The sequence below is a fragment of the Perissodus microlepis genome, chromosome 20 (genome assembly GCF_051167445.1).
Source record: "Perissodus microlepis isolate ML-2025 ecotype Zambia chromosome 20, ASM5116744v1, whole genome shotgun sequence".
Taxonomy (NCBI): domain Eukaryota; kingdom Metazoa; phylum Chordata; class Actinopteri; order Cichliformes; family Cichlidae; genus Perissodus; species Perissodus microlepis.
The window spans coordinates 33,338,171-33,482,349 of record NC_140480.1 but is presented as its reverse complement, the minus strand read 5'-3'; the positions used below and the strand labels follow the sequence as shown (position 1 = coordinate 33,482,349).

The 144,179-nt window shown below is 41.0% G+C and overlaps 9 protein-coding genes across 9 annotated transcripts in view; 2 read left to right on the top strand and 7 right to left on the bottom strand.

Annotated features, from left to right (window-relative positions):
• Positions 1–4,165, bottom strand: part of LOC146365002 (uncharacterized) — a 5,672-nt gene extending 1,507 nt beyond the window's left edge. Inside the window, exons 1-2 of the mRNA XM_084917744.1 lie at positions 3,529–4,165; positions 3,020–3,391 (exon numbers count right to left, since the gene is read on the bottom strand). Of these exons, the coding sequence (XP_084773870.1) occupies positions 3,020–3,391; positions 3,529–3,948 (792 nt within the window). The 5' untranslated portion in view covers positions 3,949–4,165. The remainder of the gene's footprint in view (positions 1–3,019; positions 3,392–3,528) is intronic.
• Positions 4,166–18,186: 14,021 nt separating this feature from the next.
• On the bottom strand, positions 18,187–20,239 carry LOC146365001 (uncharacterized). Its single transcript, XM_084917974.1, has one exon. It carries the CDS (start codon positions 19,717–19,719, stop codon positions 19,111–19,113), a length of 609 nt encoding a protein of 202 aa, XP_084774100.1. The 5' UTR covers positions 19,720–20,239; the 3' UTR covers positions 18,187–19,110.
• Positions 20,240–22,886: 2,647 nt separating this feature from the next.
• On the bottom strand, positions 22,887–32,815 carry LOC146364999 (uncharacterized). The gene is made up of 4 exons (XM_084918173.1): positions 32,100–32,815; positions 31,625–31,996; positions 31,282–31,315; positions 22,887–27,835 (listed from the first exon to the last, which is right to left on the bottom strand). The coding sequence occupies exons 1-4, from the start codon at positions 32,514–32,516 to the stop codon at positions 27,795–27,797; spliced, it is 864 nt and encodes a 287-aa protein (XP_084774299.1). The 5' UTR covers positions 32,517–32,815; the 3' UTR covers positions 22,887–27,794.
• LOC146365000 (uncharacterized) lies at positions 23,100–26,361 on the top strand. The gene is made up of 2 exons (XM_084917743.1): positions 23,100–23,658; positions 26,306–26,361. The coding sequence occupies exons 1-2, from the start codon at positions 23,100–23,102 to the stop codon at positions 26,359–26,361; spliced, it is 615 nt and encodes a 204-aa protein (XP_084773869.1).
• Positions 32,816–65,178: 32,363 nt separating the features above from the next.
• On the top strand, positions 65,179–69,985 carry LOC146364998 (uncharacterized). The gene is made up of 4 exons (XM_084917611.1): positions 65,179–65,777; positions 65,890–66,261; positions 66,681–66,714; positions 69,230–69,985. The coding sequence occupies exons 1-4, from the start codon at positions 65,364–65,366 to the stop codon at positions 69,268–69,270; spliced, it is 861 nt and encodes a 286-aa protein (XP_084773737.1). The 5' UTR covers positions 65,179–65,363; the 3' UTR covers positions 69,271–69,985.
• Positions 69,986–81,045: 11,060 nt separating this feature from the next.
• Positions 81,046–83,909, bottom strand: LOC146364997 (uncharacterized). The gene is made up of 4 exons (XM_084918418.1): positions 83,412–83,909; positions 82,291–82,587; positions 82,152–82,184; positions 81,046–81,879 (listed from the first exon to the last, which is right to left on the bottom strand). Exons 1-4 carry the CDS (start codon positions 83,877–83,879, stop codon positions 81,826–81,828), a joined length of 852 nt encoding a protein of 283 aa, XP_084774544.1. The 5' UTR covers positions 83,880–83,909; the 3' UTR covers positions 81,046–81,825.
• Positions 83,910–87,980: 4,071 nt separating this feature from the next.
• Positions 87,981–89,004, bottom strand: LOC146364996 (uncharacterized). The gene has a single exon (XM_084917742.1). It carries the CDS (start codon positions 89,002–89,004, stop codon positions 88,009–88,011), a length of 996 nt encoding a protein of 331 aa, XP_084773868.1. The 3' UTR covers positions 87,981–88,008.
• A 4,609-nt stretch (positions 89,005–93,613) lies between these two features.
• LOC146364995 (suppressor of tumorigenicity 14 protein-like) lies at positions 93,614–111,538 on the bottom strand. Its single transcript, XM_084917466.1, has 19 exons — positions 111,224–111,538; positions 108,327–108,474; positions 107,547–107,677; positions 106,790–106,860; positions 106,332–106,525; positions 105,459–105,494; positions 105,078–105,306; positions 104,491–104,627; positions 104,083–104,180; positions 103,344–103,444; positions 100,850–100,983; positions 100,661–100,765; positions 100,430–100,537; positions 99,564–99,677; positions 99,299–99,424; positions 99,044–99,215; positions 97,776–98,047; positions 96,886–97,022; positions 93,614–95,688 (listed from the first exon to the last, which is right to left on the bottom strand). Exons 1-19 carry the CDS (start codon positions 111,263–111,265, stop codon positions 95,527–95,529), a joined length of 2,517 nt encoding a protein of 838 aa, XP_084773592.1. The 5' UTR covers positions 111,266–111,538; the 3' UTR covers positions 93,614–95,526.
• Positions 111,539–114,196: 2,658 nt separating this feature from the next.
• LOC146364994 (suppressor of tumorigenicity 14 protein homolog) lies at positions 114,197–141,742 on the bottom strand. The gene is made up of 17 exons (XM_084917741.1): positions 141,720–141,742; positions 141,287–141,372; positions 140,126–140,256; positions 138,968–139,038; positions 137,409–137,602; positions 134,161–134,196; positions 133,735–133,963; positions 132,986–133,122; positions 132,012–132,116; positions 130,703–130,807; positions 129,186–129,290; positions 128,105–128,209; positions 123,135–123,254; positions 122,873–123,056; positions 120,124–120,395; positions 117,290–117,426; positions 114,197–115,137 (listed from the first exon to the last, which is right to left on the bottom strand). The coding sequence occupies exons 1-17, from the start codon at positions 141,740–141,742 to the stop codon at positions 114,976–114,978; spliced, it is 2,202 nt and encodes a 733-aa protein (XP_084773867.1). The 3' UTR covers positions 114,197–114,975.
• Between the last annotated feature and the right edge of the window lie 2,437 nt (positions 141,743–144,179).

The following is a 144,179-nucleotide window of genomic DNA, read 5'->3' as shown; positions in this document are numbered from 1 at the left end:
GAATTGGATCTTGGTCTGAATTAATGACTCTTGTTCATATTCTTGCTGTGCAATTGGACTCTGATCCCTATGTGGTTTTCTGATCAGTTATAAAGCCTCCAAGTGACCATTTTCAGCAAAAGATATATTGAGCGACAAAGTTTCAAAAACTAACCCATTAAAATTTTTGTTTAACATAATTTAAATGATCGAATCGCATTCTGTGAACAAGTTCCTACTTGTAATGTTCAGACCACACACAGTCTGGATTTTAAAATTCCCTTTAGACTACATTTAATCCCATTTTAGAATTTCAAAAGTAATTTAAGCCTCATTTTCACTCAGATATGTCACATAGACATATACAGAAAAAGAATAGAAAAGCCCAGTATAGATATATACACACTAGGTTATTTGTTGGTAGTTCTGCTCTGCAACTCCAAACACAAATAACTCCCATGTAACAATCTAACAATAACTAAATTAGAATCCAGTAATTAAAAGCCAACTGAGATCATTAAACAGGGATCAAAGGGGGGGTTGGCGAAGCAGACACAGTGTTTCCCACCACTGTTTACAAACTACTTTGCAATGAGCGAGTTTCCTGCACTAAGTATTACATAATATCAGTAACAATTAAAAATAGTAGCTATGGTGATTTTTTTATGATACAGAAGTGAGGACATTGTTTAATGACTGTAATGGTTTTATAATAATTCCCAACTGTTCCAGAATGTTCTTGCCATTTAAACTATATTTTAATGAATATGGCTGTTACGTTGTCATTTCTCCAAAAAAAGTGTTTTAAAATCCCCCAAAATTCACTCTCACTGCTCTCTGAAAGATTAATTAAGACACTGTAGCCTGTTCAACAATCAAAAACACTAGAAAGTGGTTAAATTGAACTCTAACAGTTAAAATTTATAACACTAAAATAAATTCATCCTTCATTAATTCAAATGGGATGATACATATGCTAGTTGACCACTTGTTACTTTTATAGTTTAGAAATTTACTGTCTGCTGTGTCATCTATGGAACGCCAGGACCTCCATAATGAATTAATGAAATACACCATTAAATAATTATTTGAATGTGGCAATAATTAATTAAAATGTGAAATAAATAAATAATTAGTTAAATGTGTCAATAATTACTTAATTAAATGTGTCAATTTTTTTTATTATTTCCCATTTTAATTAATTATTTCAAATTTTAATTAATTATTGCCACATTTAATTAATTATTTAATGGTGTATTTAATTAATTCATTATGGCAGTCCTGGCGTTCCATAGTCATTATGATAGTTTTGTAAATGTAAAACCAGCAAAAAGGTTTTAGTGAAAACAAGTACAGCAGAGACCTCGGGGGGCAAATGTGTAGATCACCGTCTTCACATCAGTGAAGAAACATAATGAAGTGTCTGATTTTCAGTATTTTCACAGTAAAAGGGAAGTTGAGTGATGTCAAGAGCTGTAAGGTGAAATAAGGATTGTGGGTTAATTTACCTTGTGACAATGCTTGGAGTTCATACTTTTGTGCCTGCAAAATAATTTTATGAATGAATAAAAAATGTATTTCTCACTGAAAAAAGAAATGACAGAATCTCTGTGCACTAATTATTGGCTCTTCATTGTGTTTCTGCACAGTGTTAGTGTTCAGCAGATTCCTAATATGGATTGTATTTGCAAACTAGGAGGAAACACAAGTGTAAACTAATGTATTTTTGGATTTCTAGTTAACTTGCAACAAACAGTGTTGGGAAGGTTACTTTTAAAATGTATTCCATTACAGAATACAGAATACATGCCCCAAAATGTATTCTGTAACGTATTCCGTTACGTTACTCAATGACAGTAACGTATTCTGAATACTTTGGAATACTTAATATATTATCATGCTTTTTACAACAACGTGAATGTACTATTGCTGTGTGATTTATTACTATTACTGAAGGTCCGCGACTCCGAACTGTAGTAAAGGGACCTCTGACTAATACGGCGGGGTCCCTGTCGGCTCGTAGCCGAAAAATAGCTTTACTTTGTTGTGTGGGTCAACTTTTCTTGCGAGAGACAGAGCGAGGCGTTGAAAGACTGCTGCAACGGAACTTATTGTTTTCGGAGGAAAACACGAACACAGTGTACAGTCGAGTCTTAATAGCTTACTTACAGCTGGGCTCGTCAGGCTCTCTTCTTGGCTACAGTGGTTATTATTATATTTACATGCTTCCAGCTCCCGTTTTTGCTCGATGACAACTCGTACCTTTCCACTCCCCTTTTTCTCCCTCCTGGCGCTCACAGACCCATAATGTGTATGGCAGTCCATTCTCCCAGCAGCACGGACTACACTGCCCATGATGCTACATTCTTTAGAGCTATGCCTGTAGCATTCTGCCTGTTAGCTTAGCACAACAACAACAACAACGAAAAGGCGCTCTCTCACCCAGGAAACACACAGTCGCAGAGAGAGAGAGAGCGTCGCCCTGTAACCATGGCAACCGTAACGCTGCCGCCTGGAACAACAGAACGTAGCTGTCAAACAAAACCCAAACAGTCCTGACCCGCGACAAAATGAAACAGGAAAGTACCGCAGTGTAATCCATTTATTTCAACAAAGTAACTGTATTCTGAATACCACCTTTTTAAACGGTAACTGTAACGGAATACAGTTACTCATATTTTGTATTTTAAATACGTAACGGCGGTACATGTATTCCGTTACTCCCCAACACTGGCAACAAAATTACAAGTTCAACTTATTCATGGTCAGCTGAATCCAAACAAAAACTAGTTCCATCATTTTAGACCAGACTTGTCAAACTCTAGGCCCAATAACGGCAACGTAATTTAATATGTCAATATTTCAGTTTGCATTTCTGTTTAAAACAGGGTTACCTTTGGTCTGTTCAATAATGTTCATCCTGTTTGGTCCAACACCTAAAATATATTTTGAGTTCTGGCTCCTTGAGTGATTGAGTCTGACGCCCCTGACTGAGTCTGGCAGCTGTAACATCTGGTATGTAAATAACAGAGCACTTTACCTGCTGATGTGCTGCTGCTTGATGATGCTGTCCCCCTCTGCTGGAGCTCCCCTCACTGATCCAGTTGATCTGCTGGTTGGTTGCTTCTGGTTTTTGATGTTTTGCTTTATTGATCATTTGTTGAGCAACATTTAAACAGCCGTCCCAGTCTTTCCTTTTTATGTTGCTCGTGATTTCTCTAGTCAAAGTCTCATTTGCTTCTTTCCTCAAAAGCTCCTCCAGAACTTTTTTCTCTTCTTCCAAAATCAGTTTGTAGTAAAACGTTTTCTTGTTGCACCAACTGTATTTTTTTATAAACCATTTTCTCCACCCACTCCAAGTCATGAAGAAAGCTGCAAGAGTCATGCTGAGGAGCAGAGAGTAAGCAGCAAGCTGAAAAAGAAGCAACAAACACACAAAACATAACAGCATTAATGTGTCTGTGTATTTATTATATTTTCATAAATTAAAAAAACAGAACAATAACATTACATGTGCACTGTGTATGAAAAATAACAAAACATCCTCACCTTTGACTTCATTTGCAGCTCAGTTATTTGAGCGGTTTCATTAGCTGTGTTGGTCCAAGGTTCGCAGAACAGCTTCCTCTTTTTTTCATCAGTGGTACAGCAACTATACCAGTCTGTGAAAAGCAACACAGCTACAATCCACAGCAGACTGATTAGAAATGCTCTGATAATGCGCTTGAGTACAATGCATAAAAGCGTGGATGGATGCTCCGCTGTGCTCCGAAATGTCTGGTCTATCAGGAGCACCAGGAAAAATACTAAAAAAACAGGCACGACCACCATTTCATTGCAATCAAAAGTGTGGCCTGAGCAAGCGCACATCTTTTCCCGCAGATAGAAAAATGCAAACAAAATCCCAAAGCCTGTGCCAGTGTTGCCGATTTTTCCAATACGAACATATTGCAGGAGTTTTTTCCACATCTTGAGCAGTTCGGTGCCTGCTGAGGCTGCAGCTTCTGACCTGTAAAATTACAGACACAGAAAAAGAAATATTTCCTGCTTTTCACACCAAGTATCACAGTCTCTTTGAAATTCAGCTTAATATCTCAGTCCTATGGCAGCTGTGAAGTGAGCAAGTCCTCCAGTCAAAGTAAAGATATGAGCTCTCCGCTCCCACCCTCACATAAGAACCACGAGTGCTGCTCCTACAGGTGGCAGGATGCAAACGCAACGTGACGTCATGAGAAGGAGTTTAAACAGCACTCTGTTCAAAATGTTTCCAAAGTCGTGTCAGCGAATTCCAAACTTTTCCCAAACACTTTATACTATGATGAGGTTGTGTGTCACGACAGGTTTTTTGATGAATGAGTTGGAATGATGAATTCTATTCACAGTTTGAAACGTAGAGTGTTACAGATACAAAGTGAATTTATGTTATTTATGTCATGAGATGTTAAAACATGTGTTTAACACAATTTAGTCACCACAGCCTGTGGATCTACTGTAAAGAGATGGCAATGACTCAACCAACTTTTTTATTCAGTGTTGAACAAAAAATGTCAAGCAAACATGAACAAGAGAGGCGAAGAAGAAAAAGAATGCAAGCAGGGTGGAGTGGGTGGAGATGACTGACAGGGGTGATTTGTGGCAGAACAAGTGAAAGTTTACACGATGGTAGTGAGACCTGCTGTGATGTATAGTTTGGAGATGGTGTTACTGACAAAAAGGCAGATCTGCAGGAGGCAGATTAATGCTACTGTGTGACGGACCACCAGGTGGCTCCACTCACACCCAAGTTGAAGGGAAGTGCTGGGGTGGAGATTTTGGCACTTACTTTATGTGAGGTTCTGAGAGTCAGTGAATAAAGTTGGAGTGAGACACTGAGACCTCTCCTGTCGTTATTACATACCTCCACATTGGTGACCCCAACAGCGAACATGCTAAGGCTCGACGACGAAGCCAGCTCCGGCCTGGAAGCATCGGCTGCCGCCGGACTTTCACCTCCGCCGATGGCTGCGTTTGCTGTGGCGCTTAAAATGCCGGATTTTTGGCTTCACGATCCTCCTTCATGGTTCGTGCACGTAGAAGCTTAGTTTGCTCTTCGTGGAGTTTCAGCCGACGATACTAAATACCACCATGTGGTAGCCTCACTTGACCCGCTGTCAACCCGCCGCGTGATGACTCTCCTCCGGGACCCCCCAGCCCAAGGCAAGTATGCCGCCCTCAAGGCGCTGCTGCTGCGGCGTTACTCTCTCTCTGATGCTGAGCGGGCCGAGAAACTCCTTTCCTTCGCGGGCCTGGGCGACGGCATCGCTCTCGAGCTCATGGAGAGCATGCTGTCCTTGCTGGGCGCGGATGACGGAGGATTTCTATTCACCCACCTCTTTCTCCGACAGCTGCCGGCTCCAGTGCGCGCTGGCCTTGCCAACTCTCCGCTATTGGCCACGAAGGATTACCGCTCCCTTGCGGAAGAGGCGGATCGCATCCTCCTGGCTACCAGGAGTTTCAGCGTCCAGGCGATTGTTCAGGACTCACCAGCGTTTTCCCCCGCCCCCTCACCGATGCTCCAGGGGCCCTCCGACTCATCCACGGTGGCCGGAATCGCTGCACGGCGGCACCGCGGAAAAGGGCTTTGCTTTTACCACCAGCGTTTTGGAGCGAAGGCACGGCGCTGTCTCCCGCCTTGCAGTTTCCAGACCCAGGGAAACGGGCATGTCAGCGCTCTGTAGCAGCCGCGACCGCTGGCAACAAGGAAAGGCTGCTTTTCTTAGAGGACTCACGCTCGGGGAGGCGTTTCCTGGTGGACTCCGGCTCACAGAAGAGCCTTCTTCCCCCAGCTGGCTCGGACATGCTAGCTGAGGGCTGCGGGCCATTGCTAACAGCGGCTAATGGCTCTCCCATCAAAACCTTCGGTGAAAGGTTGGTGACTGTTTGCTTTCATGACCGTGACTTTCAGTGGAACTTTGTTGTTGCTGCTAGCTCTGTGCCTATAATAGGCGCTGATTTTCTTTGTGCTCACGGACTGCTGGTTGATGTTGCTAACAGACGTTTAATTGATGCTGTGTCATTTTCCTCATTACCCTGTTTGACTCGGGGTGCTCAGCCCGTGGTGCATGCTAACTCAGTAGATTCGGGTGACGTTTTTCAGTGTTTGCTTTCTGAGTTTCCCTCACTCACTGTCCCCACTTTCTCGAGCACAGTGACGAAGCATGGGGTGGAGCATTACATAACTACAGTAGGGCCCCCGGTGTTCACGCGCGCGCGCCGCCTCGACCCTGCCAAACTGGCTGTCGCTCGGGAAGAATTTGCCACCATGGAGCGTCTGGGCATCGTGCAGCGTTCGAATAGTGCTTGGGCTTCCCCGTTACACATGGTTCCTAAATCTGATGGTCGGTGGCGACCTTGTGGGGATTTCCGCCGTCTTAATAATGTCACGGAGAACGATCGTTATCCCATTCCCCACATCCAAGATTTTTCCGCCCATCTTGCGGGGACCTCGGTTTTTTCGAAGATTGATTTGGTACGGGGATATCACCAGGTTCCCGTGCGCGCGGAGGATGTCCCCAAAACTGCCGTAATTACACCTTTCGGCCTTTTCGAGTTTCTGCGCATGCCGTTTGGCCTGAAAGGTGCCGCCCAAACCTTCCAGCGGTTGATGGACTCGGTCTTGCGTGGGCTGCCCTTTGTTTTTGTATATCTTGATGATATACTGGTGGCCAGCAGCTCGAAGGAGCAGCACATGTTCCATCTGCGTCAGGTTTTTCAGCGTTTGGCGGAGCATGGACTGATTATTAATCCGTCTAAATGCCAGTTTGGGTTGCCGGTTCTCGATTTCCTTGGGCACCGTATTTCCGCTGAGGGCGCGGTTCCGTTGCCTGACAAAGTCCGAGCTGTTTCTGAATTTCCGCGTCCCACGAATGTTAAGGCACTGCAGGAATTTTTGGGGATGGTGAATTTTTACAACCGTTTTCTCCCCAGAGCGGCACATCTGCTGAAGCCCCTTTATGGGGCGTTAAAAGGTAAGAAAGCTAATGACTCCGTTGACTGGTTTCCAGAAAGCATCCAAGCGTTTTCTGATGCTAAGTCAGTGTTAGCTAATGCTGCCCTTCTGGCCCACCCATCCCCCTCAGCGCCGATTGCGTTGACCACCGATGCATCGGACATAGCGGTGGGTGCGGTGCTGGAACAGCGAATCTCGGGTGTCTGGCAACCGCTCGCCTTTTTCAGCCGTACGCTGCGTGACAGCGAACGCAATTACAGCGTTTTTGACAGGGAGCTACTGGCGCTCCACCTGGCGACTCGTCATTTCCGTTTTTTTCTCGAGGGTCGTCACTTTACCGCATACGTGGACCACAAACCCTTGACGTTTGCCATGTCCAAGGTTTCTGATCCATGGAGTGCACGCCAGCAGCGCCAGTTGGCAGCCATTTCTGAGTTTACCACGGACATTCGGCACGTGGCTGGTAAATCCAATCATGTGGCTGACTGTTTGTCCCGTGCGCTGGTTTCTCCCGTCTTTCTCGGCATAGACTACTCCGCCATGGCTGCCGATCAGAGCGGTGACCTGGACATCCTCGCGCTTAAATCCACCCAGACGGGCCTCATATTGGAGGACAAACCCGTGCAGGACGGTGGTCCCCTCCTCGTCTGTGACGTTTCCACCGGCCGCCCTCGCCCAGTGGTTCCCGTTTCCTGGCGTCGTCAAGTTTTTGACTCGGTACATGCTCTCTCTCATCCGGGGGTCCGGGCCTCTGTTAAACTGGTCAGCTCTAAATTTGTTTGGCCAGGCCTTCGCAAATCTGTTAAGGAATGGGCGTCGGCGTGCATTCCCTGCCAGCGTGCGAAGGTTCATAAACACACCAAAGCGCCCCTGGAGCCGTTCTTCATACCCGGCAAACATTTCGATCATGTGCATGTCGATCTGGTGGGTCCTCTGCTGCAGTCACAAGGTTTTACGCACCTTTTGACTGTTGTTGACCGGACCACCAGGTGGCCGGAGGCGGTCCCCCTGGCGTCCACTACCGCAGCAGTGGTGGCCAAGGCGTTTTTGTCAACCTGGGTCTCGCGTTTCGGCCCACCCGCGGACATTACGTCAGACAGAGGCCCCCAGTTCATTTCCGAGCTTTGGTCGGCCATGGCTGATGGACTGGGGGCTAAAGTCCACCGCACAACCGCATACAACCCGCAAGCTAATGGGATGTGTGAACGGTTCCACCGGTCGCTTAAGGCTGCTTTTCGCGCCTCCTTAAAGGATGGCAATTGGGTTGCCCGCCTCCCGTGGGTTTTGCTTGGGCTGCGCTCTGCGGTTAAGGAGGATCTCGGCGCTTCCCCAGCTGAGCTAGTGTTTGGTCAGCCCCTCCGCGTGCCTGGAGAATTCTTGCCCGACAATCCTCCTCCCTGCTTCGATCCATCGGTGCTATCTCTCAACCCGCTTTTGCACTCGCTTCGGGTTCCTGGTCCGGTGCACCATTGCGTGCCTGACACTTTTGTTCCAAAGACTTTAGAGACTGCTAAGTTTGTTTTTGTCAGGCACGATGCCCACAGGACACCGCTGCGGCCGCTGTATGACGGCCCATTCAGGGTTATCGAACCGGGCCAGAAACATTTTGTTTTGGATTTTGGGGGTCGAAGGGAGACTGTGTGTGTTGACTGCACATGTTCTTCCGGACAGTAATGTAGTGCCGGCCCAGGCCCCTCGCCGTGGCCGCCCTCCTTCGATGGGGTTGACAGACTCTGGTTTTCCCCCCAGGACTACCCCCGGACCACCGGCGTTTGAGCCTCCTCCTGCCCTTCCTGCTCGCCTTCACCAGCCTCGTTCACAGGATGGACCTTCCTCTGCCTGTTCGCTCCCTCCCAGGTTCAGTCGTTCGGGTCGTTTGCTTAGGCCCAGGGTCCTGGACTGAATAGAGACCTAACTGTGTGTTCAGGGGGGGGTATGTGTGGCGGACCACCAGGTGGCTCCACTCACACCCAAGTTGAAGGGAAGTGCTGGGGTGGAGATTTTGGCGCTTACTTTATGTGAGGTTCTGAGAGTCAGTGAATAAAGTTGGAGTGAGACACTGAGACCTCTCCTGTCGTTATTACATACCTCCACATTGTACTAAATTTAATACAGTCAGTCAGGTTTGTAGGTGCTGTTTGATTTGGCATCATCTCACACCGGATACCCTTTCTGGGGCAACCACAACAGCACAAGAAGACAAATGTTTCCTGTGTTTCATGCAAATTATCATATTTTCTGTTAGCAGTGGTGCCCAGTCAATGGTTTTTGTTACAGCAAATGTTTGTAGGTCTGGTGAACCCACTGTGGCTTTGGTTTGTAAATCAATGTATTCTAAAATATGCATGTAAATATGTATAGAATAACTGAGACAAAGATCTCTAGTGTTTTGTGAACTTCTAAAATCATACTTCAAATTATGCTTGTGGTTTAATGTCCTTGAGACTTAGTGACTTCTGAAAAAAAGATATGAGAATGGGAGCACATGTTGTCCTAAAAATCTGTACTGTAAATAGCTTAGAGCACTGATGGTGCCGAGAGATACAACATGTGCAAAATGAATGTCAGATCTAGCGGTTTCATAGGCACTCACAAACTCTGATACAGTCAGACATGCAGGATTTTGAACTGAGCACTGATGATAAGCTGGATGGTCTCTCTACTCTTTAGTCCAGAGCACGTGGTATACATGTTTTCCAAAATGAATTTCACATCACAATTCATCTTTCCACAGAAAAGTTTTCAACTTTGCATCTGTTCATTTCCTGACATTCTTTCTTTACTCTCATATTATTTTAGATTGTTTCCTCTAAATACCAGTCCATTTGTTACCATGTTCACACCATGTTACTTTATCTAGTCAAAACTCTGTTTTCATAAAACCTTTCTGACTCCTGTTCATGCAATGTGCCTTCATCTCTGTCACTGCATATATCTAGACCACTTCCTTTCTTTACATTGTTTAGTAGTTTCATTGTGTAGCTTCAGAGTGCAATCTGCAAATAATTTATTACTCCATCCATCAATTCTCTACAGTTTATCCTTTTCAGGGTCCCCGGGGGGCTGGAAACTATCTCAGCTGTCTTAAGGTGAGAGACAGGGCACACCCTGGACAGGTACCAGTGTGTCGCAGTGCTAACACATATAAAGAGACAATCATTCGCACTCACATTCACTCCTAACCCCACTAAGTGCATGTCTTTGGACAGTGGAAGGAAGTCGCGAGAATCCACACAAACACAAGGAGAACATGCAAACCCCACGCAGAAAGACCCCGGCCTGATGGTGGAATTGAACTCAGGACCTTCTTGCTGTGAGGCAACAGTGACAACCACTGTGCTTTATTGCTCAATAAATTAAAGGAAGTTCAATTATGTTCAGGTCTTTCAGATGATTTTTATTGGACTAACATTCATATGAATTCTTTTATTCTTTTTTTCATTAAAAAATGACTTTTGTTGCTGGTTTGGTTAAATTTCATTTCTAAGGCTGGCACACAGCAGCTGGCTTAAAACAGATTTCACAGATAGCATCTTGAGCCAACCACACACAGGAAGAGGGTTATGTTTCCTGTTTATGTACCACGTGTGACAGGCACTATTAGCCCTTGTGTTGTGTTCATGGCTTTTGTTACTGAGGCACTGCATTTTTGGTTTTTAAATCAATCCAGCCATAAAAATATATGCAAAATTACACAAAAATAACTGATACAAATGCTGCAGAGGAATAACCAATCACATGGAACATACCAAAGATTGTAGCCTGGTGCAGGGAACGCTTCCTGCAAATTGCCCTGCACTGTGTTTAATTTCTTCTATGGTTAGGGCTGATTTACACTTTTACCTGATGAGCTGCTGTGATGTATTTTATTGTGTTTTACTGGTGTATTTTCATTTAGTAACTTGTAGGTGTCATAATTTTTTATTATAGTCAGAAAATGAATATTTATTTCTTATAAACAGTATTCTGTTTGTTTGCAGGCAGAGAACTGACTGCTGTATGTTCTATGATAGTTTCAGCTTTCATTTGTTTGTTTTGCAAATTAATTGTTGAGATTCACATAGTAGTAGTTTTTCCTTTTTTGTTTCTAGTGCTGTGGTGGCTGCTACTGGCCACAGGCTTTATTGGTAAACCGGGAGTTCACTAACTTTTTGCTGTGACATGATCTGTTTGTATGTTTCTTTAATTTTGTGTTTAGGGTTGTTTTTATAGTTTGATCACTAATACAATACTCTCAGTTTCCCAGCAGTGGTTACCTGGCTCCCAGCAGCAGAACTACAGCGGTCTTCTCATCCTTTAACAGTCTTTATGCATGCTCTGTCTCTAAACTTAACAGTAGCGCTACAAGAGAGTCCTTTATGTGAGCCAGTTTGAGTCAAAATGGGTACAGCAGAGACCTCCAGCGGCAACTGTGCAGAACAGCATCTTCATGTCAGTATAGACACTTGTGGATAGGGATGGGTATTGATAAGATTTTAAATGTGAGATGTAAGAACCACAGATTTATTCAATTATTTGTGTCATGACGCTTTTCTTTCTTTTTCTTTTTTAACTGAACCTAGGAAGTAAACCCAGACGGCTTAAGGCAGATTTATGGAGTTTATTTACAACAAGCGATGTAAATATGAGTGAGCCGGGTGGCCAGGAACAAAAGAGAGCGCCGGAAGTCCGAGCGGGTTTGATGTCCAAAGACAGACGATGATCATGATACTTGCAAGAGGGCAGGCAGAGTCTACAGGTGAAAGGAAAGTTTGTGGTGCTGGATGAAGGGCTGGACTTGACCGGTGACTGGAAACTCCTCCACAGGTAAGAGTTTTCTGGCTACAAAGCTCCCCAGAGTGGAGGTAACGATCAAGCAGAGATCCATCACCATAGCTGGATCATAGCAGCCTCTGAATGAGACCTGCCCAAAGGCAGAGCCCGAAATGATCCCGCCCAGAGCCACCCAGAGGGAGAGGAGGGAAAGAACCGGCCAGCCTGGCCCAAACCATGAAAATGTAGTTATTTAACTTTTTGTTTTATTTTGTCACTAGTTTTCACCTTTGTACTTTATTAGGTGGAGACTTCCCTTCATAAAAGACATGGACAAAGATCTGTCTACTTCCTGGAGAGGGTTCTTCACATAATTCTGAAGAAAAGACCTTGTGATTGTCTTCCAGGGTCATTCTTCCAGGACTCCTTTATCGTACCGAGCACACCACAGTGTTCTTTTCTCTGTTTTGTCATCTCTCTGATGGTTTCTGTTCACTTCACAGTCTAAGGATGACCTCGCCGCTGCACTGCGCTCTTCTGTGGACGTTCTGGGTTTGACACAACTGGACGACTGTCTATAAAAAATGATGAATGGACTGTTACTTATATAGCATCTTCCTACTCAGCTGAGCACTCAAAGCGCTTCCTACAACACTTCTCATTCACCCAATCACACACACACACGCACACAGTGCTTTTATCTATGCCTGAGTGCTTTCTAATTTTCACACACACTCTGACTGGATGCTTCGGGGCAATCAGGGGTTCAATATCTCGCCCAAAGATACAAACTTCAGGGATCAACCCCCCGACTTTCCACTTGGTAGACGACTCGCTCCACTTGAGCCACAGCCACCCTCCTAAAAGCAGACACACATTTAAACCCCTAAAAATACTGGAATCATTGATTAATGGTTATTATAATAACATATAATCAAGTTAAGCATCAAAACAGTAAAAACAGGTGGGGCCAGGTTTCACAATGAACACACCCGAAACTCTGGCTGATTGGGACCCACACCCAGTTTCACACCTTGGCTCAGGCGATTAGAAGATCATCAGGGGGTCCTTTTGTCCCTCTGTGGGGGGATACTCCCACTAGGTTTATATCTGGGACTCTCCACCATTTGACCTTAGAACTGAAGAAGCTTCTCGGATGAGAGGTGAAACGTCTTCAAGTAAACTTAAAGAAGTCCAGACGCTTTTCTTTGCAAGCTCCTTTGACTACGATGACCTGGATGACTGAGAACCTTCACAGACAGTAAAAACAATATTTTTTTATATCAGACACTAAAATCAACCATCTAAAGTCAGCTATCAGAAGCTAATAGAAGCTAACTCGAGCTGAGGCTACGCGATCCGTGTCATTCAGGGCGTCGTGAGGATGATTTAGGGCAAATAAAACTGAAATAAAAGCAGCTGAAATGAGTGAAGTCGGAGAGAGTTTGATGTGGTCTGTTAGCAGCAGACTCAGTGTTTCCACACAGAGCATGCTGAGCCTAAAATAACGAGAGGGGGGACTCGGGCTGGTCCGGGTTCAGGTTTAGGCTGGGGTTACTTCTGGGTCTGCAGCACAGGGTTGGCCCTGTAATCAGCTGACAGCTCTGGTTTCGCCTTCGATCTCTCTGTAATTTTCTTAATTGAAGCCACTTGAGGGGTCGAGCGCTCAGTTCATCCTCCTTTTTTTCCCTTTCTATGTTGCCTGCATCCTGCTTCCTCTGTCCTTTCCTTTATTTGGTCTCCTGTTTTGTTTCCTTTCAATATTTTTTTCTCTTTATTTTTCTTCTCTCCCCTGACTTGGTTTCATTTTCTTTCTTATCCTATTATTTTGATTCTTAAGTGCATTCCTTTCCTATCATTCACTTTCTCCTTTCTATTTTTCTTCAGTCTTGCTTTGTTTACTTTTCTGCTCTTCCTTTCCTTTCCTTTCCTTTTCTTTTCTTTCCTCTCCTTTTCTTTCAATAGTAACTCGTGGTGAGAAAGAGGAGGAGAGTATAAGGCTCAAAATAAAGTGATGATAAATGTTTTTGTTTTGTCGTTTTTGTTTGTTTTCCAATTTAAAAATGAAAATAAAGCTTGGGGAAAAAAAGTGATGATAAATGTTTAAATTAATGCTCATTTCCTTTTTTTTTATGTCAGTTGAACCAAAACTTTGTGAATTAAAAAAAAAGAAAAGATAAACACTCTCGTCTCCTGCATTTGTCTTTTTATTTCTCCACCAGGCTTGTTTTCGTTCTCTCGATCATTTTCTTCTCCCCCTCCCCCGTCCGACCCCCATCTCCTCCAAAACTACCTAGACAGCCTACCTGGAGGAGATTAGGAACCTGGAGACCTGGTGCCAGGAGAATAACCTCCTCCTAAACATCAGCAAGACTAAGGAGCTGATCGTGGACTTCACTACAAAGCAGGCGAGGAATTACAAACCCCTCATCATCAGTGGCACGCCAGTGGAGAGAGTGGACAGTTTCCGATACCTGGGTGTCCACATCACTCAGGACCTGTCATGGTCCTGCCACATCAACACCCTGGTTAAGAAAGCCCGTCAGCGTCTCTTCTTCCTCAGAAGACTTAGAGACTTCCATCTGCCACTGAAGGTGCTCAAGAACTTCTACTCCTGCACCATCAAGAGCATCCTGACGGCAAACATCTGCACCTGGTTTGGGAACAGCACCAAGCAGGACAGACGAGATCTGCAAAGAGTGGTGCGCTCAGCCGAACGCATCATTCAATCAGAGCTCCCTGACCTGCTGTCCATCTACACCAAGCGGTGCAAGTCCAAAGCTAGGAAGATTATGATGGACCTCTCCCATCCCAACAATGGACTCTTCTCACTGTTGAGGTCTGGGAAGCGCTTCCGCTCCCTTAAGGCCAAAACAGAGAGAATGAGGAGGAGCTTCTTCCCCCAGGCTATTCGAGCCCTGAACCAGGTGTAGGACTGGACTCTCCCACACACGTCACTATAAGACTGGACTCTCACACACATCACATCACCACACGCACCACCACACATTTCCTATAATCCTATAATTCCTATAATTTATAATCTTTATAATCTTTATAATCTCTTCTGCTATTTGCACATTCTTTACTGTAAATTCCTAAGTTAATTTGTAAATTTTGTAGTGACCTGTAAATTGTAAATATTGTAAAACTTTTTTTCTGTCATTTAATGGTCGGGCATTGTACAGCTACAAGCATTTCACCCCCATGTCATACTGTGTATGGTTGTGTGTGTGTGACAAATAAAATTTGAATTTGAATTTGAATTTGAATTTGAAACTCCCATTCTTCAGTGTAAATTGATGCTGATCACCCGTTAATCTTTTTAAGTTGCCGTGAAACAGCCAGCAGCATGCATGACAATGGTCCTCTCTGTGAGTCTATGTGCGTAAATGACAATGGCTCTGTGTGTGTGTGTGTGTGTGTGTGTGTGTGTGTGAGTGCGTGTGCGCGCACATTGTGGTTTCAGGGCCTACTGTATGCTTCCTTTTTTACATCGCTGCTATTACTGCACATCTGGACCCTGCATGTGTGTGTGTACTCAAATTACTTGTGTTGTGGGATCTCTCCTCCATTACAGGGACTCAGCCCCGCTGTGTAAATTAGATTTATGCATGTAAACACAGTTTTTGGTTAGAATAAATCTTTGGAAAAAGAATCAAAGTTAACATAATGTCCTCTCAAGTCTATCAGCCATGTTGTGAGGGCAAAATCCAGATTACACATCGCATTGTGGGGACTTGATTTCCTTTAAGAAAATAAACAAAGTTATTTATTCATTTTTGGTGTGAAGACTGAAGGAGTAAGTCGTCAGGAAACGAATGGAAAAAGTCGTAAAGTCCTCTGAAGTGATGGAAAACACGTGTTTGTGTGTGTGTGTGTGTGTGTGTGTGTGTAGCTGTTAGTTTAATCCTGAGAGGAGTTTACGAGTTTGAAGCCGCAGAGCAGAACAAATTCTCTGTGTCTCTGTCTTTATTTATTTTTACTTCTCTTGAGGTTTGCCTGATATCCAACACATCTGCTTGTTTGTTTGTGCGTGTGTGTGTGTGTGTGTGTGCGTGTGTGTGTGTGTGTGTGTGTGTGTAATCCAGAACCCAAACACACTTAGAACAGGGAGCACAGTTTGCAGCTCTAAGCTTGAAGTGCGCCCTGCCCTCGTAGATTTGTTTCTGGCGGCGTCTGTTTTCAGTTTAGGAGCTGTAAAAACCTCTGAATCTGACCTGCCCATGAGCAAACAGCAGAATGACACAGTTAGAGACGAGCTCGTGAGCAACCAGTGAATCATTCACCAGCTACTTTCCCTCAGGCACTGGTGGAGGCCAAAAACTGAGCTAAAACATCAGGACTCCTTTACTAGGATTCATCAGCCTAACCAGATCATCCACTGCCCATAAGCACTGCAGTAGCATTACATGTTTGTTAAATCAATCAATCAATACATGAGTAGGGACGGATATTGATACGATTTTCACGATTCCGATTCCATTTTCGATTCTGTTTAACGATTCGATTCTTTATCGATTCTTTTTAAAAAGGAGAACACTAAGGTCGTTTAGCTTAGAACTTTGTTTTATATCTTCTCTTTGAACAAGATAGAAATTTAGGAGTAACATGGCCTTACAAACCCAGCAGTGAGATCTTAAGAGATCCACAGCCTGCGGCTCTTCAATGGGGTGTCACAGGGTCCCCAGGAAAAAAAATTGTAAATGTAAAATAATAAAATAAATATTCTTCTGTAGCAATAACAAAGTATAACATAAATTATTCTGTAGCAATTACACAAGAATATCCAGTAATGTCCCTGCCTACAATTAAACACATTCACTTACCGAAAATCGGGGGGCATCTGCTGTGGCAAATGGGTGCAAGCCTTTGACCACAGACTTAGTCACTGCTCGGTGACATTTGTCTATCCTGGCCTGAAAGGAGACGCTACTGGTAGACTGCAGCGAGAACTGCCAGCATCTGAGCCAGACTCTGTCTGTCTCATCATGATCACCTAAACGCACAGTAATGGCAGGTTTTGTAATAAGGCAGATCGCGCTAACATAATATGCACTGTTAGTTGATTATTTACCTGCCGCATTAACGGGAGAGGACGTGCAAACGTTACCGCTGCTGCTGGGTTGAGATTCACGAGTCCGGAGCGGAATTAAAAGCACGACATTCATTTAAGGTCATCGCGTGTTTTGTGAGCAAATGCTTTTGCATATTTGTAGTGTTTCCTCCTTTAAATGAAATCTCTACTTTGCAAGTATTGCAAGTTTCCCTGTTGTCATCCGTTCTCGTAAAGTATAATCAAACTTTTGAGCGTTAGGCGCCATGTTTCCTGCCAGGTAAATGACGCTCCGCAACGTGGTGACGTCATTCGGGGCGACTGGAATCGATAAGGGAATCATTTGCAAAAATGGCAAACAATTCCAAGGAATTGAAACAGTGGGAACCGGTTCTCAACAAGAACCGGGTTTCGATATCCATCCCTACTTGTGGATCTCTGTGTTATTTGCTATTGTCACAGTGGTTAAGTCAGCTGAGCTCTCTAAGGTTAGATGTTGTAAGGTGAGATAAAATGTGTGATTATGTGGGTGTATTTACCTTGTGTCACTGACTGTAAGCACAAAATCTTGAACTATTTTTATACAATGAAGTTAAATTTAAGAGAGGAAAGAAACTGTTACACTGTCTCTGTGTTTATGCTTTTGAGCCAGGCAAAGAGGCTCCCATCTGAGGAGAATAAAAATCTAATTCCCTAAAAATAAATAATAAATAAATAAATAAAATAAATAATAAAAAAAATGAAATAAAATTGAGTATACATGTGGTTTCTGTGAACATTTGTGGTCTTTGAGCTTACGTGTAAAATTAAAATATTCATATACATGCATACATGCACCATGCAAACACAATTCAGTGACATGAGAAGGGTTTTAAACAGCACTCAGATGTTATGATAATTTGGACTGCTGTGCAAAAGCATTTCAAGCTTTTCTTTTGGGCTCTAATCCACATCCACTTTATAGCGTGAAGAGATGACGTGTCAGAACCAAAATGTTATTAACATCAAAGTGCTGTATAAGTTGGACATTATTAAATTGAAACACACCAATAAATAATTAACAATTACATTTATTAAGGTTTTATAATTGGATAAATCTATCAATTGGCTATAGATTTCATTATTTATTTATTACATTTTTATGTACTTCAGGAATGTATTGACAGGTGTCTTTCTCCTGTCGATGAAACAGGAAGCTTAATGACGCGTAATTATTTCAAACACAAGACACGGGTTGCGTCATCTGTCATCTCCCGGCTATTCTTCTGACACATCAGAAGAATGTGTCACATCTCCTCAGACCTGACATGGGCTGCCCACATTCAGGTCCAGACCAAAAAGGCTAGGCAGCGCCTGTATCACCTACGACAACTGAGGAAGTTCAGGGTCTCTCCAAAGATCCTCAGGATTTTCTATACAGGCGCTGTGGAGAGCATCCTCACACAGAACATGACATCGTGGTTTGGGAACAGCTGTGTGAAGGACCAAAAAGCTCTCCAGAGAGTGATCCGTACAGCAGAACGCTGCTGCAGGATTGCTCTCCCCCCGCTTCAGGACACCTACACCAGGAGATGCCGGACTAGAGCAGCGCAGATACTGAAGGACCCGTCCCATCAAGTTCAAAGTTTATTCGCCACATGCAGTGGCAGGTTGCCCTGCAGTGGAATGAACCCGCCCCCCGACCTTACACATACAACACAGACATCACATGGGGATACAAGTCAGAGAACGGTTGCATTACAGAAAAAAACACTGAAATGTACACTACAATGGGAAAAGTACAAGAGGAAAAAAAGAGACCTCTACTCATGCTGGGCTACAGGAGGACAGCATGAGAACAGGAAACAAAAAAAACTCCTCTGCACAGAAAAGCACATAAATGTCCACAGTACAACATTATAGAACACGTGACCAGCAACAGGGTTGGGTAGGGGGATAAGGAGTTCACCCAGGCAACACAGCAGCCATCCTGCCACTGCGCCGACTCTCCAGCGCGGGCCCAGACCTGCCTCGTGTTCCCAGGAGGCAACAAGCATTGAAGGCGTTGGAAGGGGACAGGGGATGTGTGAGTGCTTATCAGTGTAAGTGTATGTGTGTGCGTGTCCATAGTTCAGCTGAGACAGTGTCCTTCGCCCTATCAGGCTAAGTAAACAGTCTGCTAGCCAATCCAGGTGGCCTTACATGGGATGGGAAGAATAGTCCTCACACAGTTGTTCTCAGGGAGTTGTTGATCGGCTCCAGCCTTGGGCCTGAGCAGCTGGCGCCGTGGTGTCCATATGTTGAATATTGTTGATTTCTCCTTTTATGTGAGCAGCTCCAAATTTCAAGCTACTCTTTAACACTCTGACACTGGTCTCTCGATCTCCCGTTGGAGAGCCGCGAGCCTCCCCATGATGGTATCAAACTTATGTTCCGTGGTGTTGTCATTCTTTTGATTCTGAGACCCCACAACTGCAGTGAGCCGTTCTGCGATGTGATCCAACTTTCGCTCAAGGGTGTCATTTTGAGCAGGCCTCTTCCTGATGTATCCCATCATACGCTCAATGTTGTTATTTTGAGTCTTCACGGCAGCCGTAAGCGTCTCCAAGGTGTTAACCATGCTGCGTTCGTTGTGAGAGGTCGCGCCTCGTCCCATCGCTTCAATTCCAGCGGTCAGCCTTGGGGGGGTTTGAACAGCTGGTTCCGCTCTCTTATTTCTCCGATAAGTCAGGGCCAAGCCAGCTCCAATCAGCAAGAACCCTGTTATCATGGTTCCGAATAGGTAGATATCTTCAGCGTCCTCGATCGACAGTCCCGCCAGGCACATGACCCTCCAGTTCTGCCACCCGTCCATCGTGTATCCGGCAGGGAAAGTCCCTCCAGGGCACTCGGGCTCTCCCAAGCCCAGACTTCTCGTTGAGAAGAGGGTGTCAATAGCATTCAGAGACCAGTTGATCAAATCCATAATTCTCTTTTAGGTTTTAGAGAACGACAGTGAGAGACTGTTCGAGGGAAAGTAATGCACACGAGACAAGACAAGGACACAAGAGGCTAAGCAGGGAAGATAAGGGTAAGGGGGAGAGGAGAAAAAGTGCGACCGCCTTCGCTGAGAGCCAAACGAGAGTCCTGGCAACAAACTGTTCCAACTTCTGCAATCTGGTAGAAGGTTCCGCATCATCCGGGCAAGGACAGAGAGACTCAAGAGGAGCTTCTATCCCCAAGCCATCCGGGCCCTAAACACACACACACCCGCCCTCTCACATCATCTATAATTGACTGAGACAGGACTCTCTTCCAGACACTCTAAACCAGGCACAATGTACAAATTCCTTTAATTTTAAATATGTTTATATTGTCTATCCTGTAAAATAGTCAGATGTCTATTCATATTAATGTACAGAATTCACCTGCTTGCTGCTACTACTGCACATTCACCCAATGTATATACTATATATATATATAATGTTCTTCCTCTACACCCCCCCCCATTTTTGCACATGTCGAGGAGCGTGTCAGGCTACATTTCACTGTGTGTTATACTTGTATAACTATGCATGTGACAAATAAAGAACCTTGAACCTTGAACCATCATTAAATTTTAGTATCTTATTTTCTGAGAGGGCGAAACCTCAGTGAAACACAAGAAAACAAAACAGGCAAGGTCGAACAGACAAAGATCAACAGGAAGTAGTTTATGTTGTAAAGCTTTTTTGTTTTGTTTTTGTTTTTAAATCTGTGAACATTTTTTTTTAGTAAAAAGTAGTCGGTAATTTATGTTGTAATGATACATTAACTCCAATCAAGCTCACTCGAATCCTCATAAATAAATTTAAATATCAGAACACAGAGTGACAATAAGAACCTGTGAACAAATCACAACTGTCGCCTCAAAGTATTTATTTATTTTTTTTACTGGAAGATACACCCTACAAGAATACAAAGAAACAAAATAAAAAAAAAAACCCAACAAGCATCTGTCAGTGTATAGAAGTTATCAGAGATATCTTTATATGAATGGTAAATGGCCTGCATTTGTATAGCGCTTTTCTAGTCCATAGGACCCCAAAGCGCTTTACACTACATTCAGTCATTCACACACTGGCGATAGCAAGCTACATTGTAGCCACAGCTGCCCTGGGGCGCACTGACAGAGGCGAGGCTGCCGGACACAGGCGCCACCGGGCCCTCTGACCACCACCCGTAGGCAAACATGGGGTTAGTATCTTGCCCAAGGATATTTGGCATGCAGCCAGGAGGCAGCCTGGGATCAAACCACCGACCTTCTGATTAGTGGCTGACCTGCTCTGCCACCTGAGCTACAGCCACCCGATACTTGACAGTACAATTTCAACAGTACTTGTCAGTTTTTCTACATTTTAAAGACAAACTGCTGTAGTAAATAAATGAAATCATTCAGCATAAGTCTTTAGTCTTAAACTGTAAAAATAACCTAAAAGTTATGGCAGCCCACTGGCCAGACTGTCATGTAATTATAAAATAGAAAGGATTTGTTGATTCATAGAAAATGTCCTGTTTTTTTATAGACAGTGAAAAGACTTTTCTTTCTTTTAGTTGTTATTACTTTGGTGTAGTATGAATGGCTATGGGGAAGGTCTTTTTCAGTGGGAGAAAAATCCAAAACTTGTTAAAATCCAAATTTCCAAAGCTGGCCAGTGGGCCAGACTAGAGTCTGTGCTGGGCTGATTATCTTTCAAATAGACAGCTGGTCATCTCCTCCATGTTAGTCATTTCTTTAATTTTGCACCACATTCAATCAATTTTAGCCAGATTTAGTAAAAGTTAAATTAATCATTTGCTCAAATGTTTATTTTTTTTTTAATTGACTATGTGCACGAGACAATGCTAACTTCCTGGTTTGAGACCGGATGTGGGGTTGTACATTTCCGGTAGCTTTACTTTGCGGTCAATCGCTACTGCGAAGATATCCTCCAAAATCATGTCCAAAACTCGAAAACGGAAAGATTGCGTTAAGTTACAAAGAGCAGAAGGTGGGAACACTCACCACTGTTGTGTCATAAAAAAATCTAATGATCAATTTTGACGTTTAAAGCGTTTAGATCGATCAGTTGTTTACATCACTCAACACAAGCAGAACTGCATCACTGCAGCAGAAGACACATCGTCCACATTCAGAAGCACATCTCTGTATAGTGACTGGTCTCATGATTTAAACAGGCAAATGTTCAGCATTCAAACTACAGGTGAAGAATAGTCAAACCAGATGTTTCCCCATTATGTCGATATCAGCTAGTCAAGTACACACCTACACAGCATGTTAACAAACCGTGAAAAAAGCCACACAAAAAATGAATGATTGCTGGTTTCTATACATTAGTATTTACGAAGGGTATGTTGTGACTTACCTTCAAAATTACAGCGGTCCCTCGCTATAACGCGGTTCACCTTTCACCTCGCTGTTTCGCGGATTTTTTAGTGCAAGTTTGCATGCTTATTTTTACGTCACATTGTGTCCTGCGCCCTGATCGCCCAGACGATCTCCTCCGTGACGTCTCTCCTGTACAGTACAGAATCGCTGCATCGATCGCTAGCAGTGTGACTCTGAAGTGCAGTACTGTATGTCCACGAAACGTTTTGCACCATCAAAAAATAAAATTGGCTACTTGATTTCACCTATCGCTGGTTATTTTTAGAACATAACACCCGCGATAAACGAGGGACAGCTGAGAAATATAACATTTGAATCCCTTTTCTCTTTTGCTCTGAGGCGCGGGGGAAAAATATCGACAAGTCGATGAACATCATTTACAGATATATTGGGTAAATGCCCAAGACATCTATAGAAATGTAAATCGCCGCTTGATTCGTTCATTTGCTTAACTTGTTTTGGACCGTAAACAAGGCGCGAATAGGACACCGGAAACAAAGCTCCCCACAGGAGTTTCCGCACCGGAAGTAGCATATGCTAACGTGCACATAGTCAATTGCCCAAAGTGTGCTAGTATTTAAAACTACACGAGCTCTACCTTGGCAAATCACTGAGCGTGAGAGTTTGTTTCTATTCTTTGATTGGACTACTTAAATTATTGCGGGAGTAGCAAGCTTGGCGGCTCGTGCCTTTACGCGCTTAGTCTGCGAGCAGAGTGGTGGAGATGTATACGTTGAGATATTTAGCTATTTTAGCACAAGAAAAAGTTTTGGCAAGCTAACATTGCATTTTCTGTTATCTTTAAATACATGAGAGTATGTTTTCCATTAATAGTATTAATGGCTAGTCCTATTTTTTCCATGCTGTTTTCAAGCAGTGCTTATTGAAAGGTCATAGGAGGTTAGTAACCTAAAACAAATGTGCTGTTGACAGCTACAATGATTTTGTGCTCTTTTTGCAACAAAACGCTGAAGACGTTGAGGGGTTATGTGCTGCATTGTAGAGTTCACAGGAACGAAGCCCATCATTTTTTCAAATGCGTCGGTAGTGAATGCAGGCGTACATTTTATGCTTACGCGGCCTTTAAAGCCCGTTTCTATCCGGTTCACAATGTACCTGCACCCCCTATTGCTGGTAGCGCCATTTTTACAGACTTGAAATGTGCCACTACACTCTGTGAGCGCCAATTTCACACAGTGACAGAACTTATATCCCACTTAACACAGCATATAGTGGAGGGGCGACCTGTGGCTGGTTGTAAAAGTATGTTCTCTGTGAAATCATCATTTACTGCTCATATGTCCAGAAAACATAGAGAATGCTCTGTTGAAAGCATAAGCGACATGTATAGGGGGACACTTCCTCAGTCTTCTGCTGTATTTGCAGGTGAAGATGCTCCCCATAGCTTAAATGAGGCAACAACAAATGAAGGCACTGAACTGCCACAGAATTTCAGTGAGGCCTTCCTTAGGAATGTGTGTTTGTTTTACCTAAAACTGCAAGGACAGCCGCTCCTTCCAGCTTCAACAATACAGACAATTGTTGAAGAGATGCAAAACGTGCATGGGTTGGGCCATCATTATGCTTTAGGTAAATTGCATTCACTTTTAAAAAATGACTTATGCCTAACAGATGACACTATTGGTAAAATCTGTGATTGTATTAAGGAGTCAGATCTGTTTTCTACCTGTCATAAGGGCCATAATAGATATAGAAAACCTTTGGCAAACAACCCCACTATGGGGCTGGCTGTCACAAAGTGTCAGGGTGTCATTGATAGTTAATTACTTTTTATTACAATTAACTGCAGCAGCAAGTCAGGCTTACAGTTTTTGTATTTGGTAATGTTTTACACAGAAGACTCTTCCCACACAACTCCAACACCACAGGAAGACAAATGTTTCCTGTTTTTCATACCAACTATCACAGTGTCTGGTTACCCTTGTGACGTGTTTATGGGTGTTTTTTACGCTGCAAATCTTTCCAGGTCTGGCTGACTCATTGCATTTTTGGTTTTTAAATCAATCCAGCCACTAAATTGTATTTAAAAATACATGGATGCATGGAACAGAGCCATGTTTACCACTGCAGCACTGTAGCATCCCCTGTTATTTTGTCAGCAGTGTGTAAACATCTGGGAACTAAGGACATCGGTTACTGGACCATTGGGAGAGGACTATTGTCCCATTGTTTACAGAGCATTTTAGCTGCTACACTGTCCTGAGTTTTCTTTGCCAGAGAACTGTTTGCCATTTTGCCTCAGTCCATTTTATGAGGTTTTGCAAAGAAAATATGTTGGTGTTTCTGAATTAAGCTCACATAGAATAGAATCATCCTTTAATTGTCCTACAAGGGGAAAATTTTGTTGTAACAGCCGCAAAAAGACACATAAACAAACAGAACAGGAAACAGGACATGGAACAGAAGCACACACATTTTTTATATATTTACATCATGGACAATAGTTACCAAAACAGAACTGTACAGTTATTAAAATTAAGGTACAGATAAGTGGATAACCCAGGTTATAGTGTGCAAACAGAGCAGGATACTGAAAGATGTTTCAATAGTAAGAATATTTAGAATAACTTGAAATGTACAGATTGTGTATCGTACCTGACTTCCTTTCTGCAGGCTTAAACCTGCATTTTTAAATGTATTTAGTCAGTGTTGGGAAGGTTACTTTTAAAATGTATTTTATTACACAATACATGCCCCAAAATGTATTTTGTAACGTATTCCGTTACGTTACTCAATGACAGTAACGTATTCTGAATACTTTGGATTACTTAATATATTATCATGCTGTTTACAACTACATGAATGTACTATTGCTGTGATTTATTACTGTTACTGTAGGTCAGCGTAGTAAAGGGACCTCTGGCTAATATGGTGGGTTCTGTGTCGGGTTCGTAGCTGAAAACTAGCTTTACTTTGTTGTCTGGGTCAACTTTGCTAGCGAGAGACAGAGAGAGGCGTTGAAAGGCTGCTCCAACGGAACTTATTGTTTTTGGAGGAAAACACGAACACAGTGTACAGTCGAGTCTTAATAGCTTACTTACAACTGGGCTCGTCAGGCTCTCTTCTTGGCTGCAGTGGTTATTATTATATTTACATGCTTCCAGCTCCCGTTTCTGCTCGGTGACAACTCGTACTTTTCCTTTTTCTCCCTCCCTCGCTCACAGACACATAAGGGGTATGGCAGTCCATTCTCCCTGCAGCACGGACTACACTGCCTATGATGCTACATTCTTTAGAGCTATACCTGTAGCATTCTGCCTATTAGCTTAGCACAACGACCACAAAAAGGCCTCTCTCACCCAGGAAACACGCAGAGAGAGAGCGTCACCCTGTAACCATGGCAACCGTAACGCTGCCGCCTGGAACAACAGAACGTAGCTGTCAAACAAAACCCAAACAGTCCTGACCCGCTACAATATGAAACAGGAAAGTACCGCCGTGTAATCCATTTATTTCAACAAAGTAACTGTATTCTAAATACCACCTTTTTAAACGGTAACTGTAACGGAATACAGTTACTCATATTTTGTATTTTAAATACGTAACGGCGGTACATGTATTCCGTTACTCCCCAACACTGTATTTAGTGCAGTGTGGCTTGAAGGTCTGAAGCTCATTGGCATCCAGTGTTGATTTTTGGCCTTATGTCTGTGCGCATGGATTTCTCCAGATTTTCAGAATCTTTTGAAAACATTTTGTACTGTAGATAGTGAATTAGATAATACAATTTGTAGACAGGGTTTTTTGCAGATTGGTGAATCTGCTCATCTCTACATCTGACAATTTCTAAAGCTGATGAAACTCTCTTTAAACCTAGTTGTGTTAAAAAAACAACAGCATGTAGCTTCATACTTGATGTGTTTAGTTGAATACTGATTGGCTAATCAGTGACATATAAAGGGAGAGAAGAGAAAGAAGCTTTAAACATCAAAGATTTAAACCTACATCACCCATCATCACTGCAGTGGCCATTTGTCACTGTTTCAACACTAGAAATACAAATGAAAAACGAATGAAACCATTTAGCAAATTTAAGCATAGTTACTAGTTACTTTTTCAAAAAAGGTAACTGAGTTAGTAACTGAGTTACAAGATTCTAAAAGAAATTAAATACTTGAAAAGTAACTATTGCGTTACTTTCAAAAAAAAATATTTAACCCTCTGGGGTCCAGGATATAATTGGCCATTTTTTTTTAACTACTTTTGATGTTTCCACTACATTTCACCTTTAAAAACTGTTTATTTGCCTTGTTTGGTATCATTCTGTTCAGCACAACCTCACGTGTCTGAAATTACAGTTATGTTTTCAATTTGACATACTGTATTAACACAATTGGTCTAAAAATCAGACAGAAAACATAAAAGCCGAGTAGAAATATATATATTTTTTTACTGTAACAACCACAAACGTGTTTATTGAATCATATTTCATAACTTTAAATGCAAATATAAATTGTAAATTTTAAAATCATATGCACAAGTTTTGCAAACAACAAAGTTATTTGCATCCATTTACCTTTTACTGTGAATTTAACAAAGGACCCAAGATGTGGATATGCAGTGAAGTGAGAGCTTTATTGACACAGAACCCGAGTGATAACAAACAAAAGGGGAGTGTGGCGAAAAACAGAACTTAGAAATAAACTACACTGGGAAAACTAAAACCTAAACAAGAGAGAAAGCAACTTGCAGGGAGATTCACAGACAAGAAAACACCAAATAACACAGACGAAGCAGCAACAGGCAGGAGAACACACAGGGCTTAAATACACACAGCAGTAATCAGGGGATGGGAGACAGGAGAGAAGCACACCTGGGTGAAATCACAACTGACGAGGCACGGGAAACGTAACCTGAACGCACTCACATAAGACAAGGACCTTCAAATTAAAACAGGAAACTAACAGACACAGAGAACCAGACAAGACACTGCACTAAACAGACAGACTCACAAGCAGACACAGTGACACCATGGACAGACAGAGGGAACACAGAGAAGTGGGAGCAGGCAGGCACAAGACAAACCCCTAACGAATGGCAAACCGAACCCAAAGACATAACAGAATAAACAAGAACAAAGAATAATATAAAGAAACACAAAACACTGAGCCGTCAGACTCAGGACCATGACATTTACCCTTTTTTTATAACCATTTCAAACTATTTACAGAACAATCAGCTGTTCTGCTTTCAATAAGATGCCACACAAATTATTTGTGCCACTCCCAAAATTTCTGTCCACTATAAAGGAGAAGATCACAGCCTGATACCTGCAGGTCTGACAGCAGCAGGTGTATCACTCTGGTTTCCTACCTGGAGACAGCAGTCGCCTCATTGTTCTGACACACAACACAATGACATTAGAACAGTCATTTTTACTACTCAAACAACTTTTCTCATTAATATGTCGATCAAACTTAAATTTTAGGGAAAAGGGGAAAAGTTCTGTTTTAGCACTCTGATCATTTTTAATCACATTAGGCTGAACATTAAGACTTTTTATCCCCTCTCAGCTGTGATGACAAGGAGCGCCCACTCTGTCAAGGTGTATAACTTGTCTGTGGTCGCTTGCGTTGTTCCTGGAGCTGCGTCACTGTGTCAACTGTGTTCTTTCAGGCGGATTCGTTAAATAACGGCATGGTGTCTGTGTTTTCTACAGGGTGAAAAATGTTTTTGTCAGAAACCAAAGAATTGTGTCTGTACAGAGCAAAATGATGACATTTAAAACTGTAGTGAAAACTAAAATGAAGTGTTTAACTGAATAAAAATAAACAAGACTTGAAAAATGAAAATCCAAGCAATGAACATAAAACAAAGATATACTGGAAATGGTTTGACTGTTTAACTTGAGCCTGAGGAGTCATTTACTGAGCTGTCTACAGGACAGTGGGTGTTTTGTGATCTTCTAAAATTGTATTTTGAACTGTGTACTTCTGGACCCTGTTACAGGAAGCATGCTGAGTTAAGTACATGGATGACTAGAAGAGGAAAAGATTCATGAGAGGAGCTCTGATAACATGATTCACCATGGCAACATGTAAAAAAGAACTAAACCTACCAACGGGCTGTAACACCTCATTTTTTTGTAGAGCAATTCATTATTTCTGTCATTACTGGAATAAAATGCTTCCCCATTTTAAATATTTATAATTTGATTTCATTTCTGCCTCACTCATATATGATGGTCGTCTTACAACATCTCTGCTATAGAGATGTTTTACTGAGTTACTGTTGATGGTCCAGACTTCAACTGTACTAACTATTTCAGGTTTAGCTGAATCAGAATCAGAATCACTATACTTTATTAATCCCTAAGGAAATTACCTGTCCACAGAGTCACAGAGTTAAAAGGATGGAGACCACAGGGGCGATCGTGGCCCAAGAGTTGGCAGTAGGGATGCAACGATACCAATTTTTTCAAACCGATACGATACCGATACTTGGATCTGAGTACTTGCCGATACAGAGTACAAAAACCGATACTTCTACCACACACACACACACACACACACATGCAATGAATTGGAAGACAGGTTTTATTTTATTCTCTGCCGATAAAACATTAAATCTTAATAAAAATGACCACAAACAAATTTCAAGTGAAAAATAAGCACTTCTGTTAAATTATTGCAGAGTCTCCACATTGTAATTTAACAAAATATCACTGAACTATTGGCACTGTCTCGAGCTTTCAGAATAATAAATAAACACTTCTGTTTGGAATCAAATAAATACAAATTAGGTTTGAGAATAAAATAAACGTTTAAATTATTGCAGAGTGTCCATATTGTAAACAAACAAACAAAATAACAAAAGTATTTGGCATTGACAAACAAACTCCTCATCTGCCCGTGGATCATCAGTCCACTGTGCCGTTAAACCAAGGACTGACATCGCGCACACAGTGCTTGTCTTTACCTCTTCAGAAAGTTTTGGCACCATTATCTCTCTGATGTGTGGGCGGCTGGGAATTTCATATCGCAGCTCGAGTATGCAGAGAAGACGGTGCTATCCTATGTTTTCCACGGCCAGCATTGGCTGGTCATCCAGAGCGATAAAATGAGTCAGAGCCTCTGTTATTTTAACTGCCCGTGGATTTTCTCTTGACAATTTTCATCGCTTTTCCAAAACCTGAGTTAAAGTTGGCTGTTCCGGTCCACACTGCTGACATTTTGTTTAGCCTAGCTACAGCAGCCTCCAGTTTCTCTTTTTTATCTGGAGCCGCCAGTCTCTCTCGCCTAACCCTGTGCCTGTTTAGCGCGGGATGTTCCCCTAGTGGCCAATCTAAAGAACTACAACAGAAATGACATGCCACCCTCTGATTAATGAAATAAGTTAGTATCGGTTCATGGTATCGGTTAACTTTTATGAGTATGAGTACACACACATTTTACAGTATCGGCCCCGATACCGGATACCAGTATCGGTATCGGTGCATCCCTAGTTGGCAGTTCATCTTGTAATCGGAAGGTTGCCGGTTCGAGCCCCGGCTCGGACAGTCTCAGTCGTTGTGTCCTTGGGGAAGACACTTCACCTACTGCCTACTGGTGATGGCCAGAGGGGCCGATGGCGTGATACATACACAGGATGGTGATGAGTCTGCATACCGGCAGGAAGTTGAGCGGCTGGTACTCTGGTGCAGTCAGCACAATCTGGAGCTGAACACTCTTAAAACTGTAGAGATGACAGTGGACTTCAGGAGACATCCCTCAACTCTGCTCCCCCTCACCACATCAGACAGCCCTGTGTCGACTGTGAAGATCTTCAAGTTCCTGGGTACAACCATCTCCCAGGACCTGAAGTGGGAGACCAACATCAACTCCATCCTCACAAAGACCCAGCAGAGGATGTACTTCCTGAGACAACTGGGGAAGTAGAGTCTTCCACAGGAGCTGCTGATCCAGTTCTACACTGCGGTCATTGAGTCTGTCCTGTGCTCCTCCATCACAGTCTGGTATGGTGCAGCCACTAAACAGGACAGGAGCAGACTGCAGCGGACTGTACGGGTAGCAGAAAGGATCATCGGCGCCCCCCTGCCCTCCATCCAGGATCTGTACCTCTCAAGAACCAGCACAGCAAAATCTCCAGTGTTAAATTAACACTAGAGAGTGTCTATATGGGTCCACACCTCTGAGTGTTAAATACAACACTGTTGAGTGTTAAATTAACACTTTTGACAGTGTTATATGTTTAAAAGTAACCTAGTCAGTTTTGAAGATTAACAATGGCTAACACTGAGCAGTGCTGATTTTCTAACACTGGAATATTTCTAACATTTTGAGTTATTTTCCAGTGTTAGAAAATCAGCACTGCTGTGCTTGAGAGCCTCCATCTACCGGAACCAAATTCCTTGTATGTGTCTGCACATATACTTGGCCAATAAACACGATTCTGATTCTGATTCTGATATGGCAGCCTCGCTTCTGTCGCTTCTGCCCCAGGGCAGCTGTGGCTACAACTGTAGCTTGCCTTCACCAGTGTGTAAATGAATAGTGGAATTGTATATGCAATCCATCATTATTATCATTATTGTCGTTTATTGGTATCTCTCCCGATTGCAGCTGTAGGTTTTTACATTCAACATTCTTTGGATAGGAAAAAGGGGAAATAAGAGGACTGGGAGGTTCTGAAAAGTAACTTGCTTAATTTGCTACACTCTGAGCTTTGATAGTAACTTTATTATTGAGGAAATAAAACTGTTATTCTGGCAGTTCTGGTGTAGCAGGAGGGTAGGAGTCAAATAACATGCATTAATATTTTATACAGTAACACATTGTGGCCAATCTCTAAAGTGATTAAAATTAACTCCAACCATCACCAGCGCAATATTAAAAACCTCATTATGAGCTATGAGATATAAGATATTTCAACCCTCTGCTCGCTTTGTAGATGCAGTGTTGCATGGAGCTGGGTCAAAGCAAGCCCTGAACCCTTAATGTGAGAGTTTCAGTGAAAACAGGAACAGCAGAGACCTCTAGTGGTCACTGGGAAGATCATCATCATCAAATCAGTGAAGGTTTTTAGTATATTGCAGTGAAAGTGACTTTAGTTGATCTTATGAGAGCTGCGCAGTGAATTAAGGAGTGTTGGTGTGTTTACCTTGTGCAACTTCATCAAGTTCATAGTTTTGAGCCTGCAAAAGAGTTTTACGAATTAGTAAAAACGCTCTGTCAAATTATATGTGTAGATCCATCTGTTCAAATAAGGAACAGCTTAAGACATTTATCTTGTTTCTGCACACAAATGTATTTTAGGGTTTATGGTTAACTTTTAACTAAACTACAACATCATATGTTAAAGTTATTAATAGTGAGCTGCAGTCATATGATGGTGACCTGGGTGCCTGTGCAGATCAGAACGCAAGAAAAAATAATTCCGCCATTTTAGACTGACAGAGTCTGGCAGCTGTAACATCTGGTATGTAAATAACAGAGCCTTTTACCTGCTGATGTGCTGCTGCTTGATGATGCTGCCCCCCTCTGCTGGAGCTCCCCTCACTGATCCAGTTGATCTGCTGGTTGGTTGCTTCTGGGGTTTGATGTTTTGCTTTATTGATCATTTGTTGAGCAACGTTAAAACAGCCGTCCCAGTCTTTCCTTTTTATGTTGCTCGTGATTTCTCTAGTCAAAGTCTCATTTGCTTCTTTCCTCAAAAGCTCCTCCAGAACTTTTTTCTCTTCTTCCAAAATCAGTTTGTAGTAAAACGTTTTCTTGTTGCACCAACTGATTTTTTTTATAAACCATTTTCTCCACCCACTCCAAGTCATGAAGAAAGCTGCAAGAGTCATGCCGAGGAGCAGAGAGTAACCAGAAAGCTGAAAAAGACGCAACAAACATGCAAAACATAACAGCATTAATGTGTGTTTGCCATAATTTCATTAAAAAAGCAGAATAAGCATAGAGCAAGAAAGTCCTCACCCTTGACTTGATTTCCACTTCAGCTTTTCGAGATTTTTGTTCAGTTGTGAGGTTCTCAGATTTGCAGAACAGCTTACTCGTGTTTTCATCAATGTTACAGCAACCATACCAGTCCGTGACAATCAACAATGCTACAATCCACAGCAGACTGATTAGAAACGCTCTGATAACGCGCTTGACTACAAGGCATAAAAACGTGGATGGATGTTTCGCGGTGCTCCGAAATGTCTGGTCTATCAGGAGCATCAGGAAAAATATTAAAAAAACAGGCACGACGACGACTTCATTACATTCAAAAGTGCTGCAAGCGCACGTCGCGGTCTGCAGAAGAAAAGTGGCAATGATCATCCCGATGACTGTCCCGACGGTACTGATTTTTCCACGACCAACTGCAGAAAGCAGGAGGTTTTTCCACATCTTGAACAGTTAGGTGCCTGCTGGGGCTTCAGCTTCTGTACTGTAAAATTACACCGGGTATCACAGTCTCTTTGAAATTCAGCTTAATATCTCAGTCCAATTGCAGCCATGAAATGAGCAAGTCCTCCAGTCCAAGTGACGAAATGAGCCCTCTGCTCCCACCCTCACATAAGAACCAGGAGCGTTGCTCCTACATGTGGCAGGATGCAAACGCAAAGTGACGTCATGAGTTTTAACTGCACTCACTTCAGAATAATTAAAAGTTTCGTGTCAGCGAAAGTCACTCTTGTTCTATTTCACTTAATACTGTGAGGACATGGCCCGTCACCGCAGACTTTTTTTTAAATTAAAAAAATAAAAACGAAAAGTCCAAAGCACTCAAAGCGGGTACAGACCAAGCTGAGTTGTAAGGTGACAAAATGTGTGATTATGTGGGCGTATTCACCTTGTGTCACTGACTGTAGGCACAAAATCTGTTTCCTGTTTTTCATACCAGCTATCACAGTCTCCGGTTACCTGTTTGTTGTGTTCTTAGTTTTCGTTACTCCTTAGCAATGCAATAGGCCTGGTTGACCTATTACATTGTTGGTTTTGAAATCAATCCATGTCTTTTATACCATAAAGTTAAATTTAAGAGAGGAAACGTTAAAGTAGACTGTCTCTCTGCAAATGCTTTTCACAGAGGATAGAGGGTCCTGATTACCAGTGATTATGGGTATTCTGTGTACTGATAATATTCAACTGTCATAACACTGTGAGTTTCCTCCTCTCTCTAACTTTCCATTACTCTTTAGGCCTCGTATCATTTTTAATTTCTTTTACTTGCAGCTTGACAAGTCAATTTAAATGGAAAAAGTCTTATATAAAAGAAAGGGACAACAATCGAAAACATGATAAGTTTAGTTGTTCATTCCTCTTTCATTTGCTGCAGTCTCAGTAAATCATGAATGCATGTATTTTTTGAGGATAACAAAAGTCCAATTCCCTAACAATCAAACACAACATGATGCCATGAGGTGTTTTCAACAGCACTCACTTCAGGATCATTTGGACTGTCATGCAAAAAGCATTTCAAGCTTTTTGTTTAACAAGACATTTAATAAAGTTTTATAATCCTATAAATTCAATCAGTGCAACCAAGGTGCGTTGGCTTTAGATACAGCTATTCAAACTGCAACTAATGCATTCAAATACAGTAGTTTGGCCATAGATCCCATTATTTATTCATGACCCTAACCCTCTTTTTATGTACTTCAGGCATGTATTGACAGGTGTCCTTCTCCTGTAGATAAAACAGAAAGCTTAATGACATACTTTAACTTGCATCAGTCTCACTCGAATCCCCAGAGTTTAAATATCAGAGCACAGAGGGACAATGAGAACCTGTATGAGCTCAGAAACCCCAACAGTAAAGATTCAGCCACAGTGGATATTAGAGTGTTATTGTGTTGAGCAAGAAACATGCAGGAAGGTCTTCATCATTGTTTCTGTTGAGACCCAACAAAGGCCTGAAAGCACATACCACTCCTACCTAACCAGACATTAGGAAGAGGAGCCCATAGCACTGCATGAGCCGAGGGACAGGAGGGACATCAGCCCGCTGGGGCATAACCCTAGTGGTACAGGAGGACCCACGCTCATTGTCCCAGGTGCAGGGTCCACAGGGAGGACCCCGCATCGCAGGGGGCAGACCGTGGGACGGAGAAGGGAGAGGCCACCACACATCTGCCCCGGCTATAATGTAGCCTATAGTTTGGAAATAGTAGCACGAACAAAGAGAGGCAAAGCTGGAGGTGGAAGATTAATACTATAGTGCTATAGCGCCAAATAACAACAACAGTTGCCTCAAGGCATTTTATATTGTAAGATAAAGACCCTATGACAATAAAAAAAGAAATAAAAAACACCCCAACAATCATATGACCCCTATGAGCAAGCTACGACTGGCTGGGGTGAGGGAGGAAGACAGGACAATGACATGCTGTGGAAGAGAAACAGAGAATAATAATAACTAATAATTAAATACAGAGAAATGTATTATCATACAGAGAGTGGAAAAGGTGACTGAAGAAGAAACACTCAGTGATTCATGGGAATCCCCCCAGCAACCTTGACTTATTGCAGCATAACTAAGGGAGGATTCAGGGTCACCTGGTCCAGGCCTAACTATATGCTTTAGCAAAAAGGAAAGTTTGAAGTCTAATCTTGAAAGTAGAGATAGTGTCTGTCTCCTGAATCCAAACTGGAAGCTGGTTCCACAGAAGAGGGGCCTGAAAACTGAAGGCTCTGCCTCCCATTCTACTTTTAAATACTCTGGGAACAACAAGTAGGCCTGCAGAGCGAGAGCGAAGTGCTCTAATAGGGTGATATGGTACTACAAGGTCATTAAGATAAGATGGGGCCTGATTATTTAAGACCTTGTATGTGAGGAGCAGGATTTTGAATTCTGGATTTAACAGGAAGCCAATGAAGGGAAGCCAAAACAGGAGAAATCTGCTCTCTCTTTCTAGTCCCTGTCAGGACTCTTGCTGCAGCATTTTGGATTAACTGAAGGCTTTTCAGGGAGTTTTTAGGACTTCCTGATAATAATGAATTACAGTCGTCCAGCCTGGAAGCAAGAAAGAAAAAAAGAAAAAAGAAAAGAAAGCAAGGGTGATGCACTTATACAATGCTGCATTTACTTTCACTACACAAACAAAACACAGAGGTTATTTTGAATTTAATGTTAGCAACACATCTCCAAAAACCCTGGAACAGAGCCATGTTTAGCACTGCGTAGCATCCCTGTTCTTTTAACAGCAGTACATAGACATCTAGGAACTGAGTCGATCTGTTTCTGGACCGTGGGATTGGAGTGTTGTCCCATTGTTTTCTCATAGAGGATCTTAGCTGCTACAAAGTCTTGAGTCTTTGCCAGAGAATAGTTTTCATTTCATGTCATTTTGCCTCAGTCCATATCACATGAGGTTTGATTGAGAGAAGATATTGGTGTTTCTGCATTAAGCTCACATATGACTTCTTTTCTGCATGCTAGAGCTTTAACCATCATTTGTAGATTTGTTTAAGATAAGATAAGATAACCTTCATTAGTCCCACACGTGAGAAATTTGTTTTGTCACAGCAGGAAGTGGACAGTGTAAAGGTTATGTAGCAAAAATTAGAATATAATAAGAATAAATACAGTACACAACTGTACAGAATGGAATAAAATACTATATACAGTAGAATAAAATAGAATAAAATGTACAATAGGATAAAAATAGAATACAAATTCTATATATAACTGAGTAAAAATACAATGATGCCAGAAAAGAGTATTGCACTTATTGCAAGTGTTATTGCACATGTGTGGATGTGTGTGTTTGATCAGTTTGAGTCTTTGTTGTACAGTCTGACAGCAGTGGGGAAGAAAGACCTGCGAAATCTCTCCGTCCTCCGTTTATAGTGCAGTGTGGCTTGAGAGTCTGAAGATCATGGGCATCCGGTATTGATTTTCGGCCTTGTGCACAGAGATTCCTCTAGATTTTCAGAATCTTTTCATGATATCATGCACTGTAGATAATGTGTCTGTGAAGGTTCTCAGTCATCCAGGTCATCGTAGTCAAAGGAGCTTGCAAAGAAAAACTTCTTTAAGTTGCTTGAAGACATTTCACCTCTCATCTGAGAAGCTTCTTCAGTTCTAAGGTCAAATGGTGGGGAGTCCCAGATTTAAACCTAGTGGGAGTACCCCCCCAAAGAGGGATACTCCCACGGTGGTGTACATCGAAGTTTACCGGAAGCCCACACACACGGACCAGTACCTCCTGTTTGACTCCCATCACCCTTTGGAACACAAACTTGGAGTAATTAGGACCCTACACCACCGGGCAGAACATGTTCCCTCTAAGCCTGAAGGGAAAAAGAAGGAACACACACATGTAAAGGAAGCACTCAAAACATGTGGTTATCCTAATTGGGCGTTCTTAAAGTCAGCAAAGAGGCACAGAAAAGAAGATCAGACACCAGCGAGGGAGGATAAGAAGGACAGACGCAACAACATTGTCATCCCCTATGTAGCCGGTGTATCAGAAAAACTTAGGAGAGTCTTTTCCAAGCATGACATCCCGGTGCATTTCAGACCCAGCAACACGCTCAGACAAAAACTGGTTCACCCGAAAGACAAAACTCCAAAACACAGACTTAACAATGTGGTGTATGCTGTACAGTGCAGCGAGGAATGCCCAGACCTCTACATCGGAGAGACCAAACAGCTACTTCACAAGCGCATGGCACAACACAGAAGAGCCACCTCCACAGGACAAGACTCAGCAGTCCATCTGCATCTAAAGGTCAAAGGTCACTCTTTCGAGGATGCCAATGTTCACATTTTGGACAGAGAGGACAGATGGTTTGAAAGAGGAGTGAAAGAAGCATCTATGTCCACTGTGAGCGACCATCTTTGAACAGAGGCGGTGGTTTACGACACCAACTGTCTGCCATCTATAATCCAGTTTTGAGTTCCCTCCCCAGACGCCTTAACGCCCACTCACATCCTGGGCCATCTGACCTCAGGAATTCGCATGATAAGGTGGGGCCAGGCTTCACAATGAGCTCACCCGAAACCCTGGCTGATTGGGACCCACACCCATTTTCACACCTTGGCTCAGGCGATTAGAGGATCCCCAGGGGGTCCTTTTGTCCCTCTGTGGGGGGACACTCCCACTAGGTTTAAATCTGGGACTCCCCACCATTTGACCTTAGAACTGAAGAAGCTTCTCGGATGAGAGGTGAAACATCTTCAAGCAACTTAAAGAAGTCCAGACGCTTTTCTTTGCAAGCTCCTTTGACTGTAGATAATGATATATTCTGAGGCTTCATAACTATACAATGAGGAACATTATTTTGAAATTATTCCTCAATTTTTGCAGAGTTTTTTGCAGATTGGTTAACCTTGCCCATCTCTACATCTGAGAATTTTTGGATCTTTAAGATATTCTTTTATACCCAATCCTGTTACTTACCTGTTGCCGCTTAACTTGCAAAATGTTCCTCCAGTGATCAATTGGCCATTTGTCCAAACACTGGTTCCTCCCGTCCTAACTTTTTTGAAACATATTGCTCAAAATCCAAACTGACTTATTATTTTCCATAAAAAAAATAGTAAAATACTTGAACATATCAAATGTTAAAAATTATGTTCTATTGTGAGTAAAATCGATTCTAGGTTAAAACTTTTAGCTCTCACTCTTAAGCCCCTTTCCGTTGGTACCTACTTGGGTCGGCTCACCGCAGTTTTGAGAGTTTTCCATTAGGTCATAGTACCTGGTACCAGGTACTTTTTTAGTACCTACTTTGCCGGGATTCCAAGCGATCCAAGATGATCTGAAAATGTGACTCCATGGCACTGATTGGCTCGTCAGTGGCATCACTTGATCAGTCATGAGTCATGCATCTCTTTCGTCAAAATCAAAACCAGCTTTTTTAAAAACCACGATAATGAGGGAAACAGCTGGAACAACTACACTGTGATCTCCGACTCTGACGGAAAGCCACAGACCGAGCAGCAGGTATAACATTGCCTTGCGTGTACCTTTGTTGTGGAGTTCTTCTCACATGCTTATCATGAGACGCTCGGCCGACCCCACACATGTCAACTGCCTTGAGTTGATCTGAGTAGGTAGTGTAGCATCATATATGATGTGATGTGTTGAGGTTGAATCCTGATTGGTTAATAAGTGACCTAGAAAAGGAAACAGAGAAGCTTGACAGAAAATCTAAGATTTAAACCAACACCATGACCAACACCATCAAAAAAGGCTCAAACTATCACTACAGTGACCACTTTTCATTGTTTCAACACTAAAAATAGAAATTAAAAAAGTAATTAAACCATTTAGCAAATTTAAGTCATTCCTGTTTTTAAAGCACTGATTTCTTAAGTGTAGCAGGATGATGAGGAATTCTTGGATCAATTTTAGGGTCGCAGGTGGGCTGGAGCCCAGGGGTTCACCCTCTATCAGCTAACAAAAATAGACAGAAAAACATTCTCACCTATGGCCTGATAACTTATCACAAACATCTTTGGATAAGATGTTTGGATAACATCTTTCCAAAGATGTGCATGATAAGCCACTCCACTTAATACTATGAACTGTAGTGATGTTTTGGTGATATTTCTAGACAACATGTTTCATGCAAGTTTCTGTAATTGTATAGAGAAAAGAAATGACCAGATCAATATAGAGTGCATATTTCAAAGAAGTAGAATACAGTAGAATACAAATACATTTCCTTAAGTGAAACGCAGGAGGGAGATGGTGCCAAGATAAACTAACAGGATGTGATGCACAAATTTGTATAAATATGTGAGACATATTTGGCGTGAGAACCTTGAACATAAACCACAAGTCTTCCGTTTTTGCACATTGTTTTTCTCTTTTTTCTTGTTTTTGCCAGTTATTGGCAGCATGTGTTTTTGCGGCTTGAATTCAGCTGTTATTCCAGGTTACAAATTATATCAATGAAATAATTAGGCTAGAAACTAAAAAGTAATTTATTAGTCGCAAATTTTCTGTCAATGCAAAAAAAAAGTGCATGCAGGAAAAGGAACATATGTGTTCAGTGTAGGAAATCCACAGTTACTAAAAACACAAATTAAAAAGGAAACCCATTGAACTATTTTGTCATGAATGGGCTGTGTGCAGGCAGGAAAAGGACCCAAACGTGGAAAGTAAACTGCAGAACAGCTTTACTGCTGACACAAAGGAAAGAATACAAAACTATACTGGGACATGAATATGGGCTCAAATTGTAAGTGGCCTGTATTTGTATACAGGCCATTTACAATTTATTTAGTCCCTATGGACCCCAAAGCACTTCACACTACATTCAGTCATCCACCCATTCAGGTGATTGCAAGCTACATTGTAGCTACAGCTGCCCTGGGGCGAGGCTGCCGGACACTGGTGCCACCAGGCCCTCTGACCACCACCAATAGGCAACTGGTGAAGTGTCTTGCCCAAGGACACAACGACCGAGACTGTCGGAGCCGGGCTCGAATCGGCAACCTTCCGATTACAAGACGAACTCCCAACTCTTGAGCCCGATTGCCCCTTATGGTTATATCATCCCTCTTGTATTTAGTGTCTGTGTCTTCCTTTGCGCGTTGTTGCGATCTCCCTCATACCCGGCTGTGTGTTTCACTGTGTGCCTCTTCATTTATTAGGTTATTCATGTATAGGCTCAAATTGTGGTCATAAATATTTTGTACTTGTAAATCAGGATTTGTATATGTAAAAAGAATTTGTGTGTGTGTAAAAAAGATTTGTGTGTGGCCAAAAAATCATAATGATGTTTAAAAGATGCCAAAGTGCAACTGCAGGTTTTCAGACGAACTGCAAAAGAAATTTCCCTCGTACCGACCCAGTACTGGTAGTTCTTCTCATACAGATGAGGCCTTATTTCTGTGCCCTTATTTAATTCCAAAGGTTTTTTTTGTTTTTTGTTTTGCCCTTGTTGACATATTAAAGCCTATATGACATTTTTATTTCACCATTCATTAACCGCACAGAGAAGGCATCGTTTAAATATGTTAAAATATTCTCTAAGCAAACAGTATTATTAAAGTTCTTCATGACTGGGCCAAGTGTCCTCTTTTTTGGAAATCAAAATATGGTCACCCCAGCATAGTGTGACTCATAGCAGTGGTCCCGGGTCAACCCTGATTTTGAGTGAAAGTAATACTAAAGTAATAATGGTATTTCTGACCACTGGTATACCACAACTGTATCCTTTCAACAGCTACCAAAAGTTAAAGAATCTAGCTTGTATGAGCCTTATGTGATATTTACATAGAGATCCTTCAGCTTCAAACTGTATTGCCCTTCAAGGACCTGCAGTTCAAAAACGTGCTCCTCTGACAGCCAAACCCATCTGTTCTATGACTGGATAGTTCAATTTGTGATTGACATGACATTGACCAATCAGCTGAAAGGAAGAAAAATAGGGTCAAAATTCGAACTTGTAAGTTGAAACTTGAGTGCAGAGTTTCACACGGATTTTTTGGCTATGTCCACACACAAATCTTTTTACACATGCAAATCCTGATTTACAAGTACAAAATATTTATGAGAGGGATAACGAGAGAGGTGAGGACACACAGGGAACACAGCTGACACAAATTAAATAGACACCACAGGGGAAGGAAAACAAGACACGCCGACAAGTAAACACAGGGCTGTCACAATAAAACAGGAAACAGAGGAAACAAGACGCAGGAGTCAAGGCGAGGCAGACGAAAGGGAGTGAGGGAACATGACCCAGGAAACCAAAACACAGTCCACAAAGACAGTTCAAGAGGCCAACCCAGGGGTCAACAGCACAGAAGTCCATGGCGAAACCGTTCAGGGGGCCGACCACGTGAAAAGTGGCAGCAGTGCAGGCGACAAAAAAGTTCAGAAGACTGACCCAGCTGTCGACAGCACTGGAGTTATACCCCCCCGTTCTGGAGGCCGACCACGGAGCCAATAGTGGCAACGTCGACAAAGCAGATCCGGAGGCTGACCGCACGGAAAGCAGCGGTGGCGTAGAAACAGTTCAGGAGTGTAGACGTTGTTCAGGGGGGCGACCACGTGGGAAGTGGCAGCAGCGATGGATCATTTCTGGAGGCTGACCACGGAGCCACCGGCGGTGACGGAGAAGTTCTGGAGGCCGACCGCACATAGAGCGGCGACGACGTGGTGATAGTTATGGACGAGCAGGCCGTGCTGGACGTGCTTGGACGAGATGGTGCAGGACCAGACTGGTATCTGCAGGAGACGGAGCACGTGGTGGCGCTGCAGGCAACAGCGTGGAAGCCGCAGTTGGTGGAGCAGGAGGTAGCTGAACGGACTCACTAGAGCCACCAGCGGATACGAGGAAGGGCTGGCCGGGCTCCTCTGAGCCCCCAGTGGGAACAGATGAAGGGCCAGCAGGTGCAGAGACCCCTAGCTGAAGCAGTGGCTGAGCAGGTGGCTGGTCGGCTGCCTGAGCTAGTAACTGAGCTAGTAACTGAGCAGATGACTAAGCTGAAGCGTGAGCCAGTAATAGAACTAGCGACTGAGCTAGTGACAGAAATAGTGGTTGAAGTGGTTGTTGTAGTGGTGGATGAAGTGATGGATTAGCAGGTGGCTGAGCTAGTGCTCCTGAGCCTCCAGAAAATGAGGGAAACTGCTGGACAGATTCTCCTGAGCCTCCACCGGAGACAGGAACAGGTGCAGGTACCTGCTGGACACTAGCCACTCCAGCAGGTACCATACACTAGGAGTAGGTATGGGTGCATAGGTCGGCTGTGTTCTGGCACGCCTCACCTCAGGGACCGGCATGGGTGCCGGGGCAGACTGGACACCAGTCACTCCCCCCCGAGGAGTAGCTACACGTGCAGGAGTGAGCTGGTACATGGCCGCGGTCAACCTGGGAGCCGTGACGGGCACCGGCAACTGCTGGGCCCACCCGAGGAGCCTGTACGGGTGAAGGGACTGGCAAACCCTCAAACGGCCTGAAAACCCGAGCAGGGACCAACCAGGCCCTAGCACCCCTCACCCCAGAAACTGATGGGGCGGGGCAGATGAGAGGGAGCGAGGGAACACAAGAGAAAAAGAGAGACACGACGGGCTGAGGAAACACAGATACACATGAAGGAGGGAAACACAAGGAGAGGAACAAGCCACAAGTGGAAATACAAAATAATTAAAATCTACACAGAAAAAACCTAGGCACTACAGAATCAACTTAAGACTTCCAAAGAGGTCTTAAACACGAAACATAATACAAAATGACAAAAAAACCCGGAAAACTCAAATGACCCAGGATCATGACACATTTAGCAAGTCTAAATCATTCCTGTTATTAAAGCACTAGTATTACCTTTGTTACACCCATGACATGTTACTAGGAAAAAGAAAAGATCTTTTTTCAATGTAGATGAAGGAAGACAAATGTTTATTTTACATCAATTAATTTATTTTTTGAGAGCCATACAATATCTTCTCACTCCTTAATCTGAACAAGAGGTCAAGAACAATAGTCATCAAAATATTCACAAGAAACATTATTTGGCAGCGTGGTTCTTGTTTTTAAGATATTTATTCTGCCTGCACAACAACACCTACTCGTGTTTTTAAGTTTATGACGTGTGGTGACATCACAGTGATATTCGTAGATGATTGTTTTCCCAGAAAACAACATGGTTAAGAGATGATGTTATCTCATGAATCTAAATGTGGCACAAATATTTTCAACATTTGCGCAGTGGTGAGTGGATTTTAGAAACGCAGGCGAGAAAACGGTCGAGATAGTGTAAAGATTAAATGACAGGACATGATGCACAAACTTCCTGGCTTTAAATATATTATCTCCCCATGCTGGTACTGCAACTTTTGTGTGTGTGTTCATTTCACACTTTGTAGAGGCAAAGAGTAAAACGAACACTGCAGATCTGTGTGTCTATTACTCGCTTTTCTGCAATATCAGGTTCATACAGGAAACATTTGGCCTAAGAAACTTGAACTCAAACCACAAGTGCTCCTGGTAATCTGTGCACAACTTAAAAAATATATAATAAAAATTATTTATTGCTACCAACAAGTTTATTTTATGGGCCTCTTTTTTCAGATTAAATAAAAATGTCTTATTCCAGGTGTCACCGGTGTCAGTGAAAGAATTAGTTTCATTTATATGGAAACTATAGTAATTTTTCAGTAAGAGAAATTTGAAATTTTTTCTGACTGGAAAAGCAAAGTGCATGCAGGAAATGGTTTCTATGCTAATGCTGTAATTTGCTTCACGCTTCAGGTTGGTAGGATGGTGAGTCAAATGAAAATAACAAAAAGAAAACTGTTTGTAATATAGTTAAAGCTTGTGGAATGTGAAAATGATACACAGACAACATCTCTAGTCATAATTTGCCATGTGGATTTTCATTAATTTTAGCAGACACAAATGCAGAAGACAGGAATTAAACTTTGTGTTTAGTCTGGACTAACAGCTCAAAGTCCAAAAAACCATAAATGTCTAAAGAACAAAGCCTGTTAATCCAAACATCTGAAATGATATAGAAATGAAAATTCACAGCAAACACAGTGATGGACATCTTAGAAATACATGGAAGATGAACAAGAAAAGAACAAGAAAATGAGAACAAGAAAAAATAAACAGAAGGTAAGTCAATTCAATTTATTCAGGTAATGAAGGAGGAGGAAACAGATGGGGATCACAGATGAAGACAATTAACATAATGAGACAGGGACACATTAAACAGCTACCAATATAAAACAGGAAGTAAGACAAAACTAAAGTGACTGAAATTCATTTGACACAGGGGAAGACAGAAGAACTAGACGAGACAATGAATCACTAAAAGATAAGATACAAGACAGAAGGAACAGAATGAAAACACAAAGGGAACTAACTAAGCACAGCCTCAAACCAAAACACAGATTGAAGACTGAACATATAAATGGAAATCAAACAACCAAACCAGAAAATAAAGTGACAAACAGACAAAAACAAAACAAAACAAAAAAAACCAGACAAAACTCAAACATGAATCATTCTCAAAAATCAATAGGAATCATAAACCCAGGGTACAAGACACTGCGACCATACAACATTACAGTCCGAAGGTCAGACGCTTGTCATTGATTTTTAGCCTTGTTATTGCTGTAAAGAGATTTCTCCCAGTTCTGAGTTTTTAACTATAAACTGTAAATAAAAGCATTGATAAATTCTTTCCAATTTTATGTTAACAAAAATGATTTACATTTAAACTCATAGCCCATGCAGATTTTCACAGTGGTTAACTAACAATTTCCAACAATTTTCTCTCTGAGATGATCTTTTTGATGACATACCTTCAATCCTGGGATATTCCAGGTGTTTTAGCTTTAACAACTTCTAGTTTCTTTATCAGTGTCATGGATGGGAATATTATTTAAACCAGAAATAACCAGTATAAAAATACTAACTGTCACGTGACTGAGTGGTCTGTGCCGAACTGAACTCAGGCGCAGGACAGAAACAGCAGGTGGTTTAACAATATTTATTAGACTTAAGCTCTGGAAACCTGGGAAACGTGAAACACTGGCTGAATCCGTAAACTGGGGGGAAGCTTGAGTTTCACAGCAGTGGGCGAGACGACCGAGCGGATGACATACGGCCCAATAAAAAGAGGAGCCAGCTTGCAGGAGGAAACCTTAAGGGGAACGTCCTTAGCCGACAGCCACACCTTCTGCCCTGGAACCTACTGAGGAGCTGGTGATCGTAGACAATCTGCATAGTGGCAGTGACGGGCAGCAGCTTTCAGCAGTGCCTCCCGAGTCCGAGTCCAGACGTGGCGGCAGCACTGGAGATGGTGCTGGATGAGAGACCAGTGGGAGAGAGAGAGAGACCAGTGGATGCAGAAACATGTGAATTGTGCGCATACTCGACCCATGGGAGATGTGCTGACCAGGTTTCATGTTATTTTATGGGAAACTACGCAGCGGAGTGTGGATTCCAGTTCCTGGTTGAGTCTCTCAGTCTGTCCATTGGTTTGAGGGTGGTAACCGGAACTGAGGTTGACTTGCGCACCTAGGGCAGAGCAGAAAGATTTCCAAACCTGGGATGTAAATTGAGGTCCCCTGTCTGAAGAGACTTTTGCAGGAAATTGGTGGAGTTTGAAGACGTGGTCAATCATGAGTCTTGCAGTTTCCGTGGCAGTGGGTAGTTTTTCCAGGGCAATGAAGTGAGCTGCTTTAGAAAACCTGTCGATCACAGAGAGTATTACTGTTTTACCTGCTGACCTAGGCAGTCCAGTGACAAAGTCCAGGGAAATGTGGGACCAAGGGCGAGAAGGGATGGCCAGAGGGACGCTGATTTCGGGTCTTGCTCCTGGCGCATACGTCACAGGCAGAGACGTATTCCCGCACATCTCGCTCCAGAGTTTCCCACCAGAAGTGATGACGTAGTAGTGCGATGGTGCGGCCGATTCCGGGAGGGGCTGCTGAAGGTATGAAGCGGCGGCCTGGAGGACCTGTGCCAGGGTCTGGTTTGTCCTGTAATGCTCGCTGGATGGTTTCCTCTATGTCCCAGGATAAACACGCCACGCGGCAGGAGGTAGGAAGCACAGGAGCTGGTTCAGTGGGTTCTGTGTCTGGGTCGTAAAGACGAGCGTCAGCCTTTGTGTTCTTGGAACCTGGACGGAAGGAGATGGCAAACTTGAACCGATCAAAGAACAGAGACCAACGATCCTGGCGGGCATTTAGACGTTAAGCTGTTTTTAGATAAGTAAGGTTTTTATGGTCTGTGAAAATGGTGAATGGGTGTTCAGCTCCTTCCAATAGGTGACGCCACTCCTCTAGGGCCAACTTAATAGCAAGCAACTCTGTCTCCTACATCATAGTTGCGCTCAGCTGATGCAAGTCGACGTGAAGAAAAAAAAAAAAAGGCACATGGGTGTAATTTGCCATTGCGCCAACGTCGGACGCGTCCACCTCTAGAACGAATGGCTTGGAGTGGTCTGGGTGACATAACACTGGAGCTGAGGTAAATAGTTGTTTGAGCCTACTAAATGCTGCCTCAGCTTCAGGTGTCCAGATGAACTGTGTTTTGGTGGATGTGAGTGCAGTGAGAGGTGCGGCTACCCAGTGATGGGAATAACAGCATTACAAGTAACGGCGTTACTTTTTCAGTAACGAGTAAACTAACTAATTACTATTCCTATTGTTACAACGCCGTTACCGTTACTAACAAGAAAATGCGGTGCGGTTGTGTTACTATTTTTCAACAAACAGATAGTTGAAGCTGTCTTCAGCTTACAGCATCTTATATCAGTTGCACGGAAGTAGCTCTACGTAATCTGGGCACTACAGCTTTAAGCAGCTGCGCGCGCTCCAGCAGACGGCGATCACTTTCTCGCTGACTATCACGTTTTGGCACAACACCTGGAGCTAAGGGTCAAAACAATCGCATGAGTGCTGCTGCTTGACTGAGGAAGAATAAAGTAGTCATGGTAAGCCAATCACATGACCACTTCAAGGTGATATATACCAGTTTTTCAATTGTGTTGATAGGCCGCGTAAACCAGAGTCATGATGAACAAGATATACACGGCGTTTTTTCCTCAATAGTTTTGTCACGTTTACTGTCTAAGGACAGCGCAGCGAGACCTCTCTGCTTATCAGCAACAAATAATAAAACAAAACAAAAAACAGCCCCTTCGTTTTGGTGGCAAAATGCACCATGTCAACCAATCAAAAAAATGATATGGCAACATGACATTTGGTTGTTTAGGAAGAGGGGGAAGATTTAGGAGTGATGGTGAGAGAGAGAGAGAGGGAGAGAGCGAGAGAAAGACAGCAGAAAAAGAGAGAGAGCGAGTTTTGAGATGTGAGAGATTTGGACAGAAATAGTTTTTTTGGAGTGGCACAAATAATTTGTGTGGCATCTTATTGAATGCAGAACACCTGATTGTTATGTAAAGTTTGAAATGGTTATAACAAAGGGTAAAAAGGTAAATGGCTGCAAATAACTTTGTTGTTTGCAAAACTTGTGCATAGGATTTTAAAATTGACAATTTATATTTGCATTTAAAGTTATGAAATATGATTCATTAAACATGTTGGTGGTTGTTACAGTAAAAAACACAACTTTCTACTCAGATTTTATGTTTTTTGTCTGATTTTAGATCAATTGTGTTAATACAGTAGTCAAAATGAAACCATAACTGTAAATTCAGACACGTGAGGTTGTGATGAAAAGGATGATACCAAACAAGGCAAAGTAAAACGTTTTTAAAGGTGAAATGTAGAGGAAACATCAACCCCAGAGGGTTAAACTTGTAACGCAATAGTTACTTTTCAAGTAATTAATTACTTTTAGAATCTTGTAACTCAGTTACTAACTTAGTTACCTTTTTGAAGTAGTAACTAGTAACTATAATTAATTACTTTTTCAAAGTAACTTGCCCAACACTGTGGCTACCTGGCTGTAGTATTAACCGGGATTTGGAACTAGAAGAGAATCCGCCAACCTGTATCTCCAAAATTACGGGGAACTGCTTATTACTCTTTCTGGGTCGCAAAATAAATTTGTGCACAAAGCGTCTCCTTCTGCAGTTTCCTGTCTTACACAGTGCTCTGTGCCCTTTAGCACACATTCTAACTCAAAGTGGCGTTTTTACTGCTCTAGCCTATATAAAACAATATAAATGGAAAATAAGCACTAAGAATATATATTTATTCTGTAACACTGCTAAAGGATTTATCTCAGTAGAAGAACTTGACAAGGCAGAGAATGCAGTTCTTTGCTTTTGTCAAAAGAAGAGACATTCAGATAAGATCAGTAGGTTGCAGAGGGGTGAAAAGGTGAAGAAGAGTAGCGAGCTCTATAATCTTAATCCTAAATTTGAGAATGGTGTGTTGAGAGTGGGAGGTAGGCTTAGTAGAGCAGCTATGCCTGAAAAGGCAAGGCATTCCGGTAGGGATCTTCATATTTCTGACCTTGTACTTCAACATGTACATCAGAAAACAGGACATGGTGGACGTAACCACATGCTGTCCAAATTACGGCAAAGGTATTGGATTCCAGGTGCAATTCAGGTTAAATTCAGGTTCAGGTTGGCATTTAACACCATCATCCCCTCAAAACTTGCCTCGAAGCTCATCGACCTTTGGCTGAGAACACCCATCTGCAGATGGATTCTGAACTTCCTCACAAACAGGCCCCAGGTGATGAGAGTTGGTAAGCACACCTCCTCATCACTCATCCTAAACACAAGGATGTGTGCTACATTCCCTGTTCACACACGACTGTGTTGCTAAACATAAGTCCAACACCATTATCAAGTTTGCAGATGACACAACCATCATAGGCCTCATCACAGAAAACGATGAGACGGCCTAAGGAGAGGAGGAGATGGCGCTGTACGAGTGGTGCCTGCAAAATAACCTGTCTCTCAACGTCAGCAAAACAAGAGAAATGATAGTGGACTATCGTAAACAGTCAGGGAACACCAGCCCATCAACGGTGTCATGGTCGAAAGGGTCAGTAACTTCAAATTCCTTGGAGTCAACATCACTGAGGATCTCTCCTGGACCCCCGAATGGCTTGGTGGTAAAAACTGTTTTAAAGTCTTGTAACTTCAAATTTATCTTCTTTGCCTCTGAAAAGCACACATACTGCACTCTGCACTGGTCGCCTCATTTTTTTTAGTATTTAAATACAGATGAAACCTCTTACTTTGAGCAATACTGTACTAACTCTAAAATCATGTACTACTCAGTTTGCACTGCCGCTCACTCCTGCCACTTTATCCCATCTGTAATACCCCCCCCCCCCCCCCCCCCACACACACACACATATATTTTTTACTATACTGCTCAGTGACTTGTCTTCTGCTCGTCAAATACATTCCATTGCAATGCTGACGCTGTGCTAACTTGCATATGACAGATAAAACTGAAACTGAACAGTCCCTTACCCATAACGCACAGATTACATAACCTATAGTTAAGTTAAAATAGTCCAGGTTGCAAATGATAAAGTCTAGACTCAGCAGGTTTCAAGAACAGGAACTACATGGTTTTATGTTGTTTATGTGGGTTTAACTTCAGAGTTGCTAGAAATACTCAGAGATGGAGAGACATTATCCACATACCTTTAATGGTGCCTTTAGGAAACTCAGCATCAACCTCACAATATTAGACAGTTAGGTTCCTGGTCACCCTCTAAGTCTTCTATCTAAATGCTGACCATTGCAGTATTATTCATCTGCTTTTGTTAATTCTAATTATTAGATTGGGGTAGATTGGGAAAGAAATATCAGTCATTATGACTCACAAAGTCCCACCCCTTCAGAACAACGTTTTGTTTTGTTTGTCTTTTCAAAAGGGAAATGCGTGTGGTCTTGCTGATACTTGTTCACATTCCAAGCTGCAGTGCTCATCAGATACAAACTGTCTGCCAAAGATTTGGAACTTTCTGACAAATTTTCCCTTTAGGGAGCTCGCTGTTCTTGTTACCATCACTGGCGGTTTTACTTACAAAATTTTACTTGATAATGATATGCAATGCACTCTCAAAGATGTAACTCGAGACACATGTTCTGATCATCTTTAATTGTTTTTAATTAAATATATTTTTAATTACTTATTTTTCTTAATGCTTTGGACAGACAACACATTACAGAAGACCTACAAGTATACACTTGTATATAAACGTAAATATTGCAGTGAATATGAATGTAATTGTAATTGTAGGCAGTGGCGGTCCTAGCCTGTTTGGCGCCCTGGGTGAACACTCCCTGTATATTTATTTTCTTACTCTTCTTATATATATTGTTTGTTTACTTGCACTGCTGTAACTGGAGCCTCGTCGTCTCGTCTCTCTATATACTGGACTGTAGCGGAGATGACAATAAAGTTTACTTTGACTTCAGCAGCGAGCAGGCGCACCGAGGGCTCTCGCGCTCACTTTTCGTGTATAGAATTTCGAAAAAACATCGGTGCAAATTATAAGTCTGTATTATAATGTCTGGTGTTTTCGTGTTTGTTGTTTTGTTTTTATTTTGTTTTATTTTGCAAGCTGGCTTTTAGACGCTGCTCCAGCCGGTCAGAGAATCCCCCGCCGCCCCGCCCTCTCCTCTCTGCGCCGCAAGCAGCAGGCGCACCTCGCAAACGGAGGGCGCCCTTACTCCCAGCAAATGGGCGATAGAAAACCGATCGGTGCCTATGCCATTCCCAATATGCGCTGGCTGATGTCGGGGCAGCATGAGTACGAGCATTTTTTTTCTTTTTGCCGATGCCCGTGATGCCGCCCCCACCACGATGCCGCCCCGGGCAACCGCCCGTGTCGCCCGTATCAAAAACCGCTACTGATTGTAGGTGTCCTAGAAAAGAGGAGCAGCGGACAACGTGTGACTGTTGCTGTTTGAGTCACCTTGTTCCAAGGCAATGCACCTGGTGATTGTGATGACTAAAAACCTCAATAAAATGTGGTTGCACAAATGTATTTTTTCTTTTTAACAAGGTGTTTTAAAACAAAACATAGTTGTAAAATCTAAACACACTCACATAATACAACTCAGAAATTCTTTAAAATTATATACAAAACGTCAACATGCATGTAAAGTTTGATAGTAGCATTTTTTTAAATTTAAAGCTGTGACTGCACAACCACAATTACAGTAAATAGAATTTCTCCAGAGGCCTTATTGATATTTTAGGATTGTCTCTCAAGAAAACAAACAAGGTTGCAAAATAAATGTATACCGTTATTGCCATCACCTTCAAATGGATCAAAGGTCTGCTGAAGTGTAGTCATCATGGTGTCACTGATGGAAATGTTAATTGATGGAACAACAACATTATTGTTTGTCTCCAGCTCTGGCAGTGGTCTGCATTCATCAATACTAAAATCATTTTCACAAATACCAATCATATTTGGGTTATGTATTCCTGCATTGTTGACAATGCCCCTTTGCCACAGCTGAAGAGGGGTTTGCCCTCCTTGTGTTGAAAGTCCATGGTTATTCCACCGGCTCTGATATTCTGTGGCAGCTCTTTGAATATGGGGCAAATAAATATAATGAAGACAAAATAAATGGACCTCATTAAGTGAATCTAATACACTATGCTCTTCCATAAAATTGAAAAGATTAACAAAATTATATGAGACCACTCGATTTAATTCTGCCCATAATCGCTCAGTTCTTTGATTATGCACTGACCTGCCAGTGATAACACTATGCCTGTTCAGTCCTTGCCTGTAAAGCATGAAACGGGCAACACCAGTGTTTTGTAGCCCGTGATCACATCTCACTCTGGATGGCATTCCAAAGTTTTGAACACCAACCATGAACAGTGACAAAACACTTGATGCCCTGTTGTTATCTAAACAAGCAAGGTAGATGATGGTTCTACTGAAACCATCCACACAGCCATGGAACACCATCCTCCATCTCACAGGTTTGTGGTTTCCATCTATATGCCTATAGAAAAAAGAAACAAGTATAAGTTATGTATGGGGAAACTATGACATGGTCAAAGTTATGCACAAGTTTGAGTAAATAAAACAATGAGTTATTTTGCTTTAGTTAATCCATTTTGCTATAGACTTAGAATCAGGACTGTTTTTCTGTTAGAATTTTCTCACCATAACTTGTTGGGGAAAGGAACACCGTACAGTCGTCGACGTATTGCATTGCATCTTCTGAGGGAACGTCCAAAGGGTCAATTTCTTGTAGACTTTGTCTTACACACCACCTTTGAATGCGTACCCCACGTGACCTCAAGCTGCCATGCACATATCGTTCACCTGCATTTGTGGTATACTGAAGAATTTCACTAACAACCCTGTTCAGGTTTTCATTGGATAATGTTGCATAAGTCAGTGGCTCAATGCCAAGCTCCTCTCTATGCCTGTACAGAGTACGGGAGCTAACCCCTAAGCACCTTGCAATACTTTGCCAGTTCATTCCAAGAGATACTAAATGAGATATTTGCTCTCTTGAAATGCTGTATCACGGTCGACCTTGAGCGCAAGTCATGAGAGGTGGAGGTAGCAAGACTAGTCTGTTCTCAGGTGTAGTTCCTTGTCTGGTTTCATAAGCAGTCAGTAAAAATTCCAGCCATCCATTTATAGGAATGTAATGTATTCACTGCTTCTCTATTTCTTGCATCATCAAAAAATCTTGAGATGGACAAAATTCCAGATAAGGTTTGAATGTGATCACCAAGTTCTCTATGGAGCCTCTGACAAACAAAAGAATCTGTAGCTTCTCTTTGAATTTGTTTCACAGGTTCTAATGTCATTTTCATTACTACTTCCTGCACAAATGAACTGCAATACTGGCAAAGAAAGCAAGTTGACTTTGAACAGCTTCATTGCTTGGTTCTTCTGGTTCAGGTCTGGGCATGTCAAGTAAGTTTTCCAGGTTTTAAAGGATGAACTTCCTGTGTTAGGAAATGCAGACATGTGAATGTCAGAATGTATGTATACAAGGGTAAGGATAAACACTGGGACTGTATGTATATATGAGTATAGGAGTACAAATATATATGTGTTGAAAGGTAAAGGGTATGTATATATATACATGACTAGAAAGGGCTGCACCTGCAAGGAGAATACATATATGTCAGCATAAAAATATGTAGCATTAAGGAAAATAGAATACATGTGTGCGAAAGGAAGATTAATGGATGTATGTGAGAGTGAATATACATGGATATGAAATAAAGGTGTGCGAGATGACAATATATGTATGTGAGAGTGAAAGTATATGTGTGTGAGAGTGAAAGAATGAATTTTGGCTTGTACGGCCCCTCATACGTTAGCACAGTTAGCTCATTAACACATTAGCGCTGTGCAGCCCCACGCACGGGGCGATCTGCACTAACTCGCTAACGTAGATTTGCCATGTTAATGCGCTTATGGCGTTAACATCATTTTAACGAGATTAACGCTGACAGCACTAATACATATATATAGATATAAATACATATCTACACACACACACACACACACACACACACACACACACACACACTTGTTGTTGGACAAAATGGGGGACATTTCTGTTTATTCTGTCTTCATTGATAATAAAAGACTGCACATTAAGAACTCCAGTACTTGTATCCGGTGAGGCTACATGTAAGTTAAACATATAACTACTACTAACCATCGTGTTACTACTAAACCTTCATGTTGAACTTAAAGTCACAAACTTAAATCTTAGTCTCAGAGATTTCAGTTCTGCTTGATTTGGTAATATATGTGGTTGGTGTGGGAACAGCAAATACACAGGTCAGAAATATGAGCAGGAGAACAGATTTCCTTTTTTTCTAAGAAAGATGGAAGGTCATTTGGAAGTGTTTTTGATATGTTAAACAATTAAACTGTTCTATTTGCATTAACAGTCACCTTGCAGCCCATTGGCTGTTGTCTGACAACAGTGCATTGTTTTGACCAAGCATTATCCAATCACATTCAGTTTCTACAGAGACTGCAAGCTGCTAAAAGCTGCTTCCTGTTCGTGTTGGTATCTGATGTTCCTCTTTGTTACTTTTTATGTTTTACAATAAGCTCACCATAGTACAAATTTAGAGTTACATTTGAATATGTGGAAGCCCTGTAACAAAACGGCCGGAGGCCGAGGACCAAAAATCAAACCCACGTGCAGAAAACCCAAAGCGGAGGCTGAGGAAAGGGTTTAACAAAGGTTTATTAACTAGCACAAGAATGATGTTTACGATGGCACTTGACTTCAGGCTTGACACATGGGGCGTGAGGGTCTGGGCCAGGGGAGAGAGATAAAGCAAGGGGACAGGTCCAAGAAAGCAACGGCAGCTGGCTGGTGATTAGGTACGTACTGGAAGAGAGGAGAGCAGTGTTAAAGCAGTAGCCAATGAGGAGTTGTGGAGAGGGTGGAAGCTATGAAAATCTTCATCTTACTGTGCAGGTGGGAGATGGAAGCGTTGAAGGAGAGGTGGTGCGGTCCAGGTGGGTTTGGTGGTGTGTGTCAGCTGTCCTGAGCGGTGAAGATCCTGTAATGGTGTAAGGGCAGGAGGGCAGGCAGGTGAGGCAAGGAGATGATTCTGAAAGCAGGCGGGTTAACCAGATTTCCAAGATGAGTTGTTCAGTGTGATGGAATTTCCTGGAGTAACTAGAACACAAGATGGCAAGGTTAGTAAAGCACTTGAGAATCATAGACATGAAGCGCTCCAGGGACTCCCACCAAAAGTGGCGCTTGATCAGGGCAGTGGTACGGGCAGTTCCAGGGTGACAGGAGAATCGAGAGTCGTATGCCCACGTGATCACTGCAGCACGAGCAGCCGAAGGAATGAACCGGCGTCCGGGAGGCTGTGTTCCTGGGTCGGGTTCAACCTGGAGGGCCAGAAATGCCACTCGACAAGCCGCGGGCAGCACTGAAGGAGGTACGGTCTGGAGCAAATTGCCGGGAAAGAGCATCAGCTTTAGCGTTCTTATGACCTGGGCGGAAAGAGAGGGAGAAGTTGAAACGGTCGAAAAACAGAGACCATCGGGCTTGGCGGGCGTTAAGCCGTTTCGCCGTTCTGAGGTAAATGAGGTTTTTGTGATCAGTGAAAATAACGAAAGGGTGCTCTGCTCCCTCCAGAAGGTGGCGCCATTCCTCCAAGGCCAACTTTATGGCTAACAGCTCTCGATCACCAACACAGTAGTTGCGTTCGGCAGGCGACAGGCGCCGTGAGAAAAAGGCACAGCGCTTTAACTTGGCTCGCGGCCCAGTGCGTTGCGAGAGAATGGCACCAACAGCAATGTCAGAAGCGTCTACCTCTAGGATGAATGGTTTATTAGGGTCAGGGTGTTGCAACACCGGGGCAGAGGTAAACAGGTCCTTGAGTCTCTTGAAGGCAGCTTCAGCCTCAGGAGTCCAAAGAAATGGTCTCTTAGTGGATGTGAGCGTGGTGAGTGGTGTAGCTACCTTGCTGTAGTTGCGTATGAAACGTATGAAAAAAAAAATGAGGACAGGAGAAGACTAGAAACTCAAGAACGATATTCCAGTCCTCCCAAGAACTGGTAAATATTCATTTAGAGATGAAAATTGTACCAGTTACTTTGTTCTGCTTTATCCATAAAGCTTCACTTTGGTCACACTCCCTACCTCTTCCAAGAAACTGAAGTACAACTCTGCATCAGAACATTTATGTGAATTTGTGCCAACGAAGTAATTATTAATCTTTTGTGAATTCTGAGTGGGTGATTACCTAAAGTCAAGAGAAAAACTAAAAGCATCACTGACCTGTGATACATCAGAGCTACAGACAGATGAGGAGGAAGAGGGAGTTAGGAAAAAAAATTAAGCCAAGGTTTGATTTTTAGAGATTTATGGCAAGTATCAAACTTAAAAAACAAAAACAAAAAAAAGAACACTTGGCTGGCCATTGATCAATGGCCGTGAGTAAATGGCCTCCTTGACTCCGCGCTCAAACCAGCGTTCCTCCCTGTCCAGGATGTTACATCCTCATCATTGAAGAGTGTCCACTGGCCTGTAGGTGTAAATAGACTGCAGAGTCCTGGCCTGACGAGGTGGCTCTTCTGTGTTGTGCCATCTGCTTTGCCAGAGGTTGTTTGCAGCCATTCCCCAACTCTCTGTGAATAGTACTCGTGGCCATTAATCAATGGTCTTTGATCAGTGGTTGTTGATCAATGGTCATGACAATTTGCATATTAATGATCAAAGAACTGACCTCACAGCCCATTGTTCATTCGGTGGTGCTAGTTTCAGTCATTGTGCAAATGTGCTGTTTACAAGATTGGGGGAACCTGCTGAGCCAGTCAGCTGAGACTTAATAAGTCACCTGGATGACTGATGAAATGTTTCTCCCACTGAAAACGCAACGTCCAGATGAACAGAATCAACTTTTTGGGATTTACTTACCTGGATGATTGAATAGAATAGAATTCAACTTTATTGTCATTGCACATGCACAGGTACAGGGCAACGAAATGCAGTTTGCATCCATCCAGAAGTGCTTTAGTGATATAGATATATTACAATATATATTAGCAATAATATAGATATGAGCATGCATCAAGACTAATTTGTACTTACTCAAGTACACCATTACTTTTTGAACTTGAATAAATAAATAAATAAATACATTTTCCAATCAAGACTTGGTCATGTGATTGGCTCCCCAACTACTTGTTTCTCTTTTGGATCTTTTACTTTTAATGACAAACCTAGATGTTCAAACAGTCTTTATGCTTTGGGATGCATTTCATTTGTTATTTGAGGCATCAGCATGTTGAAGCAAGAAAGGGAACACACCCACACACATAAAATACCAACCTATTGCTCCCACAGTTTTAGACCATCAGCATGCTACTTTGAAAAACCAGCAACATGTTCAAGCTCGACAGGGCGGCATTTTTTTTTTCAAGATGTGGGGCCTCAGGTCTTCAGCACTCTTGTGGAGCTGTGGATGGCCACGCATCTGGGGTCTTTACCTGGCTCACTGGGGGCATTAAAGCAGTCTATCACCCTCGTTTTCAAGTAACATTCGCTGTCTTACACACACAGAAAACGCAGTGTTTGTTTGTGTACCTTTCTTTGTCTTATCTTTCAGGTGCTGTGTATGGTTTGAGTGTGTTTCGTTAAAGATGCAGCAGTTGGAGATACAGCATGTCTCTCTGTTTCAGCCTCAACCCACCTCCCGCTTCTTTTCTCTTTCTGTCTCTTTTCTTTTCATATTCCACACAGATAATATTATGAAAACAAGATTAAAAGATGAACCTACAAAGAGTGGATAATGCCATAGTGCTCCTCTTGTGAAAGAAAATGTGTTTGCATGACAAAGCATTCAGTCTATGATTCGGTTTGTTAGAACAGTTTTTTTTTTAAAAAAGGCCATGGAAGTGTAACATAGTTAAATAGAGTTCAAGTTAAATCCCGCTAAATGGGACATTGGCACCACCTACTGTTGCAAAAGTCACCCTGCAATATTTACAAAGGGTAAGAAATTCTGGGTAATCCTCAGAGCAATGGAGGATTCCTGTAGAGGTAAGGAATGTGCAAATGTCGTGGACAAAACAATCATGTTACTAGCTGTAACAGCAATATAAGTTGATCCAGTTATTTTTGGTGTCACAGGCTGGGCCACTGACCCAGCGCTCTGAGTATAGTTTTGTATTCATTTCATGTTAGATTTGTGATTATAGTTCTTGTGTTATTCATATTTAGCTTTTAGTTGAGGTTAAAGGCAGCCATTATTTATTATTGTGTCCTTGGTCTCTATGTTTGGGTTCTTGTCTAGTGTTTTAGGTTTAAGTTTGTGTTATCATGTCTAGTTTTCATGTTTCCTGTTTTATTTTGTGAAAAGATGGCGTGACATGACCGACTTTTTATTAATGAAGCCATGTTGAAACTAAAAATCCAGATCAGGAATGGATAAAGATGAAAAGCCCCGAACAGACAAACAGTAAGCGGTTACAGATCATTCTTCTTTATCAAAGTACTACTCCAATACACATCTTACAATATAACTTATTTATGTTTTATTATCGAATTAACTCTGCAGATAAATTTAAAATACACGCGTATTGTGTACATCTAAAATGCATTGAAATACAGTAATCTAGTCATCGTTAACGTTATGTCTTCATATAGGCTACTTATTTATTTATTTTTATCATTATTAGATTTGAATGGGTTTCAGGGATGTATTGACAAGTGTCCTGCTCCTGCAAGAGAAGATCAAATACAGGTTGAGCCAGCTGTCATTTTTCTCACACGTCATTTGTCTTTTTGAATCCACGTTAGCTAGTAACCTATTTATTTCCTGTCCAAGAGAGCAAAAAAATCGGAGGACACGGAGGAACACACAAAGACCATCGTGGAGGTGAAGATATTTTCACCTCCACCAAGATCACATAAATCCCCAGCATTTAAATATGAGAACATAGAGCACCGGTAGAACCTGTGTGTGCTCAGAAACCCCAACAGTAAAGACAAACAGTGTTAGCGTGTTGAGCAAGAAACATACAGGGAGGTCCCCATCAGTGTTCAGGGGTCCTGTTGGGACCCAGCAGAGGCCAGAAAGCACATTTACCTTTACCAGTATAGACACAGTATTTTATATGATTACATGTTTTTTATAACAATAAAGTCAGAGTTAAATCTCAGTTAGGTGAATTGATCCAAAATTGATAAAATCATGCCATAAATAAATCTGAGTGAGGGATGAAAATAATACTTAGACTTTAGCTGTTGGTCAGTTTTCCTTTCAAGCACTGGCACATTTGTCTAACAGCAGCAGCTCAGTCAGGTTTGAAAGTGATGTTTGATCTGGCAGAAATTTACCCCGGATGCTCTTCCTGGCACAACTCCATATCACAGGAAGCCAAACGTATCCTGTTTATCATACCAAGTATCACAGTCTCTGTTAACCATTGAACTGTGTTCATGGATTTAGTTACTCAGCTAATGTTTATAGTTCTAGTCAACAAACTTTATTAAATTTAATTAAATTAAATCTTATTTACATACACTTACAATCATACAATTTTACAGTTTTACCCGTATTTAATAAAGCAGAGTTTTAATTGTTTTTAGGTTCTACTGTTACCTGTTGAATTTTATATTAACATTAAAGCCTTGTGAACTGTGAACTGTGAATTGTGGACTGTATGGCTACGGCTCCATCCTATTGCAATAGGTACCTCCCACGGGTCAAAATAGCACCAAATCACAACGACAGTTGCCTCAAGGCACTTTATATTTTAAGGTATAAAGTGTTGTAAGCAGTGCTGGGTGTAATGCGTTACTAAGTAATGCGTTACTGTAATTCATTTTTAGGTATTTTAATTACAGTTACTTACAATGTACTTGTGTTACATTGTAAAATAATTAAACTCACTGAATATCATTGTTTAATTTCAATAATTTATCTTCTAAACGTAGAAGTAAACTCTGCCGCTTTAACATCGCTGTAGTGCAGGTGCACGTCATTTCGCGCCAGTTTACAGATTTTATTGATTTAACAAAAGGTGACCCGGAACAACCAAGGAAGCAAAATCGCGCAACTGAAGGAAACCTGGAAGACAAAATAGACAGGGAAGTAGGGATGGGTACCGGTATCCAGTGCCATGATGGCACCAGTTCTGTCATAAACGGTAGTAACCAGACCGAAAAGCAGCGCACATTTTGGTGCTTTATTTCGGTGCCAGCTGTAAAACTCAGAAACCAGTCTTACTTGTTATCATCTGTCGCCCACCTGGGCCTTACACAGAGTTTCTGATTTCTCAGACTTTTTATCTGATTTAGTGCTCAGCTCAGATAAAAATAATTATTGTGGGTGATTTTAACATCCATGCTAAAAATGACAGCCTCAACATGGCATTTAATCTGTTATTAGACTCAATTGGCTTCTCTCAAAATGTAAAAGAACCCACCCACCACTTTAATCACACTCTAGATCTTGTTTTAACATATGGCATAGAAACTGAACATTTAACAGTGTTTCCTGAAAACCCTCTCCTGTCTGATCATTTCCTGATAACATTTACATTTACAATAATTGATTACACAGCAGTGGAGAGGAGACTTTATCACAGTAGATGTCTTTCTGAAAGCGCTGTAACTAAGTTTAAGAATATAATCCACCCACTGTTATCATCTTCAATGCCCTGTACCAACATAGAGCAGAGCAGCTATCTGAACGCTACCCCAACAGAGGTCGATTATCTTGTTAATAATTTCACCTCCTCACTACGTACGACTCTGGATACTGTAGCTCCTGTGAAAACTAAGGTTTCTCTTCAGCAGGAGTTTTGTGATTGGGCAGTTTAACGAGATCGTTTTCGCTGCTTTTGCAATTTTAATGTTACTGTCAATCAAGAAAGAAGAAGCAGCTGCTGTGGTTTAATGTAGGTGTAACATAATAAAAGATTTGCAATATAGTTTGGAGACTCTACTCATGAGACTAGCACTCTTAACCAGTTACTTCACCCTCTTTAATTAGGCTTTCTTTAGTCCATATCTCCTACTCTGGACTACAGTATCCCAGAAGCATTGCAAATGGATTTGATTTAAATAAAAAATAAAAAATATATATGAAGTTGATTTTGACTCCGTGAGGCAGGGAGTAAGGAGGACCCAAATGCAGATGCTTGGAGCCGTTTATTTGGCTGAATATCCAGGTACAAGAATGGATCAGGCAATACAAAGGAAACAAAATTGTCAAATTACAGAAACTGAATTGAGCTAAACTAATCACAGACACAAAAAATATGTCTTCCTCACTATGATCCATTACTCACATACTGTGCTGCCATAAGGAATATATTTATACTGTTGAAACATATTAGGAAAACAAATCCATTAATTACAGGTGATCTCTTAACATTTTTAGTGGGAAATCAGTTTTTCTCTTTTCCTTTTTTTTAAAATTCTCCCTTATGCTTCTGGTTTGAATATCTGAGAAACACTTTAACCAAAACACCAGACTCACAGGACAACTTCATGCCAGCGTTACAGGATGCAGCATTCATTGCAGAATAAACAACAGGAAAGGTTGCTCATGGTTCAGAACATTATCAAGCTAGAACAACTATGCCAGGTTCTAGCTTGATAGTACAAAGAACAGACTTGGTGACACGAACGCCTGGAAAGTTCAAAAATCAGCTAAACACAACCAAAGTTGAGGGCTGTGCACAGAAGGAAAGTCGACTGACCCCACGAACGGCTGTAAACCTGCGTGGTTACTACAGTAAACACAGCATCATTTCCTAATGTTTTTCTTTTTAAATTGACTTATTGTGAGCAACATGAATGTTAACATTATTTTTCTTCAAAATAAGTATTGATCACAATTGCTGGCTGTCTGGTGTAATAAGTAGCTTTGATTGGAATTGTGCAGGGCTTTTCTCCCATCTCCACAGGTGTTACTGTGGAGATGGGTTTTAGATTGTTCAGAAGCCTAACCTAGCCTTTATAGTGTCTGAATTGGTTCAAGTCAATTCAATTCAATTTTATTTGTACAGCACCAAATCACAGCAACAGTGCTTTATAGGTGCTTTATATTGTAAGGTAGACCCTACAACAGGGGTGGTCAATTCCAGGCCTCGAGGGCCAGTGTCCTGCAGGTTTTAGAGATTACCCTGGGTCAACACACCTGAATGAAATGATCAGTTCGTTACCAGGCTTCTGGAGAACTTCAGGACATGTTGAGGAAGTCATTCAGCCATTTGAATGAGCTGTGGTGGATCAAGGACACATCTAAAACCTGCAGGACACTGTCCCTCGAGGCCTGGAGTTGCCCACCCCTGCCTGCACTGCATAAAATCCATACAGGTTATTGAGTGAGCCCAGGTACCAACTGGGGATAATGAGCAGCATCTGAGTCCTCAAGAGAGCAATGGGAGAGAGAAAGAGAGTGGGCGAGAGAGCAGCACCACATGCATGTATAAATACTATTACCTCTAATATTAGAAATGTTGTTGTTGTTGTAGAAAGATCCAAATTCATCACAATTATTTACTGAAAGAAATTCAGTTGGTATGGTTTTGGAGGGATTCCGTTTATCAATGAATGAAAATAAAAAGCAGAATTAGACCAGTTGATTAGTTGGGAGATGATTGGCTGGCTGATTTGATTTCATTGTTGTAGCAGTAAAGTGCATTTTTGTAGTTTTCAAAATGCAATTTATTGCCATGACCATGATGTCACGTCTCTCTTGGAAATGAGATTTTAACCTCAAGGGAAATTTTTACCTGGAAAGATAAAGGACTAGTAAATTCTTTCATCGCTCCTGTAGATTCTTTTTGGCGTCTTTACCTTTTAATTGTTTCTCCAGGGAGCTTTTGGTGGGCAGCATACATTACAGTTTGACAGGATAAATGTGATCAATAATCTGGGAAATTGTATTAGAGAAGTTCTCCATCATTTCCTCACATTATGACCATAATGATAATGTACACTTTGCTATCACTGACATGATACTTGTTGATACTTGTTTGTATTTTTTTGACAGATGAACAAAATACTTCTGAAAATATGCAGTAATGATCAGAGACAGTCACATCTTGAACATGTGCAACTGTGACATTGAAAACTCTGGGGGAAAAAATCAAATCGAGGATGTCCCCTTTGGAATGTGTGTTGTTTAAAATCAAAACATTCTAATAAATGGATAAACCGTTTGGAGCCAATCAACTCTGTGCATCCCGGGTGGTAAACACTGGGGCTTTACAGTGCTGACAGCTGAGAGTTAGTAAGTTACACATGAGGAGATAGTAGAACGAAGAAGAAAGATGGTGATTAGAAAGACAAGTTTGTAAGAGCTCAGCCACTTTCTGGCTCCAAATGGTCCCTGATATAAATGGCCTGCATTTGTATAGCGCTTTACTCTACACTACATTCAGTCATTGGCAATGGTAAGCTACATTGTAGCTACAGCTGCCCTGGGGCGCACTGACAGAGGCAAGGCTGCCGGACACTGGCGCCACCGGGCCCTCTGACCACCACCAGTAGGCAAACATGGGGTTAGTATCTTGCCCAAGGATATTTGGCTGGGATCGAACCACCGACCTTCTGATTAGTGGCTGACCTGCTCTGCCACCTGAGCTACAGCCACCTTCTCATGTGTCTATGTTTTGATGGCCATGATTGAGCAGCAGATGCAGGTGCTCGAAAACATGATCACTCAGTCTGGGATCACTGTTCACCCACTCCCTCCTGCTTCAGCAGTGGTGCTACAAAAGATGGGGCAGGGGGACGTTACCTAGTCTTTCATAGAGGAGTTTCAGGCAGCAATGGCTTCCAGAGGATTGGGTATTGCAGCTGCTGCCCCTCTTATAGGGCAAAGCCCAAACGGTAACAGTGAGCCTGCAGCTGGTATCGAGGGGCAGCTTTGTGGATGTTTAAAGGGCCACACTGTTGTATGAATTATTGGGGATTAGATCTGTTTGGACCAGCGTCTACCACCCTTAGACTGATGGACTGCGGAGCGGCTGAATAAGATTCAAAGCCCATTGATCTGGAGAAGCAGATGTCACATCACAGAAGAGCTACCTCATCAGGCCAGGACTCTGCAGTCTGTTTACACCTACAGCTCAGTGGACACTCTTTCAATGATGAGGATGTAACATCCTGGACCAGAAGGAACGCTGGTTTGAGCGCAGAGTCAAAGAGGCCATTTATGTGAAAAGGGAAAGACCAGCTCTGAATCGAGGAGGGGGCCATAAGGGTACATCTGTCACCATCTTACAATGCTGTGATTGCAGCCATTCCCCAACTCTCTGTTAATGGTACTCATGGCCATTGATCAGGGGTCTTTGATCAGTGGGCTTTGATCAGTAGTTGTTAATCAATGGTCATGAGAGTTTGCAATTTAATGATTAAGGAACTGACCTCCCAGCCCATTGTTCATTTAGTGGGCTGTTTCAGTTATTGTGCAAATGTACTGTTTATAAGATTTGGGGAAACCTGCAGTCAGCTGAGACTGAAGAAGTCACCTGGATGAGTGATGAAAGTTTCTCCCACTGAAAACGTTACGTCCAGATGAACAGAATCAGCTGTTGGGATTTACTTACGTGGATGATTGAGCATGCATCGAGATGCCCTTTGTGGTCACGTGGCTAGTGGGCTATGCCGACTATGAAGTGGCACGGTCAGACATGGGAGGAGCCACTCAGTTTTATCAACCTCTTAAAAACATGGGGAGATGGTGAAACCGCTTCTCTGGTAGAGACCTCAGACCCCAACAGCTACTGAAATAGGGGGAAAGCATAATAAGTGTGACAGGAGTCCGCTGTTTCTGTCAGCCTCCTCTGGCGCTGCCCAATGAACATTCTGTTAGCTTTAGATAACTTTTTCCCCTTTACAAAAAACCCATCATTTAAAAACTGCATTTTGTATTTCCTTTGTCTAATATTAAAATCTGTTTAATAATCTGAAACATTTAAGTGTGAGAAATGTGTAAAAAACAAATCAAGAAAGTGCTGTAAAAAAAACCTTGTTTTTTTGTACTGAAACATTTAAGAACTTTTTAGGGACCTTCAGCACAATTACCAGGATGTTTGCCTTCAGTTTATTTTCCTTGATGTGCACATGCAAAGCCATCACCATCACTTTTATTTATATGTATTTATTTTGCTTTGTTGTGCACATTTTTCATCATTTTATTTTGCTTGAACACAGTGAGATTTTTCCATCTGCATCCGTTTTCTTTTTTGTGGAATTGTTTTAGGCTATGTTGATGTTTTGCTTCCCTTTTTTGCGTTTAGCATTTTGTGATATCAAATGGACCAAATATTGTGGCAAAAATAAAATGTTTAGGAAAATTCTTATTCATGGCATTTAAACCTAAAAAGTGAAAGGTTGTCATTACACTTTAAAAGCTGCTGTAAGTGAAGGAGGAACTTGGAGAACCTGTAATTCAGACAGCAGCCACTCGAGGTCGCTGCTGCATCACAGTCCTTTCACATACTGTCATTTTACTTACTGAAGTAAGTATCTAGTTCGAAACCACGTTTCTGTCCTACACCATTATTTTAGGGTCTTTATCTTTTAATATAAAGGGCCTGAAGGCAACTGTTGACCTGGAAGATTTTTAGGACAATAACCTCAGTCTTTCCTAATTAGAAGCAGGAAATTAGAGATCATCCGGTGATAGCTGGTATGAAAGACAGGAAACATTTGTCTTCCTGTGGTTTTGGGGATAGATTCCGTGTAAAACGCTGACAAACCAAAGAGCACTTATAGATCGACTTGCTGCTGTTGTTAGCCAAATGTCCAAGCATTTCAAATGAATGAAGTCTTTCTAGCATATGTACTTAAAGTCAGTGCAAACATTAAGTTAAAATATATCTGTCAACTCCAGCTCTGCCTCCTGCCCTAAACCATGCATCATAACACGTCTCTCTGCCATCTGTTATCTCTGTCACACTTCTGTCTTCTGGGATTTTTCGTTATTAATAAAAAGTTCGTTGTGACACGTGATTTCTTCCCAGTATAAAATTTATGTGGATTAAATCACCTTAGATGCTGAACGAAAAGCGTGAAATTCGTTGACACGACAGTTTAAATGGTTTTGAACTGAATGCTGTTTAAACGCCTTCTCATGACGTCACGTTGCGTTAGCGTCCTGCTGCCTGTGGGAGCACCGTTCATGTGAGGGTGGGAGAAGAGGGCTCTTATCGTCAGTTGGACTGAAGGACATTCTCACATCACATTTCACAGCTGCTATGGGACTGAGATATTAAACTGAATTTCAAAGAGTCTGTGATACTTGGTGTGAAAAATAGGAAATATTTCCGTGGCTGTAATTTTACAGGACAGAAGCTGCAGCCTCAGCAGGCACCGAACTGCTCAAGATGTTTAAAAAACTCCTGCAATATGTTCGTACTGAAAAAATCGGTACCCCCGGGACAGTCATCGGGATGGTCGGCATGGCTTTCTTTCTGCGGAGTATGATGTGCGCTTGCAGCACTTTTGAATGTAATGAAATCATCGTCGTGCCTGTTTTTTTAATATTTTTCCTGATGCTCCTGATAGACCAGACATTTCGGAGCACCGCGAAACATCCATCCACGTTTTTATGCCTTGTACTCAAGCGCGTTATCAGAGCGTTTCTAATCAGTCTGCTGTGGATTGTAGCTGTATTGATTTTCACAGACTGGTATGGTTGCTGTACCACTGATGAAAACACGAGTAAGCTGTTCTGTGAACTTGGGAGCCACACCACTGAAGAAGAAGCTCAAAAAACTGAAGTGCAAATCAAATCAAAGGTGAGGATTTCTTGTTGTATATATGTGCTCTTATTCTACTTTTAATTTACAAATTTACAGCAAACACACATTAATGCTGTTATGTTTTGCATGTTTGTTGCTTCTTTTTCAGCTTGCTGGTTACTCTCTGCTCCTGGGCATGACTGTTGTCGCTTTCTTCATGACTTGGAGTGGGTGGAGAAAATGGTTTGAAGAAAAATACAGTTGGTGCAACAAGAAAACTTTTTACTACAAACTGATTTTGGAAGAAGAGAAAAAAGTTCTGGAGGAGCTTTTGAGGAAAGAAGCAAATGAAACTTTGACTAAAGAAATTATGAGCAACATAAAAAGGAAAGACTGGGACGGCTGTTTTAACGTTGCTCAACAAATGATCAATAAAGCAAAACATCAAAAACCAGAAGCAACCAACCAGCAGATCAACTGGATCAGTGAGGGGAGCTCCAGCAGAGGGGGACAGCATCATCAAGCAGCAGCACATCAGCAGGTAAAAGGCTCTGTTATATACAGATGTTACAGCTGCCAGACTCTGTCAGTCTAAATTAATGAAACTATTTCTTTGTTGCATTCTGACCTGCACAGTCATCCAGGTCACCATCATATGAATCCAACTCTACTCATTATTAATAGCATTAACATGTGTTGTTGTTGTTTAGTTAACTATGAAACCAAAAAGACACAGATTGCTATGCTCTCCTGATGTAACTCTCTGATTAACTGGGCTTGAGACCATCATCAGAGCACTCTGTGTTTCCTGCCTGGTTGCAAATATGATCTATGTTAGCTCTAACTACTAACACTGTGCAGAAATACAATGAAGAGTGAATAATTAGTGCACAGAGATTCTGTTTTTTACTTTTTCTATCAGAGTTAACTTTCTTACTAATCGATAAAAATCTTTTGCAGGCACAAAACTATGAACTTGAAGCAGTGGCACAAGGTAAACGCACCAACACTCCTTAATTCACCGTACAGCTCCCTTAACATCACCTAACTTCACTTTTACAGTGATAATACTAAAAACTGTCACTGATGTGAGGATGGTGGTCTGCATAGTTACCACTATGCATTTTCTTGTTTTCACTGAGACTGTCTCACATTGAGGGCTTGCTTTGGCCCAGCTCCATGCAAAGCCTCTTTTGGATAAAGACACGACAGACTCTAAATGTCTACATTTTGTCAGGAGCTGTGACTCAGTTTAGACATTTACTTTAAAAACTAAATTGATAACAACAATAATAATCTCTTTCACAGGGTTGAAATATTGTATATCTCATAGCTCATAATGAGATTTTTAATATTGCGCTGGTGAGGTTGGAGTTAATTTTAATCACTTTAGAGATTGGCCGCAATGTGTTACTGTATAAAATTTTCACCATTTATATTTTCATTTATAAAGTTGCTATCAAAGCTCAGAGTGTAGCAAATCTGTATTCAGCACCTCCCAGTCCTCTTATTTCCGCTTTTGTTTTACTTACGATGACTGATGTTATGATCAGTCTTTTGGAATCAGAATAAAATCTGTAAAATAAAATTTATGGTCTCCATCTTTTTTAACTCTGTGACTCTGTGGACAGCAATGCAGCCGACAGACTGTGAGGCAGTTTCTCTGCACTGAAAACATTTACTGTTTATCTCTGCAACAGTCTCTGTTTTACCCTTCCTTACTCTTCATATTCACAGGATTCAGGGTAGTTTGGACCCAGGCAAAGAATTCCTTCGTAACGAGAGTCTACAACAAATTTTTATCTACAGATATAATAATCTGACGTTATAATAAATTAATGATTCATCCTAAATTAATCTTTCTGAGAGCAGAGAGAATTCTGGGTCCTTTGCAACACTTGATTTTGGAGACATGACAGCATAACAACCATACTAATATAAATATATAAAAGGTTAAATAGTAAGAACATTTTGGAACTGTTAGGATTTTTTTAACTGTGTAAATATTTTCCAGTTGTTGACACTGTCCTCACTTCTATATCACCATCATCATCATAATAATAACAGTTAACATTTTTAAAAAGAGCACAATCTTTTTTTTTTACTACAAACTAGGCTGTGGATTGAAAACAGTGGTAGGAAACCTTATATGGTCAGGAGTTGCTCATGTGACATTCCCTGAAATGGCAGCTCAGGTGCTCTTACATTCCAGGTCAGAGTCCACTTCACTGCAGGATGGATCCAAATATGATGAAAATCTCAGATTTAGACAAAATGTCTCATCCTTCTAAAATTATACTGAAATGTCTTAAATTGAGTGACTGACATGTAGATAGTTCTATAAAAGCTCAGACACGTCTCATCACATGTGCGCCTTAACTCATTAAACTTTACATCAATTAAAAACTTTTTGTATTTTTCTTCAGCTACACCTGAAACAGTTACTACAGTTGAAGTCTGACCATTAACAGTAACTCAGTAAAACATCTCTATAGCAGAGATGTTGTAAGACAGCCGTCATATATCAGTGAGGCAGAAATGAGATCAGATTGTAAATGGTTAAACTGGGGACAAAATATTTTAACCTCCTAAGACCTGAACTCTTATATGGCACGCATTTTTAAATTCTCTTTGCTATTTGGGCTGTTTGGGACCTGATGAATGTAAAAACAAAGAATTTACAGATATTTCTTTTTTACCTAATTTTTGTCTCTGACAAAAATTATATCAACATATGAGGACATTTGTTTTAAATTTCGATAGAACAGTGTCAGTATAACGTTCTCGTAAGTGGATATCAGGCCCTTGTGGAGTAAAATTTTGTATTTTGGTCTAGACATCCCAAAATCTGGCATCCACCTAGGAGGTTAATCCAGTAATGACAGAAATATTAAAATGCTCTTAAAAAATGAGGTGTTATGTTTAAGTTCTTACTGAATAATTATTTAAAAAATGAAATCAATAGTTTTTTATTTAATAAAAAAAAATCACCCGAGGTTGGATATTAATATCTCATGACCATGATGATGACCATGATTAAAAAGACTCTTTTATTCCCTCTAAATGACACAGTGTCACATGCTCACATTCCTCAGTCTATTAAAATGGAGGCTCTGTTTTTTTACATGTTGCCATGGTGAATCATGATATCAGAGCTCCTCTGATGAATCTTTTCCTCTTCTAGTCATCCATGTACTTAACTCAGCATGCTTCCTGTAACAGGGTCCAGAAGTACACAGTTCAAAGTACAACTTTAGAAGATCACAAAACACCCACTGTCCTGTAGACAGCTCAGTAAATGACTCCTCAGGCTCAAGTTAAACAGTCAAACCATTTCCAGTATATCTTTGTTTTATGTTCATTTCTTGGATTTTCATTTTTCAAGTCTTGTTTATTTTCATTCAGTTAAACACTTCATTTTGGTTTTCACTCCAGTTTAAATATAATAAGTTTGCTCTGTACAGACACAATTCTTTGTTTTCTGACAAAAATATTTTTCCGCCCTGTAGAAAACAAAGACACCATGCCGTTATTTGGCCAATCCACCTAAAAGAACATCAAGTGATGCAGCTCCAGAAACATCGCAAGTGACCACAGACAAGTTATACACCTTGTCAGGCGACGTGAGGTCTAGAGAGAGAGAGAGAGGTCGGATAAAAGTTCTTAATATCCAGCCTTATGTGATTATAAATGGATTGGGATGAATCTGCAAAAAGTTTTTGGAAAGGGAAGCAGGAGGTTGCTGTTGTAGAGTGGATTGAGGAGACTGAAGCTGTTCAGTTGCAAACAGAGAGTTCAGTTCCTTGCAAAGCAAACACGTTTAAAACAAGACAAGAAAAAAGAAGAAAAAAAGTTCAAATGTTCTGTTCTAAATCTGTTGTGTTCTACAAATTAATTCGAGAATTGGAAAAGGAAATAGGAAAATAGGAAAAGACATATTTTTTTTGTTTTTGTTTTTAAATCCTATGCCAACTCTTTTTAGCTTTGTAAATATTGGCAATATTGTATGGATAACTCTTATTTTATTTTTACTTTATTTTGCAAATTTATTTAAATGAGGCTATCCTAGGATAAATGTTATTTTGTTGGTTCTAAAGATCTGGATGAATATTCTACTTTATTCTTTATTGTAATTTTTTTATCCTGTTTTTCAGTTTTATTTTTCAAGACTTGGTGAATTGACCTTTATTTTTCCAACTTGGCTTACACTTTTTAGTATGTTGGCAATAGTGAGAACTGTTTTTCAGTTTCCCCCCTGAGGGATTGCCCCCTTGACATGGTCGGGGGGGGGGGGGGGGGGGGGGGGGGGTGCCTCAATGACCCTAAGACCTAGACCTGTTGCCACCATTTGCCTCCTTTACATTTCCGTCTGCCCCCTCATAAATGCCTGTCTAGAACCGGCCCAGGTTGCAAAATGTTCCATCCATCCTCTTTCTTCCACTTATCTGGGGCCGGGTTGTGGGGGCAGCAGCCCAAGAAGAGAAGCTCAGACCTCCCTCTCCCCAGCCACCCCCTCCAGCTTACCCAGGGGAACGCCTTGGTGCTCCTAGGCCAGCAGAGAGATATAATCTCTCCAGCGTGTTCTGGGTCTGCCTTCTCCCAGTGGGACATGCCCAGAAAACCTCGCCCAGGAGGCGCCCAAGGGGCATCCTTGTCATTATTGCAAAATCTTCATCCAGCTATTTGTTTTTAGGAGCCCTTTTTTGTCAAGTGGTGGGTTACCACCATCGCAGCTTTTGAGATGTATCTACAAATTCAAATTGATCTTATATTTTTCATTAAATAATAAAATATTTCAGTTTAAATGTCTGATTCTGTGTTTTGCTCTGAGTAAAATATGAGTTTGTGAGAGTTGCAACCCTGTTTTTATTTGCATTTTCCACAGCTTCCCAACATTTTCAGCACTGAGTTTGGGCCTATTTAAAGTTATTGTTTTTCTTCAGAGTGGCAGAGAAGATTTCATTATATATCTCTTGATGTTAGAAAATTACTTCTTAGAACATCAGTAAAACTTAAGTTCTACCTTATGTTCTAAGTAGAACTTCTAACTTCTCTAAGTAGAACTTAGAACATAAAGTATACAAAAAGCAGCCGGATCAAATGAAGATGTGAAAGAAGTAAAGAACATAAATGAATACCAAAGACATCCACCCTCACCCAGGGAGAGGAAAAAGTCAAGATTGTGCAAAGATAAGATGACAGGACATGATGCACCAACTTGAATAAATATTTGCAGGAGGAAACATTTGGCTTAGGAACCTTGAACCTAAACCACAAGTGTTCCTGTGAATGCACATGTGGCTGCTAAAGCTGGTGGACCTAAATGTTCACCTCCAAGTCTGTTCACTTACAAGAGGGGAGTGAGTGAGTCAGCGCTCAGGGCACTGAGACTAAGTTGGCCTTAAACACACAGTATTCGCTCCCACAGTCCCATAATCCCACAGTCCAGCATTTCTGAAACAGGACAGGAATTTCTCTTTAGGGATGGAAACCACGCCGGCCAGAAGAACAAGGAGGGGGCTCCTGTCGCAGACCTGTCTCCTCCTGACAGCGCGTCACTGCAGTCCCGCCCCACTCCACACCTGAACACGGCCTCCCTCATAGCACAGCCAGATGCAGGCAGAGGGGCACCCCTGCCCTGCTGTGAATTGCAGGCATCGCCACCCACTGTTGTTGTTCCTGCCATTTGGGACTGGATCGCCGAACGACTCGTGGCCCCCCACAGTCAGGCAGCAGTTCCTCCAACACATGTGCGGGCTTACACGCGTTTCTTTATCTCCTGCTCACTTTTCGTGCGTCGCTCCTCTTGTCTCTGCGCTCACTATCCCCTTTAACCGGTCAATCTGGCGGCTGATAGGCCACCTCGGGGAACGCCCCCACCTCACAAGTGCCTAGAATTGTCCGCTTCGTCCACAGTGGATTAGAAGAATATTGTGCAACAACACTAAAAAACATAATATAAATATGAGGATAAAACCATGCAATATAAATATCAATAAACAAACATGCAATATAAATTTCACAATAAAATCATGCAAATAAAATCAACACTGTACCAATACACAGATTGATAAAACATAAAAACACAAATATCCACTGCGTGACACACAGTTTGTGTATAACGTAAAAATCTGTTTTTATTTTTTTTCAGCTTGACTACAAGTTTGTTGGTTATTTATATCATCTGCTCCATGAAATAATTAATTTAAATATAGAATTTTAGAAGAAAATAACAATTGTTAGTCTGAATGGCCAATAATCTCCACATTTAGTTCTTACTTTTGTCAAAACTAACTGTGTGTGTGTGTGTGTGTGTGTGTGTGTGTGTCATTTGAGTGTATATGATTTTACTGAAGAGCAGTCAGTGTCCAGTTCAGTCAGCTGCTGGGCATTTTACTAAGGGTAATTTCATGTCCTTATTTAAATGTGAAGTAAAGGGAAGGCATCAGGAAAGTTATTTAAATAACACATTAAAAACACATCAGCTGCTGACCAAAGAGTCGTATTTATAAAATCATGAGATAACATGAAAACAGAACAAAGTAAAATGACAGTATGTGAAAGGACTGTGATGCAGCAGCGACCTCGAGTGGCTGCTGTCTGAATTACAGGTTCTCCAAGTTCCTCCTTCACTTACAGCAGCTTTTAAAGTGTAATGACAACCTTTCACTTTTTAGGTTTGAATGCCATGAATAAGAATTTTCCTAAACATTTTATTTTTGCCGCAATATTTGATCCATTTGATATCACAAAATGCTAAACGCAAAAAAGGGAAGCAAAACATCAACATAGCCTAAAACAGTCAAAGGAGCTTGCAAAGAAAAGCGTCTGGACTTCTTTAAGTTTACTTGAAGACGTTTCACCTCTCATCCGAGAAGCTTCTTCAGTTCTAAGGTCAAATGGTGGAGAGAGACACCAACGAGAGAGACACCAACGAGGGAGGATAAGAAGGACAGACGCAACAACATTGTCATCCCCTATGTAGCCGGTGTATCAGAAAAACTTAGGAGAGTTTTCTCCAAGCATGACATCCCGGTGCATTTCAGACCCAGCAACACGCTCAGACAAAAACTGGTTCACCCGAAAGACAAAACGCCAAAACACAGACTTAACAATGTGGTGTATGCTGTACAGTGCAGCGAGGAATGCCCAGACCTCTACATTGGAGAGACCAAACAGCCACTTCACAAGCGCATGGCACAACACAGAAGAGCCACCTCCACAGGACAAGACTCAGCAGTCCATCTGCATCTTAAGGATAAAGGACACTCTTTCGAGGATGCCAATGTTCACATTTTGGACAGAGAGGACAGATGGTTTGAAAGAGGAGTGAAAGAAGCCATCTATGTCCACTGTGAGCGACCATCTTTGAACAGAGGCGGGGGTTTACGACACCAACTCTCTGCCATCTATAATCCAGTTTTGAGATCCCTTCCCAGACGCCTTAACGCCCACTCACATCCTGGGCCATCTGACCTCAGGAATTCGCATGATAAGGTGGGGCCAGGTTTCACAATGAACACACCCGAAACTCTGGCTGATTGGGACCCACACCCAGTTTCACACCTTGGCTCAGGCGATTAGAGGATCATCAGGGGGTCCTTTTGTCCCTCTGTGGGGGGATACTCCCACTAGGTTTATATCTGGGACTCTCCACCATTTGACCTTAGAACTGAAGAAGCTTCTCGGATGAGAGGTGAAACGTCTTCAAGTAAACTTAAAGAAGTCCAGACGCTTTTCTTTGCAAGCTCCTTTGACTACGATGACCTGGATGACTGAGAACCTTCACAGACATAGCCTAAAACAATTCCACAAAAAAGAAAACGGATGCAGATGGAAAAATCTCACTGTGTTCAAGCAAAATAAAATGATGAAAAATGTGCACAACAAAGCAAAATAAATACATATAAATAAAAGTGATGCCGATGGCTTTGCATGTGCACATCAAGGAAAAATAAACTGAAGGCAAACATCCTGGTAATTGTGCTGAAGGTCCCTAAAAAGTTCTCTAAGAATATTGTTCAGGTGATGCTTCATCCTGAGTCGTTAGCTGCAGCTTGTGTTCACTAAAGTTATAATCATGGGAAAACAAGCATGCTGTTTTTCAAGTAAAATTTCTCTTGTGATACTTTTAAAATTCAGCCTCAGAACATTTATATTTCTACTTCTGGTTCTATTGTAGACTATGAAATGAGCGGCAGGTTCTGCAGTCCAAAGGAAAATGGGAACTTGACTTAATTGAGGACAAAAAACATTCACATAGCAGGTATTGACACAAAAATCAGGCAAGCAGTAGGACACATATGTACCTGTAATGAATGAGCAAAATTTGAACTGTTTCCTTTTTCAATTTATTTTCACAGCATTATTTACAATACTTATACTTCACAAGATGACCGGCAACAGAAGTCACCGTTTTGGATGAGAGGGTGGAATGCTAAGTTAGCTAGGCTAGCAAAGTGAATCCACAGACTGTGGTTGTTGCACAAACAGCACAGATATCTGCTAAATATTAGATAGTCTTGTTGTTTGTAGCAAGAACCCAAACCAAAATACAAAAGGGTGTCTCAGGGACCAGAGCTACACCATGGCTTCAAGTAAGTTCCAACAGTTCGCAAAGACATGGAGTTTCACCCACACCACTACTAGCCCCCATTACCCACAGAGCAACGGCCTAGCCGAAAAAAAAAAGTACAAGGCCAAAGCTGAACATAAGGACCCTTACTTGAGCCTATTGGAATATCGGAACGCCCCCGTGGACAACTTAAAGTCGCCTGCAAAACTACTCATGAGCCGGAGACTCCGCTCCATCCTCCCTGCAACACCAAAACAGCTGGAACCACAAGTAGTTTGCCAGCAAACAGTACATGAGAGGAGAGAAGTCTGCCAGCAGCGCTAGCAGACTTATTTCAACAGGGCGGCCCGACCTCTGCCTCAACTACATCCTGGCACACCGGTCTAGTTCCCTCAACAAGAAGGTTCCTAGAAACCAGCTGTGGTCACGCGTTGTGCCGACACGCCCAGAAGCTACAACATAACCACAGTTACAGGACAAGTTTATCGTCGTAACCGCCAACACCACTGACACCACCGCGAAGGCAGAAACAGTGTAGGAAGAGAGGAGTCCATTCAACCAACAGTCAACAGGGACTAGAAAGAGAGAGCAGATTTCTCCTGTATTGGCTTCCCCTCATTGGCTCCCTGTTAAATCCAGAATTGAATTCAAAATCCTGCTCCTCACATACAAGGTCTTAAATAATCAGGCCCCATCTTATCTTAATGACCTTGTAGTACCATATCACCCTATTAGAGCACTTCGCTCTCACACTGCAGGCCTACTTGTTGTTCCTAGAGTATTTAAAAGTAGAATGGGAGGCAGAGCCTTCAGTTTTCAGGCCCCTCTTCTGTGGAACCAGCTTCCAGTTTGGATTCAGGAGACAGACACTATCTCTACTTTCAAGATTAGGCTTAAAACTTGCCTTTTTGCTAAAGCATATAGTTAGGGCTGGACCAGGTGACCCTGAATCCTCCCTTAATTATGCTGCAATAGACGTAGGCTGCCTGGGATTCCCATGATGCATTGAGTTTTTCCTTTCCAGTCACCTTTCTCACTCACTGTGTTGATAGACCTCTCTGCATTGAATCATATCTGTTATTAACCTCTGTCTCTCTTCCACAGCATGTCTTTATCCTGTTTTCCTTCTCTCACCCCAACCGGTCACAGCAGATGGCCCCGCCCCTCCCTGAACCGGGTTCTGCTGGAGGTTTCTTCCTGTTAAAAGGGAGTTTTTCCTTCCCACTGTCGCCAAAGTGCTTGCTCATAGGGGGTCATATGATTGTTGGGTTTTTCTCTCTACCTTTGAAGCGCCTTGAGGCGACTTTTGTTGTGAACTGGCGCTATATAAATAAAATTGAATTGAATTGAATTGAACCGCAACATTATGTCACAAGAAGGCATTTAAATAGCCCCCCTTTATCATCATTTCGAGTGTCTTCTGAACACATTTGACTCTTTTCGTGCGGCATCTAACAGCATTTAGTTTAGGCAGACTTCCTACTGTGAAATGGAGTTTTATGTTATTTCACAATTTTATCAACAACACAGTGTTCAAAGGAAAAAGTCCAAAACCAAAACAGGGTACACTTCGCTCTCTTTAATTCTACAGAGTAAAGTTATTGCTATAGCCTACATGGATCTTCATAGAACACTGATGTAGAAGTGTACATTGGTATTGAAACATTGCAGTGACTAACAATAACCTATATTAAGGATTTATGATCACATTTACTCCTAAGTTGAATGGATGAAAAGAAAAATATGAAGATTTAGTATTTGCTGCACTGACAGATGTATTGGTTGAAATAGAAACCTGTGGTATTTGGGTGGTTATTTGGTCATAGATCCTAGTATTTATAATCAAATATGGAGTCTGTGCTGCATATTGATCAGGTGTTTTTTAATCAGTTTTTGCATTTTTTCAATAAGTATAAATATGCAGTATAAATACAAGCAAATATATTGAGATACCTACAGCTGTATTTGGTATCCCTGTTATCTGTTTATTGTCTATTATTTTTATCATTCTTATTAAACATTTACCCGACACTTTATTAGGTGCACCTTGCTAGTATCATGTTGGAGCCCCTTTTGCCTTCAGAACTGCCTTAATTCTTCTTGGTATAGATTCAACATATTGCTGAAAGCACTCCTCTGAGATTTTGATTCATATTGACATGATAGCATCACACAGACAGCGCTGATGATTGTATGCTGGGGATGATTCATGTTGAGAATCTCCTGTTCAACATCACAGTGGTGCTCTGTTGATTCCATTTTGAAAAAGCCCTTATTGGACTCCAGAATACTTTCAACGGTACTTTGAAGTATAGTTACTGAAACAAATTTAAAAGTGTCAATCTAACCATGATAAAATATTGATACTTTAACCACTCTTAGCTGTGACATAGAGGCAGCCAGCCACACCTAAATGTTTCCGATCCTTAAACAAATTTTAATTGTAGACAGTGGAAATCCAACTAAATGCTCCTAGCTCTGTCTGAAAAAGACTGCTTGTGCCACCCTTGACCGCAATAGACTTCTTTGCTGAATTGCATTAATTCAGCCACACTGGAGAGTTTGAGCATGAACAGTTTTGGCAAATACAAAACATGCTTTTGTGTTCTTTTTTGTGTTCCCCATTAGAGTGGTTCAGGTCATGCCTGTCTGACAGGATTTTCTCTGTGAGCTTTGGCGAATTTATCTCTTCCTCAGCTCACCTTACTTTTGGTGTTCCCCAGGGATCTATACTGGGGCCAATTTTATTCTCCATTGATATGATGCCTCTAGGTCTAATTTTTAGAAAATATAACATTTGTTTTCTTTCATATGCCGATGATACTCAGATCTATCTTCAACTGAAGGGAAACAGTACTGCCTCACTAGAACCCTTATTTCAGTGTCTCGGTGAAGTTAAATCTTGGATGGCCTCTAACTTCCTTAACTTCAATGAGAACAAAACTGAAGTGATAATTTTTGGACCAAGCGGCTATCCCAGCACCTCTCATTTTAACCTGCACAGTCTTGAACCATTTGTCAAATCGCATGCCAAAAATTTAGGGGTTATATTTGACAGCAATTTCACCTTTTAAAAACACATAAACTCAGTCGTACAGCGGTCCTTCTTCAAACTGAGGCTTTTATCTAAGGTGAGATCATTTTTATCTTTTAAAAACTTTGAACGGGCGATTCATGCTTTTATTATGTCCCAGCTGGACTATTGTAACTCCTTATATGCTGGAGTTAGCCAGACCTGCCTGGCAAGGCTGCAGTTGGTCCAGAATGCTGCAGCTTGTCTTCTGACACGTACTAAAAGATGTGAACACATTTCCCCGGTGCTCGCCTCTCTTCATTAGCTCCCTGTCCACTTCAGAATTAATTTTAAAATTTTATTGTTGACCTACAAAGCCCTGAATGGACAGGCTCCCGGGTATTTGTCTGACGTCTTGCAGACTTATACCCCCTTAGATCTCTTAGATCAAGTTATCTTTTGCTTTTAGCCGTACCAAGGTCGAGGCTGGTTCATAGAGGCGATCGAGCATTTGCAGTTGTAGCGCCTAAGCTGTGGAATAATTTGCCGCTATACGTCAGACAGGCTCCTACTGTCAATCTTTTCAAATCTTATCTTAAAACACATTTTTATTTACTGGCTTTTAATACAGCATGAGAGTTATTTGTTAATTCATATTTGGTGTTTTGCTATCAATACTCAAAGTTATTTTATTATGTATGTTGTATTCTTGATCAGCACTTTGGTCAATGCTCCTGCTGTAATTAAATGTGCTATATAAATAATTAAACTATTATTAAACTATTTTTGCTCAGAAGTCATTTTCATGTTGGAACCCTTGCATGTGTGTAGATTTTGCCCATTTTGTTTTTTTGTGCTGAGGCCTGCAGTTCTTTTGATATTGTTCTGGGTTGTTTTGTGACCTCCTGAATGAGTCATTAATGAGTCATTATTCATTCTTTAAGTACTTTTGGTCAGCAACTATTAATGGAAAGATTAACTGCTGTTCCAGTTTTCTCTAATTGTGGATAATAGCTCTCACCATGGTTCACTGGGGTCCCAGAGGCAGAGAAAGGGCTTTATAACCTTTTCCAGACTGATAGATATCGCAGACTTTGTTTCTCAGCTGTTCAATAAGATTTTGGCATGATGTGTTGTTGTTTGCTTCATTAGAAGGATTTTATATAAGTGATTTCTTCATTCAACATATCTGATATTTTGCTAGCAAAATTGAATTCAAAACATGTTTTAGATTTTAGAGTCTTCAAAATATCAACCCTTTGCTTTAATTACTGCTTTGCACACTCTTGGCCTTCTCTCATTGAGCTTCATGAGGTCGTCACCTGAAATGGTTTTCCAACAGTCTTGAATGAGTTCCCAGAGATGCTGAGCACTTGTTGGTCCTTTTGCCTTTACTCTGCGCTCCATCTCATCCCAAACCATCTCCACTGGCTTTTGGTCAGGTGACTGTGGAGGCCAGGTCATCTGATGCAGCACTCCATCACTCTCCTTCTCGGTCAAATAGCCCTTACACAGCCTGGAGGTGTGTTTGGGTTCATTTTGCTGTTGAAAAATAAATAATGTTTCAACTAAACGCAAACGGGATGGGATGTCACTTTCGGATGCTGTTGTTCAGTGTGCTTTCAGTTTTGAATAAATCCAGCAAAGCACTTCCTCCTCCATGCTTCACGGTTGTGCAAGAAAAGACTATCTTTTTATTTTTTCTGCATCACACAGAGACACGCCAGGTGGAACCAAAGATGTCAGATTTGGACTCATCAGACCAAAGCCCACATTTCCTCTGGTCTAATGTCCATTCCTTCTGTTTCCTGCTCCAAACAAATCACTTCTGCTTGGTGTTTTTGACCATAAAGGCCTGATTCACACAGTCTCCTCTGAACAGTTGATGTAGAAATATTTCTGCTACTGGACCTCTGTGTGGCGTTTATCTGGGCTCTAATCAGAGCAGATGTTAACTTGCGATTTCTGAGGCTGGTGACTCGGATGAATTAATCCTCTGCACTTCTGCACTCCACAACTGATGGTCTCAAACCTCATTAGGAAAGAAAGAAATTTCACATGTAAAACCTGACAAGGCAAGTGGAAACCGTTTCAGGTGACTACAACATGAAGCTCATTGAGAGAAGGCCAGTTTGCAGCGCTGTCAACAAAGCAAATGGTGGCTTCTTTCAGGAATCGAAAATATAAGACATATTTAGAGTTATTTATCAATTTATTCATTGCTACATAATTCCGTATATCTTGCTTCATATATTTAATGCCTTCAGTATGTATCAACAATGTAGGAAGTAGTAAAAATAAAGAAAAACCTTTAAATGAGAAGGTGTGTCCAAACATTTGGCTAGCAGTGTACATATAAATCTTGAAGTAGTCTGATGTCCACATGTCATGTTTGGGGGGCTTTTTGTAATACCTTGGAGGCCAAAGGTAAAAAAAAAAAAAAGCACACCCTTTTTAATATCTAAGGTTTTATGAATTTTGACTTCTTTTGCTCCTTTCAAGAGTCGCCACCAAGGACCACCTCTGTCCATCTCAGAATGATGAAGTTTTATGGAGCTGTAAGGCTTTGACCAATATTTCCACCTTTCCATCAATCCTGTCCACATGTCTAAACCTCACCAGCATTGCCTCTCTAACTTGTCTCCAAACTGCATAAGCTGAGCTGTTCCTCTGACCCATTCATTTCTAATCCCAGTGATTCTGGTCACTTCAAATGAAAATCTTAACATCTCCAGCTCTACCTCCTGTCTTTTTGTCCCGGAAACAGACAAACCATACATCATACATACAAGGTCTCACTCCCACCTTGTAAACTTTGCTTTTCACAAATTACTCCTTGCACTCATCTCAACCCACTCCGCCCTACGTGCACTCTCTTCTTCCCATTCCCATTCTCCCTCCCATTCACACACTTATCTTCTGTCTTCATCTACTGACTCTCATTCCTCTTCTCTGCAGTACATAGCCCCACATCTCCATCTTCCCTTCCATCTGCTGTCACTCAAACAACAGATCATAATGTTGTCTCCAAACATCAAATTTTGGACCTGGCCACCTTGCAGTATCTGAGACACCATCTCATGTATTCACACTCAGTGGTTTTCAGGAGCCCATGCAGTGATCGCCATTACAGAATCTGTTCTCGATGCAGTGCAGACTGAAAAGCCATCCTTGTGAGTCTGTGTGCCACAACACCTGAAGGAATATGCTAAATATACATAATAATTGTTTTTGACAATTAATAATAATAAAAATATATATAAACATACAATATGGACCAAAGTTTCCTGGATAATGAGGCAAAAATATTTGCACTTTGAGCATTTGTCCTCCAGGAGGCGCCAAAATAAGAGATCTGTCAGTAGATTCTTTTTTTTAAACTGATGATTAGATAAATACTTAAATATTGAATTCATCAGTTAGGACCTCCTACTATTTAATAAAAAAAATAAATAACTGACATAATAGCTGAAAAGCATTGAAACCTTTTGGTGTCAAAAACATCTGACTTCATGTAGTCTGAAATCATCTCTTAAAAACCTCTGGATCCACAGCAGGATACAGATAACACAATTAGCAGAAACAGTTACAGTTCAGCATTACCTGTAACTTGAAGTATGAAAACATTTGAGATGCAGAATGTCACCGCCGATCTCATATTAAACCACAAACAGCACAAAAAGCTAAATGTTCAGTGGAAAAAAGGAAAGACAAATAACAAAATGCAAAGCTCATGTTTTTTTTATTCATTTTTACTGAAACACATATTACAATTCAAATTGTGCATTTCATTTGAAAGTATTTATTAAAATATCAGCTTAGCACGTTAAAATCCAAATCTCTGTTTTTCTCTTTCTAGACCCAAAAGCTTCATTTTTATGATTTCTGTCAAACCTGAAACTTCACAGCTTCTTTGAGCATGTCGTTTGTACACAGGTGGCATTAAATGTTACAGGAACAGTGAAAACTATATTATTAATGTCTTTAATAGGCTACTTGTAAAATTTGAGCTTAAAGAGATGGTCACACATAAAGCAACTAGAAACAAAATAGCCAACGTCAGTGTGAAGCCAGCAGGTCAAAAGTTAAACTAAACTAACAGAGTGATAAAGTGGCCACGAGGGAGAGTGAAGACTACAGCTGATCCAAATATAAAGGGAAAGTGTTCCCAAGCCAACCAAAGGCTACAAGATAGAGACAAGCTGTCAGCTACCAAGTGATGCACAATGACTCTAAGGCTTGCTGTAGAAGCTCCTTATAACATGCTCACATTTGTGAAATTCAAACAATATCATAGATTAAAAATAGCACCATTAAAAATCTACTCTCATGTGACATAAAAAAACTTTGAAATATATGAAACATACATGTATCACCATAACATGGTATTTATAAGCATAACATAACAATTTTACTATAGTTTCCTTTCACTTGTGATGTACAGACATATTTTTTCTCATAAACTGAAAATGAAACTTCTGAATTCTGATAAGATGGTCGCAGTGACGATACTTTCCTCACATTTGTGTTGTGCGTTTTTCTGGAACAGACTCCTCCATTAGTTTGTCCCTCTGTTTAAATTTAAAACACACACACACAACTTAGATTACTTAAGTTTGAATAGAACACAAAGAAAAACAAAGGAAAGTCAGCACAGAACAGACAAAGTGATGATAAAAATTTCTGTTCCTAATTTTATCTGTAATTAGGATCCTAAAGTAAAAACAAAAAACAAAACACGAGGTTGAAATAATACAGAATGTAAAGCTGCTTTTGTAGGTCCAAAACAAATATGATAAAATTAAACGTGGAAGGTGAACAACAGACAGAATGATACATTTACCTCTGGCCCCTTAATTTCAAGAGGAATGTTGTCCTACAGAGACAGAAAAAAACAGAGGATCATGTATTTTACTTGTTCTTCAGTCCCATCTGGACTGAAGTGGTTTACATATTTTTTTAAAAAGGCAACATGATATTACCTTGTGCCTTGATGGAGTTTTGTTTTCAATCAGCTCTTCAGCAACATCAAAACATTCCCCCAATCTTTCACTGTCAAGTTTCTTCTGCATTTCTTCGGTCAGCTTATCTTTTGCTGCTTTTCTTATCATCTCTGTGAGCACATTTTCTTCCTCTTCCAAAATCATTTGGTCGTAGAGAAGTTTTCTGTCGCAGCAACTTGGGCAATTCTTGTTCTTTTCACAGCATTTCTTCCATCCAAGTGGTAACACAAAGGTAACAAAAACAAAGCCAACCAAGAGTGCACCCAAGCCAATCAGCTGAAGGAGAAGCAACAAAGATAACAATATCCTTGGGATTAATGCGACCAAAGGGTAGGTGGTGAACTCCTGAAATCAGCTATCAAGCATGGTAGTGGAGTTGTGAGGGGTTTGAGGCTGTTTAGCAACCACTTGTCTTGTCACCTTGCTTTGATGGAACCGTGATTTCCTCTGTATGCTAAAGTATCCTAATGTGAGGCTGTCTGGCTGGCAGCTAAAACTTCGCCCCAACTGAGTCATACAACAGAAAAGAGATTCCAAGAACAGCAGCAAATTTCTAACAGATTGGTTGAAAAAGAAAAAACCAACATGCTGCTCTGGCCCAGTCAAACTCCAGACCTCAACCTGACTGAACTGCCTGAAGAGAGCTGTTCATCAACAAATATCTGTGAACCTCAATGAACTGAAGCAATGTTGTAAAGAAAGGTGGACCAGGAATTTGGACCACAATGATATGAAAATCATACAGAAAACAGCTCATTAAGTGTAGTGTATAGAGTCACGTGAAAACATATCAAAATTTGGTTGTTTTGTTCCAAACATTGGATGGTTTCAGCAGCTCTCTGATGCAAAGTCTTCCTGTATTGGTCACTGGACTCTTCAAGGTCAGATGTAACCATCCATACCATCCATTTATACTTGTAATTTACAAGTATAATTAGTGAAAGAGATCTAAAATTTAAGTGAAATAAACTTATTACAAACTCCCTATATCTGCAGATATTCAGGTTTATCGTAGATAAAGGAGTAAAAAAACACAATAAGTCGAGAGAGCAACACAGAGTGGTACTGTATGATGTGTGAAGAACAACAACTTTACTCACCATGGATTTGTTTTTCAGCTTAGCAATCAGCACTCGTTCCTCAGCTGTAATGTTTTCTTTGTCTTTGCAGCCTAACTGTGGATGTTCTTTATATGTATTGCAACAGCAAACAAACCAGTCTCCATCGATGAACACGGACAATACCCAAAGCAGACCAATGCAAACTGCCTTCATCATTTGTAAACACAAAACCAAGAAAAGTTTGCACCTGCATTTGCAACAACAACAACAACATGTGCATGTAGGACATGTGTATTTCCAGACTCTCTTGAATGGCTCGTCTGTCCAGAGTTGTAAAGCAAATAAAATTAAAAAAGGTAGAACCAAGTAGAAAGAGCAGGTTGTTATATCAGCATCGCAAGTGCAGTTTAAATCCTCGTCAAGCACATAATTGTGAACAAAAATCACAATCATTGCGACATACGTGCTGTATTTTTTGATGGCAAATTTTGGGAAGAAGGTCTTCATCTTGGGTGCTGAAGTTGGCTTCTGCTGAGAGCTGAAACTTAAACTAAATAGTCTGAGAGGAAACTGCGCTCTTCCTGTACACAGAAGAATAACTGCAGCCTCTTTTTTTTATCTTCCTGGGCTTTGATCTTGAAAAGTTCTTGCAGCATTTTTTCTTATTTCTCTGAATATTTCTTCTGTATGTTGTTCTTAAAAAAAAAAAGAAGAAGAAAAAGCTTCTAAATTACAAACTATTGAAGAAATCAGCCAGATAACACTGCAGCTGCAAAGAGTGAACAAGATTTAGCACAATGTAAACCCTTTTAAAAACATGCATGTTTTTCTGACCACTTTCACATTTGACCCAGTCCTTCAAATCTCAGTAGAAAGAATCCTCACTCGGAAAGATTTTGGTTAAATCAAACAAAAATGTTGCTAACCAAGCTATGGAGACAATATTGTCATCATTTAAGACAATATGCAAACAAAGACATATGATGTGGGATTGACAGCTGACTTTTTAAAAAACTTTTTGTAACTTGTAGGGCAAAAGAAGATGAAGATCAGAGTACAGCACATGGAATAATTCAACGAATTCAAATTAATTTGTTTGAGTGAATCTTAAAACTTCCGAAGAAGAAATGAAGATGGCACAAAGACGAAGACACAGGAAGTGTGAAACTGTATTCAGGAGGAACTATTCGGGCTGAGAACAAATTTGAACATAAACCACAAGTGTTCATGGTTACAGGTGCACAGCTTTGTGAATCTTTTGTTTTTTCTTACTACCTAAAGCCTGTTGTTTTCTGCTTTTTTTTACCTAGTTGCAGGAGGAGAATTTTGGTTTTAACATCTTTAAAACATGTCTGTGAAGTTATTTTTATACTATGCTGTTTGCACTTTGACTTTGGTTCAGTTGAAAAAATGTGCAGTGTGTAACTTAGCATGCAGAGGGTGCAAAACATCAAATAAAAGTGCTGGTGTGACTATACAGGACTGATATGATATAATCAGAACTCAATATGATCGAGCTTTCATTCTGCTGTGCATTCTCAGCTAAACTAAACTAAAAGTTCCTTCAGCATTGCGTACTGAGGCTGACTCTGGGTGACAGGAAGGAGAACAATCTATAGAAAAGAAAAAGGTGTTTTTTCCTGCTTTCCTCTCACGCTCTCTTTCTGTCTTGCTGTCAAACACAAAATTCGAAAAAGTAAAATTATTGTCACAATAGTAAACAGATACTAATAACACTGTCACATCTGTGGTGCAGATATTCCAACCACATCTGCACCACAGATGCCACAAAGTTTCTGTTTTCGAATTAGTTTATATGTACTGTCATATCTCTGTATAACAATGAAATGCAGAGCTGCTTGTTTTGTTATAGTTTGTGTTTACAGCTCTTTTTAGCTCTCTCTTTGTATTGCAAAGTCATTATTAAAATAGTGGTGCTCAGTTAGGCTTTGTCAGGGTCAGGACAGGTCTTTGTTTCTCTCTGTGTTCAGTTGCATGTTGCATGGAGGGTGGATTCTACTGGGTTTCCACCCCCGGGTGGAGCCGAGTCTGCAGGCTTGCTGCCACACACCTGAAGCAAGGCCCAATTTCTTTTCTGTTGTCTTGGTCGCACATTTGTAAAGGTATTTTTTTTCACCTGTGTATCAATACATCAAGCAAAGGTGATAACAAAGTCACTGCAAGTGCTCCAATTAACAACAGTGCAGGCGGCAAATACAGACCCAGGACTGGAAGGAGAGTGTATGAGGTGTGATCCCACTCCTGAAATTCGGATAAATTATCTCCACTTGATATTTGGGATCTGATTTTTATGTGCTCTCAAAGTATCTGACTATTTAATAACTGCATTTTGAATACCAGGAACAGCTAATATCATTTCTGCTGCAAAGTGCAGTCTCATCCCACTCAACTGATACTCATCAGCAGCAGAGACGTGGAGATACATCAGAACTGAGGAAATGCAGAACAAGGAAAATACAGAGTTTAGAGCAATGAAAGTAGGTTGAAGGTGCATACGTTAGCATCAGAAAGAAATGAGATAACACTGGGTCTTTTATCCCAGTGAGAAAGTCAATATATTTCCCCTGATATCTCTTATGTAACAACTGGCTCTCAGAGCGGTCTAGATGTGGGGTGGCTCTCAAAGGGTACCAATGCACAACTGACTCTGTACAAGCTGTGGTACCAAAGTCAGGCCAGACTTAACTGACCCTTAAATGCCACAGAACATCAGACAGACGAGTATATGTGTTAAAAGAAAATTGTACATTGTGTGATCAGCTACATGAAATGTGCCCTTTTTAGGATCACTAAGCAAACCACATGTCTATGTGACTTGCCATATAACAACTTTTGAGTGATAAACTTATTTTAGCAACTAACAGCTTCCTCTATTCTGAGAACATACAGATGTAGAAAAGGGAAACCTCAGCTCTGAGTTCTTGGAATAACTTTGTTATCTTTGTACACACGTGTAACCAGCTTGTATAAATAAAGAACGCAGACAGTGAGAGAGCGCAAGTCCGTGAGTGTCTCTCTGCGTATGAGCGCTCTGTGCCCGCCTTTGCAAATAAATCAACTGCAGTGTGTTTGTGTTTTCTAACTCAGTTGTCTCAGCTGCAGAGCTGTTTGGGAGATTCTTAGGAATCCCCTGTCAATATGGCACATACACTATACTGCTAGAAATATTCGCTTGTCTGCCTTCACACATATATTTGAGTGGCATCTTATTATTAATCTCTAGAGTTTATTGGATGTCAGCCCACCCTTTGCAGCTATAACAGCTTAGGCTCTTCTGGGAAGGCTTTCCACAAGCTTTACGAGTGTTTATGGGAATTTTTGACTGTTCTTCTAAAAGCGTATTTGTGAGGGCAGACACTGATGTTGGACGAGAAGGTCTGGCTCACAGTCTCCACTCTGATCCCAGACGTGCTCTGTGCAGGACTCTGTGAAGGCCAGACTTGCTCACCCATGTCTTTATGGAGCTTGCTTTGTGCACTGGTGCTCAGACATGTTGGAACAGGAAGGAGCCATCCCCAAACTTTTCCTGCAAAGTTGCGAGCATGAAATTGTCCAAATTGTGGTGTCCTGAAGCATTAAGAGTTTCGTGACTGAACTTGTTGCACAGGTGGTATCCTATCACTGTACCACACTGGAGTTCACTGAGCTCCTGAGAGTGACCAGTCTTTTACAAATGTTCTGCATGCCTGGGTGCTTGATTTTATACACCTGTGGCTGTGGAAGTGATTGGAACACCTGGATTGAGTTGTTTGGATGGTTGAGTGAATACATTTGGCAATGTAGTGTACCTATAGGCAGGGGTGGGGAACTCCAGGCCTCAAGGGCCAGTGTCCTGCAGGTTTTAGATCTCACCCTGTGTCAACACAGCTGAATCACATGACAAGTTCATTACCAGGCCTCTGGAGAACTTCAAGACATGTTGAGGAGGTCATTTAGCAATTTAAATCAGCTGTGTAGGAACAAGGACACATCTAAAACGTACAGGACACCCGCCCTCAAGGCCTGGAGTTCCTCACCCCTGCTATGTTGTGTAGCTGAAAAACAGGGAGAGGACAGATCTCCCACCAACTTTGAATATCTCAAACAATACAATTTATATGATCGTATTAAATTGTAAGATTAGTAAAATCATGAAAAATATTCAAGTCATTTCAAATCAAACTTTTAATAGTCACAACTTGTAGTGTACAGCGACTCTGACAATAGCGATATAATAAATTTGCAAGCGTATTTGACCGTGTATTGATATCACATCCTATGAATATTTCATCATCACGCACCTTTATCTCAGTAACAGACAGGAAGATTGACAGAAATAATGTTTTGTCTTCTTGCAACAATTATTATATATTTGCAGCCATATTTGCCAAAATACAATGTAATATACAACAATGTAAAAAAAAAGAAAAAAGAAAACATACAGCAAAGAAACAAAAAAAGAGGAAGAGAGAGGTAAAAAGCTGCCCGGTGTAGTTCATATAAAATGTTAAAAATGTTAAACTGTATACTAAAAACTAAATGAATCTGTAAAAACAAGATATACTTTTAGCTGGAGTTTGAAATTTTGATTTCAGGAAACTGCACCATGATTCAGCATTTCACAAAATAAAATCAATCAGCGCTGCATATGTTGACGTAGACAAAGCTGTGGATTCGGTGGTGGTGGCACCTCCTGCGGCCGCATCTGTAGCTCATCTTTTAGTTGTTCTTGTTTTTTAGAAAGTTTTGGTTCACTTGACTTTTCAACCATGTTTGCAGCTGCGTCGAGACATTCTATCCAGTGCTTTTGAGTTTCACTTATTTGGTTAAAGATTGTTTTGTTTAGCTCTTCTTTTGCTGCTTCTGTGAGAATCTCTTTCAGTAAATATTCTCCCTCCTCCAAGATCACTGTGTCAAATACAATTCTTCTTCTACAGCAGCATTCACAGCATCTCTTCCAGTCGAACAGTGACATCAGGGCTGCCAGAAAAATGATGCCAAAGAGCAGAACGAAGCCAATGTTCTGAAAACGAATCGTGAAGACATCAGGCTGATCGGTCAGAATAAGAACAATGTACAACCTGAAAATAAGGTAAGAACTACTCACCCTTGAGTAATTTTTCATTTCAATGATGATTATATTTTCCTCAGCTGTGATGTTTTGTTTGTCTTTGCATGCTAAGTTTGTCCGATTATTAGACTTTTCTAGATTACAGCAAACATACCAGTCTCCATCCATGAGCACAGAAACGACCCACAGCAGACCAACACAGCCTGCTTTGAGAATACGAGTGAGAAGAACTCCACATAGCTCTGTCCTACAGCATTTAATCTGCTCCTGCTCCTGTGATGCAACAGCAGCAGGTGACGGTGAATCACCATCTTTTTTTGAACTTTCACATCTACACGTGAACGTAAACTTGCAGGCTGTCTTAAATTTCTTGTCTGTCCAAAGTATTAAGATGAAGATAATACAAGTTGGCAGAGCCATGTATATGCCACAGTCAGGAGTTCCTTGTTTGCAGGTGCACGCCATATCTCTCTCAAGCAAAAGATTGTAAGTAAAACTGCCAACGATGGTGACAAAGATGCTGAGTTCCCAAAAGGGAAAATTTGTCAGGAAGTCCTTCATCTTTGGACAACAGTTTACTTCTGATGAGAGCTGCAGCTTGAAATGTAAAGATGCATCAAGAAGACCACAAGCATTTCCTTTTTGAAAAAAGAAGAAGAGAAAATCAAACTGTACAATGTAGAAAGCTCTTCTGAAAAGGGGAGGGCTTTGAGGTATTCTTGAAAAATCTGCTCTCTGTGCAACATTTCTGATCATCAAAATAATAGTTTTTTTATTTTTAAATACAATGATAAAAAATGAAAATTACTTAAAATTATTACATATGTAATGCATTTTACCATTCTTATTACTATTATTCGAATTATAGATAAAATGGGGTTACATGGTGGTGCAGTGGTTAGCACTGTTGCCTCACAGCAAGAAGGTCCTACGTTTGAATCTATGGGCTGGTTTTGCATGTTCTCCCTGTTCCCTGCAGGTTCTCTCTGTGGATTCTGGCTTCCTCCCGCAGACCAGAGACATGCAATTCATGTATTTCCTGCAGTTGTGATGTGAGCATGAATGAAGGTTGTCTGTCTCCCTGTGTTAGCCCTGTAATACACTGGAGACCTGCCCAGGGTGTACTCTGCTGTTCATCATGGGACAACTGGCAAAGGCTGCAGTAGATGGGCTTGATATTTGTTCATGGAGATGACCCAAAACAGCAGTCAGTGTAGCAGATTATGTAAAGTGGCTGAGATTTGCATCTGCTCAGAGCAACAGTATATACCTTCGAAGCATATGCACAGGAAACCGTGGATTTCTTGGTTGTTGTTTTTTTAAAGCATATTTGCATTTCATTGAGTTATTGTTAATGTATAAAATCTCAATCTTTAAACGTTTTCTTGTTGTCTATTAAATTAGAGTTTTGCTACAATTTTGCTTCATAATCATGCCTGTACTTCCTTTAGTTTAATGTTTTATACACTAATTTAAATGATGGATGTGCTCACTGTACAATCAGCTAGATTTGGCATTATCAGGTCTTAATTTAAGAGCAGGTGTGACTGCCAGTTGTTTGTTATTTCTTTGTTTTTTGTTTTTATTTTAACCCGAAGTGACCATTTTACAGTACTAAGCTACAAACTAATGATAGAAGACTTAGGTAACAAGCTGTTCATCAGTGCAGAAACAATCTAATAAAATATTAATACCTTACTCACCAAAACTGAAATCTTTGGATGTATTATTGTATGATCTACTGTACAATATAAAGCGCCTTGAGGCAACTGTTGTTGTGATTTGGCGCTGTATAAATAAAGTTGAATTGAAGTGAAACAACATTTTTTTGTGTACCTCATTGCCGTATTTACTGGACAGGCAAGGCCTATAGACAGCTGGCACACCTGTGAAGTCTGACACTAAAATTTAAGCCTTAACAGCCTCCAGATAGATGAACAATAACAAAGACGGATGTTAAAAAGACCATCAGTGAATTCCAAACCTTGTTCTTGTGTGTCAGCACAATATATTTCAGGTTAACCTCTTAAGCCCCAAGCCTACCTGATCTCCTGCCTTTTGCCCCCGTATCAGGGGGCGTTTGGGCTTAAGAGGTTCACAGACCTTCACCTTTTTTTTCTAGTAATATCCTGAAAAATAGTGATGTCCATCCATCCATCTTCTACCGCTTTATCCGGGGCCAGGTCGTGGGGGCAGCAGCCTAAGCAGAGAAGCCCAGACCTCCCTCTCCCCAGCCACCTCCTCCAGCTTATCCGGGGGAACACCGAGGCGTTCCCAGGCCAGCCGAGAGATATACTCTGTCCAGCGTGTCCTGGGTCTGCCCCGGGGCCGGTCACTACCCACAGCTCGTGGCCATAGGTGAGGGTAGGGACGTAGATTGACTGGTAAATTGAGAGCTTCGCTTTTACACTTAGCTCTCTCTTCACCACGACGGACCGGTGCAGCGTCTGCATTACTGCGGCCGCAGCACCAATCCGATCTCCGGCTCCCTTCTTCCATCACTCGCGAACAAGACCCCGAGATACTTGAACTCCTCCACCTGGGGCAGGAACTCATCCCTGACCCGGAGTGGGCACTCCACCCTTTTCCAGCTGAGAACCATGGCCTCAGATTTGGAGGTGCTGATCCTCATTCCCGCTGCTTCACATTCGGCTGCGAAGCGTACCAGTGCGAGCTGGAGGCCCTCACCCAATGAAGCCAACAGAACCACATCATTCGCGAAAAGCAGAGATGAGATTCTGAGGCCACCGAAGTGAAAAAAAAACTGTGTACATTAGAATTTTTCACATGAATGTTAAGAAACAAATCATTTTTGATTACAGCTTTGATTAGAGGTTATTAATAATGTAATGAAGCATCTAACAGTGTGATTATTTAATCTGGTCCTTTGCTGCTCGTGCTCCTTATTCACTCAGAAATCCTCGGTGTAGCACCCGCTCTAATCAGTTCCTCAGCAATATCAAAACACTCTTCCCATTGTTCAGCACGTATTTTGGTCTCAACTTCATTGCTCAACCTGCATATTTCCTCAGCTTACCTTTCAGAACACTTTCCTGCTGTTCCAATGTCAGTTTGTAATACAAATGTTTCCTCTCTGAGCTCGAAGGTCTCTTCCATTAAATTATTGACCACAGGGCACAGAAATGATACCAAAGAGCAGAAAAGAGCCAATAGTCTGAAAAGGAACCAGAAAATGTTAAATGAAACCAACAGCTACTTCAGCAGTTGTTTATCTTTAGCTTGATGTAAGGTTAGATTAGCTGCAAACACCTGGGGAGCAGACATATGAGTGACTAGAGACCTTCTTTATTGAACTTAAGCACATAAGCTTCATCTCTTGCACTTGCTGTAGTTATCTCTCCAGTTGCTCCTCCATCAGGTTGTGCTCCTCATCCTTCCAGGTGCTGCAACTCATACCTTGGCTGTTGTTGATGGTCTTGGTCCTGTTGTTACTGTTCCATTAGCCATTGTCTAATTCTCTCTTTTTGCTGATCAGAGAGTCTTGGTTCACTGGAGTTTTCAGTAATTCCTCCAGCAACACCAACACATTCTCTCCATCTTTCTCCCTGTACTTTGTCAAAGATGATTGCTTTCATATCATCTGCTAATGCTAATCAAAGTCTCCTTTAATGCATTTCGACTTGTTGTCACATATTTTTTGTGTAGCTTGCAGTAACACTTTTTGTTTTCTATAAATATTGTTGTTGTCACATTGGCCTTTTTGTGTGGCCTGTGTATGAGAATGCTAAGGTGTCAGGTTGACATTTGTGGCTGGCAACATCATTTAAGATTACTTTTCAAGTTATGGGTAGTTATGTGGATATTCTCTCTGTTGGCCTCACTTGCTATTGGACAAGGGGTGCCAGCTGGACCCCATGTCCTGATCAGAATGACTCTCCCCCCGTTGGCCTCAATCAGCCTGCTCGCCTAAGATGGGCTCTAGGACATTGAAAGAAAGACTTTGTGTGGGGTGACAAGGTTGTCAGGGATGACCAACCTCTTTAGGTGGGGGTTATGTAGCAGGCCAAGGGGAGGAACCCAAGGGCTCATAGGACTGTTGATCTTGCATTCAGTGTTATTACAACTATTCCAGTTGTCTTGTGTTGATCTACCGTTGTTATTGTTCATTTATAATGTAATTGCAGCTGTTTGTTCTGTATTGAGTGTGGCTAGCAATTCCCACCATGACTGAGACCAGTTAATGACCTCTGATCACTGTTCTGTTCGGGATATTGTCCTAATCATGTGATTAGGTAGAGGATCATCAGGGGGTCTGTGTTTTGGAGTTTTGTCTTTCGGGTGAACCAGTTTTTGTCTGAGTGTGCTGCTGGGTCTGAAGTACACCAGGATGTCGTGCTTGGAGAAAACTCTCCTGAGTTTCTCTGATACACCGGCTACATAGGGGATGACAATGTTGTTGCGTCTGTCCTTCTTATCCTCCCTCGCTGGTGTCTGATCTTCTTTTCTGTGCCTCTTTGCTGACTTTAAGAACGCCCATTTAGGATAGCCGCATGTTTTGAGTGCTTCCTTTACATGTGTGTGTTCCTTCTTTTTCCCTTCAGGCTTGTCCATAAGTAGGCCTACAGTAACAAAGTATTTGTACATCGTTACTTGCCACCTCAAGTATTATACACAGCGGGTAAAATAAGTATTAAACACGTCACCAATATTCTCAGTAAATATATTTCTCAATGCCTGATGTCGGTAACAATCCAAATTACATTCTGTGTAACAATGAGAAATGATACACGGAGAAAGGAAGGTGAAAAAAAGCATGGAAAGTCTTCTCACCACCTGAAATCTATCAGTAATTAGGAAGCAATCCTGCAACTTAGTCCAGATGAATATTAGCTGGTTCAGTCCCAACTGGTGGCAAATGAAAAGGTGTCTCACTCTCACACGCAATAAGATTGCTGATTTATGTAGCTCTGCATTTTCTAAGTTTTGTGTTCCAGGTGCTGTGCGTTTATTTTTTGCACAGCTGTGGCAGATGGAGATACATCGTTCATTTATGTTTGTACTCTGTTCTTTTAGTCTTTGAATTACTGGCTTCTTTAATACAAATATGAAAAGCAGTGATGTACATTTAGAAAAACAAAATAACTGTATATATATATATATATATATATATATATATATATATATATATATATATATATATTGCCCCGGGGTCTCCTCCAAGTGGGACATGCCCGGAAGGCCAGCCACCCTTCGGAGGAAGCTCATTTCCACCGCTTGTATCCGCGATCTCGTTCTTTCGGTCACTACCCACAGCTCGTGACCATAGGTGAGGGTAGGGACGTAGATCGACCGGTAAATTGAGAGCTTCGCTTTTACGCTCAGCTCCCTCTTCACCACGACGGACCGGTGCAGCGTCTGCATCACTGCAGTCACAGCACCAATCCGTCTGTCGATCTCCGGCTCCCTTCTCCCATCACTCGCGAACAAACCCCGACATACTTGAACTCCTCCACTTGGGGCAGGAACTCATCCCCGACCTGGAGTGGGCACATCTGAGCATTTACATTGTGGAGTAATGCTGCTAAGTGATATTCTTTACTATCATCATTGTTATTGTTATTATTATTATTGTTATACTGAGATGTATATATACGCTGCATATATAAATACAGCCAGCAAAAGACACGTCACAGCAAAGAGTGTAAATACAAAAGATAAGACTTCTTTAGGGAAGTGCTGCTTAAAGAAAGACAACAAAGGCTTTAATTTTTAACAACCTTAAAAAACAACACAAACTTATAAAATGCCCCCAAAAAATTACAAGTACAAAGGTTTTTAAAGGTAACTTCTATTACTATCTCACATTACTAACTGCTCTAATCTAGAGTAAAACAACATTTAAAATGAGAATTTTGGAGGTTTTGTTCTGTCAGCTCCTTTTCTGTTAACGCTAACCTCTGATACACAAATACATCAGAGTTCCCAGAAAGCTGATTCTGGATGTAGCATTTTCTTTAGATGAAAGTTTTTATTCCCTCATTCAAAATTTTGAATGCATTTATTTTTGCTGTGTTTTATCTTTCAAGTTTTCATCTGAATTCCAAACTTACAGCATTTTACTGCTTATTTGGAACATTTTTAAATTTATTCCTCAATTAAATGTTGTGTAGCTGCAATATAAACTCCACCTGTAGAAGAACCTCTTTATGTTCAAGATGTCGAAGCATTCGGACGTATGTAGCGGCACAGTACTCTAAACTGCACAGTTGGCATTGAGCACCTATAATTCTGTTATACATGTACAATAACAGTAAAGTGCTATTCTATTCTATTCTATTCCAGTGCCACCTCTCATTATAATTACTTCAAATGTTAATTTAAAAGTTAATTAACATTAACAGGGAACTTTTTCTCCCTAATAAATAAATTAGACTTCTAAATGAATTTGAAGAACTGGGTTAGCTAATGACAAAAAACCCTGAGCCCCCAAAGTAAATCTTTTATTATGAGACCATATTTATTTGACCTTACCTTCAAGCCTTTATCCTGTTCAACTAAATCAGTTAAATTTGTAATTCTGTTATAATTAAAATAAAAATCCTGAGCCTTGAAGATATTTGCAATTTGAATGTAAGTAAGCAATGAATATTCACAATATTCTATTATGAATTTCCTATTAAGCCCCGAGAATATTTCAAGCACCATTTTTTACAAGCCAGCTCACCTTCACAAAGAACATATGTGGGACCAGGATGCGTCACAAACTTCCACCACAATTTACCAAAAGCAGTGCAAATTAGCAGGGCACAGAAGAGCAGACCTGATGGGTGATTAATATCCTTACAGAAATAACATGGTGAAAGTGCAGCTTTTACACTCTGGAAACAACAAGGCAGTTCATATAAAAAACAGGCAGTGGATGAGAATGGATATGTTCTGATGTAAGGGTAAAGTCCTAATAGGAACTCGCAATTCTCAACAAGACAGTTTATGTTGGATGTTGCAAAGTTTTGTGCATGTGCTGCAGAGAAAATACATGCAGACCCGTTTTGGTGCTTCGCATTCCACAGTGAATCCAAGAGAAACACCCGTAATCCAGAGAACCTGTGCACGTTCCTGTTCCTACACTCCACTATTTTCTTTTATCCAGTTGCGATATTTGGTAACTCGGGTATAGACGCCAGGTTTGTTCGTGCGAGCGCAGCCTTCGCCCCAGCTCGTCACACCAGCCAGGAAGACCCGCCCCTTGGTGCTGGTGAAAGATAGGGGTCCACCAGAGTCACCCTGAGAATCAGAGAGGAGAGAGATTATTTTCAGCTTGGAGGTTTTCTGTGAGTCCCAATAAGCATTAAAAAAGGACATATTAACCGTTAAATTAAAATGTAAAAATGTTTTGACTGTTTAGACATGTGCTTTTTTGCAGGTTCCTATCTTTGTTTAGTCTTTTCTACAGAGCCAAATCAAAAATGGGCAGTATTTGCTCTGCAGATAAGACAGATCAGAGGATGCAATCAAGTGTCAACCTCAAACCTCTAAGCTGTGGGACTCCAGCGAACCACAGTGAGAGCATTAATACACAAAGGGTGAAAACATGGAACAGTGGTGAACCTTCCCAGGAGTGACTGGCCGACCAAAATTACCCCAAGAGCGGAGCAACGGCTCATCAAAGAGGTCACAAAGGACCCCAGGACAACATCTAAAGAACTGCAGGCCTCACGTCTCTCAGTTAAGGTCAGAGTTCATGACTCCACCATAAGAAAGAGACTGGGAAAAATCAAAGGGAACATAAAAGCTTGTCTCAGTTTTGCCAGGAAATATCTTCATGATCCTCTTTTTTGGGACTTTTGGAAAAACACTCTGTGGACTGATGAGACAAAAATGGAACTTTTTGGGAGGCGTGTGTCCCATAACATCTGGCGTTAAAGTAACAGCATTTCAGAAAAGGAACATTATACCAATACTTTTGGGTTTTGCAGGACAATGATCCAAAATAAACCAGCAAGTCCACCTCTGAATGTCTTAAGACAAACAAAATGAAGACTGTGGAGTAGTCAAAGTCCTGACATGAATCTGACTGACATGCTGTGGCGTGACCTTAGAAAGGCATTTCCTACTTGAAAACCCTCCAGTGTAGCTGAATTACCACAATTCTGCAAAGATAAGAGAGCCAGGTTTCCTCCACAGCGCTATAAATTACTTTGATTGCCATTAATTGCAAACGCTTGATTACAGTTGTTGCTGCCATGGGTGGCCCAACCAGTTACTAGGTTCACTGTTTCACACAGGGCCATGCAGGTTTGGATTTTTTCCCCCTTAATAATTAACACCTTTATTTACAGACTGCATTTTGTGTTTAAGTGTGTTATCTTGTCTAATATTCAAATTTGTTTGATCTGAAACATTAAAGTGTGACAAACACAGAAATGTAGTTTATTTGTTTTAAATAAAACATCTGTCTATTACAAGCATTCGAGTTTGTACCTGACAGGCGTCCACGCCTCCTTTGAGGACTCCAGCACACAGCATGTTGTCGGTCACCGGGTCTGTCAGGAGACTCTTGCACACTGTGCTGTTGATGATCCGGACTGCTGCCTTCTGCAGTACGGTCGCCCTGGAACCTGATAGACAACAAAATTACTTCTAATAGCGCTCTGGTTCTTTGTCATGTTCTGACTTTCAGATGCTTAAAGTTTGTTGTTTATTTTATTTTTTTGTTGCGTTTTTTGTTTTGTTTTTTTTAGATCAGTCACCTCTTTTATTCATCTTATCCAGTAACCAAAAAAATTATAACGGACACACTGTACACCGTGCCAAGTTAAATTTTCGGCTAACAGTTTTTAGGGTACAAAAATACTCTTATACCTGTAAAATGCAAAGTGGTGCATAAACACAGTGCAACTTGAGAAGCTCCCAGCAGTCCAGACCTATTGCAGTGAGGGAGAGTTTAGGCTCTCTCTCTAACTTTAAGTTTTGTCTAAAGGGAAATTTTTAAGCCTAATCTTAAAAGCAGAGAGTGTCTGTCTCTCACATGCAAACTAAAAGCTCCATGGAAGAGGGCCTGAAAAATGAAGGCTGTGCATCTCATTTTACATGTAAATATCCCACATTTGAACCAGCAGTCTGAGAGTGAAGTGCTGTAGTAGGGTGAATTTTATGTTGAGGAACATTGTTATCTTTACTATTAGGTCTTTAAGAACAATGCTTAGTGTTGAACCCACTGGCTGGCTGGGCAGACACATCTGTGGGATCAGTTAAGTTTGTTTGTGGGAACGTTCCATTGCAGACGCATTTAAAAACTTCCGCAACACTTCCAGTGTGGGATATTAGGACGTTTCAGACAAGCTGTGTTCTCGTCATTCTCATCATCTCACCTCCCTCCCTGGTAGCTCCCCAGCCAGTGATCCAAGCCTCTTCTCCTACTGGGAAGTCATGCGCGGGGGAGGGCAGGCAGATGGGCCAGATGTTCTGGTTGAGCGTGACGCTGTTGTCCAGTTCCATGAGAGTGATATCATTATCGTAGGTCTCAGGGTCGTAGCCCGGGTGAACGATGATCTGCTTCACGCCCCGCTTCATGGTCCACTTGCTGGTCTGACTCTGCTCGTGAAGACCCAGAAGAGCCTCCCATTGGTTAGCCTGAGAGAATCTACATGAAAAAACAGCCAAGGAATTCTTTCAGTTCATTTATGTCATTTGTCTGATTTTACATTAAAAAGCATATACAAGTACATAAAAAAAAACAAAAAGCTGTAAAATTTGTGGTACACAGAATTCAAAGCTAGAGCTCCACTAGAAAGGATGTGACTTGTGTCTGGTTTTGGGAGGAGTAGTTAGAGATCAAATCAGCAGGATGTATAATATACAGGAAAATACATTATTTTGTAGTTAGTGATACTGAAACAGCCGGTCTGTAATCATGCTTCTGTGATATATAAGAAGTTCTTGGGATTCTGAACTGCAAAGAAACAGTTGAGTGCATCTCATAGTTTTCGATCACTCTACACATGTCCTCCACTTATACCCATGCCTCTACAAAGTGTATGCAATCTAGTTGAAGGAGTGTCCTTTATTTTTACAGCGGTGAAAAAGTCACAGTGACTCAAATGTGGTGGACAGTGCTGGTGGTGAGCAAAGATTGATTCAGTATCAGTAAGGCTCTCATGTTTTCAGTGCACTCTAAGCTGACAGATGATGGCACAACCACAGTCCCAGTCGTTTCTACCTAAAGTTCATCTCTGACAGTGTTCACAATCTAAACAGGGATTCACAGTACAAAGTGCCACGAATGATGAGTGCGCCACAGGTGGCTGGTCTTGCTGCTCACTTGTAATGACATATTCACACTTTGAAAGTCTGAATTCAGCCTCTAAGGAGAAAATGTCTCTGTTATAGTTGGAGATTGAATTCTCATCAACGGTGATGCTTAACAGAGAATTTTGGTCTGAAACAAAAGCTGATGTCTGCACAAGTCTGACGTCCACATTGAAAATAGGGAGCACTCAGTGTAAGTGGTGAGAACAGGAGAGAGAGATGGGCAAAATTAAAATAAGGTTTTTGGTTTTTCTGAGGTCTGTTTCTGGAACTTTTTAATCACACTTCAGTAAACACTCAGCCCTGTCATTTCAGATAGAGGAGCTCCTACTTGTCTTGGACGCAGTGAGCAGCGGTCAGCAGCCAGCGGTCGCTCAGCACAGAGGCTCCACACACATGTCCCATTCCCTTGAAGTGGAGGCTGACCTGCCAGGGCCACTCGCCCTCCCGAGACGCTTGTCCTCCCACGATGCGAGAGCTGCGGTACGGCCTTATCCCGCACTCTTAAAGCACACATACGTACAGGCGTTACCGCCACTAAACTCCATACCACAACCATCTGTAGGCGAGTGTGTGGTTAACTTACCACAGTTATCCTCATCAGAGCCGTCGGTACAGTCCTGCACTCCATCACACTCTGGGTTCATTTTACTGATGCAGAGTTTGTTTTTGCATTGGAAGGTGAACTCTGAGCATGTCTGCAGCACCAAAGCTGAAAGACGAGAGACACGTGCAGTATCAGTGAGCAACTCTGACCCACAGGTATCCTTTACCTCAAAATGCTGTTTGATTAAAGATTTTCATGAAAACCATACATTTTTAGAAGTTCTTATTTGAACTTTACTTCTTACATTTTTCACATTTGGACTCATCAGATGCATCACCGCAGTCATCATTTCCATTGCACTTCAAATTCTCTGCAATACAGCGGCCATTTTTGCAGGAAAACTGCCCTTTGCATGTTTCTGTAAAACAAGAGAAAAATCACTTATTTACTACCCTCTACTCGAGTGTTTAATTTGACCTGTTGCTATTTTAATTCCAGAGCTCTTTTAAAGGAGTCCGTTTCAACAAAAACAAACACAGGCCAGCCTTCCACCTTTCTTCCACATACACTACCTCTGCATGTCAACAGATTCTTATGGAAATGTGATTGCACAACCCTCTGGTCTGATTTGCCTGCTGTGCTTCCTACATTCCTCAACAAAACTGGCTTTACCGGCAGAACAACCTCTTGCATTATCTGCCACCTTGCATTTATAGTCCTGTTTTTATTACAGTACTGTTTATGCACATATTACTTTAAAATGTATGGAGAAAAGAGTGATAAAATTTGCCTGTTGCTTTGGCGAAGTTTCAACTAATTCTTTGTATCAGTACTTATTGAAAAAAGGAAATCTATTTGGCTTTTATTATTTCCCTCAACTTGAATGTCTTTATACATTTTTTAATGCAGACCCTCAGTTTATTCTCCTTTTTTTAATCTCCTCAGGTTTCTTCTGATTGGCTGCCCCTCCCAAATATAAAGGATTTGATTGGCAGGCAGGTGGGGCTAGTGTAAATGCAGTCAGACCTACTTGTCTAACAAGACCATATTTGGGATATCCTCTGTCACTGACAACACTGCCTGAGCTTTTAGTGCAATAAACTTTAAGCGATGTTTAAAATAAACATCAACTGCTGAAATAGCTCCAGTTTATTGTTTCGCTGCACTCACCACAGTTTTCTTCGTCCGTGTTGTCTCCACAGTCGTCCACCCCATCACACAGCCAAAATTTTGGTTTACAGTGACCATTTTTACACTGTATCTGAGATGCATCACACTCTAATGAGGCACACAAAGAGAACCCAACATTGTTAGGGACAGAAAAGGTGAAAGACCATTTTCAATGTGCTCCTTTAATTTCATTCTTTTCAGACAGAAAGAAGTTTGACGGTTCGGACTCACTGCAGTTGATCTCATCGCTGTCATCTCCACAGTCGCCCCAGCCGTCACACCGCAGAGTGTTATTGATGCACAGGTTGTTGCTGCACGTGAACCTTCCTGGACAAGCTGATAGGACAAACATAATAGTACCTCATTTGTTTGCCGGCTTCAGAGAACGCTACAGTCCTTAAATTAAGCATGTATCCTTACGATTGTTCGGGGTGAAGGCCTCGTACTCAGCAGTGAAGCCCTGATCAACGTAGGAGGAGTCCGACTTAAATGTAATGGTCATCTTGTTGCTGTTGATGGTGAACACTGGGCTCTTCAAGTCACTGCCACACAGCCTATAACAAAAAAACACAAAACAATGTAACTAGGTTACATATTTTACGCACACACACACACACACACACACACACACACAGAATTCTACTTTATTGTCATTGCACATGTCACAAGTATAAGGCAACAAGTTGCAGTTTGCATCCATCCAGAAAGGGCTTTTGCAATAATATAGATATAATACAGGATATAGATCTATTATAGATATGTTACACATATGAAGGTATGTTATGAATATACTATAACTTGAAGTATGTACAGGCTGTAGCTGTAGTGAGTGTACAAGCTATGTACAGGTTATACATATGGTTAAAAATATTAAAACTATAAAGATTGTAGATATACAATTGCGAGTATTAATAAACAGTTGTAAACAGTTATAAAACTGTAATTATTGTATGGGACAGTATGATTGTCTACACGGCATTTACAGTAGTACACTTATCTACTTTTTCTGTCATTCTCAGTCCGGTCCTTGTACCCGACCATTGGGACAAAATGTTTTGGTTTATTAAGCCACTCATTAATCATAAGTGACTAATCATGACTAACTCATCAACCATTCAAACATCAAGGCAACAAACTCATGCAGTTTGGAATTTGCCAGATTACACAAGAACTGGACTGAAAATCGGTGTCAACAGGTTTTACAGAGCGATTAAAAACATTACAATTTCTGGCTCAAATTGACACAATGTACTGAGGAAGTGAAGACAGAGTTAAACTGTGAGTGTCTACAGCCATCTGTAAACAAAAAATGGTGTTTGGGTGAAAGTTCAAAAGTATGGAGTTATGGAAGTATCGTGAGAGTTTAATCCACCATGCAACACCATCTGGTGAGTATCTGATTAGCAGTAGCATCGCCTATGCAGTGATGCCGAAAAGCAGACAATGTAAAACTATCACTAAGGAAATTCGCCTCACAGAGCCTGGACCTCAACATTACTGCAACAGTCAGTAAACATTTGGACAGAAATCAGAATAATCAGCAAGTATCCAAAGACCTCTGAAATGATCTTCAGGAAGCCTGGAGAACTATTCCTGAAGACGACTTCAAGAAATGATAAAAACACTTGCCAAAGAATAAAAAGTAGCCATTCCAGGTTTTTGCCTCATAGGCTACGTTCACACTGCAGGCGAAAGCGTGTCAAATCCGACTTTTTTGACCATACCCGATCATGGTATGACATCATGAACGGCACAAATCCGATTTTCAAATCCGACCTGGGTCACTTTTGTATGTGGTGCTGAATCCGATACATATCTGTCTAAGGACTAAGGACGCCCACTCACATCCTGGGCCATCTGACCTCACGAAATTGCATGATAGGGTGGGGCCAGGTTTCACAATGAGCTCACCCGAAACCCTGGCTGATTGGGACCCACACCCACTTTCACACCTTGGCTCATGTGATTAGGTAGAGGATCATCAGGGGGTCCTTTTGTCCCTCTTTGGGGGGAAACTCCCACTGGGTTTAAATCTGGGACTCTCCACCATTTGACCGTAGAACTGAAGAAGCTTCTCGGATGAGAGGTGAAACGTCTTCAAGCAACTTAAAAAAGTCCAGACGCTTTTCTTTCCAAGCTCCTTAGAGTACGATGACCTGGATGACTGAGAACCTTCACAGACGATACATATCTGATGTTTTAGAAAGCGACTGCTGTTTGAACGGTCATGTCGCATTAAATCCGTCTTTTACGTCACCGACACAAGACAGACACCAATTATCAGCACCGGAGAAGCACCCGAGAAGACATCGCGAACGCTTCCTGGCCATCCAGTGAAACTGTTGGGAAGACAACGTTGGAGAAATGCGAACATTTTATTTGTACTGTATAATCTGCAGATTCTGACAGAAATCTGCAACTATCATTTGAAGCACCGCTCCTCTCTAAAACAGCAATAAGGATCATTATTAGGCCATATGTAAATAACGAAATAACTTTATAACTTAAAGCAAAATTGGGAAACGTAAAGTCCGAAACAAGTCTTTATATGAAGGGCCATGAGTCAAACAATACTGTTTGCTCTGGGTCTAAATAGAGCGCGTTGTGTGTGACGTCTTCTTTTGAGCATGCGGGCCGGTTTGAGGGTTCACACTAGAGCGCATTTGCTGTCACATTTTATTTGTAGTGTGAAGAAGCAGAGAAAAAAATCGGACTTGATCAAAGAATCGGAATTGAGCATTAAGACCTGCAGTGTGAACGTAGCCATATACTTTAGTTCCATGTATTTCACTTCACCTATTTCCCATTCTTCAAGCTAAATATAATGAAATTGGTGGTAATGTAAGACCTTTTAACAGCACTGTATACTAATAATAATCTTTCTTTAAAAGGCATAACACTGCTCGTTACTGACCTTTCATCATTGATCTCAACATAATCATGGCCGCAACCTTCAGTTTCATTTCCCAGCGAGAACTTGTTGAACAGAACCTTCAAAAATTTGTTGTTTGCAACCTGAAAAACAAAGTAAAAAACAAATGAAACAAATGAAACAGGAGTGTATAATATTTAAAACATGATCAACTAATAAAAATAAGTCCAATAAATAGATTTTCTGATTTGTGCTTTTAATAAATTTAAAATGAGCAATGATGGAAAAATGTCTTTGTCGTCTTCATCATCATCTATGGGGTTTATCTTTATAAATGATAATTATATAGTTTTGCTGTAGACTCAGTTGGTCAGTGTAAGAGAAAAGTTAGTTTGGTTCTAGGTCAGCTAACTGAAAAGTGTCATTTCAGTTTGTGTTCAGGTTGGCAGTGAAGCATTTACACTTCTGTTTCGTCCTCAGCTCACCTGGAGGCAGAATTTAAAGTTGCATACAATCACTAAATGTCCTGCAAATTATTAATTAAACAATAATCAAGCCAAAATGCAAGAGTGCATAGAAAAATAAGTACACTCCTATTAAGAGAGTGAGTACTCGAGTAATTGAGCATCATCCAGAGTGAGCGCCTCTATAAAAACAGGTGTTTTGGCAGTTTGCTGGTCTTTGCTGGTTGTTCAGGTGTCTGTTAACATGAGTCTGCTGGAGTGCGGTTGTGGGAACAAATAGGATGCTGTGCAGAAGCCTCAGTAAAATGAAGGCTCACCTCGATGTTCCACACACATGTGGTGCGAGGAGGGTAGTTGGACGGGAAGAACGGTGAAGAGATGGAGCCTTTCTCTCCAGTCAGCGTGCCGCCACAGTCTGAGGGACGCACAGTTCATACTGACATATTAGATCATCTACAAAGACTTTAGCTGCAGAATTAATAAAGTTTACGCCGAGATAGCATCCTTTAGATCTGACCTTTAACGCAATTACTATTATTATTATGTACTGATTGAAAAATTATTACTGTAATCTCTGGGCTGGAAACATTAGGCAGTCTTAAGATTTCTGCTGCTGTTGCGTTTTTTTTTCCAACACACATTTAAGTCACACATTTCAAGTCTTTCATGCCCAGTGGAAATATTTCACAAAGACCTGACAGCTGTTCAGAAGAGGTTTGATTTACTTAGTGTAGTCTGAGGAATCGGGGAGTAGTTTGCTCTGAAGCCGGGGAAGTTTTTCTCCTCATTAGTGACCAGCATCAGCAGCATGACGTTTCCAGAGGAGATGAACGACAGCGACTGGTGAGGGTATCCACACTGTCTGAGCGGAAAAGGGAGAGACAGAAAGAAACCTTTAGTGCTCCTGGGGCCGGGTGCATAACGCATGTGTCGGCACAAAAACCGTTTTAATGCCTTTTCCCCAACACAAACTGGTGTTGTACGAGGCATGCCCTCTCCCTCCTCTGCGTATGCCTAACATGTCCCTCTGATTTCCTCATTCCATATCCTGTCCAATTATGGTCACTCTGAAACAACTAAATATATATCTCCATATCTTTACATTCGTTCCATAGTCTCTGCCAATTTTTTAACCTGAGCCAGTGTTTCAGGGTAAACAATATTCAGGAACCCGGTTACTTTAGTCTGAACATCCCTTTGTGTTAAAAATGAACAGCTATTAAAACACAGAATAAGAATATCAGCCTGTTTTGTCTTGTTTTCTCTCAGATAACGGACACTTTAAATTCTAGGAAGAGATCGTTGGTCTCACTCTGTCATAGCGCGTTTCTCTATGGGGACGAGCGAGTCGTAGATTTTGATGAAGTCTCGCTGACAGTCGTCCTCCAGGATCAAGTCATCAAAGTCGAGCTGGATTCGGTGTTCCGGGTCTGCCCGAAACTTCCACTGCAGGTAGGCGTTTGAAGGGTATGGAGAGTTTGGAAATCCTGGAGACTCAACGTGCCCAGAGTTTTCGATGTGGATGTCGATGCTTTTCCTCTCTAAAAATATGACGAGAAGAATATGTTTTGGATGAAGTATACCAGTTGTGAAACAAGCACCTTTAATTTTTTTGGAACATTTTAACAAGTCAAACTTTACATGCAGAATTACAGAAAGAAAAAGAAGTTCCCACCACGAAACTGGTTTATACCTGAAAACTTGGTTTTGGTCAAGCGCGGATCTATAGCTGTAAACACAAAGATAAATGTGTTAGTAAACCACATATCAGTTCCTCATTACTAATTAAAACAACAATAGTAATTTTAGCATTTGTGAATCAACTTTACTCGATGTTTTTAACAAAACTGTGGTGGAAGAATTCAGAGCAGATGTAGCGTCAATATTTGAGAACAGACGTATCGTAGCGGGACATCTTGGTGTCTCACTGTCGTCATTGGAAACGAAAGCTTAGCAGCAGTATTGCAGCTTCTGGTTCAATCAGCTGCAGTTTTTGATCATTTGTGAATCGCAGTGAGACACAAGTAACCTACTGTCTGTCACCAAATGTTATAGTTATGATTATACATATACACCAGGACTATGACTCTTAGTACATATAACTATATATCCTCCAAGGGTTTTTGCAGTTTCACCACTTTAGGAATCTCTTCTTTCCTCAGTCTTTAACAGTGTCCAGCATCATGTTTGTATGAGAAAAAGAAGCTTCTAGAAGATGTTTCCCCATAAGAAAAGATAAGAGCTGAGTTAAAGAATCCATTAACCATTAGAAGAAGAACCATTCATCGTTAAAATGTCTGCATGTAAGTTAAATATACTTGAATTTTTCCAAGAGTTGTCAAAGACAGCACAGTGCTCCAGGTTTAAAGGGTCATATCAGAGCGTAGATTTTACTTTTCAGTGCAGGCAGATGAAGAACACACATATGTAGAACAGCTGGTGGTTAAGTGCCCATAGTGAATACAAAGCTAATAATAATTTGATTTAAAAAAAAAAACCTTGAAAGTTGTTCTTGATGAGCAACCTTGTAGAAAACTAATCTGTGCGAATCTGTGAGCCCTCAAACCTTGTGACACGATGTCGTTGACACTCAGGGCGTCTGTGGGTTTCAGCAGCAATCGTCCTTTTCCGCCCTCCTGACTTCCTGCTGGAGGCTGCATAGAGTCGATGGCTTCATCCAACGAGGCTTGCTGGGGTGGGGGGACATCAAACTCTGATTCATAATAAGCCACAATGGTGTTCGACCCTGTGTCGCCCTCACTGCACAACAGGACACACAGAGGATTTGTACAGACGCAACTGTGCATTATAGCTCAGCATTACAGCTATGTACCAATCAGCCGCCTCAATAAAACAATCAGATTAGTACTGTGTAGGTCCATTTGCTCTCTGAACTATCAGAGCGTGGACTGGACTTATTGCCTTCATTTCTGACCCCTTAAAAGATCTTCATTGATATTCACTTTTTCCGTCACTGGTGATATTGTTGTGGCTGGCTGTTACACGCTGTCTCTTTCACAGTACCTGAAGGCCTGAACGGACGAATGGTTGAAGTATCTGTCCAGCAATGAGTTTTTGGAGTACATCAGTTTGAGCTGAAGAGAAAAAGGTCACATTATGGCACCTATTACCTTTATGGCCTCAACAAATAGAGAAACACGTGACAGAGGAAGACACAGAGCAGAAGTGGTTAGAAGTAACATCAAGGTTACAACTCAGACTCGCAGCACACAATCATGTAGTGACGCAGAGTGTGCTATATCTATATCACTAAAGCACTTCTGGATGGATGCAAACTGCATTTCGTTGCCCTGTACCTGTGCATGTGCAATGACAATAAAGTTGAATTCTATTCTATTCTATTCTATTCTGTAATGGATTTTGGGGAAGTAGGTCCTATTAAAAGGCCTGAAAAGATTAGTCTCACTGGAAGTGTAGGAGTGCTATCACCTCTGCCTACTGATAGTGCTGATAGTGCTGATAGTGCTGGACGTCGGAGGGTTCTATGTTAGAAATTTGTGTTTCTAAGTTGAGGATGTAACGGATGTTGGTGAATGAAGACAGCTGCACTCCAAGATACCAATTACACACACACACACACACACACACACACACACACACACACACACACCACTATACATGCATCTGTATTTCAGATTGTTCTTGTATGTCTTCTAAATATTTATTTCTATCACAGAGCAAACCTGAAGGTCTCATGATGAATGTATAACACAGCATATATGGAAAATTCCCATGATGCTTTGGAACTGTTAGGTCTCACCTGTTTGCAGACCTGAGCAGCCAGGTTAGTGAACTCAGAACTGCCGGGCTCCTCATACTGTGGCAGGAATTGCTTGTTGTTGATTTCCATGGAGCCGATATAAATTCTCTTCATTTTCACATGCTGGGGCTCTGAAGACACACAGAGATGTTTCCAATATCTTTATACACAACATTCTGATCACAACTGTATATAATTTTTATAACAATTTTATGGGTGAGTTTCCCTCGTAAGTCTTTGGATTTCAGGCTTGAAGTTAGCTTGACTGACAGGTGTGCCCAGACAGAGCCTTACTGAACTGGACCTCTCTCTCTTACAGGACAAATAGCACTGCCACAGTTGTGAGAGGAAAGCTGGGGTAGTTTCTTCACTCATTAGTGAGACGTCCTGGCTTTGCCGAGGGTATTTTTATAGTGACAAACTCTTCTTTCCAATAAATGAAGATCTTCTAAATTAGCGAGACACCATTTCCTCTCCAACTTACAGGTTATCTGCATCAAGCTGTGTAATTAAGATTTATACCAGGGAGTCAATTATTCTGAATTTGAAGCTTTTGTTTTCATAGGAGCCACAGTATCCAGAGTCATACGCAGCGAGGACGTAACACTATTAATGAGATAATCGACCTCAGTGGGAGTAGAGTCCAGGTAGCTGCTCTGTTTCAATTAGACCTTCCACCTGCCTGATATCCTGTCTGACATCAAGGCGCTCAGATATGTATTTTCAAATCCAACCCCCAGCGTCAGGTTAGCTGAATGTAGTTTGATAAAGTCAGCTTACGGCAAAATAGCCCGACCAGCAATGCAATCACAGCCAGAACACCAATCACCAAGGCGACTCCTATCCCTGCCCCCTTCTTGTTGCATGACTTCTTCTCCACGTCCTTGGGATCTGGAGCCTGCAGAAATGCTTCCTCAACGTCATTGTCCTGCATACAGAGATAGTTGGAGAAGACAAAGTTTATCAATTTGATCAAGACTGTACAAAATCTCAAAGTGGCGTCAACATTTTTGTTTTGTTCAAGGCCAAAGTTTGTTTTTTATCTTTGTTTTTTTTGTGTGTTTTTTTACACAGTCTGGCGTGCAACGTTATCAGGTAGGAATAGCAGGTTAGTAGACAGCAGACTGTGGGCTATTTACTCGACTGCAGTATTGGATGGTGTTTTCCAGTGATTTGAAGCCTGAACCAGCAGTTTGCAGTTTTTAAGGATTAAAATGTCCATATTGGACCACAGAGTGGACTCCTAACTTAATGGGTAAACATAGTGACCTGAGTAAGTTATTATATCCATGTACATCACAGCCTGTCTAAGAATCCAGCCATCTTCTTTTGCTCATCCTTATTCAGGGCAGCTGGAGCCCATCCCAGCTGTCACAGGTCCAGAGGCAAGGTACACCCTTGACTGGTCCATCAACAATAGTCAGTAAAAGGCACCAAGCAAAATGGAGTGCTCCATCTGACCCCTAATTTCAAGTATTAAAGTTAACAAAAAGAGGAGTTATAAAAACAGCAATTATGACAACTAGAAAACCAGCCACACAGGGTAAACCAGATTTTGTATAACAGATGTAAACGTGTTTATTTCTGTTGTATAGTTGTGCTCTTTAATACGGGAGTCTGTGGCGACTGACTTGGTATTTTGGCACTTGGTTCAACTGTGCTTCCTGTTTGCAGGTTAGTGACAGATACATAAGTTGCTCCAAGTTCATCTCATGTAAATTTGTCAACTTGTTTTTTTTTTTCACAGGTTTTGTGTTTTTACAGCCACAGCTTTTCAGATTACTTTTCAAAACTGTCTGTTTTGTTCAACAAACATGTTTGATGCACATTTTCCACAAAACTACAAAAAAAGAGAAACGAGAGGCAGCACGTGCATATGTACCTCCATTTCTTCCCATCAGTCTTTAGCAAATATGCATACATTAACTTTTTCCTCCTCTCATGTCACTGCTGACATTTTGAAAATAAAATGATCCAGCGGTGTGAATGGGAAAAAACATCTAGAACTATTAACTAGTGCTACAACAAAGTGGAGTCAGAATATACAGTGAGCACAGCAGACTTTAAGTACCAGGGACATCGCCCCAACCTGATACTTTAGTTCAAAGTTGATGGTAAATTTGTGAAAAGGTGTTGCCTTTGGTTTTTAGTTGTACTTATGACTGTAAAGGCAGCAAATGAGGACACAGTGTGTTTTTCCAATGCACTGTAAACCTGTTCAGCTGTGTCAAGCAGGGTGTTGCTGCACAGGAATGTCTCTATGACTGTTATGAAATGCCAGCGTTTTGTATCCTGGACACACCATTAGATCTCTAATACAGTGCTTTAAAGAGCTGGTTGGTGCCTCATTATAGGGTGTGACATAAATGCTCTCCCTTCAAACAATCCAAAAAATCATTTGTCTCAGAGGCAAAATTGTGTGAAGCAACTATGCAACTAGCAACTGTGAACTAACCCTTCCACAAACTCTGACATAATGTGCACATCTAACCACAATGTGTGATTAACATTAATCTCTTTAATAAACTAGATATTACACGCGTACATAGAAGATCCAGAATTATTGACCAAACAAACACTGTTTGTCTTCAGAAGATAGAATTGATATCAGTATAGTTTTGCGCAGCTTTTCTACCAGGTTCTTGAATGAGCTCCAGCTCTATTCTGGATTTTTGAAGCCATTTGGTAAAGAGGTTAAGGTCAGTATTACTTTACTAATTAGTTACTACTTTCATGGGGAAAAATACTTTGTGAGCCTTATTTTTTTAATGTTACAACTGGCAAAGGGCAAGAAATAATGAATCTAGTCCAAATACTAATCACTCCACTGATGCCCACACACCTGCAGAAACACTGGTGGTGAGATAAGAGTTGTAAGGTTGCACACCCTGACGGTGCACACCCTGGACCGGGTGCCTAACAGTGGGGTTGTTTGTGCCCAGGTCACTGATCACAGGGGACCTTCAAACTGTGTCCACAGATTACTTACTGACAGGTGTGGAGGAGGTGAAACCATCTACATTCTTTCAATGCCTGAGCAGTGTTTAGTCTACTTCTGGTTTCACATTAACAAACATACAAACACATTTACAGTGAAACTATATAATGTTGCCACATTAATCAGGCACTGGAACATAACTGCTTTCTTTTGGGGTGGAAATTTGAGATTGATTGCTTCAATCCATCTCCATGTCGGTTTCTCAAGTTAAATGTTTGATCGGAAAATGTTAATCAGCTCATTATCATATAAAACACCAGAAATCAGAAAAGAACAAACGCTGATGTCGTTTCCAGCTCTTTGATTATTAAAACTGAACCAGGCGCCGTTCTGTCATTTAAACAACTAATCAATAAAAGGTGGACACCAAAATCCACCCTCAAAGAGTGAAAATATGCAGGTTCAATGCCAGAGGCGCGCCAGGTTTCAGTGGAGTTCAACAGAAACCAGTGCTCACATTACTCGAACAGATCGCACTTAAACCAATAAAACCCGCAGTGTGACGTGGGAACAGGTTCAGCCTGTGTTGTAAAGCTAATCCAGAAATCCTTCTGCACATTGTGCATATCAGTACGTTCATAATTCAGATATAATCATGAATCAATCATATTTATGTTTTTTAAAACCTGTTCCTGGTGTGACGTCACTGAGAGGTTACCATAACAGGTGCTGGACTTACCCGTTTGGGACGGAACTTTTGTCCTGAATCCAGGGAATCCATTAGTCCCTTTGACTTTTTCTTTTCTTTCTTTCTTTCTTTCCCTCTCTTTTGTCGCTTATCGATTTTTCTCCAACACTAAAATCGCAGCGCGGTCATGGCGGCGACAGGTGAGCAGCGGCAGGTCTCTCTCTCTCTCTCTCTCTTCCCAGCTGAGCAGAAACGTAAACAGCTGTCTCCTTCTTCTTCTTCTTTGGATTTTTGTCTTTTTCTGACAGGTTAGTTAAAGATGCTGCAGCCTGGCCAAAGTCGGTGGTGTTTCTGGGTCGGTGTCAGAGCGGGTTCTACAGCGAGAATGAGGAAACAGGGCAGGGTGGAGATCAATGGGGGGGCCAGAGAGGAGGAGACTGTGTGCTGCAGGTGGAGCACACACCTATTACTTCACCTACAGACTTCCCATCAGCCGCGGCTAAACTCATCAGCGTATGCGCCTCGTATCTGGCTTCATTGCAGTTTTGACATAGTATTTTATTCTTTTTTATTTTATTTTATTTTATTCTATTGTTTTTGTTATTTTATGCTGCTCTTAACTTTGTGCCGTCCGCTTTCCGCCGTGACCAAGCACATTTCACAGTTGTGGGACTAATAAAGGTTTATCTTATCTTATCTTTGATTTATACAGTGTGTACAGTGTACCGTATTTATACAGCGCTAAAACAACATTCACCGCAATGCACTTTATTCAACAGATCCTGCGTTATTATGATATTACATTAAATTCAATCCAATAATCAGATGATCTCCCACGTGCACGCAGCATTTCACATCTAAATGAGGTATTAAAAACAAACCAGTTGTATGTACAGCAAGTAAAATGTTGTAATATGAATAAGGAACACTAGAGGTCAGTGTTTATTCAGTTCGTGTCCCTGATACTGTGACACAAATGCTCACGTCAAGACAGCATTTGTGTCCTTTCCATTTATTCTATCGTAGCCATTGTACAATGAACACATCTGGTGTGTGTCCCGTTTGCCTCCAGATGATTAAACCTGATTACTTTAAAGCTGTTAGCGGGACAGTACTGCAGCTGGTAGAGTCTAAGCTACTCCTGATGTATACGGCATCACAATAAAAACAAAAACAAACAAACAAACATTTGATTCAAAACCAAAAAGAAAATCTGACATTTAAAATCAAATAAATCAAAAAATAGTTGCTGTTAAAGCTAAATTCATTTATTTGATCAATAAATGTAAAACATATTGTTGGGTTATTTATTCAGCCAATTATAAAAGGGACTAAATCATATTAATATACTGATATAATAACCCTAAAGCAACCATTAATAAAAGTAATTCGGAGAAGTATTTTTTTTTAACTGTGATTTTAATGATTGTGTTATTAATATATTGCCTCCTGCAGGTGAAAATGTTGCTCTATTCCTCAGTTAATTAAGAGGCCAATTAAACTGCTAATCTATTGAAATTATGCTCATTAATTACAAATCACTGTACTGCTTATTCTATTTAAATTATGAAATAATTTTCATCATGTTTGTAAATGGAAACATTTTTCAAGCCGTTTTGAAAATGAAATCTTGAATATTATTATTATTATTATTATTAACTGGGCATTTGTGGTTCCTATAGACATCCCTCATTTATCAGATATGCAGAGTGGTCCACTGTGGGGACTCCTTGTGACAAGGGAGCAGCTGAAAACATGCCAACACTCCCGATTTTTTCGGGAGAATCCCGAATTTCAGTGCCCCTCCCGAAAATCTCCCGGCGCCACCATTCTCCCGAATTTCTCCCTTTTTTCCACCCGGACAAGAAAAATTGAAAAACCATATCCCAGATTGGCCCAGCCAATTCCAGTTTCCAACAATGGCTACTACTACTGCAGCTACTTAGTTTTAATATTACTCTTATTAATCTTTCTGGGTCGCAAAATAAACTTTTAACACATTTTCAGGCGAGAATGTAGCTGTGTAAACTTCAAATATCTGAGCCGGGGAGAACAGCAAACGCCCGGCACATCGTTTTCAAACCCCCGCGGTCTTTCGCTACTCACGTTAAACGTGATATACAAGTCACTTAACTTACAAATGTTATTGTTTGGCCTTTTTCAGTGTTTTATTTGTTCGTGAGTAAATCGGTTTGGCTGAGATTAAAGTTATTAGACTAGATTAGATAAAACTTTATTAATCCCTCGGTGGGTTCCTCCAGGGTTTTTACACAGCTGAATAAAAGTCAAATAGAAGTGTGAGATGGTCGAAAATTTACGCCAGCGTCCGGTTATATTTTAGACAGCAAGGAGCAGACGGTGACGTAATTCTGAAGGCTAGACCGTCCAATTTCACAGTCGCTTATTTCCGGTCTACCTGGCTTTCGGAGGACCCGGCCTACTTAGATCGCGAAGGTGGATGCAGCCTCTGAATTTGGATACCCCGTTGTTGTGGCCCATAAATAAACATTGTAAAATTTAAGTGTTTTGTATATGTATATGTATATACCCCCCCCCCCCCCCCCCCCCCCAACAGCCCTTTTGAATGTCTCCCTAATTCTGAGGTCTCAAGGTTGGCAAGTATGGCTGAAAATATCTTCTTCAGTGATATTAAAAAAGATTTTTACTCAAAGAGTATAAAGACATTGATAAAGAATTACATATTTCAAGTTCAGCCTACATCACCTGTGAAGTGAATAACTTGGAAAAAACCAGATCAAACCAGACAACAATCAACCACTTAACCGATCAGTTTAGCAAGGTGGCAAGAGTAGATCAATAACTAATGACTAAACAATATAAGGAGGCCATTATGAAGTCATTCTGTGATTAAAATCATGAAAATTACAATCAGATCAAATACAATGCTAATAGCATAAATCATCCATAAAAAACATAAAATCCTTAATGAGTAAGAAGAGAATACATGTTTTTTTAATTTTTAATTTTTTTTATTTTTAAAAATAATAAAAATACAGCGACAATATTACCCAGAGAGGTGGCGATGTTTTGAATTCAGTTAGGTTAACACACATAAACACCACATTTAGTTTATTTATATGAGATTAAACTGAGTAATTAGGATATATACTTTGAGCAAACTACAACTATGTTGCTGTTCTTTCACATATTTTTAAAAGATACAGTACCGCACTATGTCTGCTCAGTCATGCTGCTCATGCACGAATTTCTAAGTGCTCCTAGTGGGAGTTGCAGCCTGCACAACACAACGCCCACTAGGAGCATTCCTGCATAACCTACCTTTTGCCTTTAAGTCACATTTCTATGACTCATTTAAATCCTCTTCTAACTCTGTTGATGCCTCAGAGGTGTAAAATTGTCACTGTACCTGTCGAGTTAGTCCTTAAAGATTTTTAATACCAAAACAATGTTTTGAGCTGTTGCAACCTGATAATAAATTTGGTCCTGCTTTTTCTAGAATTTGTGCATACTGGATTATTTATAGTTTATAAAACATTTGTTTGCAATTTTTACATCTGCAAAATCAAAGGCCAGCTGAGGTTAATATATTTAAATCTTATTAGAGATCACAACTTATTTTTCTCAATGTGACAGTGATGTGACGCTGCCATTCAACTGAGCATCTTATCTTAATGTAATAGTTTAACTGTTAAAATACTGCATTTGATGCCTTGTAAATGTGCATGTCATCATTTTTGGTATTAGGGTCATTAAAAAAAAAGTTCAAAAAGTGTCAACATCTGGTTCCATTTCCAGGAGGAATGTGTGTAATCCATAAGCTTCTACACTCCAGTCTTCTGTTTTATCCAGCTGCGGTATTTGGTAACCCGAGTGTAGACGCCGGGTGCGTATATGCGAGCGCAGCCTTTGCCCCAGCTCGTCACACCTGCCAGGAAAAAACGCCCGCGGGAGTTGGCGACAGACAGGGGCCCGCCGGAGTCACCCTGAGAGAGAGCAGAACATTACAATCAACTATAGGCTGACGTGCTGTGAAATATCTGCGACTGAGCTGAGTCCCAAGAAGCATCATATTACAAACAATTTTGAAATCCACTGTATTCTTAATATTCTGTTTTTTGATATTGTCAATGTGTTTATACAAAATGCTATTGTATTTAATCAGTGCTGAAGCAACAGTCACCCCAATGCAATTTATACTGTATTATTCAACAGATCCTACATTATTATAATATTACATTATTCAATCCAATAAGCGTGACTTGTCACATCAAAATGAGGTACAGTGGTCCCTCGTTTATCATTGTGTTCTAAAAATAACCCCCAATAGGTGAAATCCGCAAAGTAGTCAGCTTTATTTTTTACAATTATTACAGATGTTTTAAGGCTGTAAAACCCCTCACTACACACTTTATACACTTTTCTCAGACAGGCATAAACATTTTCACACTTTTCTCTCAAAGTTCAAACCTTGGTAGAAACATAAGTCCAGTATTATAAAATGAAACCAAAGATCAAACCCTGTTTTCAGGTGCAGAACATGAGAATAGAGCAGCTGCGAGAGAATTCAACATTAATGAATCAATGGTACGGAAGTGAAGGAAGCAAGAAGAATGAGTTGAGTAGAGTTTGACTTATCTGACTGTTTTGTTTCACTTAATGTGCCTTATAATCCGGTGCACCTTATGGTCCGAAAAATATGCTTCTACCTTCCTTTAGCATGTCCAGAAGTCCAACTTTTTGTGCAATGTTTAGCATCTTGCTCTGCCTTTTGGGTGCTACTACAGGTGCCTTTGACGGTGCAAAACGTTTCGTCGACATTGTTGTGTTTGTTGGGTAGAAAACTTACAGTACAGCACTTCAGAGTCACACTGCTAGCGATTGAAGATTTATGTATATTTGACCAGCTGAACACATTCTGTACTGTACAGGAGACACGGCACGAGATTGATTGACAGTGGCCTACGGCCAATCAGGACACAGAACGCAATGCGCTGTAAAAAAAAAAAAAAAAAAATCAGCGAAACAGCGAGGCCACGTAAGGTGAACCGCGTTATGGTGAGGGACCACTGTACTGAAAACAAACCAGTTGTATCTGTTGTAAAATGTGCCAGGACTATGTGATGTAATATGAATAAGAAACACTAGAGGTCACTGTTTAATCAGTTCATTCCCTTTATACATGTCATGTCCCTGATACTGTGACACAGAAGCTCACATGAAGAAAGGATTCAAGAAAGCATAGCTATCGTTTAACAATGAACACATCTGGTCTGTTTCCTGTTTTTCTCCAGATGATTAAACCTGCGAGCAGAACAGTACTGCAGCTGGTAGTGTCTATAATAAGCTACTGCTGATGTAAACTGCATCACAATTAAAAAACAAAAAACTTCTGTTATGTAAAATTAAATAAATGAATAACAATAGTTGGCGTTAAAGCTAAATTCATTTATTATGTTTTATATACATAAATTGGTTGCTTCTACTGTGTAAGTTTCCCTTAAGTTGCAACGTCTGGTGCCGAAAACCTTTATACCATTTATTAGTAATTACCTTTGCAGACTGGTCTTAAAAATAATCAGAAGTTATTGTGAGCTGCATAACTCACCCAGTGGATTTTTTTAAGGTTTAAAGTTTTAGGCATGGCCCCCTTAACAGCACAGGCAGCTTCACCAGGCTCTACATCATCAAATGGACTCATCTGTGATCATATAGCTGTGTGGTACCACACTCCCAATACATTTTACTTCTGCTATATTATTTTTAACCTGTTTAGCAATAACTAGCATGTAGCTATGTGGAGCCTTATGGACTTAGCTTGCTAACCAAGCTAGCACTACCTACTCTCTTCATGCACTTCATACACTCTTCCAAACATGGTCACTTTTGGCTCCAGAAAATCACATATTTGAGAGCTATGAAGCTAACACTGAGGCTTTAAAATGAGTAGCTCACAAACCAATAGGTGGCAGTGAAGTGGCTGTATGCATCTTTTATATACAGTCTATAGGTTCCTCTTTGAACTAAGCACCCTTGTTTAGTAAATTCATCAAACAAATGCAGCTGTAAAAACCAAAACAGCAGCAAAGTACTTCACTTTTCCTCTCACTAATACAAGCGTGTGTGAATTATCTGTACCTTACAGGTGTCCACGCCTCCTGAAAGGACTCCAGCACACAGCATGTTACCTGTGACCCTGTAATTCAGTAGAATATTACACAGCCAGCTGTTGATGATCTTAACTTCCGCCTTCTGGAGGATGGCCGTCGCTGCATCTGACAGACAACAAAGTCGTGTTCTATAAAGCTTGTTGATGAATGACAAAGCAATTCACTACTGTTTGATCCTGTTTATGCTGTTTTAAAGGCAGCACATAAATCCTAATTTCAAAGTGGGGTTTATAATCAATCGTAGCTTCTAACAAGTTGCTAAAACCTTGAACTCATTTGGTCACCCTCTATTCTTTACTCAAGTCATGAAAACCTTGCTTCCAGTGGTACACACTTTTGAGTAAGAAATACAGGCTAGGCAAACACACTTTATAGGCAGCTGTAAAACAAATATGATGTCAACACAAGCTCAAGTTGTGGATTATAGCTAGAATAATTACTCTTCTGACCCTGTCTGTTGCTAGGTCAGGTTTTTTAGCATGCTGGATTTCTCCTGAGGTGGATTCCTCAAGTGATAGATGACAAGCCTTCCCACCTTGACGGATTTTCCCTTCTTTTCCACTTGATGATCTGCTGCACCTTGCGGTATTGTAGGCCTGTATCACCCACACTTTCACACACAGTTGGTTATACACAAGATCACTGACTGACATTTTCTCAGTTCCAATTTTTGGACTATACCCATTGGACAAGTTTTATTTGGGACTGTCAATAATAAGCTGCTGTGTAAAATATTCTCCACATTTGAAAGGTGTGTGAGATCTTCCTTTGAATGGACACTGAATTTGAGAAATCTATTTTCTATAACAGTTTAGGATTCAGGTTACCAGGGTGCACCCAACATTGAGAACTGAGAGTTAAGACTTGGCCAAGTCTTTATATAAGTAGTTTTATGTGCTTTTACCTTTATTTATTTTTTTATTTCTTTCTTTAGTGAAGGTTACAAATGATCTTCTTATGGCCTCTGACAGTGGACTCATCTCTGTGCTTGTCCTGCTAGACCTCAGTGCAGCGTTCGATACTGTCGACCATAATATCCTATTAGAGCGATTAGAACATGCTGTAGGTATTACAGGTACTGTGCTGCAGTGGTTTGTATCATATCTATCTAATAGAATCCAATTTGTACATGTAAATGGAGAGTCCTCTTCACACACTGAGGTTAATTATGGAGTTCCACAGGGTTCAGTGCTAGGACCAATTCTGTTTACAAGCTTCCCTTTGGTAATATCAGAAGACATAGCATACATTTTCACTGCTATGCAGATGACACCCAGCTCTATCTGTCCATGAAGCCAGATAACACACACCAATGAGTTAAACTGCAGGAATGTCTTAAAGACATAAAGACCTGGATGGCCGCTAACTTTCTGCTTCTTAATTCAGATCAAACTGAGGTTATTGTACTCGTCCCTGAAAAGCTTAGAAATATGGTATCTAACCAGATTCCTACTCTGGATGGCATTACCTTGGCCTCCAGTAACGCTGTGAGGAACCTTGGAGTCATTTTTGACCAGGACATGTCCTTCAATGCACATATTAAACAAATATGTAAGACTGCTTTCTTCCATTTGCGCAACATCTCTAAAGTTAGAAATATCCTGTCTCAGAGTGACGCTGAAAAACTAGTTCATGCATTTATTAATTCCAGGCTGGACAACTGTAATTTGTTATTATCAGGATGTCCTAAAAACTCCCTGAAAAGCCTTCAGTTAATCCAAAATGCTGCAGCAAGAGTCCTGACAGGGACTAGAAAGAGAGAGCAGATTTCTCCTATTTTGGCTTCCCTTCATTGGCTTCCTGTTAAGTCCAGAATTGAATTCAAAATCCTGCTCCTCACATACAAGGTCTTAAATAATCAGGCCCCATCTTATCTTAATGACCTTGTAGTACCATATCACCCTATTAGAGCACTTCGCTCTCGCTCTGCAGGCCTACTTGTTGTTCCTAGAGTATTTAAAAGTAGAATGGGAGGCAGAGCCTTCAGTTTTCAGGCCCCTCTTCTGTGGAACCAGCTTCCAGTTTGGATTCAGGAGACAAACACTATCTCTGCTTTCAAGATTAGGCTTCAAACTTTCCTTTTTGCTAAAGCATATAGTTAGGGCTGGATCAGGTGACCCTGAATCCTCCCTTAGTTATGCTGCAATAGACGTAGGCTGCCGGGGGATTCCCATGATGCACTGAGTTTTTCCTTTTCAGTCATCTTTCTCACTCACTATGTGTTAATAGACCTCTCTGCTGAATCACACTTGTTATTAATCTCTGTCTCTCTTCCACAGCATGTCTTTATCCTGTCTTCCTTCTCTCACCCCAACCAATCACAGCAGATGGCCCCGCCCCTCCCTGAGCCTGGTTCTGCCGGAGGTTTCTTCCTGTTAAAAGGGAGTTTTTCCTTCCCACTGTCGCCAAAGTGCTTGCTCATAGGGGGTCATATGATTGTTGGGTTTTTTTCTCTGTATGTAGGGTCTACCTTACAATATAAAGCACCTTGACGCAACTTTTATTTTGATTAGGCGCTATGTAAATCAAATCAAATTGAATTTTTTCCACACTTGTGTAAAGTGCCTTATCCCTGTGGTTGTCAAAACTTATGGTTCGCTAAAGGCAGCTGGTTCTTTTCAGTCACATTCCTGTCTCTGTCTCACTTAAACACACCCCTGTGCTCCTATAGTTGAACATATTGGCCCATCAATATAATCTATTCAGTAATTCCCCTTACTGTGTTACATTGTCATCACCTTCCAGTGTAGAAAGATATTAACTTTGACACAGTGTTTCAGTACTTCTTTATTATCATCTCACCTCCCTGCAGGGTAGTCCCCCAGCCGGTGATCCAAGCCTCTTGGCCTGATGGGAAGAAGTAGGTGGAGGAAGGCAGGCAGATGGGTCTGATGTGCTGGGTTAGGCTGACTCTGGTGTCCAGCTCCATCAGCGCAATGTCACTGTCTTCAGTGTATCTGTTGTAGTACCTGTGAGTGATGATCTGCTTCACACCCCTCTTTACTGTCCACTCATTGGTCTGGTTCTGCACTTGCAATCCCAGGAAAGCCTCCCATTTGTGAGCCTGAGACAGCCTGCACCATGAAAACAGTCAGGGCTGTAAACAAATGCTTTAATTGCAATTGTAATGTAATTACATTTCAAATGAAGATGGTTCAAAAATATTAAACAAGGATTAATGCTGAGAAAAGACATGCAGTATTTAATAATGACACAGTAAACTATCTTTTGCCTTCATTAAGTCACATTTGTTTGATTTAAATTCTCTTGTAATTTTGTTGATGTCTCTACTTTCTAAAATTGTCACTGTAACTAACTAACTAAATTCTTAGTTTTTAATACCAAAACAATGTTTGGAGCTGTTGCAGCTTCATAGTAAACTGACATAAAGCTTGCTTTCAAAAAAAAAAAAAAAAGATTTTTAGACACAAAGAATTTTTTGAAGCATGAATAATAATAACCACTGCAGCCAAAAAGAGAGCCTGACGAGCCCAGTTGTAAGTAAGCTATTAAGACTCGACTGTACACCGTGTTCGTGTTTTCCTCCGAAACAATAAGTTCTGTTGGAGCAGCCTTTCAACGCCTCTCTCTGTCTCTCGCTAGCAAACTTGACCCAGACAGTAAAGCTAGTTTTCGGCTACGAGCCCGACACGGAACCCGAAGTATTAGCCAGAGGTCCCTTTACTACGGTTCAGAGCCGCGGACGTGGCCGAGGTAACAAAAGAGTACAAACAAAAAGAAAACAATTTTCACTAGCAGTCAAAAATGAATGTGTACACCTATGTCTGCATTTTTATTTTGTTAAATACAAACAAATATAGTAGAAGTGCTGACAAGTGTCTGGCCAGAAAGAGAGGACCAAATTATTTATTTGGTAGTTTAATGAAAGGCTTCAGTTAGTTGCAGTTTTGTTTTGTTATACAATATTTGAAATTGCGCCCTGAAAACAAACAAACACTACATTTTAGGAAATATTTGTGAGTGTTTTCTTGTTTGTTTGTTTGTTTGTACTACTTGAACACTGAAGTGGCCCTCCAATGAGATGATGGTGCCAGCAGTGGCCCGCGGCTGATTTTAGTTTGAAACCCCTGCTTTAAAGGAATTTGAATCCTGGTGCCGAGGGAGGGGCCTTCCATATCCTGTGGAGTGGGAGGGGTACAGACTGGAGGAGCATCCCCAGGCTGCCACCTTGTATAAAGTGATGCCTACAGACTTCCATTGTGAGCATGTGCGGCTTCCAGGAGGTTCCCATTAAGGGTAGAAGGGGTGGGGAGGTGGGGTGCACTGCTATGGTCCCGCCTTCTCTCCAAGCATCTTGCCAAACTCTGCCTCTTTCTCGTTTCACTCTGTTGTTTATTTTGGTGTCTGTGTTTATGCGAGTACTCTGCCTGGGTTCCCGCCCTGCACACCTGAGGAACATCACCCACCTAGTGCTGACGAGCTGTTGCTGCGACCTCCTTGCTGGATCGTTGACCTACCTCGTTAGTGACTTTCCCCGTGTCTCATCCCTGGTGTATAGTGAGAGAGTGTTCCTACGTCTGAGAGAGAGCTTTTATTGTGAACTGGACGTGTGAACCTTCCCTCTATGTCCCCGGAGCCTTTGGATAACAATCCCCTGTGTCTGTGCTTTTTGGATTAAGTGACTGTAAAATAAATCCTTTGAAGTTTTAAGAAAGAAGTAAGTCCCATGTCTCGAGTCCTGCCAGCTCCATTGGACGTGACAAAAAGTTTTACATTTACAACAAGAAAGAGCAGGTGAGGTGGCTAATAGCCTTCAGTTCAATTCAACTGTTTTATTTATATAACACCAAACCACAACAACAGTTGCTTCAGAGCACCATGTTGTGAGGTAAAGACCCTATAATAATCAAGAAAAAATCCCAAACAGTAAGACAACTCAGTATCATTTGGTGACAATGGTAAGGAAAAACTCCATTTTAATAGGAAAAAACCTCAGGCAGAAACAGGCTCGGGGAGGGGCGGGGCCACTTTTAAATACTCTAGGAAAAACGCGTAAGCCTGCAGTCTGTGAACGAAGTGCTCTATTGCAGTGATATGATACTATGGGCATTAGATGGGGTCTCATTATTCAAGGTCTTTTATGTAATGAGAAAGATTTTAAATTTAATTCTGGATTTAACGAGGATCCAATGAGTGAGAAACATGCTCTCTCTTTTCTAGTCCTTGTCAGTACTTTCGTTGCTGCATTTTGGATCAACTGAAGTTTTTTCAAAGTGGGGCATTTATGTCCAGCACATCCCACAGATGCTAGATCGTTAATCCCCCACTGTTCCTTCCTTGGACCATTACAGGTATGTGGTGAGTTTCCTGCTGCAGGTGCAATGGACGCACCTGCGTGGCATCTACAAACCACGCCCCGCCACAAGGTACATAGTGACCACTGCAGACTGCGAACTACAGGAGAGACAGTTTTGGAGATGCTCTGACGCAGTCACCTAGCCATCACAATTTGGCCCTTGACAAATTTGCTCAAATCCTTACACTTTACAACATTTGCAGCAATATTTATCACTTAAAATAGAGCTCCTACTTGTAAATAGTAGTGTCTTGGACGCAGTGGGCAGCAGTCAGCAGCCAGCGGTCACTCAGTACAGAGGCTCCACACATGTGTCCTAGCCCCTTGAAGTGGAGGCTCACCTGCCAGGGCCACTCACCCACATTAGCTCCCCGACCCCCCACAATACGAGTGCTACTGTACAAACTCGTACCGCAATCTGAAAGCAAACACAGATCTTAATACACTAGAAAAATCACACTGCAACTATCTGTGGGTGAGTGTGTGGTAAACGTACCACAGTTAGCCTCGTCAGAGCCGTCCTCACAGTCCTGCTCTCCATCACACTCTGGGTTCAGTTTACTGATGCAGAGTCCATTACTGCAGTGGAAGGTGAACGCTGAGCACACCACTGAAGCTAAATGAAAGGAGACACACATGACATTAGTCTCTAAGAAAATTCTAATACAAAGGAATCTTTTAGGTCAAAATATCAATTAAAATGTTTTTTTTTCATGAAATCTAATCTTAATTTTTAGTATCTCCAAATCATTTATATTAGCTTAAAGTTTTGTCATTCTTCACATTCATCAGGCCAGTGTTTCCCAACCACTGCTCTGGTGTTATTTATTTAAAATTATTTAATTTTAATTAACTGGTCCAAAAAATACAATTTAATGATTACAGCAAATAATAAAATCATTGTTGGGCATCTGTGCTTTCAATGCAGTGACTGGTAGAGTAATTACTCTTTCATGTCAGTAGGTGGCAGTAGGTAGCGAAAAGTGAGCTTGCTAAGTTAAGACAATAGAATTAGTGATGCATGTGGTACGTGGCAGTTGCAAGACATACAACAAAGCTGAAGAAATATTTGAAAGGAAAAATTGCAGACTCCAAACTGGGGCCTGGACAACATTCTAGTCCAGAAGAGCCGAGTATGAGTGGTGGTCAAAAGAAAGCAAAAAACGGTGAGCTCGAGGCAGTACAGCGAAAGTTATCTTTGTTTGGATTTACTTTCACTGGAGATCCAACTGCACCAATTCTATTATGTTTGTGTGGGGAAAAGCTCTCAAACAGTGCCATGGTCCTAAGCAAGGTTAAACACCATCTGCACACAAAGCATCCCTCACTTCAAAACAAGAACGCAGACTATTTTGTTTGCTGAGAAACAGGTAACTTTAATGAGAAAGAACACAAAGGTGTCTGAAAGAGCTCTCAAAGCTCTCAGATAGCACTTGTGTTATCTGAGAGATCTCAGATAACACAATTGCCAGACTTTCGATGACATGCCTGCAGACAATGAAAGTGTGGTTTTGGAGAAGATACGCATCGGTGGGAAGTTTACACTGCAACTTGATGAGTCTACGGACATTAGTGGACATATCCAACTCTTGGCCAATGTGCGTTTTGTGGATGGAGAGTCCATCAGAGAAAATTTTCTATTTTGCAAGGCACTGCCAGAAAAAGCAACAGGAAAGGAAATGGGTGGGAAAACTGCACGAGTGTCTGCACTAATGGACCAGCAGTCATGGTCGGGCACACCAAAGGTTTCGTTAGCAGAGTGACATCGATACACCCAGATGTTATTGTTACGCACTGTTTTCTGCACCGCGAGGTGCTCATTGCCAAGACTTTACCAGCAAACCTGTTGGATGATGTCGTGCACATGGTAAACTTTGTCAAGACAAGACCCCTGAAAAGCCACATATGTGCACCTCTATGCGAGGAAATGGGAGCGGAGCATGAAGCCTTATTGCTCCACGCAGAGGTCCGATGGTTGTCACGCGGCAAAGTACTGGCCCGTGTGTATGAGCTGCGAGAAGAGCTAACTGTTAACTCTTTTTGACTGATGAGAGGTACAATGATGCAAAGCTGCTTGCAAGTGATGAGTGGTGTGCAAGGCTGGCTCACATGGCAGATATATTTCAGCATTTAAATGAACTGAACACATGAATGCAAGGCTGAAATGACACTGCTCACAAGCACAGATAAAATAAATGGATTCAATTCAAAGGTGCACCTCTGGCAACAACATCTGGAATATGGCAACCTTGGCATGTTCCTACTCACTCAGAAATGGCAAGGCGATATCAAAACTGCCACAGTGTATGAAATAATAGGTAAACACCTGAAAAAGCCTGAGGAAAAGTTGTCCATTTATTTCCCCTCAGTCTCCACTGAATGCCTTGACTGGATAAGGGACCCATATCAGCAGCAGTTTTTGGAAAGGATATGACTTTGCAGGAGCGGGTAGAACTAACTGAACTGGTTTAAAGCTCAGCTTTGCTGATCTATCTTTGGACAGTTTTTGGTTGACTGCTGCCAAGGAGTTCCCTATTCTGGCAAACAGAGCTATTTTGACATTGCTCCAATTTTCCACAACATATCTATGTGAGCTACGCTTTACGAGCATGACTGCTGTAAAAACTAAAAACAGAGCGCGATTAAGAGCTGTTGAGGAACAGCTTCATGTTTGCCTTTCTTCAATTCCTGCCAGAGTGTCATCTTTGTGTTCTGCTAAACAGGCCCAGGTTTCACACTCAGTGTAAAAAGATCAAGAGACTAACTTCCCATTATATGTACTGTATTAGGCTAGAATGTGTCATTTTGGAACAAGTTTGGTTGGTGGTGTGCCGTGGGATATTTTTAATCTATAAAATGTGCCGTGACTCAAAAAAGGTTGAAAAACACTGCATCAGACACCCGTCTTTTCCACGACAGATGCAGATCCTATTTTTGCATCAATATTGCCCATTTACCAACAAAACTTTTCAAAAACTATTTGAAAAGTGTTTTTTTCTATCAGACCTTTGACCCAAAGCTCCTTTGAAAAAGCCAATTTCATTACAATGCCACAGCTTAGGCTGGTCTCATTTCCAGAAAGCTCTGAGTACATATGGAAGTTAATAAATCACAACAAAAATTTCTGGCACAACTTCACGTGCTTCCAAGGTGCATGGAGAGGATGAAAAAAATCACAATGCGGGGACTCCAGCAACACTTAAAGGGAAGAGGAACAAATTTATTGACTGACCAACACGTTTTTGGCTTTTAAGACAGGTGGAGATTATGTGTTCCCCCCATCAATAGAATAGAATAGAATAGAATTCAACTTTATTGTCATTGCACATGTCACCAGTACAAGGCAACGAAATGCAGTTTGCATCCATCCAGAAGTGCTTTAGCCATAATATAGATATATTACAAAATATATATTAGCAATAATATAGGTATATAGATATATTACAGAAATGGGTCTGTTGTAGGTATGAGGGTACAAAAATGGGTCTATTATGGGTATGTTACAATGTACACGGTATGAAGGTATGTTATGAATATGCTATAACTATAAGTATGTGCAGGCTGTAGTTGGTATACAAGCTATGTACAGGCTATGAACAGGATATAAATATCAAACTATACATAAATATGAAATATAAAGCTATACAGAAATATGCAAGTTATAAACAGTTATAAACAGTTGTAGAATTATAATGATCTAGTCCAGTATTTACTTGGGCGTGACTTAACCAATTAACCAATACCAACCTGTTATATGTCAGCTGGTTTATCTATGAAGATGTGATTGGTTAATTTAATTTTTTTTTTCTGTTTCCTGCCTTTTATTTAAGCAAACTTCTACTATGTGTTACTTTGACCCTGATGAAGGCCACAAACGTGTCGGTCAGTCAAAAAAGTTGTTCCTCTTCCCTTTAAGTGTTGCTGGAGTCCCTGCATTGCATACATGTGGAAGTTAAAGTGAAACCAGTCATTTCTTGCACTAAATATTAGGGGCTAACTTTAACTCTTTTTAAACGTTAGACAAAGAGATGTTTGATGGACTCACTGCAGTTGATTTCATCGCTGTTGTCCCCACAATCGTCCCAGCTATCACATTGAGAAGTATTGCTGACGCACCTGTTATTGTTGCACTGGAATTTTCCTGGACAAGCTGATAAGACAAACACAAAATCAGTTCATCTATTTATCTGATTCAGAAAATATGTTAGTCTTACAAGTAATCATTTTTTTTAATTATCTTATTGATCATTTGGGGTGAAGTCAGTATTCATCAGTGAAACCCCGGTTGACATGTAGATCAAGTCGATCAAGTAAATCAAGTTTTTGTTTTCCGCTCTCATGCTGACCTCCCATAAGGAGCCCAGTATGAGCAGAGGTCTCTTTTTGCCCTCCTCCACTTGCCCATTGTATTGTACATTTCAATCTTTTTTTCCAAATTACCACCTGTCTCTGACCTGTCTTCCCACGTCATGTCTTTGCTATGTATGTATGGTCACGGGCAGAGATGGGCAGTAACGCGTTACTTGTAACAGTGACAGTGACGTAAGCGAGTGCGACGTTCGTGACAGCAGCTGTGTGCAGATCAACAATGGATAATATATTGAGTGCGGGAGAGAGTATGAGCGTGCAGCGTTTAAAGCGTGGAAGTACTGACCTTACTTTGAGTTTGATTCCATAAAAAGTGACAAAAACATTAGCGTCCGGTGTGCGTGGGAAGACAACTTCTTTTTACAGCGAAAAACCCCCCTAAACTTCCAAGCGAACACCGAGTGCGCTACCACGTAATGGGAAATTCACAGAGAAACTCGCGGATTCTTCAACTGACCGCTGCGGCACACCTGCACCAGGGTAAACCTCCGCCTGCCCCACTCCTGCTTTACAGGTGAAAATAGAGCAACAGGACCGCTAGTCTTTGATTTTATTTATTTTCTGCTGTGTTTTACTTGCATCTATTTGAAAGACTTATGTGCTGGAATGTGCAGAAAATAGGTTTAAATGTTAAACAAATTTCTTCCAGTCAGAGAATGTTGCATATAATTTAATTTTTGCTTGATGCATAAAGTTAAAAGATTAAAACTAATAAAACAAGTTTTAAAAAGAGACTTTTCCATTTGATTACATTTTGTATGATGGATTGTGCAGAAAAAGTAGAATTGGGCTGAAAGATCTATCACTTTATCACCTATTCAGGTTGTAAATCGTGTTTTTAAAAAGTAACTAAGTAACTAAGTAATTAATTACTTTTGAAAATAAGTAATCAGTAAAGTAACGGGATTACCTTTTTGGGGAAGTAATCAGTAATTAGTTACTGATTACTTTTTTCAAGTAACTTGACCAACACTGGTCACGGGTCTGTGCGTGTGTGTGTGGGGGGATCCAATTTTGATGCAGGTGTAAACATTGCATGTAACAAATAAAAGGCTTGATTGATTAAACTTTACAAAAAGACAAGTTTGATGAACTCACTGCAGTTGATTTCATCGCTGTTGTCACCACAATCGTCCCAGCCATTACACTGAGAAGTATTGCTGACGCACTTGTTGTTGTTGCACTGGAACATTCCTGGACAAGCTGAAAAGTCAAACAAAAAATCAGTTTATCTATTTATCTGGTTCAGAAAATGCGTTAGTCTTTCGTGTAATCACTTATTTAAAAAAGAAAAAAAATCATCTTAGTGATCGTTTGGGTTGAAGTCGTTACTCATCAGTGAAACCCTGGTTTATACATAGAATGAGTTAAACTAAGTGTTGATTATGTTGTTTGTTGCTTTTGATGGTGACCACAATACAACTCTTTGAGCCACGGTCGCCCAAAGCACAATAGTTTCAATTTCTGCTGGTCTTGATACAGTTTTCTTTATCTGTGTTGTCGCCATAGAGATCCAACCCATGACACAGGCATTATTTTGGTTTATATGGACTTTTTTAATATTGTGTTTTAGAAGTATCCAACCCTAAGCTGACACTCCAAAAGATAGGATAGCAAAGAACGGACTTAGATAGACTGAGTGTGACTGCCAGTTCTTCTTAAACAATTTCTAGTTGAGATTTAGTCCACATTTGCTGCTAAACCTTCTTTTTAGACTTCACAAAAAGAGAAGTTTGATGGACTCACTGCAGTTGATTTCATCACTGTTGTCACCACAATCGTCCCAGCCGTCACATTGAGAAGTCTTGCTGACGCACAGGCTATTGTTGCACTGGAACATTCCTGTACAAGCTAAAAAGACAAACAAAAAATCAGTTTATCTATTTACCTGGTTCAGAAAATCTGTTACTTTTTCATGTAAACATTCATTTTAAAAAGAAAAAAAAATCATCCTAGCGATCACTTGGGTTGAAGTCAGTACTCATCAGTGAAATCCTGCTTGAGATGTGGAACAAGTCAAAACTTAAACTTAGTAGTCATTATGTTGTTTTTTGCTTTTGACAGTGACCGTTATACTGTAGATGCATATTTATCTCAGTAAAAAACAAATCCACATTTGGTGCTAAACCTTCTTTAACTCTTTTTAGACTTTGGACAATGAGATGTTTGATGGACTCACTGCAGTTGATTTCATCGCTGTTGTCACCACAATCGTCCCAGCCGTCACACTGAGAAGTCTTGCTGACGCACAGGCTATTGTTGCACTGGAACATTCCTGTACAAGCTGAAAAGACTAACAAAAAATCGGTTCATCTATTTACCTGGTTCAGAAAATGCGTTAGTTTTACAGATAATCATTTATTTTTTAAAAAAAAAGAAGAAGAAAAGAAAAAAAGAAAAAAATGTTCTTAGCGATCAGTTGGTTTGAAGTCAGTACACAGTGAAACCCTGGTTGACACATAGAATGAGTCAAATGAAGTTTAACTTAACAGTCACCATGTTGTTGGCTGCTTTTGGATGCTACATATTTATCTCTAGGAGTAGGTTTCAATAATCGATTTTCCAATTCAAATCAATTTTAGCTTGAATAAAGCGATATCAATTCATTAAATCCTGAATCGACTTTTATATAGAAATGTATTTTGCCAGAAACACCAGAATCTCAGGTTAAAGCTCACAAAAGTATTTCGACAAACACCAAACAGATAAAACAGCAAACGAGAGCAGATACATGGAGTCCACACAAAGACGGAAACACAGAGCGGACCCGACACATCAGAATCTGTGAGATGTCGGCTTTCTCACCCGACGACACGTACACAGACACTCCGTCAGTGCTGAAAGCCGACAGCTCACAGATTCTTATGCTGCAGGTTTTGTCACTCTCTGACCAAAATTCACTGAACCAGCAGCAAAAGAAGATCAGAACTATGCTTCACGTTTGATAAACATTGTCACTAATTCCCTTACTTTTGCTGTTTTGCTTCCACCACAATAAAATCACACTTCCTGCACAGCTCTTGCTCTCAGTGTACTTTAACAACAGTTTTCCATCTCAAATCTCTGTTTTCTGCATTATTTGCTTATTACACACCAGTCTACCGTTGTGTTCAGTGCTGTTGGCCTCTGTTTTATTTTGTTTTTTTCAAAATTGACCTCCAGCAAGAAAGCCTAATTTCTGCTGTTCAATACTGAAGAAATGTAAACTTTTTTAGAAAATATGCAAAACACTTAGCTGTGGCGCAAATAAAACCTCTGTAACTTTGCTCTGCTTCACTTCAGCAGCATCAGGTGATGTTCATGTGTTGGTTCATGGTTTTCTTTAGTTTTGATCTACTGAAGAATATTTTTAAGGTTATCTAATATAAAAAGCCAGGCCAGGAAAATCTCCTTCATGTTTTTCTGTTTTATTCTCAGTTAATTTCACACATAGGCATGTGCTCTGATGCTTACACCTCTGATGAAGTCTCACAAGTGTCAGTACTGATATATGATGACTGTCTAAGGCAAAATTGATTCAAATCAAATCTGTGATCTAATTGAATTGGGACCTTGTGAATTGGAATCGAATCAATTGTGGAAATCGGTGACGATACCCAGGCCTATTTATCTCAGTAAAAAACAAATCCGCATTTGGTGCTAAACCTTCTTTAACTCTTTTTAGACTTTAGACAATGAGATGTTTGATGGACTCACTGCAGTTGATTTCATCGCTGTTGTCACCACAATCGTCCCAGCCGTCACACTGAAAAGTCTTGCTGACGCACTTGTTGTTGTTGCACTGGAACATTCCTGTACAAGCTGAAAAGACTAACAAAAAATCGGTTCATCTATTTACCTGGTTCAGAAAATGTCTTCGTCTTTCAGGTAATCATTTATTTAACAAATCAATTCTTAGTGATCATTTGGTTGAAGTCAGTACTCATCAGTGTAACCCAGTTGACATGTAGAGCAAGTCAAATGGAGTTAAAATTAGTAGTCATTATGTTGTTGCTTTTGATGGTGACCCTTATACTATACATATACTCAGTAAGTACAAAGCAAAATAGTTTCAATTTCTGCTGGTCTTTATACAGTTTACTTTATCTGTGTTGTTGCCATTGTCATCCATCCCATGACACAGGCATATTTTTGGTTTATATGGACCTTTTTCCACCCCAAGCAGAAACTGTGATGTGTGTGATAGTGAAGAATATACTTAGATAGACTGAGTGCGACTGCCAGTTCTTCTGAGACAGTTGAGATTTAATCCACATTTAGTGCTAAACCAATTGTGAACTCTTTTTAGACTTCACAAAAAGAAATGTCTGATGGACTCACTGCAGCTGATTTCATCGCTGTTGTCACCACAATGGTCCCAGCCGTCACACTGAAAACTCTTGCTGACGCACTTGTTGTTGTTGCACTGGAACTTTCCCGGACAAGCTGATGAGACAAACACAAATTGGTTTATCTATTTACCTGGTTCAAAAAATGTGTTAGTCTTTCGTGTAATCACTTATTTACAAAAGAAAAAAAAAATCATCTTAGCGATTATTTGGGTTGAAGTCAGTACTCATCAGTGAAACCCTGGTTGACACGTAGAATGAGTCAAACTTATGTAATTTTGTTGTTTGTTGGCTGCTTTTGATCGTGACTGTTGTACTATATATTTTTTTCTCGGTAAGTACAAAGGAGAACAGTTTCAATTTCTGCTGGTCTCACTACATTTTTCTTCATCTGTGTTGTCGGCATTGTCATCCAACCCATGGCACAGCCGTATTTCTAGTTAATACTGACCTTTTTTAAATTGTATCTTAGATGTATCGCACATTAAGCAGACACTGCAATGGGTGGGATAATGAAGAATGAACTGAACTGAATGAAAAAGAATGTACTTAAATAGACTGAGTGTGGCTGCTAGCTTTTTGAAGACCATTTCTAGCTGTGATTAAATTCACATTTGGTGTTAAACCTTCTTTAACTCTTTTTAGACTTTAGACAATGAGATGTTTGACGGACTCACTGCAGTTGATCTCATCACTGTTGTCCCCACAATCATCCCAACCATCACATTGAAAACTCTTGCTGACGCACTTGTTATTGCTGCACTGGAATCTTCCTGGACAAGCTGATAAGACAAAAAAAAAAAATCAGTTAATCTATTTACCTGGTTTCTACCTACTTTAGAAATTGCTGCAGTCCTTCAGGCAAACATTTTTTTTAAAGAAAAAAATATCTTAGCAATCAGTTGGGTTGAAGTCCGCAATGAAATGCTGGGTGACACCTAAGAGGAGTTTGAGTTAAACTTAATGGTCAGCATGTTGCTTGTTGATTTTGTTGAGGATCATTATATAGCATTACAGCACAAGGTGAGCAGACTGGACATTTAACTGTAGAGATATTGCGCAAATGCAAGAAGGTTACAAATCATCCTCTTATGGCCTCTGAGAGTGGACTCATCTCTGTGCTTGTCCTTCTAGACCTCAGATCAGTGTTAGATACAAATGAAAATCTGCTTTTCTCTGGTCTACGGAGCTTGGAAAGAAAAGCATCTGGATTTCTTTAAGTTGCCTTATAGACTCTGCTAAATACCTTCAAAAAATTACTGACTGTACTTTTCACATTTCACCGATATGTGGCATACGGGCGATCGTGGCTCAAGAGTTGGCAGTTCGTCTTGTGATCGGAAGGTTGCCGGTTCGAGCCCCGGCTCGGACGGTCTCGGTCGTTGTGTCCTTGGGCAAGACACTTCGCCTACTGGTGATGGCCAGAGGGGCCGATGGCACGATATGGCAGCCTTGCTTCTGTCAGTCTGCCCCAGGGCAGCTGTGGCTACAACTGTAGCTGCCTCCACCAGTGTGTGAATGACTAGTGCAATTGTAAAGACTATATAAATGGAATCTGTTGTTATATGCATTTTCCTCACATATTCCCAGTGAAAATATTTGTTTTTAAAAAGAAAACAAACAAAACAATACAAATTGTATCTGAATTTACTTCGTTTAGCCAAAGGAATCTGGGAGTAGCTTGCTTCAAAACCAGGGAAGTTTTCCTTCTCATTTGTGACCAGCGTCAGTAACATGACGTTTCCAGAAGAGAAGAAGGACAATGACTTTTGAGGATTCCCACACTGTCTGAGAAAAGAACACAGAGACAGAAAGGTTAACTTTTAAAGAGGAACTTTACAGAAGCCTGAAAAGCCTATTTTATTTCTGATAACACACAGCAGGGATACCACAGTCCTGGGGCTGGATGCATAAAGGAGGTGTTTGAACAAAATTCCTCTTCTTGAACATACACTGGAATTTATAGTAAAAGACTGGTGTTTTAAAAATACACAGCTATCCCATATAGTTTAGACAAGGTTTATACATGGTTTTGTTATGTTTTTTTATAATTGTCTTTTTTACGTAAGTTAAACAGGAATTAAAGAAGTTTGTATTTAATTTCAAAACACATCTACTTCATTGTGAATGTTATAATTCCATCAATTAAAAAATTTGTGCATCCATGTTTCATGCATCTGGCTTATATAGTACATCTGTGCATCCCTATAATAAGGTGAAACGTCAAACACACAGAAGTCACCAAACGCAAGACCTTCAGTTAAGATGGACATACATAAATCTTTAAATGTCTTATTTTTTCTGACCTAAAAACCCAAACATTCAGTCTACTCGGGCAACAAACAGAAACTTTGAGATAACTGACGGTTTAAATTCTGGGAGAGGGATTATTTGTCTCACTCTGTCAGAGCACGTTTCTCTATTGGAGCCAGCGAATCATAAGCTTTGATGAAGTCGCGCTGACAGTCGTCCTCCAAGATCAGAGTGTGAAAGTCGAGCCTAACTCGGTGGCCGGGTTCCGCCCGAAGCCTCCACTGCAAGTTGGCATTTGGAGGATAAGGATAGTCTGGAAACCCCGGAGAATGCACAATTCCACGATTCCTGACATGGATGTTGAAGAACTTCCTCTCTAAAAATATGTTAACAAAAGTAACATTGCATCATTGTTACTGTGCATCAGGATATGAAGGTCTTATGCTTTGTAACATATTCACCTAAATAAATAGACTCTTTTACATTTTGAGGCAACTTAAATCTGTTTTAAGTTTATTTTAACAAAATTTAAGCTTTACATTTAGAAATGCTTGAAGAAAACCCAGTACTCACTAGTTAATTTGGACCTGGTCAAGCGTGGATCTATAACTGTAAACACAAAGATAAATGTATTAGTAAATCACATAGATAATAAACTTTGCAGTCTTAAACACCTCTCTGCTTCTTCTCTCCTACTGTTAAAATTGTGGCCATTTGAAAAAATAAATAACTTGTAAACATTTTACAGATGTAACATTATCTACAGCTAATTTCACTACCATTAGTATTTATTTAGTCTTTTTATTCAGTTGATCTTTCTGAGTTAACTTCAGTAATTACTTCCTCCAAACCATTCAGACAAGACTGCTCAGGGAAGTCCTACCATTAATTAATGTTAATGAAAAGTTTCAGGTTTCAGAGCTCATCACAGCACAGAAACAGCTTTAGTGAAGGTTACAAGTGATTTTCTTATGGCCTCTGACAGTGGACTCATCTCTGTGCTTGTCTTGCTAGACCTCAGTGCAGCGTTCGATACTGTTAACCATAAAATTTTATTACCGTGATTAGAGCATGCTGTAAGTATTACAGGTACTGTGCTACAGTGGTTTGTATCATATCTATCTAATAGACTCCAATTTGTACATGTAAATGGAGAGTCCTCTTCACACACTAAGGTCAGTTATGGAGTTCCACAGGGTTCAGTGCTAGGACCAATTCTGTTTACACTATACATGCTTCCCTTAGGCAGCATCATCAGAAGACATAGCATACATTTACACTGCTATGCAGATGACACCCAGCTCTATCTGTCCATGAAGCCAGATAACACACAGCAATTAGTTAAACTGCAGGAATGTCTTAAAGACATAAAGACCTGGATGGCCACTAACTTTCTGCTTCTTAATTCAGATCAAACTGAGGTTATTGTACTCGGCCCTGAAAATCTTAGAAATATGGTATCTAACCAGATTCCTACTCTGGATGCTATTACTTTGGCCTCCAGTAACGCTGTGAGGAACCTTTTTTGACCAGGATATGTCCTTCAATGTGCATATCAAAAAATATCTAAGACTCCTTTATTTGCACAATATCTCTATTATTAATTCATTAAATCTCAAAGTGACGCTGAAAAACTAGTTCATGCATTTATTATTTCTAGGCCAGATGATTTTATTTTATAATCAGGATGTCCTAAAAACTCCCTGAAAAGCCTTCAGTGAATCCAAAATGCTGCAACAAGAGTCCTGACAGGGACTAGAAAGAGAGAGCAGATTTCTCCTATATTAGCTCCTTGTTAAATCTAGAATCAAATTGAAAATCCTGTCTTAAATAATCAGGCCCCATCGTATCTTAATGACCTTGTAGTACCATATCACCCTATTACAGCACTTTGCTCTCACACTGCAGGCCTACTTGTTGTTCCTAGAGTATTTAAAAGTAGAATGGAAGGGAGAGCCTTCAGTTTTCAGGCCCCTCTTCTGTGGAACCAGCTTCCAGTTTGGATTCGGGAGACAGACACTATCTCTAATTTTAAGATTAGACTTCAAACTTTCCTTTTTGCTAAAGCATATAGTTAGGGCTGGATCAGGTGACCCTGAATCCTCCCTTAGTTATGCTGCAATATCTCTAAGCTCCTTCTATCTTCATCCACTCACCCTCAACTGGCCTAGGCTGATAGCTGCCCCTCCCTGAGCCTGGTTCTGCTGGAGGTTTCTTCCTGTAAATAGGGAGTTTTCCTTTCCCACTGTCAACAAACCATTTGCTCATAGGGGGTCATATGATTGTTGGGGTTTACTTTGTTTTCTCTGTTTTATTTTAGGTCCTTACCTTACAATATAAAGTGTCTTGAGGCGATTGTTGTGCGTTAAATGAAATTGAATTTAACTGAACTGAATATCAGCCTTTCATTAAAATGTCATCATGTTTATATAAGCACAACACAATTTGACGGGCCAGGAAAACATTGACTGTGACAGAAGTTATAAGTGTCAGAACTTTTACCCCACTAGTGGTAAAATCACAGTCTAATGTGGACGGAAAGATGACGCTGTCTAGTCCATGTGACACTGCCAGTATTTCACCTGCTAATATACTGCATACAACCTTCTTGACTCTCACAACCATGCAAGGGGTGAGAACTTTCCACCTCACCCCATTAAGTTAATACGGTGTCCTCGCTGAGTGCTCTTGTCTGAGGCTCCACTACACACAATTAACTTCAAGGCACACATACTGCCTAAGTGCTGTAAGTGCAAAACAAACATTGCAGTTTACTGAGTATATAGCATGCTTCATGCAAAGTGTACACAGTCTCATTTTTTATGTTGCTTGCGTCAAACTTTACATCTATCAAATTTAGTAGTTTTACTAATTTACTAGGAGGCATTAGAAGGCCATTATTCTTCTTGCAAAAAAGCGAATTTTGCTTCCCAGCTCATCGTCATCAAAATATATGGACTGCATATGCTGAATGTAGCTTCCCTGGTGTATTTTCACTTGTCAGATCTGAGCACGCTGTGAGAATTAACTCACTTTTGCATTCAAACATGCAGTGCCAAACTGCACACAAGACTGTATTGTTGTTCAAAGTCTATGGATGTCGGTTGCCGTACTTACATTGAGACTCTCCTTATCAAAAGAGACCAATGATGCTTGTAAATATAATACTTATGATGCATATTTCTGAAGCATTACAAGCATAACAATTATCGTGGTTGATCATTTTTTCTCTTAACAATTGCATTCTTTCTTACTCAGTTTTGGATTTCTTAATGATTTCACATTATCTCAATTATGGCAAATTTATTGAAAAGATGTAGGATCCATCCATCCATCTTCTTCCGCTTCTCCGGGAATGGGTTGTGGAGGCAGCAGCCTAAGCAGAGAAGTCCAGACCTCTCTCTCCCCAGCCACCTCCTCCAGCTTATCCGGGGGAACACCAAGGCATTCCCAGGCCAGCCGAGAGATATAATCTCTCCAGCATGTTCTGGGTCTGCCCTGGGGCATTCTTCAGGTGGGACATGCTCTGAGCACCTCGCCCAGGAGGCGCCCAGGAGGCATCCTTGTCAGATGCCTAAACCACCTCAACTGGCTCCTTTCAATGTGGAGGAGCAGCAGCTCTACTCTGAGCCCCTCCCGGATGGCTGAACTTCTCACCCTATCACTAAGGGAGAGGCCAGCCACCCTTCGAAGGAAGCTCACTTTGTATGATCTTGTTCTTTCAGTCACTAGATGTAGGATTTGTTTGGCAATAAAGTTGGTAACAAACGATGAAAAAACCTGTGGAAAACTGAACTTAATAAATCTGTGAGCTGTCAAACCTTGTGAGATGATGCTGCTGATGTTCAGGGTGTCACTGGGTTTCAGCAGTCCTTGTCCCTGTTGGCCCCATTCACTTTCTGCTGGAGGCTCCAGAGATTCAATGGCTTCATCCACAGTGGTCCGCTCAGGGACGGGGACATCAAACTCCGTCTCATAATATACCATAATGCTGTTGTCCCCGCTGTCACCCTCACTGCTCCACAAAACACAGAGAGGATTTTTACAGACTTTATTTTTAAAGTGCCCCACTGAACAAGAGAGTTCCGTATTTTAGGTACAAACCAATCCACCATATTAAAACCAATCATCAAACACTCTGCAGAATCCCGAATGGAGCTGCAATGCCAAACGCAGCAATGGAAGACACACCTGAGTGACAGGCTGAGGTTGAACACCAACAAGACTGAGTACTTAGAAGTACCCCAAACCAACCGGAACATCAGCGTCAATGGAGAAGATCTGGCGAAGGTGTCTCACTTCAAGTACCTCGGATCGATGATCAGCAACGATGGCAACATCCTGCCAGAAGTACAAGCCAGGATTAATGCGGCCTGGATGAAGTGGCGCTAAGTCACTGGTGTTCTGTGTGACCGACGAATCCCCGACCGCCTCAAGTGAAATATCTTAAAAGTGTAGTTCGCCCTGTGGCCCTTGATGGATCCGAATGTTGGCCGGCAACCGCAACGCACGAACAGGCCCTTCCCACAATGGAAATGCGGTTGCTGCGATGGTGCCTGGGCCTGACACGATGGGACCACATCATGAAATCATGAACATCAGCATCCGAAAGCGGCTGGGCATCACGCCGATCACAGAGAAGATGCAAGGAGCGCGACTGCGATGGTATGGGCACGTGGTCAGAAGTAATACAAACTCAGTGGCAAGAACAGCACTGCGACTCAGCCCCCAAGGCCAGCGATAAAGGGGCAGACTAAAAAGGTGATGGATGGACAGAATCAAAGATGACGTGAAAAAGATAGGTGCCAGCCTGAACGATGCCCTTGATCGTGCTGAATGGAGGCGGCTTTGCAGAAAAGCGGATCCGGCAGAGTGGGAATAACGCTAGGAGGAAGAAGATCAAATCCTCTGCAGATTCATAAACTTTTGCATGTATAACCAGCACAGAAACTGGGTGGGGCTACATGGCATAGGTTTCCATGGCCAAGGCACTCCTGTAGCTGTAATGTATTGATATCTCAGTACTTTTGTGTATAATGTATCTACGCATGCCTCTGAGCATTACTGAGCCCCGGGCACACAGCAGTGATTGTCCTTCCTTTGACCTTTTGGTCAGAACGAACTGCTGGATATCAGGAGCAAGCAACAGACCAGCTGTTCTGGAAATGCAGTCATAACCATTACATCTTGATACATGTCAGAGTTGCACTGACTCTAATCCATCTTAGAAAACATTAACTTCAAGAACTGACAGTTGATTCAGCACCTTAACATCTTTAACTAGATAAGCTGATCACAGTGAACAAATGACAAACGCACAACACTTAGCAGTCAGCATGACACCATGGCCACTGACAGGCACAGTCAAGTTTCTCAGTACCTGAAGGCCTGGACGGAGTTGCGGTTGAAGTATTTGGCCAGCACTGAGTTTTTGGAGTAAATCAGTTTGAGCTGAAAGAGAAAAAAGTCACACATCATTGCAGCGACTTCCTTTAATTGCCTCAACAAAGACAGAAACACACAACAGAGGAAGCCACAGGTTTGTGATAACATCAAGATTACAATACAGATTCATAGCAAGTCATTTTGATCCAAATCGACAGGATGGCACGGCGCGTTATCTTTATGGAAGCATCAGAAGGTAGGTACACTGTAGTCATAAAGAGACTGTAACAATCCTCAGACAGGCTGTGGTGTTTAAATGATGTCCAGTTGGTACGAAGTGGTCCAAGGTGTATCAAGAAAATATCCCCCACATCATTATAGCACCAGCAGCCTGAAGTGTTGACAGAAGGCAAGATGGAGCCATGGTTTCCTGTTGTTTACACCAAATTCTGACCCAAATGTCACAACAGAGTTTTAGAACTCAAGACTGAATTTCTTAGAGTTGATTTTACAGGCCAATTTATGAAACTGTATGAGAATAGAACTTTAGGATTGTTGTAATCTCACAATAAATGCTTTTATAGTGCTTAACAAATGTATTAGGCCACCATCCACCCTAAGGTTTATGCCGCAGTTGCCCCAAATTAGCAGCATCTGTAATTACCCAAATTATTTTTTATGTTTCCCCCGTGGTTAATCCACAGGTATCAGCAGGCTCTTTAATAAAATTCTATATTTTTTCATCTTAATGCCATTTATTATGTCATTAAGATGCTAAATTACTGTTATTTACTTTTGTTGGTGTTTTAGTGGTTGAATGTTATGCTTGATTAATTTCTGACTTGTGACAGTGTGCTGGCTCAAATTTGGGTATAAAAATGTCAATTCAGTTGGAAATTCCTCACTGTTGTTCAAAATGGTCAAATATAAAGAACTCACTGAAAACGAAAGAGTCTACATTAAAGCACTTTGTGATGCTGATCTTTCTCACTTTTATGACAGGTGGCATAATAAATGTGTTAACCACTGTATATTTCATACTACTCTTCTTTGTTTCCTGAATAATTATTTCTTCACAACAGCAAACTTGTGATACATGCGATACAGCATACATGGAGAACACCCATCATGCTGTGAGTCTGTTAGGTCTCACCTGTTGGCTGACTTGAGCGGCCAGCTGAGTATACTCTGAGCTGCTGGGATCTTCATGCTCTTGCAGGAATCGCTGGTTGCTGATTCCCATGGAGCCGATGTAAATTCTCTGCACCGTGTCATTGTTGTGTACTAAAGACACACAAAATGTTTAAAATATTTCATACACAACCTGGAAATTGTTTTTTTAATTTACTCAACTAAATTAAAAAAGTTCATTTTTGAACACTTAGATAAAAAATGTCACAGTTAGCTGTGAAAGCATGTTTTTCAGAAAAGTTACCTGAGTTATACCAAAACCTTCAACTGCAGCAAGTTTCACTTTATATTAACAGGAACTTAATACAATATATTTGTGGGAAAGTAACACACAGACCATAATACAGCACATACACAAATATTAGAATACTTAATATTGAAACACAGCCTCCATCATGACTTGTGATAGTTTGAAGAACTGTAATTATTTAGCAAATAGAGAAATGAATGTGTTATCAAAACTGGCTGCAGTGGGGAATTGTTTTGCCATTAGCTTATAGTCAGCAGTAGACTGATGACAGAACGAGCCATCCTTTATTTACAGTTCTCCCATCATCCTGGAAAGAAAGTCCATGTTCTCTGTAACCCCCACAAATGTGGCATTGATAGAAAACCCAGCATGTCCTCTTGACAGTACAATAGGACTGAAATAGATTTTATAAATGGTGAATGACATAGAGGTCTCTGACTCGTGTCCTACGCAGAAGACAAAAATGAATTGCTGGGTCTTAGGTCGATACCTGACTTGACTGCTGTCACTTTTTAGTTATGGGGTCACAAATGCCAGCTCTGCAAAATGAATGTGAAAGGACTGCACACAACAGCAAAGTTCAAATTCTAGTTAGTGTCCTTATTTTATATTTGGCTCCATTTTTATCTATGTACTTATCTTTTAGTTATATCTATCTGTTCTTAGTAAGTTTGTTCTTATATTCCCCTTTATTCTAGTATAATTAGTGCCTTCAACCTGCTGACATATGTGGTACTTTGTTAAAGAGCATTTTATTTAATCATGTCTTAATTTCCCTGTTTCTATTGTAAAGGGCGTTGGTGTACTGTTGGTTTTTTAAATGTGCTATATAAATAAAGTTGTATTGTATTATATTGTATAAAGGCAGCTTACAGTGAAAGGGCCAGGGCAGCAGTTGACTCATCACAAGCAGAATAGCGAGTGCTATCAGCAGGGTGACTCCTATCCACACCTTCATCCTGCAGAGATGAAGTTACGTAAACAGTTACAGTTTATGTAACTGTAGCCAGAAAGAGAGGGAGAGAGGAGACCACTCAAAAAATTGGTGTTATGAGGAAGACAATGACACGCAGACACTGCAGAACTGAAGACGGCACAGAAGGACTTTATCAGCCACAGAGTGCTGCAAGGATATTAAAAGGAACACATACTAGATTTGCCTATTAAAGGAAGCCTTTAAAGGGACACTGACCACAACAACAACAAGAAAAAGATATTTGAGGAGTGCCTTGAAATTTTAGATGAAGTAAAGTGTAACATCAATGATGACAGAATGTTAACAGGTTTTCAAGACTATCTCTCTAACACAGCTATAGGGTCGGGCTGCATGTCTGCATTTCTTTTCAGAACATTTGCAGAGGAACCCACTGCAGCCCAGCACAGATGCATTTAGTTCTTTGTTGACTGAGACACTGTGCTGTGCTTTCTAACGCCTGTAGAAGAAATCACAGCACAGGTGGTGCCATCTCCACAACGATGCACTTTGTTCTAAAGTATCTGCATATGCCACACTCCTTTTTATTGACTTTAGTTCTGCCTTTAATATGATTTATATTCATATTGTGCTTAGCAAAAAGGATTAACCTTCAGCTGAACAATTCTTTATTAGGAGGTATCACACCTTTTATGAAAAGGAAGTGAAATGTAATTCAGTTTTATGTGACATCATAAGTAGCACTGTGTCACAGCTGTGTGCAGGCAGGAAAGGACCCAAACACAGACTTCACGGAGGCGAAATGTAAACTCAAAAGCAGCTTTATTGCTGACACAAGGGAAGTGATACCAAACTATACTGGGGCATGTGTAAACTAGTAAATGAAGAGGCACACTGGGAAACACACAGCCATGAATGAGGGAGGTCGCAACGCTGGACAGAAGAAAACAAAAGACCTTAATACACAGGGAATAACGAGGGAACAGGAAACTCATGAGGAACACAGTTGGGGCAAATTACACACAACTAGTGATGGGAATTCAGGCTCTTTTTAGAGAGCCGGCTCTTTCGGCTCCCAACCGGCTCTTCAGGTTGTTTTGTTGCTTTAATTAATTTATTATCAACAACAATATAAAATTATGTGCAAAAGGAATTCCGGGTTGGGAAGCTCATCTTGTTACCAGAAGGTTGCTGGTTCGATCCCCTGCTCTGTCTGTCTTGGTCGTTGTGTCCTTGGGCAAGACACTTCACCTACCGCCTACTGGTGTTGGCCAGAGGGGCCGATGGCGCGATATGGCAGCCTCGCTTCTGTCAGTCTGCCCCAGGGCAGCTGTGGCTACAACTGTAGCTGCCTCCACCAGTGTGTGAATGTGAGAGTGAATGAATAGTGGAATTGTAACGCACTTTCAGTGTCTAGAAAAGCGCTATATGAATGCAATCCATTGTTATTACTAATGTAAAAACAAACGTATAAATCTAAATGGTGGCCCCTAGAGACAAAGCAGAGAGAGAAAGAGAGCCAGGGACAACAACCAGAGACAACATAGTCACATTAGAAAGGTATAACAATCATCCGTGTTGATCATCCACAATTATTTTCAGTTGCAAATGATAAAGGATTCAGAAGGTTTATTCATGCAGTGAATCCTATGTATGCAATTCCAAGCAGGAAAACACTCTCACACTTTAATTTATATTTAATTGTGCTGTGGTTTGCAGTGTTTTGTGTTGTTTCACTTTAAATTTGTTTAAAAGGAAAAAGCTGAAAATTTAAATAGTTAAAAGTTGAAATGTAAATACTTGGTTTTTGTATTTTATAATTTATTTATTACATTTTATGTGGAGTGAATAAATACAAGTATATTTACGGTGGGCGCTAGAGACAAAGCACGTACAAACTCCAAAACAACACAAAACACTGCAAACCATAACACAATAAAATATAAATGAAAAGATGCAAAACAAAAAGAAGATGCACATTCTCTGTCATATAGGCCTGGGATGATTTTTTGGGAGAGTGTTTTCCTGCTTGGAATTGCATACATAGGATTCACTGCATGAATAAACTTTCTGAATCCTTTATCATCCACAAATGAAAATAGTTGTGGATGATTACTATACCTTTCTAATGTGACGTTGTTGTCCCTGGCTCTCTTACTCTCTCTTTCCCTCCCGCTCTGTTCCTGTGCTATTGCGAGCGTAACCACGGCCCCTCCCCCCTCTGCACTAGAGACCTAGACACTAGAATGAACTTAAGACTACCAAAGAGGACTTAAACATGAAACATAATACAAAATGACATCAAAAAACAAGAAAACTCAAAACACTGGGTCAAGTAACCCAGGATGGTGACACACAGGGATTAGTTTACCTCCTTTGTTTAATCCTGTGAAGCAAGAGAGGAAAGGTTCATGTCATAACCATCATTTGCACATTATTGAATGGAAAGTAGAAGAAATGCCTGTAGATACCTCATCAGTTGGAGATCAGATTTGTTTGCCATACATGGCGTTTTACTTAATACAAATACTAAAGGGACCACACTGACAGTGCACTTATGTGGCTTATACATGTGGAAGTGAGTGTATGACAATCCATCAACATCTGCATTTTGTTTGGACTCTGCAAGTGTTTTGCTGCTGGTCACGTTGAGCCATTTTTGTTTTACCTATTCTAAAAAAGTTGTTACAGCTAAGCAAGATGGGGGGAAAAGTTTAACAACTATTTGGGAAATTGTCATTTTTAAAGTAAACTATAGTGGTATTCATTGGTGACTGCCAACAACAGGCAACTCATTGGAATCCTTTATGAGAAAGACTACACGACTCTGTG

Bases quoted from the DNA above. Each gene is read 5' to 3' on its own strand.
- LOC146365001 (XM_084917974.1), bottom strand. From the start codon at position 19,719: ATGGATTTGATCAACTGGTCTCTGAATGCTATTGACACCCTCTTCTCA.
- LOC146365000 (XM_084917743.1), top strand. From the start codon at position 23,100: ATGATTTTGTGCTCTTTTTGCAACAAAACGCTGAAGACGTTGAGGGGT. The intron at 23,659-26,305 runs TGCAAGGACAGC...TACTTGAAAAGT, and splicing joins GTGTTTGTTTTACCTAAAAC to AACTATTGCGTTACTTTCAA.
- LOC146364999 (XM_084918173.1), bottom strand. From the start codon at position 32,516: ATGTGGAAAAACCTCCTGCTTTCTGCAGTTGGTCGTGGAAAAATCAGT. The intron at 31,316-31,624 runs GTAAAAGGCTCT...ACTCTTTTGCAG, and splicing joins AAGCAGCAGCACATCAGCAG to GCTCAAAACTATGAACTTGA. The intron at 27,836-31,281 runs GTAAACACACCA...TTCACCCTGTAG, and splicing joins ACTTGATGAAGTTGCACAAG to AAAACACAGACACCATGCCG.
- LOC146364998 (XM_084917611.1), top strand. From the start codon at position 65,364: ATGTTTAAAAAACTCCTGCAATATGTTCGTACTGAAAAAATCGGTACC. The intron at 65,778-65,889 runs GTGAGGATTTCT...CTTCTTTTTCAG, and splicing joins AAGTGCAAATCAAATCAAAG to CTTGCTGGTTACTCTCTGCT. The intron at 66,262-66,680 runs GTAAAAGGCTCT...AATCTTTTGCAG, and splicing joins AAGCAGCAGCACATCAGCAG to GCACAAAACTATGAACTTGA.
- LOC146364997 (XM_084918418.1), bottom strand. From the start codon at position 83,879: ATGAAGACCTTCTTCCCAAAATTTGCCATCAAAAAATACAGCACGTAT. The intron at 82,588-83,411 runs GTGAGTAAAGTT...CTTCTCCTTCAG, and splicing joins AGCTGAAAAACAAATCCATG to CTGATTGGCTTGGGTGCACT. The intron at 82,185-82,290 runs GTAATATCATGT...CTGTCTCTGTAG, and splicing joins AAACTCCATCAAGGCACAAG to GACAACATTCCTCTTGAAAT.
- LOC146364996 (XM_084917742.1), bottom strand. From the start codon at position 89,004: ATGAAGGACTTCCTGACAAATTTTCCCTTTTGGGAACTCAGCATCTTT.
- LOC146364995 (XM_084917466.1), bottom strand. From the start codon at position 111,265: ATGGATTCCCTGGATTCAGGACAAAAGTTCCGTCCCAAACGG. The intron at 103,445-104,082 runs GTGAGCCTTCAT...TTTGTTTTTCAG, and splicing joins CATGTGTGTGGAACATCGAG to GTTGCAAACAACAAATTTTT. The intron at 99,425-99,563 runs GTAAGAAGTAAA...CTCGTCTTTCAG, and splicing joins TGAGTCCAAATGTGAAAAAT to CTTTGGTGCTGCAGACATGC.
- LOC146364994 (XM_084917741.1), bottom strand. From the start codon at position 141,742: ATGCAGCCCGACCCTATAGCTGT. The intron at 141,373-141,719 runs GTTAGAGAGATA...TCATCTCTGCAG, and splicing joins CAGCCCGACCCTATAGCTGT to GATGAAGGTGTGGATAGGAG. The intron at 123,057-123,134 runs GTACGTTTACCA...GTTTGCTTTCAG, and splicing joins CTCTGACGAGGCTAACTGTG to ATTGCGGTACGAGTTTGTAC.